The sequence below is a fragment of the Cervus elaphus genome, chromosome 20 (genome assembly GCF_910594005.1).
Source record: "Cervus elaphus chromosome 20, mCerEla1.1, whole genome shotgun sequence".
Lineage (NCBI taxonomy): Eukaryota > Metazoa > Chordata > Mammalia > Artiodactyla > Cervidae > Cervus > Cervus elaphus.
In genome coordinates this window covers 26,807,989-26,942,068 of record NC_057834.1, presented here as the reverse complement: position 1 = coordinate 26,942,068, position 134,080 = coordinate 26,807,989, and the positions used below count along the sequence as shown (strand labels likewise).

At 42.0% G+C, this 134,080-nt stretch overlaps 1 protein-coding gene and 1 long non-coding RNA gene across 2 annotated transcripts; one reads left to right on the top strand and one right to left on the bottom strand.

Moving 5' to 3' along the window:
• Positions 1 to 24,003: 24,003 nt before the first annotated feature.
• LRRC52 (leucine rich repeat containing 52) lies at positions 24,004 to 44,892 on the top strand. Its single transcript, XM_043878648.1, has 2 exons — positions 24,004 to 24,935; positions 44,498 to 44,892. The coding sequence occupies exons 1-2, from the start codon at positions 24,314 to 24,316 to the stop codon at positions 44,836 to 44,838; spliced, it is 963 nt and encodes a 320-aa protein (XP_043734583.1). The 5' UTR covers positions 24,004 to 24,313; the 3' UTR covers positions 44,839 to 44,892.
• LOC122678124 lies at positions 26,592 to 86,853 on the bottom strand. Its single transcript, XR_006336001.1, has 3 exons — positions 86,692 to 86,853; positions 51,132 to 51,192; positions 26,592 to 26,662 (listed from the first exon to the last, which is right to left on the bottom strand). It is a non-coding gene; the product is annotated as an uncharacterized LOC122678124 (long non-coding RNA).
• Between the last annotated feature and the right edge of the window lie 47,227 nt (positions 86,854 to 134,080).

Here is a 134,080-nt window from a genome sequence, read left to right as displayed (position 1 = left end):
AGATCATCTGGAGAAGGAAATAGCAACCCACTCCAGTTTTCTTGCTGAGGAAATCCCATGGACAAAGGAGCCTGGCAGGCTACAGCCCATGGGGTCACAAGAGTCAGGTACAACTTGGCAACTAAACAACAACAACAACTAGAAAGGGAGGAAAGTTGGAAATGTTCTCAACTCAGCTTTACAAAAGAAGCGAGAATTGGGTCTTAAAGGAACAGCGCAAATGCAGGCACAGAGGTGGAATCTGCACTATTTAGATTTAGACAGTAATAGACTTTTTTTGGCTAGGATAAAGGACTTGTGATGAGGAACAATGAGAAATTAGCTTCCAAAGCCAGACCATATTATCTTCATCTTTTCCCCACTAAAAGAACTGTCCAAGTCACCTACTTCTAAGAGGCCCCATCAAATCCATGTCCTGAGCAGGAAATGTGTACTTAGCAGGGTGCACATTATCACATAACTCAACCACCACCAATGACTCTTCAAGAGCACCATGTTAACTCTTGGTTAACCAAAAGCTATTTCTCTAGTCTGTGCTCTACCTAATTCAACCAACCAGTAGAGATTGTACACCCACTAAGTTCTACTCTCTGAACTGAACTCCCTACACCACTAAAAAATGAAGGAGATAGAATTTCTAATTTCAAAGAACATATTTTTGTCTTATTTTTCTTTTTCCATACTTCTCTATCTTCCACCATTTCTTACGGGTAGTATTCTTTTAGGCATTTCGTCAAATTTCAGAACTTCTGTAGCCCTTCCCTGTTAAACACATTGTAATTACACTGGTAGATTTTAAAAGAGAGGAAAGAAGAAGACAAGAAATGATTTGGCTTTGGAAATGAAATGGTTACATTTCGAGCCTTCTTATAATACTAGATCTATAGCTGTTCTCTCCTCAGTGGTTAAGAATTGGTTCTATCTGCCAGAAAACTTTTTTGCATCTCTCTCTGATGAGCTATAAGACATCTCTCTTCTTGTCTAAATGAGGAATTGAAATTGTGGCCAGGCCAAGATAACAGTGTCCAGCTCATCCTTCTGAGCTTAACTTCTACCAGCCCCGAGCCAGCTCCAAGGCAGCATAGTATGCCTGGAAAACCCTCCTTTTCACCTCGCCAAGCCACGTGTCTCTTATCATTTAAGGAATTCCTGAAATCCCACCCTCTCTGTGGTCCTTAAGACTTCAAGAATAACCAAGTGCTTCCCCTCATCAGTAAATGCCTATTCATACAAGTCATTGGCCACTTTTCCTGATTGATTGCCACTCCAATCCCAGCCCTTCCCACCTCATCCCTAAACATATGTGCCCTTGACCTGGCCTTACTAGAGACAGCCTACATTTGAACTCATCTGTGGCATCATGAAACCTTTCTGTGGGTCTAAGTAGTCCTGGGTTTGTTGGGATATACGGAGCTAGCCCTGTGGGGGTTGTTTTCAAAGGGCATTGGGAGAAGACTACACCAACAAGCAAGCACCCATTCACACATTATTTTCTTGTAACAACTAGAAAAAATAGCATTTCTATAGTATTTATAAAATGCTTTCATATCCATGACCTTAGTTTTTTCTTCAACCTAACCCTTCAAGTCAGGGTGTATCTTATACTGTCTTAATAAGGAAATGGAAGTTATAAGAGGTTAAGAAGAAAAAAGAGGTTCAAAAAAAAAAAAGAAGAAAAAAGAGGTTAAGTTATTTGCCTTTGATCAAGTAGTAAATGGTTGTAGGAAAACTATTTGGGAATAACATCATCTGGACCCTTCACCTGACACCATAAAGCAAATAAATCTCAGATGGATTAAAGAATTAAACATAAAAAAGTAAAACTATTAACAAAAAGAGAAAATGTAGTTGAAGATTTGCCTAATCTCTGGATGAAGAAAGATTTTTCAGGCATAAAAATATTGGAAGAGATGGCAAAAAGAAAAAATTTAGTAGATCAGTCTACATAAAAATGTAAAACTTTTACTTGTCAAAAAATCAAATAAAAAACAAACAACAATCTGAGGGGAAATGGTCAGGCTATTGTGGCACACCCTTGCTCAGTCTCAGCTGGAGCCGCCTCAAAGTCCAGGAGGGACTTCCTGGTGGTCCAGTGCTTAAGCATCTGCCTGCCAATGAAGGGGACATGAGTTCGATCCCTGATCCAGGAAGAGCCCAAGCTAAGCCCCAAACCACAACTAGTGAGCCCACGTGCTGCAACTACTGAAATCCATGTACCCTAGAGCCTGTGCTCCACAAAAAATAAGGCACCACAACGAGAAGCCTGCACACAACAGCCAGAGGGCAGCCCCAGCTCTCCACAGCTAGAGAATCCAGCACAGTACAAAATTTAATTTTTTTACAGATGGCTAACAAACACATGAAAAGATGCTCAACATCACTCATTATCAGAGAAACGCAAATCAAAACCACAATGAGGTACCATTACACGCCAGTCAGGATGGCTGCTATCCAAAAGTCTACAATAAATGCTGGAGAGGGTGTGGAGAAAAGGGAACCCTCTTACACTGTTGGTGGGAATGCAAACTAGTACAGCCACTATGGAGAACAGTGTGGAGATTCCTTAAAAAACTGGAAATAGAACTGCCATATGACCCAGCAATCCCACTTCTGGGCATACACACTGAGGAAACCAGATCTGAAAGAGACACGTGCACCCCAATGTTCATCGCAGCACTATTTATAATTGCCAGGACATGGAAGCAACCTAGATGCCCATCAGCAGATGAATGGGTAAGGAAGCTATGGTACACATACACAATAGAATAAACTCAGCCATTAAAAAGAATTCATTTGAATCAGTTCTAATGAGGTGGATGAAACTGGAGCCCATTTTACACAGTGAAGTAAGCCAAAAAGAAAAACACCAATACAGTATACTAACGCATATATATGGAATTTAGAAAGATGGTAACGATAACCCTGTATGCGAGACAGCAAGAGAGACACAGACGTATTGAACAGTCTTTTGGACTCTGTGGGAGAGGGCAAGGGTGGGATGATATGGGAGAATGGCATTGAAACATGTAATTATCATATGTGAAACAAATCGCCAGTCCAGGTTTGATGCATGATACAGGGTGCTCGGGGCTGGCGCACTGGGATGACCCAGAGGGATGGGATGGGGAGGGAGTTGGGAGAGGGGTTCAGGATGGGGAACACATGTACACCCGTGGCAGATTCAAGTCAATGTATGGCAAAACCAGTACAATGTTGTAAAGTAAAATAAATTAATAATTTTTTTAAAGTAAATAAAAATAAAATATACTGACATCTTAAAAAAATAAATAAAAAAAAGAACACAGGAATGTTGACACAAATGCTGAGGCCAGTTCCAAAGGAGGTAATAGCTGGACGCCAGGTCTCTCGTGAAGGGAGATGTGAATAGCACATCTACACAGAAGAAAGACTGGAAATGCACTAAAATGTTGACAGTGGTTATGGAATTGTACATTATTTTTGTTTTCTTCTTTATCCTTTCCATATTTTCCATAATTTGGCAAAAAAAAAAAAAAACAATAATCAGGAGGAAGAAAAGGTGTTATATTCAAGAAAATAGGACTTTTTGTTTTTAAATAAGGATTATCAAGGGATTTCTGTTTTCTTTAATCTCTTGTTCTTATCTCCACACATCTTTTGAAGGTGATAGTCTAATATATTCGTAGTGCCTGGAGACATTTGTGTCAGGACAAGACCAAGCTTTAAATTACACGCATTTACACACAGCACTGTCTTTGGTTCACTGTCTGAGGTCTTTGTTTCCTTCAAGGTTTATATGAAGTTCTAATTTCTCTCTTGAAACAACTGCATGGGAAGAAGACAAAGAACTTGGGGTTGAGAGGCAAAGGAGTTCACAATTACAGTCTGCTGTATGCAAGGCTGGGGCAGGGCTTTCCGGCATGAGCACCGTGTATCTGGGGTAAGTTATATCACCACTCTACAGAAAACAAGGTTTAGAGTCAAGTCTATTGCCACACATCCAGCAAGAGCTGAAGATGGGATTCACTCCAGGTCTGGCCCCAAATCTTTGCTCATTCATCTACACCTCACTCCCTTCAATCAAGGTACATCTATATCCTACAGCTCAGCAAGTCTGGGGGAGCTGAGCACTGGAAATGCCTTGGCAGGCAATTTGGAATTCTGTCGAGAGCGGGCTGAGAGTCAAGGGATTGTCTTCTAAGAATGACCATGACCAAGGTGCCAGATGACTTTGGACAAATTTATCTTCTTGCCCATAGAAGGAGTAGTTGGGAATAGCTGTTTCAAGAGGGCTTTCCAGTTCTTAACCTCTGGCTCCCTCAACATTCATTTATATATATGTGAGTGGTGCTGTCGGCAAGCCAAGGCTACTCATTGTGCTGCAGGGGAAAGCAGAGGGCTTGAAACAGTTCCCTGTGAGTGCCTCACCAAAAACTGCTGATAAAGTCAACCACACACCAGCAAAAGAATAATAACCATCCAGACACCAATGGACAGAGGACTAGTTAAATAAGTGATGTTATAGCCATACAATAGAATGCAATGCAAATATGAAAAGGAATTGGGGGAGTTATCTAGCACTTTCTATGCTGGGCTTTCAGAATGCCACACTCATATTTTTCTTCTTCCTCCCTGGTTATCCCATTTCAGTCTCTGTAGCTGGCCTCCCCTCTTCCCAACCTCTGAATATTAGAGCAAGCCAAGAATCAGTTTCAGCTTTCTCTTTACATTCTCTGAATTCAATCCCTGATGGCTATCTGGGCCCAAAGTTTAAAATATCTAATGACGCCCAAATTTCTATCTCCAGCCCTAACATAAGCTGCACCCCCCAGACTCATACATCCTACTGGGACAGGAAACAGCCACCCTGAGTATAGCTCCCCTAAGCCAGAAAATGGCAGTCCCCACCTTACTGGCCCCTTCACCCCCATGTCCCCCATTTCAGTAAATGGAGAACATTCACCCAGTCGCTCAGGTCACTTTGATTGCTCTCTCTCACACCCGACATTCTTCAGGCTCTACTCTCAGAATATAAATCTCCTGATACCCGCCTAGCCCAAGCTGCTGTCACCTGCTTCCTGATTGTAGGGACAGCCAGCTGGTCTCCATCAAGTCCACTCCTGCCCCTTGACAGTCTGTTCACCACCCAGCAGGCAGAGGGTCTCCCCCGCCCAAACCACCTGATGGATTTATATATCCCTTAGGACCTCGTGGGCTGCATCCCCTGACTGCCTCTGTGACCTCTTTGGCCATCACACCCCCATCTCATTCTGTCCCAGCCGCAGCAGCCTCCTCCTGTCCCTCTAACACGCCAGACACACGTTCATCCTCATCCTTTGTATATTTCTGCCCACCTGGCAAACTCGGCATGGTTATGCCTCTCTTTTATGTCATCTCCCCAGACTGGCCTTCTTATCTAAAAGAGACCCTAGCACTTCGATCCTTATACTGTTTTCCTCTTCCTTCACAGCACTTCTCCCTACCTGACCTCATATCACATAATTACTTGTGCATCTCCTGGTATTGTCAATAGAATGTCAAGGAGGGTGGAGGTCTTGTTGTTGTTATGCCCAATGTCCGAATCCCCGAGCGGGAAGAGAGAAGCCTTCCAAGACAATGCAATTCGCAAAAAGGGAAGTTTATTACTGACTCGAGCCAGGGCTCCTGCCGCAACCAACGCAGTGGTGCGGGTCAGAGAGCCCCGAGCCCAAGCTGTTACCCAAATTTATAGGGTATGCATAAGCGGTTAGTAGCTGGCTTAAGCGGACTGGTTATATGTTTGCAAAGCAATTTTATTGATACAAACTTTCGCGGGCTTTTTTCAAACTTGAGTGTTCGCGGGCTTTTCAGCTTTCCCTTTGTTTCTTACTGGGCGCATATTGATTGGCTGGCTCCAGGTTGCCTGATGGGGGTAGGGAATCTTACCATTTCGGGGGAAGCTGAAACTTAGGTCCAGGCCGCCTGTCATGGTGTTAGCCCTGGCAGCCTCACAGTTGTGCTTTTCCACTGCTATATATTCAGGGCCTAGAACAGTCTGCACCTCAGAAGACACTCAAAGTTATGTCTAAATAATTAATAAATGTATGTGTGCCAAGCTACAGTCCAAAGGGGTGCAAGAGGCAGACAAGACTGAGCGACTAAGCACACACATGCTGTGACAGGACAATCTCTAACATGCATGTTACATAAAGCCAAGTGAAGGTGACACCCAGAGTACTTCTAGAGGACACACAAATGGTAAAAGATGGTTGTCTCTGTGAGTGAAGACCGAAGGTTGAGAGTAGAAAGGAAATGGGTTTTTCAGGGATAATTATTGAACTGTCTGAATTATTTCCCATGCACATGAACTACCTTCTCAATGGAAAAAAGGAAAATCCCCTTGTGTCTGGCCACTTATTGCTCTAATTGGACACATTTTTTGATAGGACACCGCAGCCTCCCTTGTTGTCCTACCAGGGTCCTCAAACACCTCCAGTGTCTCCATGAGGTGTCTCCAAATGGGCCACCACATACTCCAAGTTTTGTTTTAGTTTAGTTTTGTTTTGCAGGGGGAGGTTCCCTACCACAAGACCAGAGACCAGAATTTGATTTCACATACATACACTATTCTGAAAGTTTCCACTCTCCTCCCAGGGAATCTCAGAGCTTTGCTGTGTCCAAGTTACATCTCCCCTGCTCTTCCAGTGACTCCTGGCTGATCCACACCTCCAGACTGCCAATTCTAGATTGCACAAATCTCAGAATCACATGTTGTCAGCTTGGACACTACTTGTAAAGGACAGCTGGGATGTGTCTTTCAGTAGGAAGGGAAGGGGCTGTTTCCTGCCCTGATGCTTGTCCCCAGCCTAGGTCCACAGAACCTGAGACCCAAGGCCATAGCTCCTGTATTTCTCAGATGATCAAACCAAAACCTAGAGTGTGGCACTTGCCCAAGATTGCATGTACCAAGACTAAATTCAGGCCCCAAATTCCCAGTTCTATGCTCTTTCCAGCCAGATTGCCATCAGGGTGGATCCCAATTAGACTGCCCCTCAGCTCCACTCTTGGTTTTTAGGGGAATTGAAAGATGGGGAGGGAGATGATCACAGTCTCAGCCAGAGCAGCTTCAGGAGGCTCTGAAGGAGCACTGGCCTCTCATGGATTTTACCAGGGCTGGGGGCCAGCTCCTGAACACACTTAGGACTTATAGGGACATGTTAGTAATTTCCTCTGACCTTAGCCTCCTTCACAGACCACAATACACAAGTAATTTCCCTTTCAGTCTCCAAAATCAGGTATACTTTAAGGTGACTGTAGAAACCTCTTACCTCTAAAGAGAGAAAGAAAATAAAGTATTGAAAAAGCAGAGGGTGTTAAACAAAACTACTCTTTCTCCTTGGTAATGCCTAATCAAAGTAGAATGTTTAAGAAAACACCAGAGGCATGGGATTCCATTTGTAATGGATTTATCCATCAGAGATTACACACTCACACATGTTCTCATGGTCAAAATGAGCGATAAGCTTTGGGGGTTGCAGGTCTGCTAGGGAAAGAGTCAAGAAGCAGCTTCAGGTGTAGGCTGCATACAATGCTCCCAAGAAAGTTAATTGTCAGGAGTTTCCCATCCAGTGTGGGGGTGGTGATCTCAGACAATCCAGGGTCGTGTGCAAAGAGATGACCTGCGTTTTGTGTGCTCTGTGAGGCTGTGCCAAAAGTCTGTAGCCACCCAGCCTCCTAACACACACTTGGCCTGCTTATTTGGTCCCCTAGCCTTGTCTGCTAATCTTGCTGTGCTCAGAACCACAGATTATCTGAGCATCTTCTCTCTGTGGGATGGCCTTAGCTGAGCAGTTCTTTTGGAATTCTTTTGAGATTGGCTCTAACCTTAATGTGTTAAACAGCTACTAATAACAAACTAAATTCTAATGTACTAACAAACTAGTAATTATTACTGCAATTGCTATTTCTTTGGGGGAAATTACATTATTGTATTATTCTGCATTGCTATAGCACATTTTATCTTATCAATAACTAATAATTGTTCTAAAGTCAAACAAAAATAATAGCTACTACCTTTTCTGAACACTGTCCTACATCTCAGGTGCCCTATTGATTACATGGCTGACTAGCTCGACACGGCTGTAGGAATGGATAAATTATGATCATGCCCATTGTACAGGCAACAAAACCGGCAAGCAGTTCAGTGAGCTGCCAGTCACACAGCCAAGTTGTATCTGCTTGACTCCAAATTTCATGTTTTAACCCCACGTTATATGACTTCCCATTACTAAGCATTTATAAGACACTATTAGCATCATAGAGCAAGTGATTCTTTGGTGACCTCTAAGTTTGACCTTTCTACCCATTAACCAAAGGAGTATCAGTGAACTGTAGTTTTAGCTTCATGCTACTGCTGCCAGTATGAAAAGATGATTTCCTTCCACAGGACATCGTGGAACTATCATATGCAGCACTGCAGAAAAGACAAGGGTCACAGTCACTTCAAAGATCTCTATGACATCATAATACTATTAACTGGCAGTGCATTGTCATGAACTTAGGTTCCTTCAACAAGGGTTGGGCATTACACGAATATACAAGTATTTACGTAAGGAATAGTTCCCTGGGTCCCAAGGAACTCACAATCTAGCGGGGAAATGCATAATTATGGTGCATTATGATGAGAATTGTCATAAAGTGCAAAATTCAAGAAAGTCTAGGATAATTCAATTCCATCTGGAGGAATCCAAAGAGGTCTAGCATGTAAGTTGGAAGGAGGAAATTTGAACTGGGTTTTGAAGAGTGAACAGGAACTTGCAAAGCCAAGAGCATACAAGAAAAAGAATCCAAAGAAAAAAAAGAATCCAAAGAGTTAATAATGTAAAGAGAGCAGGGAACGCTGTGTCAGCAGTTGCCAGCAAGCACCTAAGGGTCTAGTGGTAACAAACGAGTTTGGGAAGGAGGTTGGCTCGGATCCTAAAAGGTCTGGTCTCACATGTGTTAGGAAGATTGACCATCATCTGTCCAAAGAACAATGGTGAGCTGTTAAAAGTTTCTGAGCAGAGGAGCAGAGCAATTAGAACAGTGTCCTGACAGACAAAGACCACTCTGGAGGCTGTGTGGCCAACAGATTAATAGGTATCTGGGTCTGAGTAGATTTGATGGTCCTGAATATTTAATTAAATGAATTTCCTAAACACGAAAAGTATGATACATTTTAATGTGTTTCTGTCTCTCTCTCTCTATGGCAACTAATCTTAATTATCTCAGAACTCCTAGGTCAGGAAGATATCTCACCTGTTTATCTTCAGAGGGAACAAACCAAGGGTTTACTCTGAGTATTAAATGTCCATTTTTATAGGTTTAGGATTTAATTAAATAGCATTGAAATTCATATGCAGGTTATTGAAAGTGAAAGTACCTGGAAATGATAGAGGGGAAAATATTTAAAAGTTGCCACATTGAAGCATTATTATTAAAAGAACAGAAAACTCTCGTTAAAAACCAATTCATTTTACCCTGGTGTCTTAATCTGTTCAGGTTGCTATAAAAAAATTGCTACAGACTGAGTGTCTTACAATAGGGATTTGTTGCTCACAATTCTGAAGGCTGGAAGTCCAAGATCAAGATGCTAGAATATTTGAACAAGGGCCCTCTTCCAGGCTTCAAACTTCTTACATCCGCACATGGTGGAAGGGGCCTCTTTTATAAGATGTTAATTCCATTCATGAGGGCTCCACCCACATTACATAATCACCTTCCAAAGACCCTACCTCCTATTATCATCACATTGGCCTTTAGGCTTTAACCATAGCACCTGGATTGCATTTGCTACAGGTAAATTCATGTCCTTTGGGATCTTAGAGCATCTTTCCCCATTAGAAAGAAAGTCTGTGAAGGAAATATGATCCAACCTCTACCTGCCAGTCCTTCCACACCTGCTCCCACTCACCCCTTCTCCCCCACCACATACAGGGGCATACACCGAACACGTGTTGTAATCCCAACCACCACTGTGATTTAGCTGAATCCAAAAGTTTAAAGAAGTCATCCCAAGGCAAAATAAACTGTGGTAATCATACAGGACAGCAGACAGGTGGAAGAGGGAGAAATCTCAGTAGAGTCTAGCAAAAGGAGTGGGCCCTGCATCCCAGTGGCTCTGTGGTGAAGAACCTGCCTGCCAACGCAGGAGACACAGGAGACAGGGGCGAGAGCCCCTGGAGGAGGAAATGGCAACCCATTCCAGTATTCTGGCCTGGAAAGGTCCATGGACAGAGAAACCTGGCGGGCTGTAGTCCATGGGATCGCAAAAAGTAGGACACGACTGAGCACTGCATCATGTATAGACAGATATGCAATCAGGGTGTCATCAATTCATTCAGGGATCAGAGAGCTCCTGGTACCCGCCCAGCTCTGGCGCAGGCACTGGGAATGCTAAGAGGAACATCTGTCTATCTCTTCTGATGCATACTGCAATTCCGCAATGGCTTAAGCGTTCAGAGGAGGGAAGCTGAGGCTCAGAGATGCCAACTCACCTCAAGACCAAGGATCCCAGCTTGGGAGTGGAAGACAGCGGTGGTGGAAACAAGACAAAATACCAACATGAAAGCTGCTCACTGAGCCACTAAGTCTGAGCACAATGTCAGGAGAACACTTGTCACAAAAGAAGCTCCCAAGCTAGGGGCCAAATTTACACACAGGGACCCCAGATGAGGGGGAGGAGCACTGTCTAAGCGAGAAGCCACACAAACCATTATCTTCCCCAAAGACCGACTTCACACTAAAAGCACGTGTAGATGAGATAGGTGATAGATAGGTAGGTAAGTAGGCAGATAGACAGATAGATAGATAGGAAGATAAATTGAGAAGGACTGACTTCTTAGCTGCAGTAAAGATGTTTAGGAGTCAGTGGGTATAGTGGTAAACCGTGTAGCCTCTGGAAACACAATGACCTAGGTTCAAATCCCACCTCTACTACCTAATAACTGCAAGCAGGTTACTTAATCCTGCCTGCAAGGAGGTTACTTAATCTTGCCATGTGTTAACAATATTTATCTCAAGGACTTGTGAGAATTACATGAAATAACACATTTACTGTGCTTCATATAGTTCCTGGCACTCAGTGAGAATCAGTAAAAGTGAGTTAGGCCACTTCAACAAACTCAAAAATGAAATCATTGCTTGTTTTCACAAACTGGTTCCTTCTTCACCTGGATTCACCAAAATCAGGAGCCATTCTCAATTCCATTTCTCATAACTTCCCCCCTTCTCCACCATCTTCATCAACACAGCTAACATGTTCAATGAATTTCTATGTTCACTGAATATGTTCATATTTCTGTGACGCTAAGTGCTATAGAAAATCTTTAACTGAGCAGAGAATCCCTTATGAGGAAGGTACTGTCATTATGTCCATTTTGCATTTGGGGAAACTGAGACTTAGGTTAAGAAACTTGTCCGTGGTCATTCAGCTAGGTCCATTAGACTAATTTCAAAACCCGTATGCTTAAACATTGCACTGTATTGCTGGAACCAGATACAGCAGATTCCAGGTTCTGGGAAAAACATCTCAGGCAAACATCTTACTGTTCAGGCCATGGGCTCCTCCGGACATGTGTAAGCCTTAAAATGACCTTGCTTAGTAAAGATTCACCCAACTTCTCCGAGGCAGCTCAAGGACCTGAATCTGTCTGCTTTGTACTGGTTGTGGGCATTTCATTTCTTCTGCTGTATGAAAAAATAATGTCCACAACTATCTGAAAAGGCTACTAAAATTCCCCTCCCTTAATCTCTGGGGCAACGAGCAGTGGCTATGTGGTGCTGGAGCCACGAGCGGCTGAGAGGAGATACCCCATGTCCAAGGTAAGGAGCACTGGCAGCACTTTGCTGGAACAGCCATGAAGAGACACCCCACATCCAAGGTAAGAGAAACCCCAGCAAGACAGTAGGAACTGAGAGAGGGCATCAGAGGGCAGACAGACTGAAACCACAATCACAGAAAACTAACCAATCTAATCACATGGACCACAGTCTTGTCTAACTCAGTGAAACTAAGCCACGCCGTGTGGGGCCACCCAAGATGGATGGGTCATGGTGGAGAGGTCTGACAGAATGTGGTCCACTGGAGAAGGGAGTGGCAAACCACTTTAGTATTCTTGCCTTGAGAACCCCATGAACAGTATGAAAAGGCAAAAATATAGGACACTGAAAGATGAACTCCATAAGTTGGTAGGTGCCCAATATGCCACTGGAGATCAGTGGAGAAATAACTCGAGAAAGAATGAAGAGATGGAGCCAAAGCAAAAACACCACCCAGCTGTGGATGGGACTGGTGATAGAAGCAAGGTCCAATGCTGTAAAGAGCAATATTGCATAGGAACCTGGAATGTCAGGTCCATGAATCAAGGCAAATTGGAAGTGGTCAAACAAAACATGGCAAGAGCAAACGTCAACATTTTAGGAATCAGCGAACTAAAATGGACTGGAATGGGTGAATTTAACTCAGATGACCATTATATCTACTACTGCGGGCAGGAATCCCTTAGAAGAAATGGAATAGCCATCACAGTCAACAAAAGAGTCTGAAATGCAGTACTTGGATGCAATCTCAAAAATGACACAATGATCTCTGTTCATTTCCAAGGCAAACCATTCAATATCAGAGTAACCCAAGTCTATGCCCCAACCAGTAACGCTGAAGAAACTAAAGTTGAACAGTTCTATGAAGACCTACAAGACCTTTTAGAACTAACACCCAAAAAAGATGTCCTTTTCATTATAGGGGACTGGAATGCAAAAGTAGGAAGTCAAGAAACACCCAGAGTAACAGCAAATTTGGCCTTGGAGTACAGAATGAAGCAGGGCAAAGGCTAATAGAGTTTTCCCAAGGGAACACACTGGTCATAGCAAACACCCTCTTCCAGCAATACAAGAGAAGACTCTACACATGGACATCACCAGATGGTCAACACCGAAATCAGACTGATTATATTCTTTGCAGTCGAAGTTGGAGAAGCTCTATACAGTCAGCAAAAACAAGACCAGGACCCGACTGTGGCTCAGATCACAAACTCCTTATTGCCAAATTCAGACTTAAATTGAAGAAAGTAGGGAAAACCACTGGACCATTCAGGTATGACCTAAACCAAATCCCTTACAGTGGAAGTGAAAAATAGATTTAAGGGACTAGATCTGATAGAGTGCATGATGAACTATGGATGGAGGTTCATGACATTGCACAGGAGACAGGAATCAAGACCATCCCCAAGAAAAAGGAATGCAAAAAAGCAAAATGGTTGTCTGAGGAGGCCTTACAAATAGCTGTGAAAAGAAGAGAAGCAAAAAGAAAGGAGAAAAGGAAAGATATTCCCATCTGAATGCAGAGTTCCAAAGAATAGCCAGGAGAGATAAGAAAGACTTCCTCAGCAATCAATGCAAAGAAATAGAGGAAAACAACAGAATGGGAAAGACTAGAGATCTCTTCAAGAAAATTAGAGATACCAAGGGAACATTTCATGCAAAGATGGGCTCAATAAAGGACAGAAATGGTATGGACCTAACAGAAGCAGAAGATATTAAGAAGATGTGGCAAAAATACACAGAAGAACTGTACAAGAAAGATCTTCATGACCCAGATAATCACAACAGTCTGATCACTCACCTAGAGCCAGACATCCTGGAATGCAAAGTCACGTGGGCCTTAGGAAGCATCACTATGAACAAAGCTATTGGAGGTGATAGAATTCCAATTGAGCTATTTCAAATCCTGAAAGATGATGCTGTGAAAGTGCTGCACTCAATATGCCAGCAAATTAGGAAAATTCAGCAGTGGCCACAGGACTGGAAAAGGGCAGATTTCATTCCAGTCCCAAAGAAAGGCAATCCTAAAGAATGCTCAAAGTACCACACAATTGCACTCATCTCACACACTAGTAAAGTAATGCTCAAAATTCTCCAAGCCAGGCTTCAGCAATATGTGAACTGTGAACTTCCAGATGTTCAATCTGGATTTAGAAAAGGCAGAGGAACTAGATTGCCAACATATGCTGGATCATCGAAAAGCAAGAGAGTTCCAGAAAAATATCTATTTCTGCTTTATTGACTATGCCAAAGCCTTTGACTGTGTGGATCACAATAAACTGTGGAAAATTCTGAAGGAGATGGGAATACCAGACCACCTGACCCACCTCTTGAGAAACCTATATGCAGGTCAGGAAGCAACAGTTAGAACTGGACATGGAACAACAGACTGGTTCCAAATAGGAAAAGGAGTACATCAAAGCAGTATACTGTCACCCTACTTATTTAACTTATATGCAGAATACATCATGAGAAACACTGGGCTGGAAGAAGCACAAGCTGGAATCAAGATTGCTGGGAGAAATGTCAATAACCTCAGATATGCAGATGACACCACCCTTGTGGCAGAAAGTGAAGAGGAACTAAAAAGCCTCTTGATGAAAGTGAAAGAGGAGAGTGAAAAAGTTGGCTTAAAGCTTAACATTCAGAAAACTGAGATCATGGCATCTGGTCCCATCACTTCACGGGAAATAGATGGAGAGACAGTGGAAGAAGTGTCAGACTTTTTTGGGGGCTCCAAAATCACTGCAGATGGTGACTGCAGCCATGAAATTAAAAGACACTTACTCCTTGGAAGGAAAGTTATGACCAATCTAGATAGCATATTAAAAAGCAGAGACATTACTTTGCCAACAAAGGTCCATCTAGTCAAGGCTATGGTTTTTCCAGTGGTCATGTATGGATGTGAGAATTGGACTATAAAGAAAGCTGAGTGCCAAAGAATTGATGCTTTTGAACTGTGGTGTTGGAGAAGACTCTTGAGAGTCCCTTGGACTGCAAGGAGATCCAACCAGTCCATCCTAAAGGAGATCAGTCCTGAGTGTTCATTGGAAGGACTGATGCTGAAGCTGAAACTCCAATACTTTGGCCACCTGATGCAAAGAGCTGATTCATTTGAAAATATCCTGATGCTGGGAGGGATTGAAGGCAGGAGGAGAAGGGGACAACAGAGGATGCGATAGTTGGGTGGCATCACCAACTCAATGGAATGGGTTTGGGTAAACTCCGGGAGTTGGTGATGGACAGGGAGGCCTGGCGTGCTGTGTCCATGGGTCACAAAGAGTCAGACACGACTGAGTGACTGAACTGAACTGAACTGTTTTGCCTCCCAACCAGCCAGTCCCTAGATAAGCCCCATGGATTCTCCTTGTTTAGTTCCTCTTGGATCTATTTCTTGACACTGCCCTACAGCCGCAGTGTACTCTGCTTAGCCCAGATAGTGCTGTGGGTTTTAGGAATGGAGGTATGGGAATCTTTAAATGCCAGCTGATGGAGACATTGGCCAGTGCTGAGTCTCTGAGCTTGAGAAAGGGTGTTGCTGAGCCAGAAGCAGCCCCAGTGGAAAGGGTGGGCAGTGCACTGAGGCCAGGGAGGAGATGAGTACATTATGTGTGAGATACACGGGGCCTAAAGAGAGGGGGCGGCAGTGGAAATGAAAAGAAAGCCTGGATGCGACAGACATTACCTCACCAGCATAAATACTCCCGAGGCTAGAACATGGTTTAATAATTCTGTTACTAGGGCAACAGCAAAAGAATCTATCTCAGAAGGAACCCAACGTGGACTGTTTCTGCACAGGAGTGAGGCAGCTATAAGCTGGGAAACAGAGGTGAAGGCTAGTGGCCTGATGACACAGCAGGATATATGGACTAAGATTTTCTCACAGGCATTTTTCTGACCTTTCATCCTCTACAGTTGGGAAGAAACATGTGAAGCAAGCTCTCCAGGAAGGAGGATAGCAAGGTCATGAAGCAGAGGCTATTTAAGCCCCATGACAGACTAGAGACACTGCTCCTGAAACTTAGATTAATCCCCACCACAGAAGGGAGGGCGATGCCTTGCCTGCATCTGCTCTCATGGTGAAACTCAGCAGGACCCTTGGGGCGCCTGCTCATAGAAGCCTTTCTGTGTCCCCCATTCCTTGTTTGTAGGGAACAAACTTCAGGCTCCATGACCTTCCCTGAATCCAAAGGGCAGATTCAACAGTTGCCAATAAGGAAAGGGAGGGGCTGCAGAGACAAGAGAGAAGTAGCCAAGAAATAATAGTGCAGCCTTGGGGCAGGGTCCTCATTCCACCTCAAGGGACACACAGAACAGTATCTTTGGAGCCCTTTGTAGAACTAAAACCCCCCAGTAAACGAAAGATGTCAGCATTCTTCTTGCCAGAGACCACCTGAGGCCAGATTAACAGGAGTACAGGCCCTGCACGCATCCTAATCTTATCAGAAAACCTGCCCCTGACCTGTTACTATAAAACTCCTCACCAAAGCCTCCCGGCTTGGGACACACAGCGTTCAGGGTAGGAGCCTGCTGTGTCCCCCTTTGACTGGCAAAGCAATAAAGCTTGTCTTTGCTACTTCACCCAAAACTCTGTCTCTGAGGTTCAATTTGGCACCAGTGCACAGAGGCCAAGCTTTTGGCATCAATAAAAGCTCTCACGGAAAAGAGCTCAGGCCTGGCAATGGAGGCAAAAGCATTTATCACAAAGTTAACCTGCTACTCAGCTATTTACTTCCTATGAATTGGTATCACTGGGACTATGGCCAGGCTTTAAAGGTCATCTTTTTCAGTCTGTTCAGGAAGTGAAATGCTAGGAGGACCCTGCCCATAGGAGTGGGTCTGTGAGCTCCAAAAGGAAGTACTAATGCTCCCTGCAAGACTCACAGTACAGTGGGCTTTCTTCCTATGAGCTCCCTGCTTCTCCCCCTCCCCTTTATCATCTGTCCTTGCAGAAACAGCATGATGAGATACTCACGACATTCCACTTAGCTCTAACAAGAACTTGCAGCCTTTGAAAAACACTAGGAAAGCTTTGAGACTTAGAGACATTCTCACCAGCCTCACTCAGGTTGAGTGCCATCCTTTTCAATTTCCAAGTCAAATGCCAAGTTGATCACTCTACACAACATCAAGTAGAAAAGTCAGTAGCACTTGTGCTCAAAGTTTTTACCTCCCATATTACATATTTTCTTGAAAATCTGTCCACAAGGAATGCTGAAAAAGATATAGGACTCCACTTCCTTCAGTCCTCCTCCTGACTTTCCCATGAACCTATGGGAAGTGTAGATGAAGAAGCCACCAAAGGCTTTCACCGTGTTAGAATTTCAGTGTTGTTTTTGTTGAGTCACTAAGCTGTGTCTGACTCTTCTGCAACCCCATGGAATGTAGCCTGCCAGATTCTGTCCATGAGATTTCCCAGGCAAGAATATTGAAGTGAGTTGCTATTTCCTTCTCCACGGGATCTTCCCAACCCAGGGATCAAACCCAAGTCTCCTTCATTAGCAGATGGATTTTTTACTTCTGAGCCACCAGGGAAGCCCATTAGAATTTCAGTATAAAACAGGAAAAGAGCAGGCAAGGAGGTAGGGTAGCCCCACTTGATTATGAAGAGATAGATTTCAACCAGAGTTGTTTTGTACTGTCAGGGGCTTCAGTAAGTGTTCATTGCCCAGTGGCTTGTACCAGGTTCCACATTATATTCAAAGGAATTCCTTCTTATGGGAATAGCTGTACAGGGAATTCGATTCACCTCAGAATTTAATGAGTCAGCTGCTGCAGGTTTTGTCACTCATTTTTTTGAGTAAGCCTCGGCAAGTGTTTTTTTCCCCCTTTTAGCTTATTTGCCTGAGAAAAAAATGTATACGAAACAATCTCAATCTTTTGTATAAGAGTTGAAAGTGAAAAGTCATAGCCTTCTAAAAGACAAGAAACCCCAAAGCATATATAAATCCTATGGCAATAGTGGTTTTGATATTGTCTGAAGTCGAGGTACCATTTGGTGCTAGGAGGTGACAATTTACTCCATGGAGTCAGTAAAAACAATCATGAATATTTTGAGGCATTTGTTCATGATGTAAGTTTAGTAATTAAGGGCTTGCACTCAGAAGTAAAACTTTCTGAAACAAATTCCGCCTCCATCACGCACCACCTCTGTGACCTTAGATACGTGGCATCTCCTAGAGCTTCTTTGTCTTCATCTATAAGACGCAGGTCATGCTATGTCACTCACTGGGTTGCTGGGAGGATCACATGCTTGACACAAGGGGATAGTGAATGGTAGATACTGTGTTACATTAAGTCACATGCAACCTTTCTAAGAACACTGGAAAAGCAATATTTATCATCCCTATTTTATCAAAAAGGAAACTAATACCCCTAGAAACTAAGGTATTTGCAGAAAGTCATTCAGTGAAGAGTCTTCTCATCTCAGAGCTCACACTGTATTACATACAGTTGTCTCTCCCATGCTGAAATCTACAAAAAGATCCCATATTTTCCTCCCATATCAATGGGCTCAGGCAAATCACAATGTGAGTTTCAGGCATAATGACTATCACATAAGACTAGCCTTGGCCACCTCCCAGAATATTGGAAATAAAAGCAAAAATAAACAAATGGGACCTAATGAAACTTCAAAGCTTTTGCACAACAAAGGAAACTATAAGCAAGGTGAAAAGACAGCCTTCAGAATGGGATAAAATAATAGCAAATGAAGAAACAGACAAAGGATTAATCTCAAAAATATACAAGCAACTCCTGAAGCTCAATTCCAGAAAAATAAATGACCCAATCAAAAAAATGGGCCAAAGATCTAAACAGACATTTCTCCAAAGAAGACATACAGATGGCTAACAAACACATGAAAAGATGCTCAACATCACTCATTATCAGAGAAACGCAAATCAAAACCACAATGAGGTACCATTACATGCCAGTCAGAATGGCTGCTATCCAAAAGTCTACAGGCAATAAATGCTGGAGAGGGTGTGGAGAAAAGGGAACCCTCTTACACTGTTGGTGGGAATGCAAACTAGTACAGCCACTATGGAAAACAGTGTGGAGATTTCTTAAAAAACTGGAAATAGAACTGCCATATGACCCAGCAATCCCACTTCTGGGCATACACACTGAGGAAACCAGATCTGAAAGAGACACGTGCACCCCAATGTTCATCGCAGCACTGTTTATAATAGCCAGGACATGGAAGCAACCTAGATGCCCATGAGCAGATGAATGGATAAGGAAGCTGTGGTACATATACACCATGGAATATTACTCAGCTGTTAAAAAGAATTCATTTGAATCAGTTCTAATGAGATGGATGAAACTGGAGCCCATTATACAGAGTGAAGTAAGCCAGAAAGAAAAACACCAATACAGTATACTAATGCATATATATGGAATTTAAAAAGATGGTAACAATAACCCCATATGCAAAACAGAAAAAGAGACACAGATGCACAGAACAGACTTTTAGACTCTGTGGGAGAAGGCGAGGGTGGGATGTTTCGAGAGAACAGCATTGAAACAAGTATACTATCAAGGGTGAAACAGATCATCAGCCCAGGTTGGATGCATGAGATGGGTGCTCAGGGTTGGTGCACTGGGAAGACCCAGAGGAATGGGATGGAGAGGGAGGTGGGAGGGGGGATCGGGATGGGGAACACATGTAAATCCATGGCTGATTCATATCAATGTATGGCAAAAACCACTACAATATTGTAAAGTAATTAGCCTCCAACAAATAAAAATAAATGGAAAAAAAAAAAAAGACTAGCCTTGGGCAACAGTGTATAGATTTGTTATAAGCTGAAAATGTGATCCTAGCCCTCCAAAACAGTATGCAATTCTGAGGCTTCCCCTTGGATTCCTCTAGATAATAAATGCTGCAGAAGCATGTAACGTGGAGAAAGCCTAAAAACAAAGGCATCCCTGGGGAACACAGCAATTGGAGTGATTTTCTCTGGCCTGGACTCTGTAAGGATCCAATCTCCTGAGTGGAAACTCAGGCAGCCTGAAGGGAAAAGACAAAAGTAGTTCATACCAGCTGATACTAAAAACAGACCCAAGGCTCATTATAGATAGGTAGGTAGGTAAGTAGATAGACAGATAAATGTACATATTTGACCCTTAGGCCCCAGCCTTCCCAGCTTTCTTGGGAGTTTTGTTTTTTTTTTTTTCTTCCAGTCTGACTCATTAATTTTTGTCTGCTTTCCATAGGACTTGCCCCAAGCCTCCTTACCCACTGAGATGACCTTGCTGAAAAGGGCTCAGATGATGTCCTAAGTCTGGAGTGAACTGAATACCGTCAGCAGCTCCTACAGGAATGTCCTTGAAAATTTGACATTCTTTAGACCTCAGCTCACTAAATTTCCTACCCAGAAAGCAGGGCAAAATACTAACTTGTGTGCCCCTAGATCATAACCCCATGCAAGTACAAAATTGAACACATGAGCAGTTTTAACTTAATGACATATGTACTATTTTCTGCTATTTTTCTCCTGAGCAAATAAATGTATGTCAAAGTTTCAATTCCCTTAGCATATCTACCCATGCCTCCAGGTGGAATATTTACTGGCTAACATACAGAGACTTTCTTACACTGTGGCAAGCACTGGGTGGTTGCTTGAATCTCTGTCCCTAGTGCTTGGGTCTTAAAACTCTTAAGCATCTGTCTTCTCCCTGCACAGACTCGGTCTTTATAGAATTTCAAATTTGGAAGGGCTCTTAAGAAATCATCCTGTCTTATTCACAGAAAGGAGACCAAGGTCCTGGGAGTCACAAAGTCATACTGCTTCACAGAGAAATCCAGGCCCCTCGGCTGAGTCCACCTTTCTCTCCGTCACCCTGTTCATTCCTTTTGTAGTTCCAGGGGCGTTTTGGATCACGAGAGAGCTATTTGGCGGTGTGTGGGTACCTGAACACAATTGTTACGCTGGGAAGTCAGTGTCTGTAACAGATACAGCTAAAAATAGGAGCCTGACCAAGACCAGTCAGTCGCAGTGAGGGACACTGTACTGATACCTGATATTCCACCTGTGCTACCAGAAGGATGGCCACGCCGGTCACCTAGCGGGCAGAGGAGGGCTCAAAAAACAGCTGTTCATACAAACGACAACTCAGCTGCAGCTGAAGCTGCTCGTAGCTCACTGGGAAGAGCAAATTCTGTCTTTGCAGCCTCCTGACAGGTCGGGCTACATGGTGTGATTAGAAGGACTAGGAAGTCTTTTATCTTAGCCCCGAAATTCTTCCTTACTAGTTCACTGGGTGGTGCCTGAAACCTTTCCATTACGAAGGAGTTTGGAAGTCCTAAGGGAATATGGAAATTACCTTGTCCCCCTTTCTGAATATATAGATGAGAAAAATAAAGCCTCAGAGACTTTAAACAGTTCTACCCAGGGCAAACAGCCTCCTCCAGAATCTCTCGAAGCAGGATCCCTGAAAAAGTAGTTTGACAAAATGTTCCTTGAAAAAAGCATCTTTAAGTTTCTGAGATCAGGTAGTCTTAGAAAGACTACATTCTCTACTCTCCTTTGTCTCATTCAGGCATCCTCTGTTTAACACTTGTTTACTCAGTCTTAAAACAAAGAAAACATTTTAGGGATCTTGTCTAACCTGGCAATGCTGAAACTAGCCTGTGGATATTTAGACTTCAGGACCAAAAAATACACAACTAGTTCAAGCCAAAAGACTATTCCTTGAGGTTAACCATTCATAAAACTTTGTTAAAATGGCAATATTCCAAAGAGAGACACAGCTGCTGTGTGTTGGTCAATAAACTGTTTTGTTCATCTAAGGCTTTTCTAAGAGACAGCACTTGAATCATATGGCCAAACAGGTAAGCCTGAGCCAGAGGCTACTGTCTTGCGAAAGTTAATCTACATGAGGGGGCTGAAATTCAATAGGGCAACCTGGAGACACTGGTTGAAAAGAGACCTGAGGAAAAGGAGTCTTAGAAAGAGAAAGTCACTGAAGAAGAGGTGGACTTCCCTCAGAATGTCAATCTTTGGACCCACTCATGTTGCTGCAAATGGCATTATTTCATTCTTTTTTATGACTGAGTAATATTCTGCTGTATATATGTACCACTTCTTCTTTATCCATTCCCTTGTCGATGGACGTTCAAGTTGCTTCCATGAACTGGCTATGATAAACAGTGCTGCAGTGAACATTGGGCTGCATGTTTTTCGAATTATGGTTGTCTCTGGATATATATGGAGAAGGAAATGGCAACCCACTCCAGTATTCTTGCCTGGAGAATCCCAAGGACGGGGGAGCCTGGTGGGCTGCCGTCTATGGGGTCGCACAGAGTCGGACACGACTGAAGTGACTTAGCAGCAGCAGCAGCTGGGTATATACCCAGGAGTGGGATTGCTGGATCTTATGGTAGCTTGGGAAACTGAGATGGACATATACACACTACTATATGTAAAACAGATAACTAATAAGGACCTACTATATGGCACAGGGAGCTCTGCTCAGTACACTGTAATCACACATAGGGGAAAAGAATCTAAAAATGGTGGATATATGTATAACTAATTCACTTTGCAGCACAGCAGAAACTAACACAAAATTGTAAATCAACTTTACTCCAATAAAAAGTTTTAAAATAAAAAAAATAAAAGCATTGAGAAGATTTTTTTTAAAAAGAAATAAAGAATAGGTGGAACATCAATAAAAACACTCCACTCAATGAGCCTTGGTAGGCCACTCAGCGAGCATCTCCCATTAAAAGGAAACACAACACATACAGCCCCAGCTGAAGAAATCATCCGCACCACACTCCACCATCAAGCTACACCTCTGCCCCAGCCCCCAAAAGAAACAATCACTTTGGAAATTAATTCTTCTCCATAGATTTCATGTACCAAATTCCCCTCCTGGGCAATCATGTAAAATCTAGCCAGGAATTAATTTTTTTAATTATAAGGAGAGGGTGATGCTTCTATCAATAAACTCCTGCTTCAATTAGTACAATTATCATCTGGGTCATTATTTTAAGTGTTTGAAATTTCTGCTTAAATAAGGTCACTTTCAATTCAGTAAACACACCAAAGTCATCATCTTAATTCACGGCCAGTCACCCCGGAAATGCTGAGTAAGTAAACACAATCAAGCATTAGCTAACCAGCCACAGATCCACTTGAGTTTATTAATTTTTCTCTTGGCAGAGAAACAAGGAAAGGAAGCAGACCATCAGAGACATTCACGCATCATTCATTCAATAAATATTTATTATATACCAGGTGCCAGGCACTGTTCTAAGCTAAATATAGATTTCATTGCTTTATTAATATTCAAGCTATGGTATATATGAATGTTTTAAAGAATGAGATTCCTTCTTCTCCAAAATAAAAATTTTAATTCCTGAGATGCTTTGTTTCTGCCCAATGTGCCTTCTTCTAGAGACTGGATGATACATCCTAACTCTTAAGCTTCAGACTCTCCATCCCTCCCTTTTAAAGAGCCCCTCCCATCACCCCTCAAGAAGCTAATGAATATAAACTCATATTAGAGCATTAGTGACACGCTATTTTAGAATATAAATATTCTAGAAAAAAATGGTAAGAAAAGTTCATATCATCGCATTCAGATTTTTTTTTTATACATTTGGGTTTTGTTTTAGGGGGATTATTTATACTTGCTCAAAAGGCTTTTAATACTAGTACACATATATATTCCAAATGCAGACAGAGTTTTATGCAAACTGGGAATACAGCCATAAGAGTACCACCTTATCAGGGAACTTCCCTTGCCTCATTTCAAAGGAGCCCCCCTGTTTCCTGCCCCTTTCCCATTTTCTGACAACACCCCCAAAAACGGCACCTATCCAAACTCGATACCCAGGGAAGAGACCCATGGTGAGAACTGACCTCAAACAGGTCACTTTTCACATCAGTAAAAAAAAGGGAGTTGCATTGGAGATTTCTGTGATTCCTCTATGGCCTGCGGATTAGGGGGTCCAATTTAGTCTAACCCACAGCACCTCCTTAGGGAGCTGATACACACACACAGTGAACCCACGGAGTTCCCACCTTACTCCCATGCTTCAGGCCCCCACTCCCCCAAGGACAACCAGCTTACAAAACACCCACACACAACCCAGAAGTCAGGACTCTGCCCCCCCCCCCCCCCCCCGCAGGGCAGTCGCCGGAAGCTGCTGACGTCACAAAGGTGTCCACTGGCAGCCTCGCTGTCACGTGACTCTCCCCTGGCTCCCCTTCACTTGCAAACGCAGGCAAGCAGGCAGGCTCCCAGCAGCAGTCTGGGCGTGAGCAACCAGCAGGGCCACCAAGCCGGGTGGTGGGGCACCGGGCCTGGCGTTTCAGCTTCTGTTCAGTTCTCCTGTAATGGAAAATTGCTTTGCACAAAGCTAGAGTGTTACAGTTCTTTCCAGCGCCCTTCCCCCGCCCCACCCCGCCCCTCGCAGCCTTCTGATCAGAGGGATAGCGCCCGCTGGAAAGTGGAAGGAGGGTAGTCGCCGCGGCTTACTATGTCCCTTGCTTCAGGCCCTGGGCCGGGGTGGTTACTCTTTTCCTTCGGAATGATACTGGTATCGGGGTCAAAGTGTCCAAATAATTGTCAATGTCAAGACCAAGAAGTGATCTGCACAGGGATCCAGTTAACCGAATACCCCTCTGACATACCCCTGAACACCCGGAGGCTGTACTTGAGTGATAACAAGATCCGTTTCTTGCCAGCGATGAATCTAGGACTCCTCAGTGACCTTGTTTACTTGGACTGCCAGAAGAACAGGATTCAGGAGGTGATGGATTATACCTTTGTCGGGGTCTTCAGACTCATCTACCTTGACCTCAGCTTCAACAATCTAACCTTCATCTCCCCATACAGTTTCTCCATGCTCAGCAATCTGCTGCAGCTGAATATCTCCAACAACCCTCATCTGTTATCACTTAACAAGTACACCTTTGCCAACACCAGCTCGTTGAGATACCTGGACCTCAGAAACACCGGCTTGCAGACCTTGGACGAAGCTGCCTTCCAGAACCTCATAACACTCCAGACCCTGTATCTGAGTGGAAACCCCTGGAAATGCAACTGCTTTTTCCTGAACTTCACCATCTACTTAATAGTGTCCCATCTGAACTACCCAGGTGAGGGCTTGATTGCGTGTGGGGATGAGGATGTGATGGCATAGGAGGAACTGGTTCCAGAAAAGGTGAAGTCAGAAGGGGGTTAGTGTGGGAGAGAAAGCTGGATAAAGCTGATAGAAAGCATTCTTATTGCTCTGCAGGATCTATCCTTGGGTTGACTGCAGAGGCGATAAGGATCAATAGAAAATGTTCTAGAATAGTTATCCAAAGGGCTGAGTTCTGCTCCCACACTCAGCCCTTACTACTCAGCTGCCCTTGGGGAAGTCTTGATTTCTCTGAGCCTCAGTTTCTTGATCCATAAAGTGGGGACAATAATATTACCAAACGTACAGAGTTGTCCTTTCAATATGAAATGAGTGGAAATGATAATGTACTATAACTGCAAAGTGACAAAGTAATACAAGGGCACTGAATTCCACTGGTAAATTATTTTAATCTGTTTAATTCAGTGACTGACTTTTTCCAGGATCTAAAAGTAAATTCAGTCATTCCTAACCAGGAGAAAATCCAGTGGTATGATACATAGAGAGGAAAGTTCAATAGAGATGGAGGAGGGACAGTTGAGCCACCTAGACATGAATGAGAGGAGGAGGAGAAGGATTTGCTTCCTCCTTTGTCTTCAGATGCTAACATGTAAGGAAGGAGAGAACAGCATGACTGAGTGGAGAATGGGCCACCAATCCCACTGTGTCAAGCAGAGAGATTCCGAACTCACAGGCAGACTCTCAAGTCTTACCTGGTAGAGTTACAAGCCAGTTGCTGCCACTCTGTCCTCTGTCCCCACTGCTCTGCCATGGTCCCTGGGGCACTCTGGTGCCTCATCCCTTCTTCTTTTCAGTGACTTTACTGTCCCATTCTCATCCTTCAATTCCCCCACACCACCAATATCACTTTCACCCAGGGAAGCCAGAGCTTTGGATAAATGTGAAATAATGAGCCCCTCACAGAAAGCTTGGAGCCACTGATGTAATTAAACTGTCAGGACCATGTCTTCTCTGCCTTCCCTGGGTGTGTGTTTTTGAAAATAATTTCATACACCAGCTTCACAAATGTCCTGCTGAAGTTTCCACTCTTAAGTCCAAGCGGCAATATTCTAGAAAGATTCCTGACCAAAATGCCAGGCTTTAAGGGGCACTGGGGGAGAAGGAATTGGGTGATGACAGCAAGTAAAAATGTGTCCTCCTGGCTTTCTAAGTGGGTATGTCTTTAAATGTCTTCCAGGCAGGGGCTGTACTATGATGGGGCAAGTGATGCAAAATTGGGGCTCCCAGGACGCAAAATTGACGGTGGCACCAACAGAAAGTATCTCCTTAAATTTTGTGCCTGAGGCACCTGGCCCTGCTGCTAGGTGCTTCAACTTGAGTCGTGTGTGTCGCTCAGTCTTGTCCAACTCTGCAACCCCACGGGGTGTGGCCCCCCAGGGTCCTCCGTCCATGGGATTCTCCAGGCAAGAATGCTGGAGTGGGTTCCATCTCCTTCACCAGGGGATCCTCCTGACCCCAGGGATCAAACCCAGGTTTCCTGCATTGCAGGCAGACTCTTTACCATCTAAGCCAACTCAAGTTAGAATAAATCAAAAGGAACAAGCTTTGTCAGACCATTTTCTTAACAGTACTAATCATAAAAGAATACTGGAGCAGTTTCTTGGGTCACTTGCCTTGCCTCTCCAGGGATGATGTCTTCTGCTTTTCTCAAGACTGGTGCTGTGGTGGTTTCTAGAAAGCTCTCTAAAAGAAGGTTGATATTAATCATGCTCAGACATTAAATATGGTTCCCAGATGGGGTTCTCCCTGTCAGTGTTCATGTACCTAGCCTGTGGACCAGCAGCAGCATCTCTTGCTCCCTCCCCACCATTCATACACATTATTCTTGAGCAGAAATTGCCAGTTTGCCAGGAGGACCCCCTGCTGAAAAGTGTGAAGGAGCTTGGCTTCTTCCCCAGTCCCTAAGCCTTTAACTTCACCTTCCAGGTAATCTCCCTTAATCAGAATTTTAGCTTTTAAAGTATCTTCTCAGAATTTTCAGACTAACTACTTTGGACTCTGACTCAATTCAATCCAGGATTGAACAGGATTATAAACTGAATCTGTTTCACTACATGTTTTCAAAAACATGAGAAGCTGGTATCTCTCTTGTCAAGATCATAAGCTTCTCCTGAATGGAGAGTCTGTCTTTTGATGTAGACAACTCTTTCATCCAGTGTCCAGTAGAAGTCCCCAACTCAACACACACACACACACACACACACACACACACACGTGCGCGCAAACTGCAAATCTGCTCATCTCCCTCTGCTGTTTGGTTAGATCACTTCATGCAGAAGTATAGTCCCACTGCCCCAATTCACTATTATTATCTCTTAAAGGTATCAGTGAGCCTTGGGCCAGGCATAGAACAATTTAGCTTTGTATTGGGTTTTGCAGCTACTGAAGTTTTTCACATATGCAGTTTCATTTTCTTTACTTTGAGTTTCACACCAGCTCTTAAATTTTGTGCCCTAAGACTGTGGAAGAGGCTAGAATAGGTATTTTGGACCCTATCCTATGGTTGAGAAGATGGATTGGTTCACCCAAAGTCACACAACTACTAAAGGTCAGGTAGGTGGTTTGAACTTCCTGATTTCAAATTCAGGTCTTTTTCTATATGACTGCTCTCTCTTAAGTCCTCAAATTGTATAACTATGATCCAATAAGTCACTTTAGTTGTAGATATAAGTCATGTCATAAGCATAGGGCCACAGCACCTAAATGTCACCTTTATGTCTTGTCTACATTTGGAACTCACACAAGATCACTTTCATTGGATAATAAACCCGAGCCATCATAGATTCATTATAATATGCCTGCACTTCCCTTCCAAGCTGAGGTTTCACCCCCATCTACCCAAACTCTCAAAGAATAAACCTAACTTCTGTGTTTGCTCTCCTTTGCACCTTATTCAGTCTGGTTCTTCTTTCCCATGCATACACATGCACACACAAATACACACAAACACCATGCAAGCACATACATACATGCACATATAAAAACACAAAACTATATCTACACAAACATACATACATGTATATATACATACTCACATTCTCAACCACATATTACATATGCATGACACACACACACATATAAAAATGCACAGATACACACCAACACATGAACAAATACACACACATAAAGCTGAAAACACACACAGCGGAATTCACTGAACGTTCCACGTGTCCTCCAGCCAGACCTCAGCATAATGGAAGACATTTATTCTATGTGACTCTTGTATGATGATTCATGTCTCTGTTAGGTGAAAGTATCTTTGCTATTTACAAACACTCTAGTTGAACTCTCAACCTTTAGCCCACCTATTACACCACATTTTCTATCAAAATGGTAATCTTTGAATGGTATCACATCTCTTCCCCATGTGCCCAAATTTCAGGATATGGGAAAAATTTCTATGAAATAAGCTGAATAACCTGGTTGTTTATAAAGGACAATCCAACTTAAAGATGGGTTTCATTTTCGACTCAGGGAGAATACCAAACCTTGCTATTGGAGATCTTGCCTTCAGTGCAGTATTGAGGTCAGTATGACAGCAAAATTATAGTATGTAGACCGTTTGAAGAGCATGGCAGTGAAGCAAGGAGCTTCCGTGCTACCACTCAGCTCATCCTTTCATTCATTTAAATATTTATTATGTCCCAAACAAGTGCTCGTGGAGATAACTGGCCAAGAAGCCTGGGACTATGTACAGAGACTCATCTGACTATGAGTCACCTGCACATACACGTCCCATGGTCCAGTGGGACACCAGAACTAAACTCACTGGACAGAGCAGGACAAAGAAGGCAAGCATGTGTCTTGTGGGGTAGAACAAGCACTTGGGAAAGTCTCAGCTGCAGGTGGTGAAGGACGGCCACCATGCAGGCAGGAAAGCCCAGTGTTGAGAGCTCAGGTTCTGGAGCGAAATAGACCTGGATCATAATCCTAGCCCTGCCACTTAGGAGATCAGATAATTCACTTAACCTCCCTGCACTTCAATTTCCTCATCTTTCAGATGGGTCTAATAATAGACCCCACTGTCCAGGGATGGTATAAGGATGAAATGAGAACATTTATGAACTTCCATTAGCGTTAAGACTGGCACGCCATAAACATTGAATAAATGAATGGTAGGCAGATGCAGGAAAGGCAGAGGGTACAGAGAGAGTACCAGATTGTCAGTCGGGCGGTCAATGGGCCAAGCAGGGGACTTCAGGAAGGCTCAGTGGTGTTGGAGGACAGGTGCCTTGTCCAGGAGACATGCCTGTACAGATGCATGTGGGGGTATAAATAGGCTATGAGAAGGTGGGCAGCAGGTCTCAGGACACCCATCCCTGAGAAAATGGGATGGAGGGAATCCTGGAGGGAGTTGGATACTGGATGAATTATGAACACAGGAATTCAGACCCTGGGGGAAAAAAACCAGAATCTCAAATAAAGGCATGGCCTCAACTGGACCATGAGACTTAGGGCTGGACCAGCATCAGTAAGGGGATTCTTCCTGAGGCACCTGAGTCTAGAACTGAAGCTCTACCTTAACGACAAGCCCACTTCCAGGCACAGGTATGGACATGCAGGCATCTTTCAAGGGACGACATCAAGGAGGTCAGTTCCAACCTCCAAGGGGTGGACATGGCCTTGGGAGAAAGAAGTCACCTTCATGGTGTAATTTTGTCATCTGAAGAGTACTGAATAGAACTTTGGTCCCAGGCTCTCCCCATCTACTGCCTACCATCAGGCTACCATTAACCATTAGAGATGTATCCTTCTGGATCCCCCAAAGTGCCCCCAGTCTTGAAGAGGATTGTGAAAGATACATAAATTCCTGGGAAGAATAATACAAGTGCCCCTTGATGCCTTCGAATTGTGGTTCTAGAGAAGACTCCTGAAAGTCCCTTGGACAGCAAGGAGGTCAAACCAGTCAATCTTAAGGGAGATCAACCCCGAACATTTCACTGGAAGGACTAATGCTGAAGATGAAGCTCCAGTATTTTGGTCATCTGATGTGAATAGACAACTCATTGGAAAAGTCCTTGATGCCAGGAAAGATCAAGGGCAGGAGAAAAAGAGGGCGTCAGAGGATGACATGGCTGGACAGCGTCGCAGATGCAATGAACATGAACTTAGGCAAACTCCAGGAGATGGGGAACAACAGGGAGGCCTGGTGTGCTGCAGTTCATGCGGTCGCAAAGAGTCGGACACAACTAGGTGACTGAACACCAACAAGCTTTTATCAACTTTCATATCAGAGGAAAGAGTGGTTTCTTAGGAAATACAAATAACTAACTCTGAAACAGTGGGGAACCATGAAGGAAGCCAAGATCCAGGCAAGACATGGAGTGGTCTTAAAACAAAAGACATAAGGGTAATAATGTGTTCTTCCCCTATGTCATCCTGTAGCTTTCCCCCCTCAGAGGAACTATAGAGGAGGCTGAATGTTTTATTCACCTAACTTCATTTCAAGGCTACAGCTAATAGGAACATCGAAACTTTCCCTTACTGACCAGAGATTTGGTGCTGTTATCAAACATCTTCATCAAAGGAAACCCTCAGTGATAGACTCACCAGATGCACTGGAAACTGTCCAGTTCTCAAAGAGTTCATGTATTCACTTTCCAAAGACAAAAGTCATAGCAGAAACAGAAGTGAGTTGAAGTGAGCTTGTTCCCCGGATGCTCTGATCAATACAGAGTTAAAACAGATTCACAGATTCCATTTTCTTTTTGGCTCAAGTCAGCAAATAGGAAGTCTAATTCCTGGCCAGAACTGTAATTTTCCAGTCATTAATGCTGTTTCAAGGTGAGCATGGAAATTGAGCTCTTCCCAGGATAGAGCTCCCCAGCAGGACAGAGCTGAATGCCTCTGAAGATGCTCTGAAAAACTCATGCAGCTCTAAGATCCTGGACAGAATAAATCTGGCTTCCTACATCCCCCCACCCTGCCTCTACACCCTCAAAGTACAGCCTAGCGCTGTCCAACAAAAGCTTCTGCAGCAGTAGAAATGGTCTAAATCTGTGCTGTCCAACACAGTACCCACTAGCCACATGTGGTGATTAAACTCTTGAAATAAGGTTAGTGGAACTGAGGACCAAATTTTTGATTTTATGTCATTTCAATTCATTTAAATAGCCATATTTATGACTGGTCAGGGAAGCCTTTAATATAAGATGCTTAAGCTGGAACTTTAGAATTTAGCCTCGTCTCAGGTAAGTGGCTCTAAAGCCCAGTCCAGGATGGAGATCTTCTAACATCCAAGTTAAGTGCTTCCCCCTTGCCATGGTATTTCCGTACTATCAGGCACATCACAGTCCATTCAACTCTGAAACATTTATTGTATGTTTATTATATGCTTAACATTGTATTTTGATGTTGGGGTGCTTTATCACAGGGAAAGAAGTCATAAATCCTGTCTTTCATAAGACAAATTTAGGGATACAAGAGAGGGAAAATGCAGTTGAAAGCTAGGAATTCTGATCTCAATCATGTCAATGTATGATTTGGGTGGCAAGTCATTTTCTCTGAGTCTCACTTGCTCTGAAATAAAGAAACAGGAGTAGACACACTATAAGACTCCTTCTAGTTAGACCTAAATAGAAAGATAAGATGCACTTAGATGTAGGAAGAGGAGATCAGTGGTCAGCAAACAGGGTCCCAAACGGGCAAGTACACAATGGGTTAGTGTTGAGGTGCAGGCGTTCCTAGAGATGAGTACTGTGGTCACACAATTAGGAAATGCAGCCTGTAACTTCTGCATTCTCCCACCTCCTGTCTTAAACACCCTCTACTGGCCTAGAATGATGCCTCCACCCTCCAGGGACTAGGTGCCTTGAATTTTCCTCCCATGCCTGGCCTGCTCAACCAGCAGTTCTCAAACTCCAATGAGCACAAGAAGCCCAGGCTCCATGTCCAGAGATCATGGCCCAGTGAGCTGTAGGGCAGGGTCTATGAGATGCCTGAGGACAATGACCTGGCTTCTAGCTCTACAGTGGCTGCTTCAACTAGTGAATAAATTGATTTGCACTGAGACGTTGGGGGCTTCCCTGGTGGCTCAGATGGTAAAGAGTCTACCTGCAATGCAGAAGACCCAGGTTTGATCCCTGGGTTGGGAAGATCCCCTGGAGAAGGAAATGGCAACCCACCCCAGTATTCTTGCCTGGAAAATCCCATGGACAGAGGAGCCTAGGGGGCTCCAGTCCATGGGGTCATAAAGAGTCAGACATGACTGGGCGACTAACACCCTGGATGAGATGTTGGTGGCTAATAATGTTTTGATTTGTCTCCCTCTAGGGGCATTTGCAATGTGACAGGGAACAAACGGAACCAGTGAGAATACAGAAAGGGACAGGCTACTAGCATAGACATGGGGGTAGTTTCAGAACAGATGGTCTGTCTGCGTCAGCCCTTAAATTATAGTCCTTAGACAGTCCTGCTTAGTCCAATGTGGGGTCCACAAGTCAAAAAGAGGAGTCTAGGCAGGAGTGCCACCAAGGCAGGGGGATAAAGTCACTTGGGGACATCTGCAGGAAGCAGATGGGCTGGGCCATGCTCGGCTTCAGGTCTAAGTCATTTAGAGAGCATTTTGAACAGAGAACATCTTAGTTTCATTCTGAGGCTATTTCATCCCGTATTCCAGCCTGCTGTGATAGGATAATGGCCCCATTTCAACCCGCCAAGTACAAAGTCATCCACAACTGTGCCAAAGCTTAGATTTCCAGAATGAATTCAGGTCTTCACACCCTTCCACTATTAATGCTAACCCATCTCCTCCATCAGAGAGAGTGCAATAAAGACCAGAAGCCAAAAACAGGAACAGCTGGGCCGCAGACATTGCCAAGGCCGTCAACTGCTCTGCCAGCATGTCTCTCCCACCTTACCCCGGCCTTGTGGCTCCCTTCTGCTGAGAGTCAGAGAAGCAGCCTCCCGAGGGCAATGAAGCAGCTGAGAGGGCTGCAAATGGGTCAGTGACCCCTAAACGATCCAGAAAATTTGAGAAGGGATGGAGGTGGCAAGCTTGTTCAGTTTGGGAAGGACCTTGTGTGATTCTCATACACTCTCTAACTCAGCCCAGTTGGAATCACTGAGAGTGGGTGATCTAAAGCCCCCTCAAACTCAGAAATGCCAGACCTCTCTGCATGGCCCCTCTGGTCACCCAACACTGTTCAGGCCCCTGGAAGGAGGCAGCGCAAGGCCCCCAAAGCAGCTAACCTCAGTTGCTTCATCTCTAGAGATGAAGAATTCCCCAACCTGAAAGAAATCCAACAAAGTGTGGATGCGGCTAGAAAAGAGAAACGGGGGTTGGCCATCTAGGGCCTTTGAATGATTTTCTAGGGAACATGCAATGTATCCTGAGAAGTTTTGGAAGGCAGGCAAGATGGATGCAGAGCTAGGAGGCTCCTGTGGGCATTCAGACAGAGGATGGCAGTCTACAGCAGAGGCATGAATGAAGAGGTACAGATAGGTCAGAAGAAAGTGTCCAGAAGGCAGACACAGCAGGACCTGGGACTGAACTAGACCTTCTCAGAATCCCCTGCACTTTCCCTTTGTGACTCTGGGCACAAATCTAAGTAATTAACAGGTTTGTGTTCTTTAACAATTTGTGTTCCCTGATAGGAAGGTCTACAAGATCAAAGAGCAGGTCTGAATCTTCAGGCACAGAGAAAGTTCTCAAAAAATATTTGAGTGAATAAAAGAAGTCAATGAGATGTGGAAAATAAAGGAAAGGAAAAATCAAGTGTAATTCCCAAGGCTTTGGCTTGGACAACTGTGGGGACTCCACTGAGAGAAGAAAGTAGTAATGGGGCTCGGGGAGAGGTCAAGTCCCATCTTGAATGTGTTGAGTGGGAGCTCTTTGTGAGACAGGAGGCTTTTGGATGTTTTGACCTGAAATTCAGAGTAGAGAATAAAATATATGGTTGGAAGTCATCAGCTCACTGGTGATCATGAAAACCATACAAAGGATGTTTAGAATGAGAGGATCACAGGGTAAGAACAGAAGCTTTGGGGAATGCCAACATATCAAAGGATAAGTGCAGAAAACTGAATAAAGTGAGGGGATCAGCAAAGGAACTATGACACAGAGTGGTGTGGGCTTTCTAAACAAAGGGAAGAGCAAGTGCAAAGACCTTAGGGTGGAATAACTTCAATGTAGTAGAAGGTGAATATGGCTGAAGAAGAGTGAGTGAAGTAAGAGATGAGGTTAAAAATCAAAGGCCAGATCATATAGGACCTGGAGGTCATGGAGGTCATGGAGAGGCTTTTGATTTTATTCCAAATGTGACATTTGGAAAATGGAAATTATGAAAGGGTTTTAAGTGAAGAAGTGACACGATCTATGATTTAGAGCTGCTTCCCACTGCTAGATGGAGAGATGAGAAAGCGGGGACCTGAGTTAAGAGGCTGTCTCAGTTTTCAGGCAAGGAAGGAGAGTGGCTTGGCTCCAGGCAATGGTCCAGAGAAGGTAAGAATTAGGGTATATTGGGAAGGTAGGACTAACAGGACTGGCTCATGGCTTGAATTATGGGATGTGAGAGAGGCAGCAAGAAGGACTCCCAAGTCTCTGCCTGGGTGAATGGTGAAGAGTGTTGCCCTTCTACCACTGAGCTTTTCTAAATTGCCTCTTATCCATGAGGATAATAACTGTCCACTACTGGAATTTTTCCAAGAAGATGGGTAGTTATTCACAAGGTCCAGCTCTAGGCCAAACTGAGAGCAAACTAGGGTTTACAAATTAGCTTTTCAGAACTGCCTGGCACCATCCCCCAGGTCTGACATGCAGTTGGCTCCTCTCCCCACATCAAAACCTGCTACGGAAGTCAGTAGCAGGGGTTCCCCAGGGGAGGGCCTAAGTCTTTGGCCTCTTTTCCAGAGGACTTTACACTTCAAGCCTTGTTTTATCAGTGAAGTGAAGCTCTGCTGACAGAATTCTGGGCACTGAGAAGCATATTAGAAGTGTTATGAAGAAAAGGGGTCTTTCTACCTGTAAACTTTGCTCATCTACAACCACTTATACAAAAGACCAGTCCTGTAGTCTAAGCAACTTTAAAGCACAGGAATAATCAGGTTGAACTTGCTAGACTTCAGGGTTTGTTCCTGTAATGTTCCAATGGTCTATGAATCAGGATTAAGCTTTACCAAAATATGAACTCTTCATACAAGGGAAAAAATTGTTATAAGAACTGTACTGCCCAAGCCCAAATCATCCAAAGCCAAGGACGCTTTAGACCAGGAGTCAGCACACACTTTCTACCTACGGCTGACTCTTGTTGATGTTTGACAGAAAAGAACAAAATTCTGTAAAGCAATTATGCTTCAATTAAAAAGTCAAAAAAAAGACAAATATTTTAAGCTTTGTGGGTCTTTGTTGTGACAACTCACTCTGTCTCTGTAGCATGAAAGCAGCCATAGAAAATACATGAATGAGAGGTCAAGGCTGTGTTCCAATAAAACTTTATTTATCAATACAAAAACATGCCACGGGATGGATTTGGCCCACAGATTGTAGTTTGCTGAACCTGGCTCATGCCATCAAGGGAAGACATCTGGGTGATGAGAGAAAGGAGCTCTAGGGAAGCAAAAGTAGAAGCCAAGGTCAGGACTAGAAACACTCAGAGGACCATGCGTGAGGCTCTAAGAAGGGCCTTGCTGGCCAGTTGGCTTTGGTTGTGCTGGGCTGCCATATGGTGCAGTCCAGGTCCCCTCTAGGGAGACTTCTCTGAGCCATTCATTGGGTGCTGCTGCGGCAGCTGCTTAGTCACTCAGTCACGTCCAGCTCTGCGCAGCCCTGTGGGCTGCCCCCTGCCAGGCTCCTCGGTCCATGGACTCTCCAGGCCAGAGGACTAGAATGGGTTGCCATGCCCTCTTCCTGGGGATCTTCCAGACTCAGGGATCAAACCCAGGTCTCCTGCATTGCAGGCAGATTCTTTACTGCCGGCTGAACCACCAGGGAAACCCCACTCAGAGTATAGCAGAATATAATAGTGTTCGCTTCAAATTCCATCAGAAACAAGTCTTGCACAGCAAAGCCAAAAACATGAGTTTTAAAGAAATGCTGTATGAGAATCCAGCTGAGCTATTTCAAATCCTTAAAGATGATGCTGTGAAAGTGCTGCACTCAATATGCCAGCAAATTGGGAAAACTCAGCAGTGGCCACAGGACTAGAAAAGGTCAGTTTTTATTCCAATCCCAAAGAAAGGCAATGCCAAAGAATGCTCAAACTACCGCACAATTGCACTCATCTCACACGCTAGCAAAGTAATGCTCAAAATTCTCCAAGCTAGGCTTCAATAGTATGTGAAATGAGAACTTGCAGATGTTCAAGCTGGATTTAGAAAAGGCAGAGGAACCAGAGATCAAATTGCCAACATCTGTTGAATCATAGAAAAAGCAAGAGAATTACAGAAAAACATCTACTTCTGCTTCATTGACTATGCTAAATCCTTTGACTGTGTGGATCACAACAAACTGTGGAAAATTCTTCAAGAGATGGGACTACCAGACCCATCTTACCTGCCTTACCTGCCTACCTGTCTTACCTGCCTCCTGAGAAATTGGTAAGCAGGTCAAGAAGCAACAGATAGAACTGGACATGGAACAATGGACTGGTTCCAAATTGGGAGAGGAGTACGTCAAGGCTGTATATTGTCACCTTGCTTATTTAACTTACATGCAGAGTACATCATGCAAAATGCTGGGCTGGATGAAGTGCAAGCTGAAATCAAGATTGCAGGGAGAAATATCAATAACCTCAGATATGTAGATGACACCACCCTTATGGCAGAAATCAAAGAACTAGAGAGCCCCCTGATGAAAGTGAAAGAGGAGAGTGAAAAAAACAGCTTAAAACTCAACTTTTAAAAAATGAAGATCACAGCATCCGGTCCCATCACTTCATGGCATATAAATGGGTAAACAATGGAAACAGTGACAGACTTTATTTTGGGGGCTCCAAAATCACTGGGATGGTGATTGCAGCCATGAAATTAAAAGACGCTTGCTCCTTGGAAGAAAAGTTATGACAAACCTAGACAGCATATTAAAAAGCAGAGGCATTACTTTACAGGCAAAGGTCTGTATAGTCAAAGTGATGGTTTTTCCAGTATGGATGGATGTATGGATGTGAGAGTAAGACCATAAGGAAAGCTGAGTGCTGAAGAATTGATGCTTTTGAACTGTGATGTTGAATAAGACTCTTGAGAGTCCCTTGGACTGCAAGGAGATCAAACCCGTCAATCCTAAGGGAAATCAGTCCTGAATATTCACTGGAAGGACTGATGCTAAAGCTGAAGCTCCAGTACTTTGGCTGCCTGATATGAAGAACTGATTCATTGGAAAAGACCCTGATATTGGGAAAAATTGAAGGCAGGAAAAGAAGGGTACAACAGAGGATGAGATGGTTGGATGGCATCTTGAGTTGATGGACATGAGTTTGAGTAGGCTCCAGGAGCTGGTGACGGACAGGGCAGCATGGAATGCTACAGTCCATGGGGTCGCAAAGAGCCGGACATGACTGAGCACCTGAACTGTATGAAATTAGGCCAATAATCCACACATTTCCCCCTGTATGCATTCAACAGATATTTATCAAGGCTGTATTGTGTGCTGGCACTAGGGATATACAGGTGAATAAATAGGGTCTCTGCTCTCAAACAATTCTCAAGCAATGATTGGAACAATAATTACCTTTTGATATGCCTGCAGCCCTTGTATCCTCACCCCCATCTCCATCTGCACTTAGCCTCATTTCCTTCTCCACTCTCAGAAGACAGTTCAAGGCTTACCCTTCATTTTGTCCTGGAGACCATCTGTTCCTGCCTCCTCCAAGACTTCACATCCCTTAGCTCACTGAATTCTCCCTAAACTCTCACACGGTAAGCAGGGATTGGTATTAGCCTAGTGTAGAGTAGTCCAAAATGGTAAGAGGTTAGCTGGCCCATCTATGGCCTTCTATCACCCCAAGTTCTCTTGCCTCCCACTAAGCCTTATGTCAATAATTGCCCCCGAGGGACATTAATAACAAAAAATATTTAACCCACTCAACAAACATACTTTGAGCTCTGGTGTGTGTTAAGCAGTACTCTAGATATTGGAGACACAATAGTGAAACACAAATCCATGTCTTCATGGAGTTCATAATCTAGCAGACAGAAGCAGACAAGTGTATACATAGTAAATCCACTTCCTCGTTAAATACATAAGTTAGCTGGGAAAAAAAAAAAAAACAAGAGAATGACAAAGTACTGAACATCTAATGATATTCAGGCAAGCTAGGGCCTAATAAGGAAAAATGGGGGAACTGGGCCTTTCTCTAGGTTCCAGGTGGAAATTTTACCACAAAGTGCTTAGGCTGATAGACACTGACATTTGTTCTCCAAGGGGCAGTTGCAGTGTAACTGAAGTCTGCAAGTTGCATCCTCTCCCATTACATGACCATCATTTGGAGGCTGGCCTCCTCCACTTAGCCCACGCAGTTCCTGAGCAAGACTGTCCAGGGAACTCAAAGCAGCCTGCTCATCTGGAGAGCCAAGCAGACTGCAGAACTGTGGTCACTTTTGTGGACTAAGAAAAAGAGCAGTTCCTCATAAAACCACCAGGTTCAAGCTGGTTTTCTGAAGGAAGGCTTCCTCAGTTCCTATGCTACCAGACATGGTTCTGGGTCCCTGAAACTTTTCCCTTCATGCATTGATGTTGGCAGATAGGTTTTCCACTTATGAGCAATGTGCCACATGAGGAACTAAATAAGTATGTGGTTTATGTTTCCTTAGGAACTATTTGCAGGGGGAATTTAAACATTAATGATACCTGTAATTGTACCTAGGCACTTTAACTGGGGCAAATGCCCTGCACCTATGAAGTGGAGCTGAGGAAGGGATAATATGGGGCTGAGTCGCCTGTTTGTAACGTGAATGAAAGCCCATACCCAACAGTGCCTGGTCGCCTTTTCTCAGAGGCAAGGAGACCAAGAAAGCCAGAGAAGGAGTAATTGATGAACAATGTATTCATTCTGTAGCCTGGGAATAATTAAAACTACTTAGTGGGGTGCTTCCCTGGTGTCTCAAAAAGTGAAGAATCTGCCTGCAATGTGGGAGACCCAAGCTTGATCCCTGGATTGGGAAGATCCCCTGGAGAAGGGAATGGCAACCCATTCCAGTATTGTTGCCTGGAGAATTTCATAGACAGAGGAGCCTGGGAGGGTACAATGCATAAAGTCGCAAAAAGTCACACAACTGAGCGACTACCACACACACCCAGTGGGGTGCTCAGGAGTAGAGTTTAATTTATATGACACCTAGAACATATAAGACCCTCCAAGATGAGCAGATAGGTCCAAAACTCCAGTCATCATACTAGACTAGGAGAAGAATGCATGATGAACAAACTAAAGACGAGATGAACCAGCAAGGACCTATTGTATAGCATGTGGAACTCACCCCAATGTTACCTAAGAGCCTCAGTCGGAGGGGAGTTGGAGGGAGAGTGGATACATGCGTGTGTGGCTAAATCCCTTGGCTGCTCACCTGAAACTATCACAGTGTTGCCAATCGGCCGTACCCCGATACAAAATAAAAAATGTTTAAAAAGAGAGAGAGGTGAAATAATAGAGGGCTAGGATCATTTAAAAAGTGGGAGAAATGGAAAACAAGTAGTTAATCCAAATATATCAGTCTAACATTAAATGTTAATGGGCTGATTAAAATACAGTTTCCTGGATTGAATGAAGAACAAGTCCAGCTGCATCCTGCTTACTAAATGTACCTTAAATATAGGAACATAGAAAGATTAAAAGGCTGGGGAAAGATATGCAATACAAACACTAACCAAAAGAAAAGGGTAAGTCTACCAGAAAGAGGTAACAGTTACATATGTATTTAAGAACAGTGCTTCAAAATATGTAAGCAAAACTGGACAGAACTATTTGAAGAAGTAGACAAGTACACAACCATAACTGGTGATTTTAACATACTTCCCAGTAACTAGCAGACAACAAATAGGCTAATAGTAACCAAGACAATATATAAAGTTAATAAAAAGTCAATAAAGACATAGACAATCTGTATAAAAGCACCCTAGTTGGCATACATAGAACAACATATTCAACAAAGACAATACATTTTTTCAGTGCACATGCAAAAATTACTAAAACTGACTCTATTATAAAGAAAATTCTTAATAGACCTCAAAGGACTGAAATCAGAAGGAATATGCCTCTGACTACAGTAGAATTAAACTAGAACTGAATAATGAAAGCAGTGCTAGAAAATCCCCAAATATTAAAAATCAAGTAATTCAAGGAATATTAGCTCTTATTAACAAGAATGATAATGATCAAACATGGATTATGTCTTCAAGAGTTAAAAGTCTGTCTTGTAGGAGAGAAAATATGCTTTTTGCAGGACTTTCCTAGTGGTCCAGTGGTTAAGACTTCACTTGCAGGGGTTGTAGTTTTGGTCCCTTGTCAGGGAGCTAAGATCCCATGTCCCTATAGCCAAAAATCCAAAGCATGAAGCAGAAGCAATACTGTGACAAATTCAATAAAGACTTTAAAAATGGTCACATCAAAAAAGTCTTTTAAAAAAAATACACTTTTTCAAATTTTTTTTTTTTTTATGCTTTGCTTTTCTAGCAAATAACCACCAAGTAAGATAGAACGTGATAGGTGCAGTAATAATGACACTAGGAAATGCAATAGATGAGTTCAGAACAGGAACAATCACAAAATATCCTCTGAACTACGAGGATGAAGTGGCTGGGAAAGGGTTCCTGGGAGTAGATGCATTTACATTAGACCTCGAAGGACAGGAAGGACTTGATGATGCAAAAATTGGAGGAAGAGATATTTGATGCAAAAAGAGCAGTGTAACAAAGCTAGCTGTAGGTAAAGGGAGATGTAATCAAGGAGCAAAGGGTGAGTTACTGGGAGAACTGAGAAGTAAGGTGGGAATGGTAGAACAGAGCAATGCTGAGGGTTCTGAACACCAGGTGGTCTGGACGTTGTTACCCTGAGCCCACGGGGGAGTGAGACAGGGGTTTTGAACCGGACTGTGACTGGCAAGAGCCAAGCTTGCAGAAGTGTGTGCAGTGGTCAGAGCTGGGGAACTGGCAATGGTGGAGGCAGACCTGCTGGGAGGTGAGGAGCGCTCACACCTTGGCGGGGACAGGCAATGAAGAGGGGAGAGAGAATGCAGCGGCAGAAAAACCCTCCCCACAGAACCACCCACATCCCTCACTTAAAAGCAGCCTAACAATGCATTAAAATCACTGCCTAATTGCTCCTTTCAAGGTAATGCTCCAAAATGGGGAAATAACGCATTTAATGTTTAGTCTCATATCTGCCGCTCAAGCCCTGATTTGAAAGCCTAATATTTTTAAAAATAGAATGAGATAAACCCCTCTGCCCCCACCACTGGGTACACTCCAGACCCTCAGAGTCCCATGTTCTCCTTTCTCATATACATCTTTCTTTGTATATTCCCACGTGGTATCTCTGGCAGCTTGGGCAGGTGCTTGCTAGGATTCCTGAAGATTGCAGGAGTCTTCCCTCACCTCACCAGCCTCTGCTTGGGCCTCCTGGAAAAGCCCCCGAGGTCCTTGAACCAGGCTGACTAGAGAGAGGTCTTGAGACCTAACTGCGTCCCTGACCCTTTACAGCACCCTGAGATGGAGACCCAAGGCCCCTTTTCCCTCCAGCTGGCCTGGGTCACCCACAGGGCCTCCGTCTCACACTCGTTCTAGAGAGGGGCTTCTTCCTCTCCTTTCCTCTGTAATCTTTGCAGCCCCATGCTGGCTTCCTCCTCCTGTGACTAAAACCTCTACCAAGAGCGAGTCCTCAGTAGCATTACAAACATCAGGCCAGCTTCCTGACAGTAACCAACAAGTTCACTGCAGGTGCGCTGACCAGGAGCCAGGGTGCGGGCAACAGTGTCCGGTCTGGAGAGGACTCAATGGTCATGGACAGCTCATTCCAGTCAGCCAGGGCCAGCCTCTGCCCAGTAAGCTCACCTCTGTATTCTTTTCCCTATTTCTCCTGCTTCTAGCTCCAGTCCAAACTGATTTCCTTCACTTCCTTGGTCACCAAGGAAATCAGTGCCTTTACATAGCCTGGGCTTCCCTTGCGGCTCAGCTGGTAAAGAATCTACCTGCAATGAGGGAGACCTGGGTTTCATCCCTGGGTTGGGAAGATCCCCTGGAGAAGAGAAAGGCTACCCACTCCAGTATTCTGGCCTGGAGAATTCCATGGACTGTATAGTTCATGGGGTCCTAAAGAGTCAGACACAACTGAGCGACTTTCACTACTACCACTACATAGCCTGGAGTTCCTACCCTGCTGTAGGGGAAGCTTCTCCCCAGATTAGTCTCTCTCTGTGACTCCCACTTCTGCAAAACAAGCTCAGATGGCTCAGTCCAGGTTTTCTGTCTCCTATCCCCTGCTGAGATCCTGCAGTTTATCCAGAACCTTCAGGTTAGGAAACCTTTCTGAGTCTCAGTTTCCTGATGTGAAAAACAAGGATGAAAATGTGTGGGGAAAAAAAAAAAAAGAAAACGTGTGTCAACATTCTTGTAAGAATTAAATGAGATAGCATTTGCATATCACTTAGCATGTAGACAGAACTTGGTAAATATCAGCTGCTACTATGATTCTGATCATAATTGTCTTAAGCCCTAATCTCAACCCTGAACGGAAACTCCTTTATCTAATGCTTGCTGGATATTTTCACCAGGACACTGCACACAGGCAGCTCAGCATCAGCATGGCAGAGTATATGGAGCTAGAAAAATGTAGGGCTGATGACAGAGCTCTGAGCAGTCTATGCAACTCTCGTGTACAAGGTACTGTGTACACTGTTGTGTACAATAGCTTACCTGCTCACCTGTGCCAATTAAATCCTCTTTATTACCCCCAAGAATAGATGTTATTCTTTATCAGTTCAGTTCAGTTGCTCAGTCCGACTCTTTGTGACCCCACAGACTACAGCACACCAGGCTTCCCTGTCCATCACCATCTCCCGGAGCTTACTCAAACTCATGTCCATCGAGTCGGTGATGCCATCCAGCCATCTCATCCTCTGTTGTCCCCTTCTCCTCCTGCCCTCAATCCCTCCCAGCATCAGGGTCTTTTCCAATGAGTCAGTTCTTCGCATCAGGTGCCCAGAGTATTGGAGTTTCAGCTTCAACATCAGTCCTTCCAATGAATATTCAGGACTGATTTCCTTTAGGATTGACTGGTTGGATCTCCTTGCAGTCCAAGGGAATCTTCAAGAGTCTTCTCCAATACCATAGTTTAAATCTTTTGAACTAAATCATAGCATTAATTCTTCAGTGCTCAGCTTTCTTTATAGTCCAACTCTCATATCCATACATGACTATTGGAAAAACCATAGCTTTGATTAGATGGACCTTTGTAGGCAAAGTAATGTTTCTGCTTTTCAATGTGCTGTCTAGGTTGGTCATAAATTTTCTTCCAAGGAGCAAGCGTCTTTTAATTTCATGGATACAGTTATTCTTTATAGGATGAGGCAATGGGATTCAAAGACAGAATCAGACATCCTGCTGAAGTTTCCAAAATTAGTAAGTGACAGTGGGTTTGAATTCTAGTCTGTCTGGCTCCATGACCCACTTTGTCTTCTATTGTATACTGAAGTCCACAATGCTTGGTGTGGGGAGGTGCTCAGAGAAGGAGCCAGGCAGCTGAGTCAGCCACTAGAAAGGACTGAGACTCATGTAGATCATGAGTGATGCCAACAGCATCACAGAAGCAGAACCGCTTCCCATATTGGCGGTCTCTTTCCCCTGAGCTCCTCCCTGATTTCTCCAGGTTGAGGGTGTAGAGAACACACAGTAGGCATTTCCAGGGAATCCTGTCCCTCCTAAGTGGGGTGTGATGACCTTGGGTGGCCTCAGTGATCCCTGGCTGGGCTCAGGCACAGGAGAAGGGAAAGGGACAAGGTGGGGGGGAAGGTGGGGGTGAGGCGAGGAAGGGGAGCAAGCGATGCCAAGCACTGATGGAGCTCTGTGAAGTGTCAACACTCCATGACCATCTTGCTTAAGGTTCCAAACTCCCAGCTCCTGCTGTGGTCTCTCATTCCTTGAAGAGCCTTAAAAGGCAAAGGTCATTTTCAGGAGGTGATGTGAATGCAGCTAGAAGTGAACTTGCTCAGTCATGTTCGACCCTTTGCGATCCCATGGACTGTGGCCTACCAGGCTCCTCCGTCCATGGAATTTTCCAGGCAAGAGTACTGGAGTGGGTGTGTGAATGCAGCTAAGCCTGGGGCAAAAAGCAATCCAGGTGCAGTCTCAAACCTTACTATGCCCAGGGATCACCTGGAGATCTTGTTAAGATGCAGATTCTGATTCAAGGAGGCCTGGGCATGCTCCCTGAGATTCCACATTTCTCCCGGGGTCCCGGTGATGCCGGTACGGCTGGCCCCCAGACCACGCTTTGAGTAGCCGGCGTCCAGGCCATCACGCCAGGTCCCCGTTGGCCTCACAAGCCTAGGAGATCTGTTTCAGCACTCTGCCTGCTGTGTGTTTCCTCTTAGATGAACAAAATGCCACCTGCGTGGAGCCCACAGAGCTGGCAGGATGGCCCATCACGAAGGTGGGGAACCCGCTCCGGTATATGTGCATCACGAACCTAGATCTCCAGGACTACATCTTCCTGCTGCTCATCAGCTTCTGCATCTTCTCCGCGGGCACCGTGGCCGCCTGGCTGACCGGCGTGTGTGCGGTGCTCTACCAGAATGCCTGCCGCAAGTCGAGCGAGGACGACGTGGAGGACGAGGAGGCGGAGAACGAGGTGGAGCAGAGGGTGGAAGTCGGCAGGCGGATTTTTCATAGCAGAGTGGACTCGGGCCATTATGGGTTCCCTCAGCTGATTTAGTTGCAGAGGCTGATGCTGCTATCTGATGCAACTTTCCCAGGCTCCTGCCTTCTGTCTTGCCCTCCGCTTCCCACTCCTCAGAGCTGTCTTAGAGATGGAAGCCTAATATTATGGTAAAATACTATTCCAGTAAAATAAATAAAATGTTTGGCGGTCATTTCACAGGTTGGTCTTCTTCTGCTCAACCAACCCAAGCACGATTTCTCAAGCTCAGAAGGATGGGGTAGAACAAAGTCTACTGAAGCTGTTGTAGGCATCTAAATGTTGAGGAAGCCCACTCTGAAAATGGGCCATATTGTGTTTGATGAGCACCTACTCTGCCCCTAAATTAAGTGCTGGGGGGAGGGATCTGAGAAATATAAGACTTAAAAGATTTGTCCTGGAAAAGCAATAAGTTGGTTCAGGGGAGTAGTCAACATTAATGTGAATCAAATGGAGAAAAACACAGGACAAAATGACAAGAACTAACAGGAATGGACTATGTCTATGGGCTGTGTTCACACTTCCCCTTGTAATATCACAACAGTCCTAATTTACAGTGACACTAGTTTACCCAAATGGTCAGTAGCACAGCCTCCCAAAGCCCACATTTTTTCCTTTAAGAGAAGCTGCCTTTCCACGAAATGTTTAGCAGCATTACCAAAGGTTCATTGTGTCAGCCTTGTCACAATGAAGGAGAGAGGCACAGAGGCAGCCATCACTTCTGAGGCCTTACCATGAGCCTAGCATCATGACACATCTAATGGGATTAATCCTCATAACAACTCAGTCAGTTGGGCATTGTTACCTCATTTTCGTGATGCTCAGAGAGGCTAAGTAACCAGCTCAAGATCACTAGATGAGAAGAAATAGAACAATTGCTGAACCCCAGGCTGCCTGACCCAAAGCCCACGCTCTGTGCACTGTGACCTCCCGTCCCCGATGAAGCGACAAGACAGCCAAGTGTGCACCCACCTGGTCCTGGTCTAGGGGCTGCTTAGAAGGAGGGAAGAAGCAGAAGTCAGGGTTGGCTCAACCCAAAGACTCATGCTTTCCCTTTCTCCCTTCCCAGATCGAATTAAGACTCAGATCGAAGCCCCACCCATGGAGCTACCTGTCCCTAAGCCCCCAGCAAGACTTGCCTTTACCTCTACACTTATTCTGCAAATTCATGTGATTCCCTTGAATTTGCTTGGTGCCATGCCCTCCAAATTGTTGTTGTTGTCGTTGTTGAGTTTCTAAGTTGTGTCCGACTCTTTGCGACCCCATGAACTGAAGCATGCAATCTCTCCCTGAGTTTGCTCAAACTCATGTCCATTGCATCAGTGATGCCTTCCAACCATCTCATCCTCTGTCACTTCCTTCTCCTCCTGCCCTCAATCTTTCCCAGGATCAGGGTCTTTTCCGATGAGTTGTCTCTTTACATCAGGTGGCCAAAGTATTGGAGCTTCAGCATCCATTCTTCCAATGAACATTCAAACAGGATTCCTAGTTTATGTCCTCCCCTCTGTGTGAACTTGAGCTTCCTACTTGTTCTGACCTCGAGAACAGAGGCTGCCTGTTATTCCCCATGGAGACAGCACATAGGGTGGTGCCTTTTACACAAAGTAGGGGCTCATTAAATGCTCATTTTTGCATTCCGTTTAAATCCCAGCCCACCAATCATTCCTACTCTATTATCCTGATTGTGAGGGGTGGCCGTGGGCAACTTGTTCAACTTCTCTAACCCTCAGTTTCTTCATCTGTAAATGGCATTCATTATACTGCTTACATCATAGAGGGATGTGGCGAGAATAAAGTGAATACCAACCATAATAATACATTCTAGAATAATTTTACACTTACAGAGAAGTTACAAAAATAGTACAGAGAGTTACCATAAACCCCTCACCCAGTTTCTCCTAAAGTTATCTCACATTACAGTTGTCTCACAGTATATTCATCAGAACTAAGAAACCAACATTAGTTAGGTTAGTTCAGTTGCTCACTTGTGTCCGACTCTTTGCAGCCCCATGGACTGCAGCACGCCAGGCTTCCCTGTCCATCACCAACTCCCGGAGTTTGCTCAAACTCATGTCCATCGAGTCAGTGATGCCATCCAATTATCTCATCATCTGTCGTTCCCATCTCCTCCTGCCTTCAATCTTTCCCAGTATCAGGGTCTTTTCCAGTGAGTCAGTTCTTCACATCAAGTGGCCAATGTATTAGAGCTTCAGCTTCAGCATCAGTCCTTCCAATGAATATTCAGGACCGATTTCCTAAAGGACGGACTGGTTGGATCTCCCTGCAGTCCAAGGGACTCTCAAGAGTCTTCTCCAATGCAAAAGCATCAATTCTTTGGCATTCAGCTTTCTTTATAATCCAACTCTCACATCCATACATGACTACTGGAAAAACCATAGCTTTGACTAGATGGACCTTTGTTGGCAAAGTAGTGTCTCTGCTTTTTAATATGCTGTCTAGATTGGTCATAGCTTTTCTTCCAAGGAGCAAGTGTCTTTTAATTTCATGGCTGCAGTCACCATCTGCAGTGATTTTGGAGCCCAGGAAAATAAAGTCTCTTGCTGTTTCCATTGTTTTTCCACCTATTTGCCATGAAGTGATGGGACCAGATGCCACGATCTTAGTTTTCTGAATGTTGAGTTTTAAGCCAACTTTTTCATTCTCCTCTTCCAAGAAACCAACATTGGAATACTGCTATTAACTAAACTTCAGACCTTATTTGGATTCCCCAGAGTCCTTTTTCTGTTCCAGAATCCAATGAAGGACACCACATTTACATTTAGGATATTCTTTAAAACAACAATGTATCTAACATTTATTGGGCATTTCTATATGTCATGAATTGCTCTGCATGTTTCTAATTAAACACTAGATGTATCAACTCATTTAATTGTCAACATAACCATTGTGATGTGGATATTATTATTATTTATATCCTCATTAGATAGGGAAGTTGGGGCTTAACTAGCTCAAAATTATGAAGTAAGACCAGAAGTCAAACCAGCTCTGTGTGACTATAGATTGTTTTCCCCAAACCCCTGATCAATACTAGCTCTCAAGAATTTAAACTACCAGGAAAGCCTTGGCAAAAGAAATATGAATTGCAGATTTGCACAGTAGTTCTTCCCCTAAGAGACCCTGGATCTTTATACAGACACATACACATACACACAAATGGGCCCAGCATCTACTCTGACTGGCCCTGAGGATTCCACAGGGAACAGACAGAATCAAGACTCTCAGGGAGCTTATAGTCTAGTTTGGCAGAAACACAGGTAAGCAAGTGATTTCTAGCCAGAGTGGTAAGTGAAGTAAGCACGGGGTTCCAAGGGACCCAGGGGAAGGGCACCTCTCACAGTAAGTAGCAGGGAGTCTTGAAAGTCTTCCCCTAAGGACAAGACATCTAAGCTGAGACTTGGCTGAGTGCAAACTGGCAAAGAATATATGTGTGGGCAAGGGGGACATTCTAAGTAATAAGAACTGTGTGTGCAAACACCCAGAAGTGGGAAATGACCTGGCACGTCATTGTAGCTAGAATATAGAGTAGAAGAGGGGAGGAAGACAGGAGAGATCACATGAGAGGGAGATGCAAGGCCAGGCTCCAAAGTCTTTATGCCACCATTTGTTACCCAGGGTTATGGTAGGTTCTGCTGCGGTAGCAGATAAAACCCAGAGTTTGCTTAGCTTAGCACAACAAAGACCCTTCTCCTGTAAAGTCTGATAAGGGAAGGGCAGCCCTCCTCTACCCTTCAGCTCCAGCATCTAGAACACAGGCCTGGAGTCCACAGCACAGCATCTCTTCAGAGAAGAGATGTAACAGGCACGTAGCTCTTAACTGCCCAAGCCTGGAATGACTGATAATTTTCAACTCACATTTCTCATGGCCCAAACCTCATGACAAGCAAATACAGTCTGTGTGCCAGGAACACAAAATCCAGTGGTAGACAAAGTTTTGTGTCTAGCTCACCACAATAAGGAATTTGAATTGTCCCCTGGAGACCACTCAAGAGTTTTGTCCACTCAAGAGTTTTTAGCGTGAGACTCACATAGTCTAATTTGTGTTTTAGAAAGCTCACTCTGGCTATAAGGTGAAAGAGCCCAGAGGGACATATAAGAACACACAGTCTAGCATACTGCAGAACTCCAGGTGAGACCCAAGGGTGATGAAGCAAGGGCTGTGACACTAGAAACAGAGAGAAGTAGATGAATCCCAGTTACATCAGAGACGGAGTTGACAGAGTTCTGTGAATGACAGGACAGGGAAGATAGGGAAAGAATGGATAGGCAGAGGATTCCAAGAGGGTGGGAGGAGTTAAGGAGGGTGCCCAAACTTCTGATCTAGACAGCCCGGGGGCTGGTAGCACAAGTCAGTGAGACAGAAAGAACCATGGTGGTGAGCTGGATGTAAAAACTGGCCAAGCAATAAGATATGGGGGTGGGACAGGGCACGTGTGAAGGCATGGTCGGGTGGAGGGAGGGAGATCAAAGGTGAAGTCCTTATGCTCTTCAGTGGAAAGTCAATAGTGCTTAAAACTGGAAAACAAAATAGAAGCCATCTAAGTGTAATCTTTAGAGATATCAAAAAAATCAGTCAAAAGAATTACAAGTGTCTGGGGAGGGGAGAGTATGGGAGAAAGCATGGAAGATGGCTGTTTTTCATAAATTTTGTAGAACTACAACTGTAAATAAACTATGTGCCTCTATATTTGATTAAAATGGTTGATTTTTTTTTTTACTACTAGCTCATCTAGAGTGTTGCTATCTCAAGAGGCTCTTTAGCCCCCTTTTCTGTCCACGTGGGTATCCATGTGATTTAAAAGGGCAACGTGCCTGCAAAGGGGATGTCCCTACTCCATGCCAGATTTCTCCATTCACAATGTGCTCCTGAGACTGAGTCCCAGAAAAATCAGAGAGGGCTTTCTACAGGAGGCCATGGTTAGCCTAGATTCTTAAAAGTCATAGAATTTCATGGAGGAAGGGGCATTTCAGATGAATGGTAAGGGTGAAAGCATGGAGGTCTGACAAAGAGAGATGTGTTCAGGGAATGATTTTAGTTCTTTTTGGCAGGCTGGACGACACTGAAGTAACTCCAGGATGGGCTTCCCTGCTGGCTTAGATGGTAAAGAATCTGCCTGCAATGCAGGAGACCTGGGTTCAATCCCGGTTGGGAAGATCCCCTGGAGAAGGGAATGGCAACCCACTTCAGTATCCCTGCGTGGGAAATCCCATGGACAAAGGAGCCTGGCGGACTACAGTCCATGGGGTCACAAAGAGTTGGACGCGACTGAGTAACTAAGCATGCTAGTATGGAAACAGAAGATCAGGTAGCTAATGAAATTTGTGCACTGTTTCGCAAAATCAGGCCCACAGACCACCTGTAACAGGGACCTAAGGATCCTTCGGTGCTTCTAAACCCTCAGGAGGGGTGAGGCAGTAATCTATATTTTATAATTTTATATATATATATAATTTTATAATCTACACTATAATATGTTCTCTCGGTAAATCCTATGCATCCTAAAATTTGAGAAACATCTGTCAAGCACAAGGAAATAAAGTCCCGAACGGGAAGGAGAAAATGGTCACTAAACCCAGAACCTCATAGACTGCAAGGGCCTCTTGGATCTCAAACGGGTCTCAGTCATCATGTCAGGGTTAGTGGCACTATGGGCTACAAAGAAATGCAGATGCTGGGGGGGTGGGGTGGGGCAACACTCCACAGCTCCTGCCCACCACCTACTGCCATTCCTGCTTCACTAAAAGGGGTCCTTGTAGTGACACGTTGGGAGAAGTACTAACCCAGTCTCAGCTTTTCCGTTGCGTGTGTGATCTTAAGAAGTTACTTACCAAAAAAAAAAAGCTGCTTCTTTGCTTGGGTCTCAGTTCCCCCAAATGTAAAATGAGGTGATTAGACTAGATTACCTCAAAGACCATCTCAAATATAAATGTGAAAAAACTATAGGTAATATCCAGAATATTCAAGGATCTCCTGCAAATCAAAAAGAAAAATAGCAAGAACCCCAATAAAAATACTGGCTGAGAATATGAATGGGCAACTTATAAAGGGAGGGAAAGAAAGCTAACTAGCATACAAAGAAGTGCTCACATTCATTAGTAATCAAAGAAATGCAAAGTAAAACAATAGATGTTACTTTACACTTGTTAGATTGGTAAAAAAAAAAAAAAAAAATTGAAAGCTGGATCTTGTCACATGTTGGCACGGATGTGTACTGCTGAAGGAAGTAGAGATGGGTAGAGTCAGCCAGGAGTGCAATCCGGCACCACTTAAGTCAAATTGAGTGTGTGCTTACCCTACCACCCAACAGGTCCACTCAGTCCTGGGTAGATCTCCCGCAGAAATGATTATGCAGCCTATAATAGAACACACATGAAGACATCTGTTGCAGTGTTATGTGTAGCAGCACAGAGTTGGAAGAGTGACTGGGTAAAATGTATAGAGTGCTATAGAATGGTTATAGGCAACTAACTAGACGTACATATAGCAACATGAGTGGATCTCAAAAACACAATGCTGAGTGAACAAAGGGGGAAAGATAATGAGTATTTTTTATGATTCTCAAAAATCCTGAAATCCTCTAGTAAAATCTAAAGTCCTTACACCGTCCTACAAAGCCCCACATGATCTGCCACCCTGCCTCCATCTCTCTGTTTTTCTCACTGACATCATCTTCTACCACCGTCCCACTACTCACTCTGCCCCAGCCTCACTGGCTGCCTGCTATAAATATATGCCAGGCACTGAGGCTGCAACAGAGCATTTGCACTGGCTGTTCTTCTGCCTGGAATTACAAGCCTTCAGAATCCCCCATAGACACACACACACACACGCACACACACACAGACATGGTCCCCCATGCCCAACCCTATTTTTACCTTAGATAATAATGAAATGTAATGATAACTAAATTTTATAGTCATCTTAAAGGTAGTAAATACTGTCACCCCACCCCTATATTTACCACTAGAACGTGAGTTCTGTGAAGGCAGGATTGAGTTCTGTGAAGGCAGGAATTCTTGCCTGTGTTTTTTTTTCCCCTGGTGTTTCTTAAGACCTAGAACAAAGCCTATCATAAAAGAGGCACTTCTAAACTTTTCTTGAATAAGAAAATGAAAGGTGAGTGGGAATGAGGGTGTGTGCATGCTAAGTAACTTCATTCACGTCCAACTCTGCAACTGTAGCCTGTCAGGCTCCTCTGTCCATGGGATTTTCAGGTAAGAATACTGGAGTGGGTTGCCATGCTATCCTCCAAGGAATCTTCCCAACCCAGGGATTGAACCTGAGTCTCTTATGTCTTCTGCATTGGCAGGAAGGTTCTTTACCACTAGCACCACTGGGAAGCCTGAGACTGAGGGTAAAAAGTATATTTAATTTAAAAAAACAAAAAGGAGAAGGGCCGAGAACAGGAAAATGATGACGAGGTTCAATTTATTGACAGATGTAATTTAACCTGTGTGCCTGAGATTTACAAAGGGGGATAACTGTGGATCAGTGTCTCATCACCCTCCCAGCGCCCACCCACTCCAACCCAGACCATCTGTTGGAGTTCCTCTTCCTGCCAGGTCTTTGCAGAATGAACAGACCAAAGCCAGGCTGTGGGAAGAACCCTCGGCTTCATCTACAAGAGCTGCTGTCTCTGAGATTTCAAGACCACAACCGGGCTGAGGGCATGTTCTGGCAACAGTGTTCATGACTCCACCCAGCACCTTACACTTCCTCAAACTCAGACTCCACCTGAGCAGGGGAGGTCTGGACACAGAGCAGCATCTAATAACCAACTCACAAAGCCTTTCCACAACCTTGAAAGAAATTACTGTCCCATTGGATGAATAAGAAAACTAACATTGAAAAAGGTTAGCACTTGGTCCAAAAGGCCAACAAAAAGTCTACAAATAATAAATGCTGAAGAGGGTGTGGAGAAAAAGGAACCCTCTTACACTGTTGGTGGGAATGTCAATTGGTGCAGCCACTGTGGAGAACAGTGTGGAGGCTCCTTAAAAATTAAAAATAGAGCTGCTGTGTGATCCAGCAATGCCACTCCTGGGCATGTTCCCAGAGGAAACTATAATTCGAAAAGATGCACGCACCACGGTGTTCACAGCCATGTTTTACAACAGCCAAAACATGGAAGCAACCCAAATGTCCATTGAAAGAAATGGATAAAGAAGATGTAGTACATATAGACAATGGAATGCTTGATATTGTTGTTCAGTCACTCAGTTGTCTCCAGCTGTTTGCAACCCATGGACGGTAGGTAATCAGGACCCAGCTCTCTCCTCTGACCTCCACTGCCGCCCGGAGTTTGCTCAGACTCATGTCCATTGAGTCGGTGATGCTATCTAACCTCCTTATCATCTGTCGCCCCCTTGTCCTTCTGCCTCAGTCTTTCCCAGCATCAGTGTCTTTTCCAGTGAGTCAGCTCTTCGCCGCAGGTGGCCAAAGTATTGGAGCTTCAGTTTCAGCATCAGTCCTTCCAATGAATATTCAGGGTTGATTTCCTTAAGATTGACTGGTTTGATCTCCTTGCAGTCCAAGGGACTCTCAAGAGTCTTCTCCCAGGACCACAATTTGAAAACATCAATTCTTTGGTGCTCAGCCTTCTTTATGGTCCGACTCTCACATCCCTGCATGACTGCTGGAAAAAACTCTCACATCCATGCATGACTATTGTATAGCTTTGACTATACAGATCTTTGTCAGCAAAGTGATGTCTTTGCTTTTTAATATGCTGTCTCAGTAAAAAAAAAAAGAATGAAATAATGCCATTTGTATCAACATGGATATACCTAGAGGTTATCATACTAAGTGAAGTAAGCCAGATAAAGACATATGATGTGATATCACTTATATGAAGAATCTGAAAAAAAAAAAGATACAAATGAACTTTTATACAAAATAGAAATATGCTCACAGACTTAGAAAATAAACTGGTGGTTACCAAAGGGGAAAGGTGAGGGGGCCAGGGATAAATTAGGAGTCTGGGATTAACACATATCTACCACTCTATATGGGGCTTCCCCGGTGGCTCAGTGGTAAAGAATTTCCCTGTAGTGCAGGAGACACAGGTTTGATCCCTGAGTTGAGAAGATCCCCTGGAGGAGGGCACAGCAATTCTCTCCTGCATATTTGCCTGGAGAACCCCATGGACAGAGGAGCCCGGTGGGTACAGTCCATAAGGGTGCAAAGAGTTGGACATGACCAAAGCGACTGAGCATGCATGCATATAAAACAGATATCCAACAAAGACCTACTGTATAGCACAAGGAACTATACTCAGTATTTTGTAATAACCTATAAGGGAAAAGAATCTGAAAAAGCATACATATACATATACATGTTATATATACATACACACATAACTAAATCACTGTGCTATATACCTGAAACTACACGACACTGTAAATCAACTATACTGCAATTTAAAAAAAAAGAGTTAATGGCAAAAATTTAATTAATTAAACCAAATTTAAAATGCTAGCATGGTCCTGTGGTCCTATTTCACTGGCTAACCCTGACAGCACTGGCGTCTCAGCTGGCCTGTCTTCCTGATGCCAAGCTTTGTGTTCTGTCTACCAACTTAGTGTCCTCCTCTGTGCAAAGAAGACTCCTATGTTAGGGAAATTAACAAAATTCATTTTTCCAGTTTGATTTTTCATGATTTTACTGTCAACTCCTCCCTGTTGCTAACCACTCTTCATCTCTAGGATTCAAATTCAAAACCTGTGGATTGGATACAGGCCCAAAGCTAATGTTAGAAAATAGGGCCAAATGGATCATCTATTACTACTAAGACTTTAAAAGGATTATCCATTCCTTGCAAGCAGCCAGATGGTAGATATGGTATACAGGCCATCAGCTCTAGCAATAATAGTTCTGATACTTCTGAGGGGTAAGGAAGGAACCACCGAGAATATGGGACAATCTGAAAACAATGCTAAGTGCAGTTAGATTAAGAAAGGGTGCAGGCTGATTGGTTTCTTAACCAGGCCAATTATTCAGGACAAGAGATCAATGTCTAAGAACAATACAGTCTGATACATGACTTGGGGTCTTTTTGGCCTCCATGGACTCATTTAAGTGACACTGAGCTCATTCCCAAAGAGAAGAGTGGATAAAAACGGGTTTAATCCTTTGATCTGGTCTCCCTCAGAAGTCGTCCATGGCTTACAGTTCTTTATCTCCAGTGAACTTAGCACCATACAATGCACACGGCATGCCTGTGTGCATCCTCAGTCCCTTCCGTCGTGTCTGACTCTGCAACCCTAAGGACTGTAGCCCACCAGGCTCCTCCGTCCCGGGGTTCCCCAGGCGAGAACACTGGAGTGGGTTGCCGTCTCCTCCTCCAGGGGATCTCCCTGACCAGGGCCCAGGCACACGGCAGGAGCTCCATAAAGCCCTGAGAAGTGGGCTCACTGAAGCTCACACTGCAGCGACTTTACACTGAAGCACTGAAACGCTGCAAGTCTCCCACCAAGAAGCCCCTTGGGATTACCAGTTTCCAGGAAAAATCTATGTAGGCAGATCTTGCCAGTCCCTCAACCTCACCCAGCAAACAAGTAAAAAGAAATTCACCATAATGATCCCTACATAGAGGGATATTTCTTCATGAGCTACATGAACCTTGAACCCATTATAATCCCTGTCACTCTCATTTTCCCTCAAGTTAAAATGGGCATAAAGTTCCATTTGTGGCTCTAAAACTTAGAGATTGATTACATAAAGGACCTAAAATCCCAAATCACAAACACAGAAACAGCAGTAGAAGAGATATCAGAGCTCTTGTCCACATCCTTTATTTTTATTAATGAAGAAATTGAAGCCTAAAGAGATGAAAGGACTAATTTAAGGTCATATTCCTGGTGGTTCCTCCCTTACCTTTCAGAAGTACTATTGGCATCAAGTAACATTAGTCCCATTTGATGGTGTCAAGTCCCATCTGAAAGTTCCCATACATGGGTGCTAAGGTGGTTCATTCTGTCCCTGACATTCCCATTTTTCTAAGGCCTCCACTGTGCCAGGGAAAAAAATGAATGGGTTGTCCAAAAGAATTCCAGAAGCAGAGAATTTTGGTTTCTCTTTGGAACAGTTTTATTTAAGCTCAGAAGAACTTTTTAAACCATTGTTTGGAGAATAAAATAAAACTATGCCTCAGACCTTGAATCCCAGACAGAGAGTCACATTAGCAAACAATAACATAAGATGCCTCCTACACGCATTAAAATATGAGTAAATGTTTTTATATCATAAAAGAGAAAACAACTCTCAGCCTGGAGAGGCTGGGGAGTGCTTCAGCAATGACAGGCCATCTCAGCTGGGATTTCAAGGACAGGGGTCAGGGCCAGAACATTGCATACAGAGAGAAGCATGTACAAAGTCCTCAAGGAAGGTGACGGCATGACACGTTCAAGGTTGTGGAAGTGGAGAGCGCTGTAGTGTTCAGTACAGACAGAGGAGAGTGATGCTGAATGAAACGGGAGAGACAGGAAAAGCCAGATCACACAGGCCCCCGAGGGCCATGGACGGGACTGGGGGCTTTATCCTTAAAGACATAGCAAGTCCTTTAAGAGTTTTAAGTGAAAGAGAGAAACGGTCAAGTTCAAGTTTTTTTAAATGACTCTGGCTGTAGTTGTAGTGCTAAAAACAAATTACTAATAGAAGGGGAAGGAAACAATACAGGAAGACAGTTGGGTCTATTGCCAGAGTCCAGGTGACAGAAGATCGTGGTTTGGTGGGGACAGGGATGGGGTAAGGGGGAGATGTGGGGTAAGGGAGGAAAGTGGCTAATCAGAGAGGCCCTTAAGAGGTGAAGGCTAGGGAACTTGCAAATGGATTGGATAAGCAAGGGAGGGAAAAGACAGTAGCAAGGACGCATTCTAGGGTTCCATGTATACACATGGCTAGATGGTCTGCTCCTAGAGGGTAAGATAGACTCACAAGGGTTGGGCTCTGTTACATTGAGATTTATATGTCATTATAATAGGGATGTCATGTGGGCAGCAGGCGATATGGGTCTGAGGCCCCAAGGCATCTGAGCTGGAAATGTTGAAAAAAGATTACTCAGAGAATAATCAACTAAAGCCTTGGTTCTGTATAAGATCACCCAGAGAAAAGAGCATAGAAGGAGAAGAGAATGGAGTCTAAGAAAGGCAACATTTGAACAAGTAAAGAAGGGTGGATCTGCAAGTGGCTGAAAAGAATGAGGTAAGAAGAAAATTTGGAAAATATTTTCTGACAAATTATCTTTTATCAGCTCTGCTCTTAAAAAGAAAAACTGTAAAAGCAGGCAAACTGCCACAGCCAAAAGGAAAGATAAAAACAAAGAAGCTCCAAGATTCCATTTATATAGTTATTATTCCTTGGATTACCAAGAATTGCTTCCATCAAAATTCTTACTTGCTAAGGTAGCTTTTTATTCTTTTACAAAGCCCATACCATGCTTCCTTTTAGGTAAAGTATACTTCCTCATCAGTTGATTTGGGGTTTGGCCATATGACAATGGATGTGAGCAGATGTGATATAAATGTCTAAGCAGAAACCTTAAATACACTTGTATCACTTGGCTCCAGCTTTTTAAAATTCCTTCCCCCTGCCATGAGAAGAGCATGCTTCCTCAACAGGATCCTGAAATGAAAAGATACAATGAGCAGAACCTCCAATGTAAACCAGTGCAGCCCAGCAAAGCAACAGTTAATTCAGCCCTCAGGGGACATGAGCAAGAAATAATGTGTGTGATTTTTAACCACAGAGATTTGCATGCTATTTGTTACTGCAGCAAAATCTGACTAATATACTTGCTCACAGTGAGATTTCTTCAAAACTAAATCTGGTTATTTCCTACCATAGAAGGAAGCAAACGTACTCTGTCTAAAACATACACCTGGCACTAATAAGCTATTTAGAGACATTCTCTCATTTTACTCCTTGAGACGATTATTTGCATCATTTTCTACGAACAAACCGAGACTCAGATAAGTCGATTACATTTCTCAGGACCACAAAACCAGCAGATAGTATAAACGCAACAAAATTCATTTAACTGATTCCAAAACCTATGCACTTTCCTATTAAAGGCTTTGCTAGAAATCAAATGTAGATCTCCTACTTGGGAAACAAGAAAAAAACTGGTGAACCATCAGCTCAGAGTCAACTTTAGACTGCATTCATATACACGGGTAGTTGTGGTGCTGTTGAATGAGTCCAGAGTAAGCATCAGGGGGACATTTGCCACTCTGGATCTGAAATAAAACATTGCCACTGCCTCCACCTTTCTCTCACCAGATCTGAGATATCACTTGGCCACAGCCCCCACCTTTCTCTCACCAGATCTGAAATAAAACATTGCCACAGCGTCCACCTTTCTCTCACCAGATCTGAAATAAAACATTGCCACTGCCTCCACCTTTCTCTCACCAGATCTGAGATATCACTTGGCCACAGCCTCCACCTTTCTCTCACCAGATCTGAAATAAAATATTGCCACAGCCTCCACCTTTCTTTCACCAGCTCTCATCTTTCTCAATCACAGTTGAGAAAATCAAAGCTGTAAGGTGGAATTTAGCACTCATCAGGTTGCACTGAAAATTGGAAATAAAAGTTGCCTTTTATCTCCATCTCTACAGCCATGTAAAACAGGTGACTTTTGTAATATCTCCCTGTCATCAACCCTTATGAATTCATCTTGGTTTTCTCATCTAATCCTTGCTGAATCTCAAGGCAGAATTAAATCTTTAACATGTTAAGTAAGATAAGCAAGATATAGTAATCACTTATCAGTATCCATTTTTCCATTGAAGAGTTACGTGCCTCACCCAGGATTCATCGTTGCCTTGTAGATCCCCTGATGAGACTTGGTGGGGGCAGACGGGGTGGTACATGTAGAGGGAAGGCAGAGGGTTTGAAGTCAGGCAAGCCTGGGTTTAAGTTTCAGGGTTTACATCCTGCTCTACCTCTTCCTAACTTGTAACCTTGGGAACTTGACTTTATGGCCCTGAACATCAGTCTCCTAGGTGCAAGGTGTGGATGAAAATACTAATTCAGTAAGTTGTCTGAACAGAGAAAGACAAATGCCAATTGATATCACTTAAATGTGGAATCTAAAAAAGAATACCCGAAACTAGTGAGTACAACAAAGAAGCAGCAGACTCACAGACACAGAGGACAGAGCCGTGCTTAGCAGTGGGGGGGCCAGGATAGGGACGGGAGGATGCGAGGCACAGGCTACTGGGTGTCAGGCAGGCTCGAGGATCTGTTGTGCAAAATGGGGGAAACAGCCAGTTTTTAAAAAAAAAAAAAAAACTTTAAATGGAAAATAACCTTTTAAATTGTATAAAAACTTGTAGTTTTTTAAATAAAGTTTTTAAGTTGTTTGAGGGTCAAATGAGGTGGAATGTTCCCTTCTTCCCTGTGGTTCGCTGGTCTCTGCCTTGAACTGCAAACAGACTCAGTGGCCGGGATGGGAACCCTTTAAAAGCACACACACAGGGCTGAATAACCATCATCATCATCACAGGCACCAACGAGGTCAAGCACCAAATAGTGAACACCCACTAACTCCAACATCTTTCCAAGTCCTTTCCACACATTGTCTCTAATCCTCACAACCTTGAAGCAAAATAAATTATATTATACTCATTTTAGAGAGCAATAAACCAAGAGGTTAAAATTAGGGTTGGTCCTCCTGATCTCCAGGCTGGTTTCTTTCCCACTTATCACCCTCCTGCTCTTGGCTGCTAAGCTATGCATCTCTCTCCACTGTTTTCCATGAGACCTTTGGGGAGAAAAAAATACGAACAAATTTCCCTAGCAGGAACGCTGTCAAAAAGTATTGATTGTAAGACTTGCACACTAAAAGCTGTAAATTATTACTGAGAGAAATTAAAGATCTAAATAAGTGAGACATTCTGTATTCATGGATTAGAAAACTTAATATTGTTCAATTGGCAGTTGTCTTCCAAATTGATCAATAAGTTCCACAACACACACACACACAGAAATCCCAACAGGCTTTTTGCAGAAATTGACCAGCTAATATTTACACAGAAATACAAAGAGCCCAGCATAGCCAAAACAACTTGGAAAAAAGAAGAACACAGTTGGAAGGCTTACACTTTCTAATCGCAAATTTTATCATTAAGCTACTATAATCAAGGCAGTGTGGTACTGACCATAAAGATAAACATAAACAGATGGAATGAAACTGAAACTCCAGAAATAACCCCTTATATTTATGGTCAATTGATTTTCAACAGACGCACCAAGGCAATTCAAAGGGGAAAAAGTAACTTCTTTAAAATGGTAATGGAATAATTGGACACTTTCATACTAAAAGATTAGCTTAGAATCCTACTCACACCATACCTAAAAATTAACTCAAAATTAATCAAATGACAAATGATTTAACTCAAATCAAAATTAATCAAACAAGAGCTAAAACTATAAAAGTTTTAGAAGAAAATCTAAAATCTCCTAAAATCTAGGAGAAACACTTCATGATTTTGAGTATGCAAAAATTTCTTAGATAAGACACCAAAAGCACAATACAAAAAAAATGATAAAGTGAATTTTAGCAAAATTAAACACCTTTGAGCTTCACACCATCAAGAAAGTAAGAAGACAAGCTACAGAATCAGAGAAAATGTTTATAAATCATATTTCCAATCAGGAACTTATATCTAGAATATATAAAGAACTCTTACAACTAAATAATAAGTGAAATAAACCAACTTAAAAATGGGCAAAATATTTGAAGAGACATGTAGCCAAAGAAGATATATGAATGACAAATAAGTACTTGAAAAGATGCTCAACGTCTTTAATCATTCAGTTCAATTCAGTGGCTCAGTCATGTCCCGACTCTTTGCGACCCCATGAATTGCAGCATGCCAGGCCTCCCTATCCATCACAAACTCCCGGAGTTTACTCAAACTCATGTCCATCGAGTCGGTGATGCCATCCAGCCGTCTCATCCTCTGTCGTCCCCTTCTCCTCCTGCCCCCAATCCCTCCCAGCATCAGGGTCTTTTCCAATGAGTCAGCTCTTCTCATCAGGTGGCCAAAGTATTGGAGTTTCAGCTTCAGCATCAGTCCTTCCAATGAACACCAAACCGATCTCCTTTAGGATGGACTGATTGGATCTCCTTGCAGTCCAAGGGACTCTCAAGAGTCTTCTCCAACACCACAGTTCAAAAGCATCAATTTTTCGGCACTCAGCTTTCCTCACAGTCCAACTCTCACATCCATACATGACCACTGGAAAAACCATAGCCTTGACTAGATGGACCTTTGTTGGCAAAGTAATGTCTCTGCTTTTTAATATGTTGTCTAGGTTGGTCATAACTTTCCTTCTGAGGAGTAAGTGTCTTTTAATTTCATGGCTGAAATCACCATCTGCAGTGATTTTGGAGCCCCCAAAAATAAAGTCTGACACTGTTTCCACTGTTTCCCCATCTATTTCCCATGAAGTGATGGGACCAGATGCCATGATCTTAGTTTTGTGAATGTTGAGCTTTAAGCCAACTTTTTTGCTCTCCTCTTTCACTTTCATCAAGAGGCTTTTTTAGCTCCTCTTCACTTTCTGCCATAAGGGTGGTGTCATCTGCATATCTGAGGTTATTGATATTTCTCCCAGCAATCTCAATTCCAACTTGTGCTTCTTCCAGCCCAGTGTTTCTCATGATGTACTCTGCATATAAGTTAAATAAGCAGGGTGACAATATACAGCCTTGACGTACTCTTTTTCCTATTTGGAACCAGTCTGTTGTTTCATGTCCAGTTCTAACTGTAGCTTCCTGACCTGCATACATGTTTCTCAAGAGGCAGGTCAAGTGGTCTGGTATTCCCATCTCTTTCAGAATTTTCCACATTAGGTAAATGCAAACTAAACCATAACGAGATACCACAGCACACTAAAATCAAAAACACTGATAACAACAAGCAGTAGTAAAGATGAGGAGAAACTGTAACCTTCATGAATTTTGGGTGGAAATAGAAAATGGTACAGCCACTTTGGAACACAGTTTGCAGTTTCTTAAAGAGCTAAATGTAAATTTGCCATGTAATCTCTGAAGTCCACTCCAAGCTGTTTACCCAAGAGCAATGACAACATGTCCACACAAAATGGACTAATGATCATAGTAGCATTAGTTATAATAGAAAGCGGAAACAATCCAAATGGCCATCAGTAGATGAATGGATAAATAAAATGTGGCACATCCATACAATGTAATACTATTTAGCAATAAAAAAGGAACAAATGATACATGCTACAACATGGATGAAGCTCAGAAATATTTGCTAAGTGAAAAAAGAAAGACACAAAAGAACTACACATTGGAGACTCCGTTTACATGAAATGTCCAGAAAAGGCAAAACTACAGAGATGGATGCAGATTTGTGGTTCCCTGCTTCTGAAATAGGTGTAGAAGCTGACTGTAAACAGGCACAAAAGATCTTTTAGGGGTAATAAAAATACTCTAAAGCTGAATTGTGGGAATGTTGCATAGCCCTGTAAATTTACTAAAACTCATTGAACAGATGAACTTTATGTTATGTAAATTATACTTCAAGAAATCTGGGGTTTTTTAAGTCTTAATTGCTTCCTCTGCAAAATACCTCAGACAAGATGAAGGAGGAAGCCTGGGGGAGTCTGCTCCCTGGCCTTGCTCCTTTCTGTTCTCTGGGAAAGACACCTGAGCCCCTCTGCCTCAGGGCTAAGAATTGCTTCCCCAGAAGCTCAGAGCAGCTGTGCCCAGCTCCTCTACCTCAGTAACTGCCCCAATTCAGGCCTCTGGCAGCAAAGCTCACCTTGCAGCAATACTGTAAGAGTTATAAATACTTTAGGTCCTCAGGGAGCCCTGTCAGTTCTCTACTATGGCATCAGTGACCTAGGGCAAGGAAAATTCTATTTCTAGGCATACTGTCTGGGAGCAGCCTCAAGATAATAAACTGTCTCTTTCAGGGCCTGGTTTGGACCCTTAAGACACGTGTTCTCTTAAAAGCTAATTCCTACAAGCCAATTGCAGCCCACTCCAGAAAAACAGGATGAATGCATGAAATTTAAATTAATGCCCATTTACCAAATGAGGGGCTGTGGAGGGCTCCCAGGCGGGGCTAGTGGTAAAATATCTGCCTGCCAGTGCAGGAGACTTCAGAGAGCTGGGTTCGATCCCTGGATCCAGAAGATCCCTGGAGGACAGCATGGCAACCCAAGCCAGAATTCCTGCCTGGAGAATCCCGTGGACAGAGGAGTTTGGCAGGCTCCGGTCCATAGGGTTGCAGAGTCGAACACGACTAAAGCAAGTTAGCACACACACACGGGGTTGTGGCCCTGGTTTTAGAGCCATGTAACCTTCTCAACCTGGGCTGCATAATAAAACCATAAAGCACCTGGTAAGCTTTTCAAATGTATTAGTGGAGAAGAAAGTTCTTAAATGTATTATAACTTCCAATTAAAATGTATTTTGTTTTATCAAAGTAATATGAATTGGTAACAGAATAAACTCATAAAATCTCAAAAGAAAGAACCCCACCTGGTAAGCTTTTTAAAAATACTATACCTAAAAAAAAAAAAATACTATACCTGTGTGCCCCTCAAAGAGATTTGTACTTAACTGGCCAAGAATATGACCTGAACATCAGTATTTTTAAAGCTCTCCACTGATTCTGCTGTGCATCCAGGGCTGAGAGTCACCAGCTTCAGAAGGAGATGGGCGGCAAAACAAGGTCTTCCAGTGGTTACTCATTCAAACCTTAAAATGCATTTCTCTCTGAATAAGCACCTCTTCACATGTACTAAGAGCAGCAACTGGACGGAGCCAGCTGAGTAATGGACCCCAGGATGCTGTCACTTGGGGTATAGATGCTGCCACTTCATCTCTGTTTATCCCAAATGAGTTCATGTTGAGTGTATTGATCTATACATCCTTAACCATGACACTTGAAAAAAGGGTAATGCTACTAATGTAACTGGTGGAGAGAGGCTAAAAGAAAAAGACAGTCTTTATTATCAGTATTCAAGGACTTTTCTTGACACCAGGGACCAAGAATAAAGCCAATTAGGACCTAGTGCAATACTAACAGAACATTAAATATTAAAGGCAATCAAGCATTCACCTCAGACATGAGTGATCATGAGAATTTAGGACAGAGTTCCCTGCTGGTTTGAGTAGACGAAAAAAAAAAGCTTTGTGGATGAAGAAGAGCTCCAGCTGGTCTTGGGAGATGGACAGAATTTGAATTGGGGAAGTGAAAAAAAAGTAAAAATAATTACCAATAACAATAATTGCAACAGCATTTATCATAAATCAGTACTCTCATTCATGCGTCATTTTATATAAACCTCACAACTACCTAATGGTTCTCATTTTACAGGTGAGGAAATGGGGGATTAGAGGTTAAAACATTTTCCCAAGCTCAGTCAGCAAGCAGGATTTGAACCCATGCAACTTAACTTCAGAATCCAGGTGCCTGGGCCAAGGCAAGGAGACAGAAAGAAACCCCACCTTATGTGATATTATGCAAGGAATCCACTAAGCTGAGAAGAGAAAACAACTTAACCACAATGAGTCCAGGTCACCCACACAGCCCTCGCATCCAATGAACAAAAAGAGGGAAACCCAGATACTAAGCCAGCCACAATGAGGAGAATTGAACGAAAAGCAAACAAAAGCAGGAGGTTCAAGAGGGAGGGGACATATGTATACCTATGGCTGATTCATGTTTGACAGAAAACAACAAAATTCTGTAAAGCAATTATCCTTCAATTAAAAAATATATTTTTTAAAATGGGATTTCCTTTCTTTAGGAGCCCAAGATGAGAAAAGCATCTGAATAGGTGAGCATGACTGGGGAAGCACAGGTCTGGAGATTTCTAAGGGGTGATGTTTCACCAGAGGCTGGAAGAAATGCTGAGAACTGAAATTGGAAAGGAATCGCTAAGCATTAGTCTACGTTCTACCCATCTAGGACCCTGCAGGATCATGTGAAAGGCAGAAGAGTAGAGAGGCATAGACTAGGAGGAAAAAGAACACATAGACAACATGAAAAGTTTAAGCAAATGGCTGAGCATGCCTACCTGGACTGAATTAAAGTTTTCAAAATGCCTAATTGTAATCAGAAGGTAATAGGTACCCAGTATGTTTTAATTAGGGGAAGATACTCATGTAAGCCTCAGTGAAAGGGACACAAAGTACCCAATCCCTGCCTGCAAGGAATGCATAATCTTGTTGGAGAGTCGAGGAATAGTACTTATGTATAATCTCGTCAAATCATCTGAACCCAGTCAACAGAAACCTCAAAAGAAAGAAAAGAAAAAACAAGGAAAGAGAAGGAAGAAAAGAAAGAAGGGGGAAGGAAGAAGAACAGAGGTGTTCACATAGGAAATTCACTTAGGGTGATGGTCATCAAAGTGTGAATTGCATCCCATCTGTGTCAGAATCACCCAAGGTGCTTCACAAGGAGACAGACCCTCACAAGTGGGATCTGAGAATCAGAAACATCACAGGTCTCCCAGAGGAACCTTCATTTCAGTTCAGTTCAGTCGCTCAGTCGTGTCTGACTCTTTGCAACCCTGTGAATTGCAGCACACCAGGCCTCCCTGTCCATCACCAACTCCCAGAGTTTGCTCAAACTCATGCCCATCGAGTCAGTGATGCCATCCAGCCATCTCATCCTCTCTCGTCCCCTTCTCCTCCTGCCCCCAATCCCTCCCAGCATCAGGGTCTTTTCCAACGAGTCAACTCTTCGCATGAGGTGGCCAAAGTACTGGAGTTTCAGCTTCAGCATCAGTCCTTCCAATGAACACCCAGGACCGATCTCCTTTAGGATGGACTGGTTGGATCTCTTTGCAGTCCAAGGGACTCTCAAGAGTCTTCTCCAACACCACAGTTCAAAAGCATCAATTTTTCGGCACTCAGCTTTCTTCACAGTCCAACTCTCACATCCAAACATGACCACTGGAAAAACCATAGCCTTGACCAGACAGACCTTTGTTGGCAAAGTAATGTCTCTGCTTTTTAATATGCTATCTAGGTTGGTCATAACTTTCCTTCCAAGGAGTAAGGAACCTTACATACTCTGAAATCTGAGAGCCACTGGTCTGGGCTTCGCCTCTGATAGGTCCACACACTCAGCCCCCTGCACCCGCGGCTCCATCTCCAGCTACCAAAGCACACAGAACAATCTCTTGTTCAGAATGGTGGTCCTGAGATGAGATGAAGTCCTGAGTCATCAGATAGAGATGAAAGTATATTCAGAGTAGAGTATGGACTTTGGAGGCATATTCCATTTCAAATCCCAGTTCACTTCTTCCTAGCCTTCCAGATTTTAGGCAAATTACTTAAACCCACTGACCTTCAGGTTCCTCATCTGTAAAATCCTCACAAGATTGTTGGGAGGGATAATTGCAGAACTCACATATTTCTCTTGGCTGCCTTTTACCTGCTGACTTTTAAGATAGGACATCCTAGAAGGATTCTTCAAACGCTAACCTTAGTTAGATATCAAAAATTGAATGCCTGTCCTGGCCAAAACTAAGTTGGGGGGGTGGTGGGTGGGGAGACATTACTCTTAAGTGTTTCATCTGTTTCAGGTTACTCATTCCTCAGGACATTCTCCTGACATTCATGGTCACCAAAACCTTCACATATAAAACTTCTCTCTGAGATACACACACACACCCATACCCACCTATACTCTATTCTTGCATATTCATACTTTTCCTTCAACATCCTTCTGAAACATCACCTCTACATTAAAACCTCCCAAAATCCCCCACCCCTGCCCTAGGCCTGCTCACAGAATCCAAACTCTACAAGTATGATCTCATCCCATTATGATGACTAATCTTCTGTTCTCTTTCTTTTTTAGGTTCTCAAAGAAGAAATACTATCAATCTTTAAAACTCTTAACACTTAATATCAGGCTTACGTGCATGCTCACTCACTTCAGTCGGGTCCAACTCCTTGCAACCCTATGGACTGTAGCCCACCAGGCTCCTCTGTCCATGGGGGATTCTCCAGGCAAGAATACTGGAGTGGGTTGCCATGCCCTCCTCCAGGGGATCTTCCCGACCCAGGGATTGAACCTGAGTCTCCTGCATTTCAGGTGGATTTTTACCCATCGATCTACCAGGGAAGCCCCAATATCATGCCTAGTATGTGGCAAGTACTCTGTAATTTGAGTTATTATATTCTATATGTAAAATATGAAATTATAAAATTGATTTTTTAGAGTGCTACAACTTACTCATCCTGTTGTTTTTAAAAACCAGGGATTAGCAGGAGGAATCACACTAGTTTAACTCGATATTTTTTAATCTGAATCAGAATTACTCAGCTTGATCCTTAACCCTGTTCATTAGATTTGGTTCTAAATTTAAAATCTACTCTCCTATAAGGAAGATTTGCCACCACTGAGGGTTTAAGGAAACCGTCTCTGACACTGAAGGCAATTCAAGTCAGTGACGCAAACACTGGCACTAAGCCAGGCAGTGGTAACTGGACAAAAGGACACCCTAGCACCACAGCACCCCTGATGGGAGTGGCCAAGGTGCTGCCCTCCTGGCTGACTGACAGGCTCTTCTCCAGACCATCCCTTGCATGCTGCATGCTGCGTCACTTAGTCATATCCGACTCTGTGTGACCCCAGGGACTGTAGCCCACCAGGCTCCTCTGTCCGAGGGGATTCTCCAGGCAAAGATACTGGAGTGGGTTGCCATGCCCTCCTCCAAGGATCGAAACTGCGTCTCTTATGTCTCCTGCATTGGCAGGCAGACTCTTTACCACTAGTGCCACCTGGGAAGCCAAGACCATCCCTTAGTGTCTGTCCTTCTATCATGGTTCTAATACAAAGTGCAAGAGCCACATTGTATACAGGGACACTATCCAACCTTACCCTCACCCAAAATGCCTCCTTTATGAATCACTCTCCATGCCCTTTCCCTGCCATTTCCCATGCCTGAGTTGGTTTTTTTCATTTCAAGCCACTGGTGGTCACTTCAAAATGCTACTCAAATAATAGCTACCATGTATCGAGTGGCTCCATGTGCCAGGCACCCTCTTAGAGATTTTATATACCATCTATCATTTTAAATTTTAACAACCCTATAATGCAGGTACTATAAGTCTTCTCATTGTACCCAAGTATTAATAACTTAATAAGTGAAGAGGCCAGATGTGACTCTAAAGTCCATGTTCTTAGACATAGAGGCACACACCTTCATAAGCTCATTTCCTTAATTCTCTGTAGATGAAGTATTATTGTTCCCATTTTACAGATGAAGAAACCAAGGCTCAGATACAAGACTTCTCAGACAGATTCCAAATTACCTAAGCCACTCCAGTCACTAGTGTCTCTTTAGGTCTATACTGGCAGCTGTCTTAACAGCATGGACAAAATTACAGCCAACCAGGAGGAGGATAGACCTGAGAGATGGAAATAGATGGGCCTGGGAGGCACAACCAAGCCTTGCTAACAAACCTATGGTCTTTCTTGTCACATAAGGCGTTAAATTCCAACTTGAATTAGATTGACTTGGCTTTTTAACTGTTGTTTGCAACCCAAAGAGTCTTATCTGATACAAAAATGAACCCCACAAGGTAAGACCGTGAAGTATGGTGGGTAATTTTTATAAACTTACAGGTAAAATTGATTCATTAAATGAGGGCAGTTACTTTTAAAGTAGTCATCTTAAATGAAATATAGTTGCAACCAAAGGGTGGGGGTAGGGGGCTATTAAACAATATCTCCTAAATTATGGTATTAATCAGGAGCTAATATTTTGGAATGAAGAATGCACATCATTTTGCAAGCATAGTGGTTTCACGTTGTAGAAGGAAGTACCCCAAGGGACAGGAAAGAAAAGTATTTGCTTCTACTCCTCGTCAAACTATCAAACACACTGCTGTATTGACACTTAGCCCTAGGGAAGCACATTGTCACTAGGGGGTAATCAACCTCCCACCCTGAACAGCCTTGAAACCAGCAGATCGAATACCGATTCTCAGCAAAATCCGACCTGACATAGCCGGACAATGCCAGGTATGCCAGAGTCTATCTTTGGCCTCAGATTCTCCTATTCCCAGCCCTGACTGGGCTGAGGCTCACTGGATTCTCTCCTGGGACAAGGTCGGTCCTTCAGCTAAGGCAGCATGTCTCCTTGGTGCCTGGTTCATGACCCATGATTGACATGGTTGCCCACACGATTACACCAGGGGAACCGAGTCATAAGACCATGCTCACCACAAGCTATGAAATGAGGGGAAATTGCCAAGAAGTCTCCCTTTAGAGCTGTGCTATTTTTCTTCCTGTAAATAAAAGGATATCCATGGTCCTTGTGCAACTGTAGATGGATCAGATTAACACCAAGAAAAATTTCCTGGCCTTAAAGAGAAATGAGAGACTTCAGAAGCACAGATACTCAGAATTCTAATCTGAGACTCTTTGGCTCAGGTCTAACTGTGACCTCTACCAACAAAGCTGAGGGACAAACCTTTCCTTTGCTGCTTTCTCTTCGGCATCATTGAGTTCCTTTTGGCACCATTGAGCTTGGACATAGCACGCTGATGATCTCTCTTTCCTCACCTAACTGAACCTGAGAGTGAAAACCTAGACTACCATCTTGACTTTCGAGCTCACCTAACACCCATAATGCTAGGCCATCTGTAGTGAGACACTAAATCCAAAAGAACCAGCCACCCTCCAGGGAAATCTGAAAAGCAATTGCCATCTATGCTGAAATGTCTTTTAAAGGCACCAAGGAAGCAGTCTGTTCATAATGATAATAGAACTCCTCAAGACTTTCCTCATCCTCTTTCCTCATTGCTCTACCAAGTTCATGGCCCATACTCCCCAAATGCCCAAAAACTACCTCTCAAATTTCAGCCTGCATTTGCTCTCATCCCCCTTGATACCTCTTTCCCTCCAGCACTTCCCTGCCCTTACCAATTCTGTTCCCTTATGTGATTCCGCAGAACAAAAGTAGCTGCCTCCCTGAGATGTCTTCCTTTCAGAAGGCAGGGGAAAGGAAAGGTTCTAAATGTGATATGTTTATTTTTTTGGTCCCTATCCCATTTGCCAAAATGTAGTCTTAAATAAATGTACAGAAGGAAACTGATATCCAAAACCAGATAACATGGATAGTCTCAATCACTGTGTGTGACTTTGGAGCAATTAACCTAACTTTCTGACCTCCATCACTACATCTATAAAGTAAGGTAATGGTGATGGCTTCTTCACAAGGATGTGGTGATGACTCAGTGAGAAAACATATTTTACCATAAGGAATAACAAGTAAACCAGAAAGTGCTCTATGAACATGACTCCCAATCTTACTGGCTTTACTATTTCTTACATGGGTTTGGATATTATATATGTATCCTTATAGAAGGTTTAATTACATACTTAAGAGATATAAAGTGGTCTGTTTCCCAAGTTGGTCACTCTTCACAATCTCAGCTAGAATCTTAAATTTTTAGTTATCTTTGCCTGTGTTGTGAGTCACGTGATTCTTCCATCCTGCTCTGATGTACTCCATAAAATGGAATCCAGAATCTTTAGACTATCACTTTGAAATCTGAATTCTTAATTCTCAGCCCCAGACTCCACATGAAATTTCTGAACCTCAGCAAGCCATGGCACAAAAGATTTGATCTGATCCTCTTTTTGAAAGAGATTCCCATAATTTTTAGTTAATTGCAGAAGTCAAAAATCCCCCCACTCCAAGTTTTTAATGAACAGCAGACAAAGACATCAAATACAGGCTGTAAAAGCGCTAAATTAGACCTGAACATGGGGGTGTAAACTGGGTGACTGGGACTGATATATACACACTACTAAATAGAAAATTAATTAGAACCCACTGTATAGCACAGAGAACTCTAGTCAATACTCTGTGCTGGTCTATATAGGAATAGAATCTAAAAAAGAGTGGATATATGTCTGTGTATAACTGATTCACTTTGCCATACAGCAGAAACTAACACAACATTTAAATCAACTATATTCCAATAAAAAATTAATTAAAAAAAGTTTTTAATAAAGGAAAAGAGAATAGAAACCCAAGACCAAAGAAATAAAGAATTAAGTAAAAGTCATCAGAGTACTTACATAAAAATAACAAATCTATTCCCTCTGAAATAGGAAATGAAAAAGTTATGAGCACATGTGGATCCACTAATTTCCAGTGAAAATGATGCCAAAGTAATTCCTTTAGGTTCCATGTGAGAAGGTGTCAGTTTGAATAAGCCAGATTGAGTGAAAGGGGACATGAAAAGGGGGAGGATAAAAACACAAAGTGATGTGCAAGCTAACAGAGCCAGCACCCAGGATCTTCTTTATCTTTGAGCTTCACATCTGGGATGTGGGTACCTATGAACCAGGCAGGTGGAGGAAGAACCAGACAGCTCCTGTACCAATTGTTCAAGAAGACAAGTAGGTGTTGGATGTCTTCCCACCCTGACCTCCCCCACGTTAGAGAAGCCTCACCTTTTAATGAAGATGTGACATTTACCTTGCTTTACTGCCCATCACTGGATAAAGGGAGTAACATGGATAAGAAAGGACAGGGAGAAACAGCTGGAAAGAGATTTTTTTAAGACTATTAATTTGCTCTCTTTGCCAGATTCCATGCCAAGCAGATATTGATCAACAAAGTTAATTTCTCTTGATCTTCTCTAATGAAGATATGCTGTCCTCTGTAGGATACACAGGTGGATTGTCAAGGAGAGTTCACAAATCCTGGATAACCCTTTATGTGAGAGCTTTCCCTTAGATTATCCTTACTGCCATCAACAACAGCAGTTAAAGATAAGGTAACAAAACCTGGATTCCATTTTCAAGGAGAAATTTAGCTCTGCCCAAGCTGGTAAGAAACTACGAGTTCCAACTGATTGTATGCTCAAATTATAGGCTTAAAACATGACATTGAAACCCAAATAAACATAACACCAGAAGACATTTTCCATTGATTCTTTCTTTGAGTTCCACTGCATTTAGCTTAACAAGCAGCTCATCCACATGTGGCAAAAGAGGAAAATACCCTCAAAAGCCAGAGGAAGCTGAAGAGACCCAAGCAGGATGCAAGGCTCAGCCATGGAAACTCCATACTCCAGATTTAATTTCACAAGCAGGACAGACAGGCACCACCAAACCTGGTCCAACATCCTGGCCATGGCTCCTAATTCTCTAATCTGTTTCTATCTGTGAGTCAAGGGATAACCCAGAAATATTATGTGGTCACCAAACATGAAGATATTTCCAAGGGATACAGGATACCATCCTCAAGATAAGCATCTTTTCATTTTCTCTTAATATCTACCCATCTTCAAAGGCATGCTCTAAACATGACTGCTGAGGAAAACCACAAGAAATACCTTAGGATAATCACACTGGATTTTGATATGCCCTAGAGAACTGGAGACTTTTTCCCCAAATAGGAAATTTTAGTTCTTTAGAGTATATCTCAAAAATCAAATAGTTACCTAAGTTTTCTACTGCATTCATTGACATACTCAAAATTAACTCTACTCAAACCTAAGCTAGAGTCTACACCATACAACTGAGAGGGCAGGGCACTAAGGAGGCTCGGTCTAAAGAGATGATTAAGAAGGGAATATCCAGAGATTGCACAGAACCTGACAGCAATGTCTGCTCTCCATCCATTCACCCAATAAATAAATATTCAACAAAACAAAACACCTACATGTAAAATGCCCATGTGATTAGCAAAATGAAGAATAGAAAAATAGTCAAGAAGTAGACTTTGCCTTCGAAAACTATTTAAACACTTATATACTTCTAAAACCTAAGGTAGAGTCTTCCCAGGTGGGACTAGTGGTAAAGACCTTGCCTGGTAACGCAGGAGACACAGGTTTGATCCCTGGGTCAGGAAGATCCCCTGGAGTAGGAAATGGCTACCCACTCTAGCAGTCTTACCTGGAGAATTCCATGGACAGAGGAGCCTGGCAGGCTACAGTCCATGGGGTCGCAAAAAGTTGAACACAACTGAGCGAGCATGTGCACACGCGCGCACACACACACACACACACACACACACACAACATTAATTACCCTAAGAAATGTACAGATAAAGTGTCATATTCATGTGAGTTCAGAGAAGGCTGAAATTATTTCCAGTAGAAAGGGTCAGGAAAAGCTTCACTGTAATATTTCAGATGACCTTTGAAGGATGTGTATGATTTGGAACTGAAAGATGAAAGGAAAATGCATCCAGGTGGAAGGATTGGTCTCAACAATGGATCTAAGGAAGGAAAACACTGGAATCAAGACATTTTTCAATCTGGCTGGAAGAGAGGCCGCAAGGCACTTAATGCAGGGGGAAAATATTAGAAGAAAGAAGCCAGAGCTAGTTCATAGATGGTCTTCAATAACAATTTGGAATTTATTATATATTGTAAATATTAAAGGGTCTCTGAAGTTTCCTGAGCTGGGGAGTGGCATGGTGAAACTTCAGAAGGATTCATGGTCAAGGCTGATAGAATGCAACCAGTGGCAAGAAGACAAAGCAGGAGAGAAATAAAATGATGGAGGTAAGAAGCAAAGAACTGGGTTATCAATGAAGGCATGAAGAGGAAGGAGTAGACAAGAGAAATGTTAAGTCCAACAGGATGTGGTCATTGGTGGTCACGTAAAAAAGGGACATTAAAGATTATACTGAAGCATGTGTTCTGGATGTCTGAGAAGACAGTCATATTATCAACAGAAACAGAATTTAGAAGGTGACAAAGCCTGTGGAACACCCAAGTGGTTATATTTAATCATCAGCTGGAAGTGTGGGGCTGGGGCCAGGAAGACATAGTCCATGCCTTATTTTTGTCACTGTTGATCCCTCACTCCTCAAAATTCTCCTGTTGGGTTTCTGGATAACATTTTTTGCTGTTTCCTCCTTCCTGGGGCAACTCTGTCCTAGGCCCCACCAGCTCCTCTGCTACTACTTGTCCCATATGGCTATGCTCCTCGGTCCTTTCCTCTTTCTACATCCTATCCCTGAATGTTTCCTCTTTGCCCATTACTTAACCACAGCTCCATGTAAATGGCTCTGTAGAAGGCAGTGGTTGAGAACACAGGCTCTGGAATCGGCCTGGGCTCAAATTCCAGCTCCACCATATTCATATCACCTAAAATGTGGTTTCTCGCCTGTAAAATGTAGCTACAGAGTTGTGCTTTCACAGGATTTATCTGAGGATTAATACAAAATGTGGCACATTAAAAAGATGGCTTAAAACTCAATATTTAAAAAACTAGGATCATGGCATCCAATTCCATCATCCATGACTTCATGGCAAATAGACTGGAAAAAAGTAGAAACAGTGGCAAATTTTATTTTCTTGGGCTCCAAAATCACCTCAGATGGTGACTGCAGCCATGAAATAAAAAGATGCTTGCTACTTGGAACAAAAGCTATAACAAATCTAGACAGTGTATTAAAAACATATGTCTGATTCATGCTGAGGTTTGACAGAAAACAACAAAATTTTGTAAAGCAATCACCCTTCAATTAAAAACTAAGTTAATAAAAAAAGAAAAAAAAAAAAAAACAGAGACATCACTTTGCCAGCAAAGGTCCATATAGTCAAGCTATGGTTTTGAAAAATGGCAAAATGGTTGTCTGAGGAGGCTCAGAAAAGAAGAGAAGTGCAAGGCAAAGATGAAAAGAAAAGATATACCCATCTGAATGCAGAGTTTCAAGGAACAGCAAGGAGATATAAGAAAGTCTTCCAAAGTGAACAATGCAAAGAAATAAAGGAAAACAATGGAATGGGAAAGACTCTCAAAGATCTCTTCAAGAAAATTGGAGCACTGGGAAGACTCAGAGGGATTGGGTAGAGAGGGAGGTGGGAGGGGGGATCGGGATGGGGAATACATGTAAATCCATGGCTGATTCATGTCAATGTATGACAAAACCCACTACAATATTGTAAAGTAATTAGCCTCCAACTAATAAAAATAAATGAAAAAAAAAAAAAAGAAAATTGGAGATACCAAGGGAACATGCACAGATGGGCACAATAAAGGACAGAAACAGTAAGGACCTAACAGAAGCAGAAGATATTAAGAAGAGGTGGCAAGAATACACAGAAGAACTACACAAAAAACAATGTTAATGACCCAGATAACCACGATGGTATAGAGCCAGACATCCCAGAGTGAGAAGTCAACTGGGCCTTAGGAAGCATCACTACGAACAAAGCTAGTGGAGGTGATGGAACTCCGGCTGAGCTATTTCAGATCCACAAAAATAATGCTGTTAAAGTGCTGCACTCAATATGCCAGTAAATTTGGAAAACTCAGCAGTGGCCACAGGACTGGAAAAGGTCAGTTTTCATTCCAATCCCAAAGAAAGGAAATGCCAAAGAACATTCAAAATACTGAATAATTGCATTCATTTCACATGCTAGTAAAGTAATGCTAAAAATCCTCCAAGCCAGACTTCAACAGTACCTGAACCAAGAATTTCCAGACGTTCAAGCTGGATTTAGAAAAGGCAGAGGAACCAGAGATCAAATCGCCAACATCCGCTGGTTCATAGAAAAAAAACAAGAGAATTCCAGAAAAACATCTACTTCTGCGTCATTGGCTACATTAAAGCCTTTGACTGTGTGGATCACAACAAACTGAAAAATTCTTAGAGAAATAGGAATACTATCTGACTGGCTTCCTGAGAAATCTGTATGCAGGTCAAGAAGCAACAGTTAGAACCTGACATGCAACAACAGACTGGTTCAAAATTGGAAAAGGAGTACATCAAGGCTGTATACTGTTACCATGTTTATTTAACTTCTATGCAGAGTACCTCATGCTAAATGCTGGGCTGAATAAAGCACAAGCTGGAATCAAGATTGCCAGGAGAAATATCAGTAACCTTAGATAGGCAGATAACATCACTGTTATGGCAGAAAGCAAAGAGGAACTAAAGAGAGAGGCTCTTGAAGAAGGTGAAAGAGGAGTGTGAAAAAGTTGGCTTAAAACTCAACATTCAAAACACTAAGATCATGGCATCCGGTCCCATCACTTCATGGCAAATAGATGGGGAAACAATGAAAACAGTGCCAGAGACTTTATTTTCTTAGACTCCATAACCACTGGGATGGTGACTGCAGCCATGAAATTAAAGACGCTTGTCCCTTGGAAGAAAAACTATGACAAACCTAGACAGCATATTAGAAAGCAGAGACATTACTTTGCCAACAAAGGCCCGTATAGTCAAAGCTATGGTTTCCCCAGTAGTCATATATAGATATGAGAGTTGGACCATAAAGAAGGTTGAGCACTGAAGAATTGATGCTTTTGAACTGTGATGTTGGAGAAGACTCTTGGGAGTCCCTTGGACTGCAAGGAGATCAAATCAGTCAATCCTGAAGGAAATCAGTCCTAAATATTCATTGGAAGGACTGATACTGAAGCTGAAGTTCCAATACTTTGGCCACCTGACATGAAGAGCCTACTCGTTGGAAAAGACCTTGATGGTAGGAAAGAATGAAGACAAAAGGAGAAGCAGGTGGCCAAGGATGAGATGGTTGGATGGCATTACCAACTCAATGGACATGAGTTTGAGCAAACTCCGGGCGATGGTGAAGGACAGGGAAGCCTGGTGTGCTGCAGTCCATTGGGTCAGAAAGAGTCAGACATGATTGAGCAACTGGACAACAACAACAGTGGTTTTTCCAGTAGTCATGTACGGATGTGAGAGTTGAACCATAAAGAAGACTGAGCGCTTGAAGGATTGATGCTTTTGAACTGTGGTGCTGGAGAAGACTCTTGAACGTCCCTTGGATAACAAGGAGATCAAACCAGTCAATCCTAAAGGAAATCTACTCTGAATATTCATTGGAAGGACTGATGCTAAAACTGAAGCTCCAATACTTGGACCACCTGAGAAGAGCCAACTCATTGGAAAAGACCTTGATGGTGGGAAAGATTGAAGACAAAAGGAGAAGCAGGTGGTCAAGGCTGACACGGTTGGACCGCACCACTGGCTCAATGGACATGAGTTTGAGCAAACTCCAGGAGATGGTGAAGGACAGGGAAGCCCAGCATGCTGCAGTCCATGGGGTCGCAAAGAGTAGGACACGATTTAGTGACTGAACAACAACAATAAATCTTCAGTAAATGGTTATTATTAGTAACCACAGTTTGTACCTAGAACTTGAGATCTCTCTCCTGATGGCCAAAGAGCTGTCACCTGGGCAGGATCCCCTGAAGTCTGAAAGTAAGCTGGTCATCTTTGTCAGCTCCTTCAACCCTGCTCCTCCTCTGTGTTACAAACAGTCATCCAATCATCCAAAGTAGAATCAAGGGACGCACTGTATAATTCTCTCACTATCCTACTCCCCACATCCATCTGCCATCAGATGGATCAGATCCTATAAGATAGATCCCATCAGATCCTATCAGATCCTATAAGATAAAATTCCCAACAACTCAACTGGTATAAAAAGCCCATTATTATCTTGCTCAGCTTCCCTGCCCAATTCCCACTAGCTCTTCTATTCCTCCATATACTCACATAGGCCACTCCAGCCTCATATCAGGTGCCTACCATTCCTCACAAACAGCAAGCAACTGAATGTAAGTACTTTGTATAGTTCATTCCTTTTCCTGGAATGCCCATCTTCTTACGCACAATATGGATAATTCTTGCTTGACTTTAATGACTCAGCTTGTGTCACCTCCCCGTGAAGCCTTTCCTGGCTGCCAGTGGGCAGTCAAATGCCTCTCCTTCTGCTTCTATAAAAAGGTGTATTCCCCTACTGTGACAGTTACCACACTGGAATTATTTGCTTGTCTCTTTTCTCTAGTAAATTGTAAGGCACTCACAAGCAAGGACAATGTCTTATGGCCCAACTCTCTCCCTCAACCCCCAATCTAGCACAATATATAGTTCATAGCAGGTTTTCCAATGTTTTCACATATAAATGAATAGCTGAATGGTCAAACAAAATAAAATAATCCTAGAAGTTTCATGCCCTGTTTTGTCAGCATGATTAATCATAAAATTCATAATAAAACAATTCAAAAAGTTTTCTGATTTAGTCCATACCTCTTGAACAATAAACAATAGCTTTTCTATCTTACTTTTCAAGATATATATCTTTTCAAGCTAATGGATGGTTTTTATTTTCTCCTTCATGCTTTCCTAAATGTTCTCTGGTAAACCTCTTGATTCATACCAAATCAGTCACCTGATAAAAATAAGAAAATTTAAAGGAAAGCCTGAAAAAAATTTGTCTTCAAATATGAGGACTTAATCCAAATGGTTGGGTAATGTGATGTCTAAAGATCATAATTCAAATTGCCAAGTTGTCATTGTACTGGGTGTTGAGGACCAGGGTGGAGGATAAATTCCAGGTAACAACATTTTTTTTAAACGAATAATTTTTTGAACTTTTTATTTTGAATTGTGCTTCCCTGATAGTTCACTTTGTAGAGAAGCTGCCTGCAATTCAGGAGACCCTGGTTCAATTCCTGCGTCGGGAAGATCCACTAGAGAAAGGATAGGCTACCCACTCCAGTATTCATGGGTATGGCTACCCACTCCAGTATTCCTGGGCTTCTCTTGTGGCTCATCTGGTAAAGAATTCGCTTGCAATGCAGGAGACCTGGGTTCAGTTTCTGAGTTGGGATGATCCCCTGAAGGAGGGAACGGCTACCCACTCCAGTATTCTGGCCTGCAGAACTCTGACCTGGGGTCGCAAAAAGTCAGACATGACTGAGCGGCTTTCACTATTTTGTATTGGGGTATAGCTGATTAACAATGTTTTGATAGTTTCAGGTGAAAAGTGAAGGGACTCAGCCATAGAAATATATGTATCCATTCTCCCTCAAGCTCCCCTCCCATACAGACTACCACATAACAAGAAAAAGATAATAATAATTTTTAAGCACATCCCTCTAATTCAAAGACAATAGGTCCTACTAATCAGGGATGAAGGTAAGAAAATTAATTCCCAGTGAGCTTATAAGATCAGTGCTTGATACCTATCAAACATCTCTTTTCATGGAGGCTTGGTCTATTTTCATGCAATTTCTTGGGGTCAGCCTCACTACCCCTTCTTCCCCATACCTAGATCCTTGGTGATCACCTGCTGGAAAGCATCTTATCCTGCCGTTAATCTAACAGGCCCCTGCCCAAACCCACCTACTGGGAAGCTTGACTCCAAGCCTGAGCTGTCTCCCCAAGTGTCTGATGGACAGCAGCTCTGGGTTCTGGGCTGCCTTTAGCACTTTGGGGGCTGATACTGTCCTCCAGTCCTGACCTTTTCAATGAAAAGCTCTTCTAGGTTGAGGGAATGAACCTCAGATAATGAAAGGCACAAAGAAAGGAAACTCTGAAGGACCAGCGTGCCCAGAGATCAGTGACTTAGACAATGCTGCCACCCGTCGGCCAAAAATAAAAATATATCTGGTCTTTTCACCAAATTTGGAGTGATCTAATGAAAGATTTCGGCTTCCCTGGTGGCTCAGATGGTAAAGAATCCACCTGCCAATGCCGGAGACCTGGGTTCAATCCCTGGGTCAGGAAGATCCCCTGGAGAAGGAAATGGCAACCCACTCCAGTATTCTTGCCTGGAGAATCCCCATGGGCAGAGGAGCCTGGTGGGCTACAGTCCATGGGGTAGCAAAGAGTCGGACATGACCGAAGCAGCTTAGCACATAGACTTAGCACAATGGAACACTTCACATAGATTTGGAATGGGCAATAGCTGAATTTATATTACCATTATTACTGGTGCTTTGACAATAAGCCGTTTATATTTATAACATAATCACAATTGCAGCAGGCCTATGAGCAGGGGCTGCAGCAGAAATTGAGGTTCTGGGAATAGTTCGGAACCTAAAAGAGAGTAAAGGGCAAGAAAGGTTGGGCAAAGTGCCCTGATGATGAAAAACAGATGGAAAAACCAGAATATAACAGTCTTGGTAGACTGAGTGCCTCTCATACACCACAAACCAACTGGCCTAGGTAACTTCACATGAGGAATGTCATTTAACCCCCACTAAAACCCCACCAGCCTGGATAGTTCCATGCCCTTGACTAGAGTGGAAGGAGTCAAAGAGGTGACAGATTTGCATAAGCTCAATCAGTCATTCAGTTCAGCCACGCAGTTGCGTCCGACTCTGCGACCCCAAGGACTGCAGCACGCCAGACTTCCCTGTCCATCACCAGCTCCCGGAGTTTGCTCAAACTCATGTCCATTGAGTCGGTGATGCCATCCAACCACCTCATCCTCTGTCATCGCCTTCTCCTCCTGTCTTCAATCTTTCCCAGCATCAGGGTTTCTTTCAATGAGTCAGTTCTTCACAACAGGGGGCCAAAGTATTGGAGCTTCACCTTCAGGATCAGTCCTTCCAGTGAATATTCAGGACTGATTTCCTTTAGGATTGACTGATTTGATCTCCTTGCAGTCCAACAGACTCCCAAGAGTCTTCTCCAACACCTCAATTCAAAAGCATCAGTTCTTCGGCACTCAGCTCTCTTTATGGTCCAACTCTCACATCCATATATGACTACTGGAAAAACCATAGCTTTGACTAGATGGACTTTTTTCATCAAAGTAATGTCTTTGCTTTTTAATATGCTGGTTAGGTTTGTCATAGCTTCTCTTCCAAAGAGCAAGCATCTTTTAATTTCATGGCTGCAGTCACCATCCCAGTGATTATGGAGCCCAAGAAAATAAAGTCTGTCACTGTTTCCATTGTTTCCCCATCTATTTGCCATGAGGCGATGGGTTCCCAATGCCATGATCTTCATTTTTTGAATGTTGAGTTTTAAGCCAGCTTTTTCAATCTTTTTTTTTTTTTCGCTTTCTTTAAGAGGCTCCTCAGTTCCTCTTAACTTTCTTCTATAAGGGTGGTGTCATTGCATAAGCTCACAGCTCAGCAACAACAGGGCTGGTTTGAACTCAAGTCTATCTGTGCTTTTCCCAAAGTCCATTGTCATGCTACTGTCCAAAGCACCTGTTGTCACTTCTCAAATTTGTGTGCATGCATTGTAAGTCGCCTCAGTCATGTCTGACTCTGTGACCCTATGGACTGTAGCCTACCAGGCTTCTCTGTCCATGGGATTCTCTAGGCAATAAAGCCAGAGTGGGCTGCCATGTCCTCCTCCAGAGAATTTCCTGGCCCAGGGATTGAACACAGGTCTTTAACCTCTCCTGCATTTGCAGGCAGGTTCTTTACCACTAGCTCCACCTGGGAAGCCCCAAATTTGTAGGGCAAACATTGAGTCTATAAGACAATTTTCTTGTTTTGATCACAATGTCCTACTGGGGTGTCAGATAAATGAAGTTGTTGCTTTTGGTTTAAAGTTGAAATGTTGAACAGAAGAAAGGAAATCTGGTTCCAGTGATGCTCCATATCCAGCAAGGGCTTTTTTCTCCTCTTACCTGCCCCATTTCTCTCTCCCCTCTGAAATCCTCTGCTTAATTACAGATACAGTAACAGTTGAAAATCATGCTTCCAGTTCCACAGCCACTAACTACAAGTGGGTGCTGAGCACTTGGAATGAGGCTTGTCCAAGCTGACATACACTGTTATGTGTAAAATACCAGATTTCTAAGACATCATACATCAATTAAAACATAACATATTTCACTCATGATTTTATATTGATTACATAGTGACATGATACTATTTTGAATATATTAGATTAAATAGAGTTTGTTAAAATTAATTTCACCCATTTCTTTTTACTTTTTAATGGAACTACTGCTGCTGCTGCTAAGTCACCTCAGTCGTGTCTGACTCTGTGGGACCCCATAGATGGCAGCCCACCAGGCTCCCCCTTCCCTGGGATTCTCCAGGCAAGAACACTGGAGTGGGTAGCCATTTCCTTCTGCAATGCATGAAAGTGAAAAGTTAAAGTGAAACCGCTCAGTCGTGTCTGACTCTTCGCGACCCTATGGACTGCATGCAGCCCACCAGGCTCCTCCATCCATGGGATTTTCCAGGCAAGAGTACTGGAGTGGGCTGCCACTGCCTTCTCCAAATGGAACTACTACAAAAAATTAATTACGTATGAGGATAGCACTATATTTCCTTTGGAGAGCACTGTGGTAAAGTCATGCAAACATGCTTTCATAAAGGCAGTTCCTAAATTAATTAGTACATGATCATGTGAAATGAAATCTATTTCTTCCTTAATTGATAGACAGAAAACTGTCACCTGAGGTTCAGTTAAGACAGTTGAAATTATAAGGCAGGAGTTTCACATTGTGAGGAAACTAATGAAGTCTGATTTTCTCAGATTGCATCTTACAAGTGACTGAGGAGTTCACTAATCATCCCAAAGTTTCTATCCTACAGATCACATTAATAATAGTGTAATTTATATACTAGAAGTATGTAGCCTATGAGACTTTAGCAAAGAACTTCACATTCTTACGTTAAAGAATGTTTGCTGTTCTACTCAGAGGTGTGTTCCTAATGCTCTATAGTCTTCTCATCCCTAATTAGTTCAGTGCCTTTAAACTGGTGGAGAGATCATTGTGGCATGATGTCATACCCTAAGGTTAAAGTAATTCAAGCTCCAAAGCTCAATTTCAGGCTAACCAGCTTTCTTAACAGGTTTTTCTTATCTCATTTAAAAAAAAAAAAAAAAACCTGGAAAAACGCCCTTAAAGAAATATACAAGCCCATGGACTCCTAAAGATAGCATATATTCGAAATTCCTAACCAGAGACCTAAAGAACAAGCTTAGTCAATGGCTCCCCAGGGTGACAAACCATTAGTCCAAACTACACGGAGTTACCCGCTCTGCAGGACCCTCAGGACAGCAGTGACCTGAGACTAGAACAGGTCAGCAAGGATGAGAGCCAACAGAAATGCTTCCTGCCTGCCCAGGAATGTTAAAGAGCCTCTGCCTCCCTTTGCCTTGGAGACAGGCTCTCTGTCCATAATGATGCTGAGTTTCCAGTCAGGAGGAGGATGCACTGATTGATTTCTCAAGTTCACCTTCAAAACCAGACTCTGATCTTCAGCTCTCTGCAGAAAGGAACACACCCAAAAAGTTAAACTGAAGTAAAAAACAATCTTGATCTGAGGTCTCCTAGGAACCCACTGCAGGATGCAAACACAACAGCTATCTTCTGCCAGCTCTTCTCAATTTTCTCTGCTATGTGTGATATTTTCCATGGATGAGACCAGAGATGTTGGTTGTAAATGATAGACAGATGTTTAAACAATTTTGTTGCTGAAACATGATAATTTCCAGAAGCCCCTTTTCTGTACACAGTGTCTTTCGGTAAGACCCACCACAAAGAAAATGAATTGTACAAGAAGAATGGCAGAAGATCTGGAAATTAACCAGGAAACTGGAACATAACATGCCTCAAAAAAAAACAAAAAACCATTAATTGGAAACAGGCCAGTTTTTAGGGGTCAAGAAAAGAATACACCCTGAGTTCTCAGCAACTGGCTACATTTCACAGTCAGTAACCTCCAACTTGTCAGGGAGGATTGTAGTTAATGCTGTGAAAGACATGTGCTGAAAGGTTTCTAGTTGCCCTTAAATTCCTGAATTTCTAGTCAGGATATCATACCACACATGTGCAAAGGAGAAAAGTCTGGTTTAAATGGGACCTGCTGTAAGTAAACCCAATATATAAAATCTTGTAAAAATCAATACATTAAAAAGTGGTCATTTATATCAAAACAGCATAACTTAAAAATATTTTAAGTGAAATTTTTCTTATTGAGATATTAGGTTGAATCACATTAAATTATCAACACTTGACTATTTTGACCAAATAGAAAACAAAATCCTGGTGACCCCATATGGTTCAATATATACATTTCATTAACAACAAAGAGGCTACAAAATTTTAAAGACAGAATTAGGAATGCCTACTAACTCCAAAGTGGTAGTAACAAAAATTCTTTTAAAGCTTCTCAAATAATAACTCAAAATCAACAGAAAAATATGTTGTTTAACATTTTCAATTTTGATCTACAAAATCTTTCATTAGCACAATATAGCCTGTTTAATTTGAGTACCACTGGATATAATCATCGATGACTAAGAATTTTAGTAATAATTTGGTAATGTCTAAAATAACAGTAATAAACTTCATATTTATATTTCTCACATTTCAAAGTAGCTTTAATTGAAATAAATCAATTAAGTCATGCCCCCAAATCCTTTGTGAAAATGAGACAAAGATGGAAGAGAGGGAGAAAGAAAGGGAAAGATAAAGTAATTTTGATTATTAGAATTTATACATCTAAACAAAGGTTGCCTTTCAAAGGAGTCCCTATTGGAAGCTATATGTCTACAGGTGATATGACCACATAGCTCAAAATGTCTATGGAATTCCTCTTGGAACTGCATTCAAAGCTATATAAGAAAAATAGTACAATACTTAATAGTCATATTTCTTCTACCCTTCTTCTTGCTTTTAAAATTCAAACTAGGATCAGCTGGATACTAACCTGCTATTTCACAAACTTAGATCCAAATGCTTTGGGGTCATAATATTTGCTAAAATACATACACAATTTGTCCAAACTCATAGAATGGACAACACAAAGAGTGAACCCTAAGGTAAACTGTGGACTTAGGGTGATGATGATGTGTCTGTTCAGGTTCATCAATGTAGATAATAAGAGTAATAAAGATGTTGGTAATGGAGGAAGCTATGCATGTGAGGGGTAAGGAGGTATATGGGAAATCTCTGCTCCTCCATTTTGCTGTGAACCAGAAACTGCTCATTAAAAATAAATTCTTAGTTTAAAAAAAAGGAAAAGACTTTCCTGGTGGCACAGTGGATAAGAATCCGCCTGCCAATGCAGGGGTCATGGGTGCAATCCCTGGTCAGGGAGGACTCCACATGTATCAGAGCAACTGAGCCCATGTGCCACACGTACTGAGCCTGCATGACTTGAGCCGCGCTCCACAACAGCAGAAGCATGGCGATGAGTTCCAGCCCAGCAAAGCAGAGTGGTGCCTGCTCACCCACTCAAAGCAAGAAAGACCCAGGAAAACAAAAATAAATAAGTAAAAATTCAAAAAAAAATTTTAATAAAATTTTAAGGAAAAAATAAAATATATATATAATTAAAACTATTTGGGAGAGGGAAATTTGTCTACACTGAGGTTATCCAAGAATGATCCCATTTTCCATTTTTGTCTGCTTATCCCTCCTCATTTCCATCAGTTCCCTCCACCTCTGAGAAGAAAAAGCAGTCTGCTATCTTTGCTGCTGTTTAGCCGCTAGGTCGTGTCTGACTCTTTGTGACCCCATGGACTGTAGCCTGCCAGGCTCCTCTGTCCACGGATTTCCCAGGCAAGAATACTGGAGTGATTTGCCATTTCCTTCTGCACTGTTATTTCTAAACCAAGGTAATCAGGAATGAGAGGGTGGGAAAATGTCCCGAACAGTGGCCAACTCCTTTACCACTCAGAAGGACTTCAGAATGTTCCTTTAGTCTTTCTTGTACCTGCTAATGTGTATGAATGTGGTAGAGATTTCAGAATGTGGCAGGGATTTGTCATGTAATCTCTTTCTACATAAGAAGAAATACAAATGTCGAGCAAGCATATAAATAACAAGCAGGGAAGTGTTTTTCTCATAGAAAATGTAGGGAAATGAGAGCTGACTGCCAAAGTTTTCACAGTTTACTTATTTTTAAAATTACACTGACCGATAAAAGTATTTCTTATGCCCATGTGAAAGTAAGTGGGTTTTTACTCTGAGGTTGACAAATAAAAATGCTTTGGAAACAAAGAATGAAAAAACTGGACATGGTACAACAGATGGGTTCCAAATTGGGAAAGGAGTACATCAAGGCTGTATATTGTCACCTTGCTTATTTAACTTATATGCGGAGTACATGATGTGAAATGCTAGGCTGGATGAAGCACAAGCTAGAATCAAGATTGCCAGGAGAAATATCAGTAACCTCAGATATGCAGATGAGACCACCCTTATGGCAGAAAGTGGAGAGGAATTAAAGAGCCTTTTGATGACAGTGAAAGGGGAGAGTGAAAAAGCTGGCTTAAACTCAACATTCAAAAAACTAAGATCATAGCATCCGGTCCCATCACTTCATGCCAAATGGATGGGGAAACAATGGAAACAGTGAAAGACTTTATTTTCTTGGGCTCCAAAATCACTGTGGACAGTGACTGCAGCCATGAAATTAAAAGATGCTTGCTCCTTGGAAGAAAAACTATGACAAACCTAGACAGTATATTAAAAAGCAGAGAGATATTACTTTACCGACAAAGGTCTGTAGAGTCAAAGCTATGTTTTTTCCCAATAGTCAGGTATTGATGTGAGAGCTATACCATAAAGAAGGCTGAGGACTGAAGAACTGATGCTTTTGAACTCTGGTGTTGGAGAAGATACTTCAGAGTCCCTTGGGCTGCAAGAAGATCAAACCAGTCAATCCTAAAGGAAATCAGTCCTGAATATTCATTGGAAGGACTGATGCCGAAGCTGAAACTCCAATACTTTGGCCAGCTGATGCGAAGAACTGACTCACCGGAAAAGACCCTGATGCTGGGAAAGATTGAAGGCAGGAGGAGAAGGGGACGACAGAGGATGAGATGGTTGGATGGTATCACTAACTGGATGGACAGGAATTTGACCAAGCTCCAGGAGTTGGTGATGGACAGGGAAGCCTGGCGTGCTGCAGTCTTCGAGGTCGCAAAGAGTCAGACACAACTGAGCGACTAAACTGAAAGAATAAAAATGACGGAAATGGAGCGATGGAGGCTATTCCATCTCTCCTGTCAATCTGGAAAGGCTTGCTGAAGAAACTAGGGTTAGTGTCCCCTTGGCATGACCGGGTTCCACCGGGCTCCACACTCGTCCAAGCTGCAGCCCCGGGCCTCACCTTCCACGGTTGCTAAGGCAACAGGCCGCCTCTGAGGTGCTGCCTCTGAGCCACCGGTTCTGGCCTGGCGCTTTCATTTCCACCCAGTTTCCAGCGACTACAACGCAGCCGAGAGACTGCCCAATGGGATCAGCCCTCTCTAACCCGCCCTCTGTGATCCACGAATGCAGCGCTGCCGATAAAGCCCGAAGCTGAATGGTCAGTTCCTAGGGAGGGCGGGGTTGGGAAACAGTAGCTGGACGGAAATAGGGGCTGCTTTTCGGTGGCTTTGTGAGATGTTTGTTAGTAATCCCCAGTGTTCCATTTAGGGAAGAGGAGGGATCCTCCGTAGGGGTTTCTGTGGCGCTGGGAAAGCAGGGTCGGCGGAGCCCCAGGGAGCAAGAGTCCCCTGGACTCCTACTGGGATGTGGGAGAGACCGCCTTGGAGCCCACTCCTGGCTGAGGTCCTGTTAGGTCCTGGCAGTTCCCTCTGCCTGCATCTCATTAACCCCGGGGGAAGTGACCGTATCACCAACCTCAGGGTTTGCTCCCTGATATAGAAAAAACTGTTATTATTACTGCTTTTGGGAGGGAACAGTAAGCAGCAGTTCTTATGAAAGTTTGTAACGAAAAGTCTGTAATGAAATGAAAATATCCCCCTCCATATTAATAAAGAAGAAATGTCACAGCCATCAGTGATTTCTGCCCTCCAGATGTGAATGAGAGCTCCCAAAACTGTGATCCAGCAGATGCTGCCACTCCACCACTGGGGTTGCTTGAGGAGCTGGGGGAATGCAAGAAGCTGGGAGAACAGCTTTGGCCTCAGACAGCTGAGGTGCAAAAGAAAGGAGTGAATTCAGTGAGCCGAGAGGCTTGCATGTTCCCATACAAAGAATGCTAAATTCCTTAACTTGAAGCCTAATCTTTGAAGTTCGGACTGCCTGTTCCCTTTGTTGCAAACTTGTAAATAGCCTGACTGCTGCCTCCTTGGAGCAATTTTCTCTGAGCTACTGAAGTGCTGTTTCCCTGGCTCAGAGTCCTAGACATTCCCACCAAATCTCTACTTTCAGTTTGTGACTGTATTTTTTAGTTGACATCTGTAATTGAAAGTTCATGGAAGATCTGAACATGTAAGGGAAGTATTAGTAAGATTCTAAGTTGAAGAAGAGAATGTTTTGATTTGTTTTTCAAACAAAGAGAATACTGTCAGGAAGAAAGTGAATGCAATGAGGTGACTGGTATTCTGCCAGCCACATTCTACAGACCAGTGAGGCCTCCTAGCAGGGACCAGGGTTTTGGGGAGAAAAGAAAGACAAATTTGATGGAAGATAACAAGGAAAAAAGAAGAGGGAAATATTTGAAAAGTCTGGAAGAAGAAAGGAAACAGCTGAGCCAATGGAAAACAATCGAAGAAAAAGAAAAGTTTCTGCTCTGCAGTAGAATGACTGTATTTTCCAACCCAACTTCAGGATATATGAACAAAAGCCACTGTACTTGTGGAGGAAATTAAGGCTGATTTAAATTCGTCCTGCCTCTGAAAATCCAGGATGTATGTTTGTCCACCCTGGGTTGATTAAAGACATAGACCCATAAGCCTGCCCCAGTGGAGTAAGGATACTGAAAGTCTGAATGTCTGGAGAATTTTCATATATTAGCACTCAGAGTGGGTAGGGTGTAGTCCTCAGGAAATCTCAAAATAAGGTCAGTCCTTTATCAGAATTATTTTAGATTCACTTTTATTTTTTCATCAAATGCACATAAAACATGGACTTGTGCTTCTCTTGAAACTGTGCTGACCTTATCCTTTTTCTGAAAGTGTACCTGCTCCAAGAGGAATAATAATAATGATTTTTTAAAGCCCTATATGCATGACCTCTTTGTACTTCTCAAATCATTGTCTTATGCCCTGCCCTCCCCTTCCTACAATGTGCCTGATGCAGTCAGTCACCCTTGTTCTCACGGTGACTCACAGTAGTGACTTCCTGCAGCTCTTATCATTACACTATTTTTTATTTCTTTTTCAAACTTGTTTCTGGTTTCCAGAGAGGATGTTGTTAATTCTTAACTTACTACATAAAGAGTTCCTTTCCCAGGAAAATTATTAATGCAAGGAACGGTCTCTCTTTTCCATCATGGATTTATATCAGTGCTGCTTACCTGGTGTGTTGACATTCTTTTCGCTCTGTATTATGAAACTAGCTTCACTGTAATGTCTTTTCACTCCCTTGAGAAGCTCGGCTAGTCAATTCTCCATTTGCCCCTCAAGAGCTTCTCCTGTTTCACCTTTGTGTTGTAAGAGCTGGGATCTGTGCTTATTTGGAGTCTAACGCCTTGTTCCTCACAGAGCTCTGAAATTCTATAGCAGAGTGAAGGGTGTAATTTTCCAACAACTTCACTGGCAGTTGTTTACCTTCTACTGTTTCCTGACTCTTTCCTTTTTCCCTTTCCATACAGCTGATCCAGCTTAATGATGTTTTAAGCCATTCTTTCCACTAGTATTTAGAAAAATTGTATTATAGCCTTTCAAGTCATCTGAGCGTACAAGCAAGACTGTTAACATCTATATCTTAGATCTGTTGGCCTGAAGTTCTCAGTATCACTCCCCCACCCCCGTATGGGCAGATGGTGTGTCTTGTTCTTTGATTTCACTTTGCATCCACCTAACTGGCCTTCTGCATGCTAAGCCATAGGGAGGAAAGAATTGAGAAGGAATCACCTCCCCCAGCTGCTGTTGTTCCGTTGTTTTTTAAATGTCAAATATTTGAGACATACCCATTTATTCCTGAATCAGCATAATCTGAGTGTTAGGAGGAGAACGAAAAGATGAGTGCAAAAAGCTGAAGTGAAAGACTTCTCTCAAGAGCTCAGGAGAAATAGCTCTGGAGGACGGACCCTTCTGTAAGTAGTAGGGCCCACAGAGGAAGAACCAGAGTCACACGCAGATCTGAACGCAGCATGCTAAGGGGAATGTAGGTATGAGGGAGGTGGTGCAAGCTGGGGGTCGTGAGCACAAGCATCTGGGTTCACATCCTAGCTCTGGCACCTACTATCTAGGTGACCCTAGACAAGTCGCTCAGCCTCAGTCTCCTTATCTATAAAAGGGAGGTAGAATGGTTCCAGCCTCATAGGGTTGTTGTGAAGATTAGTGGATTAATTATATAAATTGTTTGGAATAGGACCTGGTCTTTGGAAGTGCTAAGTAGGTATTAACTATTGTTACTATAAAGCCATAATCTCCAACCCGCAGCAGTTTGCCACCATGTGTCTCTAACAGAGGTCATACATGGTGTCTCAGATACTAATTAACCAAACACGTTTTTGCTTAAAATTTAGTAAAAGCATCAGAATCTATTTTCATTTCTCCTGCAGTTCGAGGGTGAGTATGAATGCTCATGCATTGAGGATAGAATTTCCCAACAATAGCTTCACTGTGACTGTGTTAGTAACAGCAGCAGCAGAGAGGGAAACACGAGAGCCTTCTCTGTTCCCTCTCCCTTCCCCCCACACCTCTCAGAATTCCACACTTAGATCCTGCATTGCTGCCAAAAAGAGGCCAAAGAAATCAGTGCCCTGAGATTCATCACGGCAATGAAACATTGCCGTGAACGTGAGTCAAGGGATTTTGACCTTCAAACATAGGTAGAGATAACAGGAAATGGAAAGGGTGCAAGGGGAGGTGGAGCACCTGATGGAAACTGATAAGGTGGTCACAAGTGGCACGGGGTGACAGCAGAGTGCTCCCTTTCTCCCGAGGGACTGCATTTTCACTGAGGGCTCTGCTTCTGCTGCCCTGACTCTCGTAACATCTTAATGTCTGCAAGGCTCTCTGCATCATCATTCTCTCCCATTTTCCACAGTCTGTGGTCCCTTCTCTTTCCCTAGTCCCTCTTTTTTTGAAAAGCTCTCCTCCGTTTTCACTGTTACACTGGACATGCGTTCCTTTCTCTCTCAGTCGACTCTGATGGCAGGTCCTGTACTAGGCAACTCTCCACTTCTGGAAGCTGGGCTCCTCCAGCATATCTCTCAGTCATATTTTCATTTTTTTCTAATTGAAATTGATTTACAATGTTATGTTAGTTTCAGGTTAGTTAGCACAGTGACCCCCATATATTCTTTTCCAGATTATTTTCCATTATAGGTTATTACAAAATATTGAATTTAGTTACCTGTGCTATACAATAGGTCCTTGTTGATTATTTTATATATAATAGTGTGTATATATTAATACCAACTTCCTAATTTATCCCTCCCTTTTCCTTTCCCCTTTGGTAACCATAAGCTTGTTTTCTATGCCTGTGAATCTCTTTCTGTTTTATAAATAAATTCATTTGTATCTTTTTTCTTGGATTTCACATATAAGTGATACTTCCTGTAGCTATGTCCATTTATGTTGCTGCAAATGGCATTATTTCATTCTCTATGGCTGAGTAATATTCCACTGTATATACACAGATAGATGGATCATATCATCTTTGTCCACTCATCTGTAAATGGACATTTAGATTGCTTCTATGGCTTGACTATTATAAATAGTGCTTTTATGAACATTAGGATTCATGCATTTTTTGAAATAGATTTTTCTTTGGATATATGCCCAGGAGTGGCATTGCTAGATCATATGGCAACTCTATGTTCAGTTTTTTAAGGAACCCCCATACAATTCTCCATAATGGCTGCACAAATTTTCATTTCCACCAACAGTGTAGGAATGTTTCTTTTTCTCCACACTCCAGCATTTCTTATTTGTAGACTTTTTGATGATGGCCAGTCTGACTAGAATGAGGTGATACCTCTTTGTAGTTTTGATTTGCCTTTCTTTAATAATTAGCAATGCTGAGCATCTTTTCACGTGCCTGTTGGTCATCTGTAAGTCTTCTTTGGAGAAATGTCTATTGAGATCTTCCTATTTTTTGATTGGGTTATTGGGTTTTTTGATACGGAGTTGTAGAGCTGTTTGTATATTTTAGAAATTAATCCCTTGTTGGTTGCATTTTTTGCAAATATTTTCTCCCATTCTGTGGGTTGTGTTTTATTTTGTTTATGATTTCCTTTGATGTGCAAGAGCTTTTAAGTTTAATTAGTTCCCAGTTGACTTTTTTGTTTGTTTTAATTTCCATCACTGTAGGAGACAAATACAAAAAGATATTGCTGTGATTTATGTCAAAGAGTGTTCTGCCTATGTTTTCCTCAAGAAGTTTTAGGATATCTGGTCTTACATTGCAGTTTTTAATCCACTTGAGTTCATTTTTATATATGGTGTTAGAAAGTGTTCTAATTGCATTTTTGTAGCTGTCCAGTTTTCCTAGCACCACTTATTGAAGAGACTATCTTCTCTCCACTGTATGTTCTTGCCTCCTTTGTCATAGATTAATTTGCCATAAATGGGTGGTTTTTTCCCTGGGCTTTCTATCTCGTTCCATTGATCTATATTTCTGTTTTTGTGTCAGTACCATACTGTTTTGATGACTGTAGTTTTGTAGTATAGTCTGAAGTCAGGAAGCCTGATTCTTGCAGCTCCATTCTTTTTTCTCAAGATTATTTTGGCTATTTGGGGTCTTTTGTGTTTTCATAAAAATTTTTAAATATTCTTTTCTAGTTCTGAGAAAAATACCATTGTCATTTTGTAGGGATTGCATTTGCCTTGAGTAGTTCAGTGATTTTAACATTGATTCTCCAATGCAAGAACATGATATATCTTTCCATCTGCTTGTGTGAGTTTCAATTTCTTATATCAGTGATTATAAGTAGTTTTCAAAATATAGTTCTTTTGCTTCATTAGGTAGGCTTATTCCCAATTATTTTATTCTTTCTGATGCGATGGTAAATGGATTGTTCTCTTAATTTCTCTTTCTGAACTTTTGTTGTTAGTGCATAGAAGTACAACAGATTTCTGTGTATTAAATTTGTATCCTGAAACTTTACTAAATTCATTGATGAGCTCTAGTAGTTTTCAGGTAGCATGTTTAGGATTTTCTTTTTTTTTTTTTTATTTATTTATTTTTTTTATTTATTTATTTTTTTTTTTTAGGATTTTCTATGTATAGTTTCATCTAAGTTATGTTTTCAATGCAATTTAAGCAAGATACACACCAGGGTTCCAATGGATTTAACATCCCACCAGCCAAATTGGGAGCCAACAGGACTGAGTAATGAAAAGCTATTGACTGACCATATATTACCTTCAATTTTTCCTAAGCAGTGTCTGTTTGAGTTCTTTAGATAATCTGATTTACCAGGAAAATAGATTGGGGCATTAAAATTAGGAGACCACTGCCTCACTAGATTTGGGCTAAAGTAATTATCCAAAGGTAAGTGGCCTAGGAATCAGGAAACGTGGTTCTATTCCCAATCCTGGCACTTACCTTGTGTTATTAGGCCAGTTACTTCATTTTTCTGAGTGTATCTCATTATCTATAAAATGGGGATAATAATTACCTTGTAAGATTTGTAACATATTTAAAACATTTAATAACTGTTAGTTCTCCCTTTTCTCCTTATGAGCAAAATGAAGACCGAACTCGGTCTTTGAACCCCTTGTAATGTAAATATTCTGCATCTACGTCTAATCATTATGATGACTGGTAAATTAATGGAAGACTAGCTCCTTGGAAGGAAAGTTATCACCAACCTAGACAACATATTAAAAAGCAGAGACATTACTTTGTCAACAAAGGTCTGTCTAGTCAAGGCTATGGTTTTTCCAGTGGTCATGTATGGATGTGATAATTGGGCTGTGAAGAAAGCTGAGTGCCAAAAAATTGATGCTTTTGAACTCTGGTGTTGGAGAAGACTCTTGAGAGTCCCTTGGACAGCAAGGAGATCCAACCAGTCCATCCTGAAGGAGATAAGTCCTGGGTGTTCATTGGAAGGACTGATCCTGAAGCTGAAACTCCAATACTTTGACCACCTCATGTGAAGAGTTGACTCATTGGAAAAGACCCTGATGCTGGGAGGGATTGAGGGCAGGAGGAGAAGGGGATGACAGAGGATGAGATGGCTGGGTGGCATCACTGACTCAATGGACATGAGTTTGAGTAATCTCTGGGAGTTGGTGATGGACAGGCAGGCCTGGCGTGCTGCGATTCATGGGGTCGCAAAGAGTCAGACACGACTGAGCGACTGAACTGAACTGAACTGAACTGAGCAGCAGTTGAATAAGAAAGTATTAATGTCTCCCAATTTGAGGGAAATAGGAGCCATTAAAAACTAAAATAGGATTGTTTCAGGCTTCTCTGAGCACTTTTCAATCTCCTTCATCTCCAAACCTTCACACCTTTGACAAGGCAGAGCTACTTGTGAACAGGGGGCAGCCCCAGCCTCTAACACGTTCACTCTAGAGCTGGAAGGCTCAGAGACCTCCCAAAGCAGTGAGTCCCAGCTGGGAGTTCTCATACTGTGATCCTTCCCTCAGGAGGGGCTTCCTTTCTCTGCTCTTCTTATACCCTGTCAGGCCCAGAGATACTGCAAGTGACAGCATCAAGGATGTTCTAGGTAGAAGCTAATAATTACAAAAGTATCAGCTCTTCTACAAAATCTTATGCCCAAGCCCAATGCACCTAACCTGGAAGACATGCTGCACAGTATTTCTGGAAGCTGATTGTAGTCATTCCCCTTCATTCTCCCAATAATCAGCCTCCACACATCCCTGGATTCTGGAGACCTCTTGGTTGGATTTTGGTCTCTAGAGCAGCTGCAGAAAGATCATACAACAGCTATGAAGAAACAGAATTGTTTTCTGACTTGAACTTATTATCCCTCTAGTATTGGTCTTAAACAGACAGCCAGGTTAAGAAAACAAAGCCCATGACTCAAGTTAATGTCCCCAGGGCTGAGAAGCTCTTTCCCTCAGGGTTGATATCTGATCTGGTGTTTAAAGAATTTAACATTAAGAAGCATGGATTCTCTATATTGGGGGAGTGTTATGGGCTGAACTGTGCCCTCTGAAAATTCACATGTTAAAGTCCTAAACCAGGCTTCCTTGGTGCTCAGTGATAAAGAATCTGCCTGCAGTGCAGGAGACCTGGCTTGTGCTGTGCAACAAGAAGCCACTGCGATGAGAAGCCATAGGAGCCACATGCACCCTGCTTGCTGCAACTAGAGAAAAAGCCTGAGTGGCAACAAAGACCCAGCCCAGCAAAAAGAAAAAAATCCTAAACCTCAATACCTTAGAATGTGACTGTATTTGGAGATAGGACCTTTAAAAAGGTAGCTAAAGTAAAAAGAAGTCATATGTGTGGACTCCAACGCAATGTCACCAGTGTCTTTATATGGGGTTTCCCTAGTGGCTCAGATGGTAAAGAATCTGCCAGCAATGCAGGAGACCTGGCTTTGATCCCTGGGTCAGGAAGATTCCCTGAAGAAGGGAATGGCTACCCACTCCAGTATTCTTGCCTGGAGAATTCCATGGACAGAGGAGGCTGGCAGGCTAGAGTCCATGGGGTTACAAAGAATCAGACATTACTGAGTAACTCACATTTTCACTTTTTCAATGTCTTTAAAAGAAGCAGAGATTAGGACACAAATACACACAGAAGCAAGTCACATGAAGACACTGAAAGAGGATGGCTGTCTACAAACCAAAGGAGAGCTCTTAGAAGAAACCAGCCCTGTTGGTATCTTGATCTGGGACTTCTAGTCTGCAGAACTGTGAGAAAATAAATTTACATTTAGTCACCCAGCCCGTGTGCTTTGGCATGGGTCCTCGCAAACTAACATCAGGAGTGTTGTCAAGACATATCCCTTATTTCTGCCCTTTCCTGACGCCTCCTGCCAGATGCTTACCTTCATCTACTTGGCAGCCTGGAATGGCCAGTTATTAAGACTGGATCTTTTCCTGCTTTGCTTATGGGGTCAGGACACTCTAAACTATATGAGTGTCGGTACTTAAGACCCTACTACTGCTGCCTAATACTTAATTCAGATACTTATGAACGTTTATCATGTCCTAGGGCCATGGGAACATAGAGAAAAGTCATCTAAGGCTAGAGAAGAAATCTTTCCTGAAAAGATGGTAATTCAGACAACTTGAAAGACTCAGTAGCAGTTGTCAGAATGGGAATTGTTAGAGAAAGTTGGGTGGGGATAAGAGAATTCAAGCAGAGAAAACAGCTTGTACAAATATACAAAGATGTGGAAGAGTAACATGTTGAAGGAATGTAAGTAATCCTCAGTGACAGAAGTGAAGAGTCCATGTGACCTGTGGCATAGGGACAGGCAGGAAGTCAAGCACCAGGTTCTGTTCTTTTGGCTGTTCTGGGTCTGTTGCTGCCAGCAGGCTTTCTCCAGTTGTAGCAAGTAGGGGCTACTCTCTAGCTGCGGTGCACAGGCTTCTCATTGCGACAGCTTCTCTTGTTGTAAAGCCTGGGCTCTGGGTCCACAGGCTCAGTAGTTGTGACCTGTGAGCTCAGCTGTCCTGTGGCACACACAGTCTTCCTGGACCAGAAATCAACCTGGTGTCCCCTGCATCGGCAGGCAGATGCTTTCCCACTGGACCACCAGGGAAGTCCCCAAACACCAAGGTTTTGTGCACTAAGCTGAGGGGTCTGAACAGAGTAGCTTTGGTAGGACTTGAATACTGTCTCTGGAACATTCACCTTCAGGAAAGCATAGGGTGAATTAGAGAGGAGGAAGTAGAGACTCAACGAACTTGGATACCATTTTTTTTTTTTTAGAAACTATACTGAGAAAAGAAGGAGAGGGCAGTAGCTAGAGGAAAGGGAAGGTCGCAGTGAAGGAGAGCTGTGGAACATGGGCCAGGACAGAAGGGAAGGTTCGGGAGCGTGTGCAGTTATGGTCAGGGGCTTATGTCTCTGAGGAGACGAGAGAGGAGGGAACCCACAGTGCACACGGGGCAGTCAGACCTAGACAGGCAGAGGGGTATCCCTTCTACCTCAACAGGGGGAGAGAACCTAGTGTTGGGATGCTCAAAGGAGAAATAAAATTGGCCGAGCCCTGCAGCATATGGGATCTTAGTTCCCAGACCAGGGATTGCTCCCATGCCCCCTATATTGGGAGGGCAGTCTTAACCACTGGACCACCAGGGGAGTCCCTTTTTTTCCCTATTTTTTCTGCTCAAGGAGAAAAATTGAGCAGAAGAAAAAGAGGATAAAAGTTGGAGGAACTCTTTGCAGGCAGTTTTCATTTTCTCAGGGAAGTAATGGGACGGTCTTCCAGATGGTGTGAGAGGAGAGCTGGGGAGAAAGGGCCTGAATAATGGTATATATTTTAAACACATTTCAGGGGACGGGTGAAGAAGTCACTAAGTACTCAGAATCAAATGAGAAATGCTTAACATAGAAAATTATCGTACTTTGTGTTCCCTTAAAACCAGACCCTGACTAGGGATTTAATACAAATAGTTTCTGGGGAAGGAAATGGCAACACACTCCAGTATTCTTGCCTGGAAAATCCCATGGATGGAGGAACCTGACAGGCTACATTCCATCAGGTCACAAAGAGTCGGACACAACTGTGAGACTTCACTAGTTTCTGGGGTTGGGGAGAAGGGGCTTTCCTCGTGGCTTGGATGGTAAAGAATCCACCTGCAATGCAGGAGACCTGGGTTAGATCCCTGGGTTGGGAAGATGCCCTGGAGGAGGGCATGGCAACCCACTGCAGTATTCTTGCCTGGAGAATCCCATGGACAGAGGAGCCTGGCGGGCTCCAGTCCATGGGGTCACAGAGAGTCGGACACGACTGAGAGAATAAGCACAGTGCAGCACAGCTTCTTGGGGAGGCAATTCTGGGAAACACCAGAAGAGAAGGGGAAAATGAAGCAGAAAAGAGACAGCAACTAAAAGGTTATCACTGTGGTGACTACAAAGAAAAACACATTCTTCAATGTTACCCCACTCAGTGGGGAAGGGAATGGAAAATTCAAATACCAAGTCCTGATGGCCATTGGTTAAAGGGATGGGAATGTTCTGGTTATCTGTTAGAATGTGAAAATGTTAGTATCTCTGTCGTGTCCAACTCTTTGCAACCCCATGGACTGTAGCCTTCCAGGCTTCTCTTCTCCATGGAATTCTCCATGGAATTCTCCGGGCAAGAATACTGGAGTGGGTAGCCATTCCCTTATCCAGGGGATCTTCCTGACCCAGGAATCAAACCTAGGTCTCCTGCATTGCAGGCAAATTCTGTGCCACCTGAGCCACCAGGGAAGCCCCTGGTTATCTGTTGCTATAGAACAAATCACCCCGGACTTAGGGGCTCTGAACAGCAATAATCATCTCTCACAGTTTCCATTGGTTAGGAACTTAAGAAAGACATGGTTGGGCTATTCTAGCTCAGGATCTCTCCTGTAGTTATTGTCAAATGGTGGCTAGAGATGGAACAGCAAGGGGAACCAAGTCAGCTAGGGGGTGGGCCAGCATCTCTGTCTCTCTATAGTCTCATGGCTCTCCACTGATCATTTGCCATGGTCTTGTTTGGGCTTCTTCACAACATGGTGCCCTTGAAGCAGTCAGACTGCTTACTTGGTAGCCGGAAGAGGGCAAAGGACAGTAGTCCAGTAAGCAAGGTATAAACTTCTCTGCCTTTTATGACCTAGCCTCAGATGTTATACAGCATCATTTCCACCATGCCCTATTGGTTGAAATAATCCCAAAAGCCTGCCCAATTTCAAGGGAAGAGGACTTAGACTTCACTCCTCAATGGGAGGAATGTCAAATTCACACTGTAAGAAGAACATGTTGGGTAGGAAATATAGTTACCTATCCACTGGAAAATACAAGGCTGGGAGGGGAGTTGGTGGCAGGAGGAAACTCAGGTAATTCTACAGTATCTGAAGCATACTCACTGCTTCTCCACCTTGTGGCTAAGATCAAGTGTACATCATGCCCATGGAGACTAGGCTTCACCAACCAGGGACTGCACTCAGGCAGAGAGTAATGGCTGCTGGCAATTGCAAATCCTAGTTCATGAAAATAAATGCTGAGGAGACATGAGTGGGCACCTACAGCATCTGCTATATTGACCACACATTTGTTGCAAGAAGTGGGTATGGTTTTCTCCCCCCACACTACTACAGATTTGTTTTGACTGATTAGCATGACTCCTAACTCCCCCCTACCTTTCCTGTTAAGGTGACTTGATTAAAAACTACTGTGCCCACGTTCCATTGGCATCTTCCATGTTCCATTGGCTTCCATGTTCCTGTCCAGCCTTTACCAGCCACTCTCTTAAATACTCTGGCAGTCTGTACCTTCCCAGTTCTTCTTGCATGATTGTTTGCTCATTGCAGCTCTAGACCCTTTCTTGAACTCCAACTGTTGACCCTGACCTAGATTTGGTTCATTAACATGGTGTAAGTTCCAACACAGTCTTAAAGAAGAACTTAAGTCTTAAAGAAGAATTTAAAGAAGCTCAGGCCAAAGGCCCACTGGGGCCTCAGCAGGATTCAGAATTTCTAGTCAAATTTCTAACACTAATCCTTTACCTATTCCAAACTAGGCTTTCCCAAAGGAGTACCTCCAAAATATCTATCCACTCCATCAGGGTCAGTCCTCCTGCTGCTGCTGCTAAGTCACTTCAGTCATGTCCGACTCTGTGAAACCCCACAGATGGCAGCCCACCAGGCGCCCCCATCCCTGGGATTCTCCAGGCAAGAATACTGGAGTGGGTTGCCATTTCCTTTTCCAGTCAGTCCTCCTACCTTCACCGAAATGTCCATAACCTGAAAAGACCAAAGATTTCAGCAATTTGAGACAGTGCTCCAAAGCTTCCAAAGGAAGGCATGTCTCCACCTAGGAAGGCCCAGCTAGACGCATCCACTCCAACCCCTCAGGATTCACTGTTCCTGGTCATCTCTCCCAAATCAGTACTGCCACCCACAACCAGCCGCATCAGCACGCAGCCCTGCTTTTCCATCCTGCCCCAACTGTTCTCTTGATTTGTTGGGGATTAATTCTCACATTTCACAGAGATAACAAAAGGAAAGCAAAAGCAGATAGATCACTAGTTGCCCAGGGCCAGCAGGTGGGGGGGGTGGGGGGGTGGACCCATCTCTGCAAAGGAGGACAAGAAAACTTTTTGAATGATAGAAAATTCTATACCATCACTGGGTGATGGTTACACAAGAGTATGAATTTGTCAAAACTCATGGAGATGCATGCTTTGAGTGGGGGCATTTTAATGTATGTAAGTCATATATCAGTAAAGTTGATTATTTTAGAAGAGGGGTAGTAATCAGTCAACCATGGGGAGTGCATGCTATTAATCTGACCTACTGGGTATGGCCTTGTCACCAAGGCCTTCAGTATCAATGCCCTCTGAGAGGAGGAACCTGGACAGTCTTCCCTTTGTCCCAACACTGCATCCCACAGGATCTACCTTGGCGGCCTTCCCCACATCTGTGTGGATGGGGACAGACCACAAAGACATATAAACACACTCCACTCCACACTCCTAAATTTGTATGACAAAATATATGCTAGAGCATAGGCATTCAGTTATATGTTGGATGAAAGAATCACTGTACTAAGAGTAGATGTATGAAAGACACCCAAATAAATACATGAGATGGATTATTGATTGTTTGATTGACTAATCTATTATTTATTTATTTTTACTGTATCTGTTTAAATGACTTCATCCATAATTGCTCATTTCCTTTCAGTTATTTCAACTAAAAGTAGCACCTATCCTACAAAATTATAGGATTAAGAAGTATTATAATAGATACTGGGTACCAAATTTTTAAGTACTAACTTAGAGGGACATAAGGGTTGAACTAATCCTAAAATCAAAATGTTGGGAAAAGAAAAAGGAATTGAATGGTTTAAAGCTAAATCTTAGAAAATATTTTGAATATCTGAGACACTTCACCTTGATATAATGGATATTAATTTATTGCTTTTTTTTTAGCAATCAAGGTGCACTCCAAGGTGAGGATGCAAAGATAAATAGACATGGTTTGGATCATAAAGGTGTATACCAGAAAAAAAAATGTAATCAACTAAAGATTAAATCATTTTCCATTTCCAAAATAATAGCTGAAGTGTATCCTGCAATATTTGTGCTATTTCATTTTTATAAAGTGAACCAATGACTTATTTTTATCACAATCCTCTTTTCATCATTATCTGGTAATGGGTGCTACAAAAATTCTTATTAGTTGTTAACATTTATTTTGTGAAGTTACTTTATGTATTTCTAAAGCATATTTATTTTCACACCACTCATTGTTTCCACTACTAGTTTAAAAATGTAGTTTATAATATAAAAAAAAGTACTATCATATTTCCATGGCCAAATCCCCAAATCAGTCCACTTATTAGTACTTTGTAATTTCCAAAGGGATGCACTTTTATCTGACTTTTTTTTTATCTGACTTTTTAAGGACTGATTTCACTGGATGACATACTCTGAAGAAATTGCATGTAGTTAAAATACAGTTGTAATAATATTCACCATGGAGGGTATTCACAAAATCATTGAAACTCAGGAGTTTTTCATGCTTTGAGTGGTATGTCCCCATGTGCTAGTTTCACCTGAAACAACTGAATTCACTAATTTGTATCTAAAAGTAAAACTGGGTGATTTATTACTGCTTAATTAAAAAAAAAAAAGAAAAAACCAAACAGGAAAGAATAAAATAGAAAATTGAATCCATCCTATGTAATTGAAGTATTTTTTTACAAAGATTTGTTTCATATGTGTGTGTGTGTGTGTGTGTGTGTGTGAATTTGCATGAACACTGTGCTAGGCTGCAATGTAAAAATCTGTTTCCTATTGGGAAAAAGTGGTCAAAAAAGACTGGAAAAGACAGCCCCTGTTGTTTTCAATGGTTTGGCCTTTAGTAGTCTTGATTACTCATGTGATTCCTAAATTGAGATCAGGACCAGAAGAGCAGAGCAGAGAGCCTGAGTTGTTGCCTATATTTTCTAAGATACACTTATTTGTTAATTTATTTTAGACGGTGCTGGGTCTTCGCTGCTCCACACAAGATTTCCTCCAGTTGCAGGGAGCAGGGCTGCTCTTTACTGTGGTGTGAGGGCTCCTCCTTGCAGCGGCTTCTCTTGCGGGCATGGCTCTAGGGCCAATGGGCCTCGGTAGCTGCGGCGCGTAGGCTCAGCAGTGGTGTGGCAGGGACTCGGTTACCACATGGCACGCGAAACCGTCCCCGACCGGGGATCAAGCCCATGTCCCCTGCATTGGCAGGCAGATTGTTAACCACTGGACCATCAGGGAAGCCCCCAGATTGCCTTTAGAGCACTGTGGACCTGCATGGCTGCAGACTATTTACCTTAAAAAATAGCCAATAATCATCTACACTGGTGTGAAAGTTTTCAGTGATGAAGCCTCCTATAGGAGCTGCCACTGGGTGACAAGGGTTTCCAGTCTGAAAGTCTGCTCAGAGGAGTCCCGTGGACCCGCAGCTTCCATGTGAAAATCGCCTGAGTTTCCTCCTCATCAGGTCGGTTTTCACCCCAGGACACGTGTGTGCCTGCAGAAACTGGTTTCTCCTGATATTCGTGCAGAATACCCAACTCTGACTCCGTGTCTTTCATTTTCTCTCTTCCCTTATGCAATACCACCTCTCCTTTTGAGGTCATCCAACTGACATTTTCAAAAATGCTTTTGGTAATTCGTTGCTATATTTTAAAGTAAATTTCTGTTTATGGATAAGTAATAGAAGTGTAGAACTCAAGTTCACAAGTGTAAAGCCTCTCCTTTTCCTGTCCTCCAGCCAACCATTTTCCTCCCCAGAAAATGTTCTTTTTTTATTTTTATTTTTTTTTTTTTTTTAATGGGTGGAAAATTGGTTTACAATGTTGTGTTGGTTTCTGCCACAAAACGACATGAATCAGTTATAATTATCTATATGTCCCCTCCCTCTTGAACCTCCCCCATCCTGCACCTCTAGATCATCACAAAGCACGATGCTGGGCTCCCTGTGTTGTTCAGCAACTTCCCACTAACTTTTTTTACACATGAAGTGTTTATATGTCAATGCTACTGACTCAGTTTGCCCCACCCTCACCTTCCCCTGCTGTGTCCACAAGTCCATTCTCTACTAGGTTCATCAATAACATTTTTCTAGATTCCATATATATTCATTAACATGTGATATTTGTTTTTCTCTTTCTGATTTACTTCACTCTGTATAAGAGTCTCTATATTCATCCACCTCACTACAACTGACCAAATTCATTCCTTTTTATGACTGAGCAATATTCCATTGTATAAATGTACCACAAATTCCTTATCCATTCATCTGTTGACGGACATCTAAGTTGCCTCCATGTCCTGGCTATTGTAAATAGTGAATGTATTGTAAATAGTGTAATATATTATAAATAGTGTAAATAGTAAATTATTGTAAATAGTAAATACCCCATTGCAATGAACAGTCAGGTACACGTGTCTTTTAGAATTGTGATTTTATCAGGGTGTATGCTCAGTAGTGGGATTGCTGGGTCATATGGTAAATTTATTCCCAATTTTTAAGGAATCTCCATACCATTGTCCATAGGCTATATCAGTTTGCATTCCCACCAACAGTGCAGGAGTGTTCCCTTTTCTCCATGTCCTGCACTTATAGGCATCTTATCTTTGACAAAGGAGGCAAGAATATACAATGGAAAAAAGACAGCCTCTTCAATAAATGGTGCTAGGCCCCAATGTTCATCGCAGCACTGTTTATAATAGCCAGGACATGGAAGCAACCTAGATGCCCATCAGCAGATGAATGGATAAGGAAGCTGTGGTACATATACACCATGGAATATTACTCAGCCATTAAAAAGAATTCATTTGAATCAGTCCTAATGAGATGGATGAAACTGGAGCCCCTTATACAGAGTGAAGTAAGCCAGAAAGATAAAGAACATTACAGCATACTAACACATATATATGGAATTTAGAAAGATGGTAACGATAACCCTATATGCAAAACAGAAAAAGAGACACAGAAATACAGAACAGACTTTTGAACTCTGTGGGAGAATGTGAGGGTGGGATATTTCAAAAGAACAGCATGTATACTATTTATGGTGAAACAGATCACCAGCCCAGGTGGGATGCATGAGACAAGTGCTCGGGCCTGGTGCACTGGGAAGACCCAGAGGAATCGTGTGGAGAGGGAGGTGGGAGGGGGATCGGGATGGGGAATACGTGTAAATCTATGGCTGATTCATATCAATGTATGACAAAAAATAAAAAATTTTAAAAAATTTAAAAAAAAAAAGTAATAAATGGTGCTAGGAAAACTGAACAGCTACATGTAAAAGAATGAAATTAGAACACTTCCTAACACCATACACAAAAATAAACTCAAAATGGATTAAAGACTTAAATGTGAGGCCAGAAACTATACAACTCTTAGAGGAAAACATAGGCAATAAAAGTCTTTGATATAAATCACAGCAAGATCCTCTTTGACCTATCTCCTAGATTAATGGAAATAAAAAATAAATTAAAAGGGGACCTAATAAAACTTAAAAGCTTTTGCACAGCAAAGGAAACTATAAACAAGATGAAAAGACAACTCTCAGAATGGGAGAAAATAATTGCAAATGAAGCAACTGACAAAGGGTTAATCACCAAAATATACAAGCAGTTCATACAGCTCAATATCTGAAAAATAAACAACCTATTCCAAAAATGGGCAGAAGATCTAAACAGACATTTCTCCAAAGAAATGAATACATGAAATAAATACCTGAAAAGATGCTCAACATCACTCGTTAGAGAAATGAGGTATCACCTCACAGCAGTTAGAATGGCCAGCGTCAAAAAATCTGTTAACAATAAATGAGGCAGTAAATGTTACTAGGTTCCCCCCTCTCCCCACCCCGCTGAGTAGCAACCACTCCCACATTTTGAAGCTGGGCTGGGAAGGAGGTTCCTGGAAACCAGTTTTGCAACCCTGGGCTCCCACCACCTGAGGCATGAAAGAGTTTGGAGAGAGAGTTGGAGAGTCACAGATTAGGAAAGAGCTGCTAGTGTCTCGCACCTGCAAGCCCCTTGGAGGTGATGTTGGCCCACCTCTGGCCCTATGACAGCACCACCTTCTTCTGATCCTTCTGTGCCCCTGGGAATGAATCACCATGCCTTATCATGGGCCAGCTGGCCCCTAGAAAGGAGGTGTGCCCTGGGAGCTCCCCTGTGCCCGCCTTTTTCTTTCAACTTAGTGTCTCACGCCACATTCACTCCTCTGAGGAGCAGCAACTTCATAGGTTCAATCAGTTATCTGCCCATTAGGCTGTTTTCTCACAATCCACCTCCCTCCTTTCCACAGGTGTTTCCTCGAGACTGATGGCCAGTGCAGTATCACCAGGATCACCTTGGGTTCTGCTCCCTGCCACACCTGACACTCACGGGCATGATGTGATCACTAGCCAGGCTCTGAGCACCACCGGGAACTGCACATGTCCAAAATGGATCTTCAGGCCGAGTGCAGAGCCTTGGGGACAGAGGTTAGCAGAATAGCTCTGGTCCAAAGCCTGAGCAAGTGGCTGCTGTGGAAGGAGGCTCACTGATGAAGCAAGGGCAGAAGAGAGAAGCAGGGGCCAGAGGAGGCCCCAGAGCTGCGGAGCGCCCAACAGAGCATCCAGGAGGAGCACTGCAGGAGGGCCTGCAAGCTGACCATAGCTGAATTTCCAGGAATGCTCTCGGACCAGCACTGCTCAGCCCTGGGAGGAATGTCGTGGAAAGCTAGGATTCGTGAAATGGCATGACAGCAAAGGGTCCAAGAAGTCCCTTGGCTGGGACTCTGGGAGGCAGACCCAGAGCTACTTGCTGAGAACTGCATGTTCAGTGTGGGGCTGGGGGTGGGGGGACTTCCTGCAACTGGGGGAGAATTATTACCTGGTATATCCTGAAGCTTCAGTGTTGGTGCCCATGGTGCTCAGGCTGGCAGAAGGCTTGTCAAGCATCCATAACATCCTAGAATTCCCACGTGTGATCCCGGTAGATTTGGAGTATGTGACAATGGAGTATCTGGGTAAGTGTCTTCAGTCCTAATATCATCCTAACACATGGGAGTGGGTGGAAGAGTTCTCGGAGCCTGCGTGAGGGATCATCACAGTAATGGGGATGAAAAGAGCTGGTCACCTTGACCTACAATATGGACCAGTCCAGCACACTCACCAAAGACATGCAGGGAAGCTGGCATGGACTCTTTCAGGAAAGATTAACCAAGTCACAAAGACACACCACCTACGAGGAAAGATGGGAGATGTAGGCTAATGGAGAGTTACAGACTGAATGTTTGTGTACCCCCAATGCAACTGGATTTAGAAGAAGAGCTATTGGAATTAGGTGTAGTTCAGGTCATAAGGAGAGAGCACCCATGATGGGGATTAGGATCTGTAGGGACTTTAAAGGTTTTTATATGAAGAGAAAGAGACCAGAGTGTGTGCTCTCTCTTCCCTCCCTCTCCCTCCCAACTCCCCCCATCCCTCTGCCTTGAGAAGACAATGAGAAGACAGCCAAGAAAAGAACCCTCACCAAAAACTACATCTGCTGACACCTTGACCTCTGACTTCCAGCCTCCAGAACTGTGAGAAATAAATGTCTGTTGTTTACTCCAGCCAATCTATGCTATTTTGCTTTAGCAGCCTGAACTAAGACGTGGGGTAACAAAAGAAGTAAAGAATGAGTTTGGGTATATAGTTATATAGAGCTTACAGTCTCTTTCACACTAAGGAAAGTTATATCATGTTCATTATGCTGTGTTTAAGTAAGGGTCAATTCCATTGTACTTGACCATCAGCAGTGTTCGCCATTTAGTGACATGGAGGTCATACCATTAGACACAAAATAAAGGAAAGGAGAAACAACATGAATACTTCGTCATGTGATGAGCAACATCTACAGAGCCATCCAAATGTTAACACTGATTATTTGGTTTTCAACCTTTCAGTTCAGTTCAGTTCAGTCACTCAGTCATATCCGACTCTTTGCGACCCCATGAATCGCAGCACTCCAGCCCTCCCTGTCCATCATAAACACCCAGAGTTTACTCAAACTCGTGCCCATCGAGTCGGTGATGCCATCCAGCCATCTCATCCTCTGTTGTCCCCTTCTCCTCCTGACCCCAATCCCTCCCAGCATCAGGGTCTTTTCCAATGAGTCAACTCTTCACATGAGGTGGCCGAAGTATTGGAGTTTCAGCTTCAGCATCAGTCCTTCCAATGAACACCCAGGACTGATCTCCTTCAGGATGGACTGGTTGGATCTCCTTGCAGCCCAAGGGACTCTCAAGAGTCTCCTCCAACACCACAGTTCAAAAGCATCAATTTTTCGACGCTCAGCTTTCTTCACAGTCCAATTCTCCCATCCATACATGACCACTGGGAAAACCATAGCCTTGACCAGATGGACCTTTGTTGGCAAAGTAATGTCTCTGCTTTTTAATGTGCTATCTAGGTTGGTCATAACTTTCCTTCCAAGGAGTAAGCATCTTTTAATTTCATGGCTGCAGTCACCATTTGCAGTGATTTTGGAGCCCCCCAAAATAAAGTCTGGCTATTATAAACAGTGCTGCGATGAACATTGGGGTACACGTGTCTCTTTCAGATCTGGTTTCCTCGGTGTGTATGCCCAGGAGTGGGATTGCTGGGTCACATGGCAGTTCTATTTCCAGTTTTCTAAGAAATCTCCACACTGTTCTCCATAGTGGCTGTACTATAATAGCCAGGACAGGACATGGAACCACCTAGATGCCCATCTGCAGACAAATGGATAAAGAAGCTGTGGTACATATACACCATGGAATATTACTCAGCCATTAAAAAGAATTCATTTGAATCAGTTCTAATGAGATGGATGAAACTGGAGCCCATTTTACAGAGTGAAGTAAGCCAGAAAGATAAAGACAAATACAGCATACTAACACATATATATGGAATTTAGAAAGATGGTAACGATAACCCTATATGCAAAACAGAAAAAGAGACACAGATGTACAGAACAGACTTTTGGACTCTGTGGGAGAAGGTGAGGGTGGGATGTTTTGAGAGAACAGCATCGAAACATGTATATTATCTAGGGTGAAACAGATCACCAGCCCAGGTGGGATGCATGAGACAAGTGCTCGGGCCTAATGCATTGGGAAGACCCAGAGGGATCGGGTGGAGAGGGAGGTGGGAGGGGGGATTGGGAAGGGGAATACATGTAAATCCATGGCTGATTCATGTCAATGTATGACAAAAACCACTACAATATTGTAAAGTAATTAGCCTCCAACTAATAAAAATAAATGGAAAAAAAAATAAATAAATAAAGTCTGACACTGTTTCCGCTGTCTCCCCATCTATTTCCCATGAGGTGATGGGACCAGATGCCATGATCTTAGTTTTCTGAATGTTAAACTTTAAGCCAACTTTTTCACTCTCCTCTTTCACTTTCATCAAGAGGCTTTTTAGTTCCTCTTCACTTTCTGCCATGAGGGTGATGTCATCTGCATATCTGAAGTTATTGATATTTCTCTCGGCAATCTTGATTCCAGCTTGGCTTCCTCCAGCCCAGCGTTTCTCATGATGTATTCTGCATATAAGTTAAATAAGCAGGGTGACAATATACAGCCTTGATGTACTCCTTTTCCTATTTGGAACCAGTCTGTTGTTCCATGTCCAGTTCTAACTGTTGCTTCCTGACCTGCATACAGGTTTCTCAAGAGGCAGGTCTGGGGGTTGGTATTCCCATCTCCTTTAGAATTTTCCACAGTTTATTGTGATCCACACAGCCAAAGGCTTTGGCATAGTCAATAATGCAGAAATAGATGTTTTTCTGGAACTCTCTTGCTTTTTCAGTGGTCCAGCAGATGTTGGCAATTTGATCTCTGGTTCCTCTGCCTTTTCTAAAACCAGCTTGAACACCTGGAAGTTCTCGGTTCATGTATTGCTGTCTGAAACAATTAACAAGTGATTGGAGAGTTAACCATAGAACAGTAGGTGAATGTCATCCATCTTGATTGCGTGCATGCTAAGTCGCTCAGTCGTGTCCAACTCTTTGCCACCCTATGGACTGTAGCCTGCCAGGCTCCTCTGTCCATGGGATTCTCCAGGAAAGAATACTGGAGTGGGTTGCCATGCCCTCTTCCAGGGGATCTTCCTGACCTAGGAATCGAACCTGCATCTCTTATGCCTCCTGCATTAGCAGATGGGTTCTTTACCACTAGCACCACCTGGGAAGCCCTATCCATCTTGATTAGGTAAAAGTAAAAGCATAGCTGAAAGATGTAGAGAAGTAGAAGATGGAAGCAGTGGGGAAGGCAAAGTGAAAATACACAGGTCAGAGGTGGGAGAGGTCACAAGATACTACATCTAGAAATAGACCTGAGTAGGTCATTTGACCGTATGCAGGTGACTGTGGAAGCAGAGAGGAAGGTTATACAACTGTGCAGAGTGAGGACAGGCGATGAAAGTCAATCTAACAGCATACAGTCAAGAAGCAATGTTTACAATGGATATATTAACATATATATATTACCTCTATATAGCATATAAGGAGGCAACTCCCAGAAAAAATTCAAATGTAAAAAGAGTTCAAAAGTAGTTGTTCCAGGATAGCAAGTTTGGGTGGGCCAGAAAATGTTACTTTTTTGTGACACCTGATTTATTTAGCAACTGTGCATAATCTGTATTAATGAAATTTTTAAAAATAAGAGAGGCAAGCTGTTATGCATTTGAGAGAGTTATCCATTCAAAATAGTAAAAATGAAATATATTGTGTTATTTAGGGGCCCTTGTATTTCCAGAAAACTGAGCCATTTCTTGAGGGTGTAGGATAGCCAGTTTTACTACACCAGTCCCAATTTCTATCTGAAGGAGGCCATGTCCACCTCCTCCCTACAACCACTGCAAACTAGATGCCTGCAACCTGGTTGCACTGTACTTAAATAAAGGATAGCTAGATATCATTTATATGTGGGATCAAAAAAATAACAAAATTCGGTGCACATACAAAACAGAAACAGACCCCACCGATACAGAAAAAAACCCTGTGGTCAGCAAAGTGGGGGCAGGGATTAGGGGCTTGGTTAACAGTACAAACTGCTATATGTGAAAACAGATGAGCAACAAAGACACCCTATGTAGCGCAGGAAATTATATGCCTTATCTTTTACTAACCTATAATATAATGAGTAAAGGTACCAAATCACTATGCTATGTACCTGAAATTAACACAATGTTGTAAATCAACTATACTTCAATTAAAAGAAAAAGAATAACCACTCAACAAGTCCCTAGGTACCTTATGATTTGGTATGAATTCAGACTTTGCCCCAAGATATTGGCTCTAATATCTATTGTTTGCCTAGCTTGCAATTTTATGTGTGTACAGAGCATTTCTCCCCAATCAAAAATCCACACAAGCATTAAACCTTTGTACCCTTGTCACCTAAGCCCATTAACCTCTGTGCGAGATAGCCGCATATTAATCCGTCTTCCTTCACCCACAGAACCCTGCTCAGGTGTGCTTGAAGTGTTCATATTCTTTGTGCTTGTGTATCTATGTATGGCTTTGATTTTTTGGTTAAGGAAAAAAATGTTTTGCTTTCTAAAAATTTTATGCTTACTGAAACCTAGGCTTGGATCAAAATTTTAAAATGTTTTTTATACTGGAGAAAAAACTGGTATCAGTGAAACAAAATGGAGAATTCAAAGACAGACACAAATACATATGGCACTTTATTTTTTGGTAACACTGGCATTTCAAACAAGTCACAAAATCATAGACCCACAAAAAAATCATTAGCAGGGGGAAGCCACATCCTTATATTTTGGTGCCTCAAAGGTTTCAAACTAAATTATCAATTTAGTATGCATCAGGAGTTGAACATAAAGTAAGCAATAAAATTTCAAAGAGAAAGCATGAGTGACCATGGGAAAGGCCTTTCTGAAAAGGAATTAAAACCTAGAGTTCATAAAATTTTATAATTGGTATATTTCAATGCCAATAAATTTTTCTGTGTGGAATTAAACTAGTGTAAACAAAGTCCAAAGATCAGTGTCAAATTAAAATAATATATTTTATTTCAATATAAAATAATATATTTACAACATGCATACATGCTAAGTTGCTTCAGTCATGTCCAACTCTTTGCCCCCCAGGGGAACTGTGCCACTCAAGCTCCTCTGTCCTTCGGATTCTCCAGGAAAGAATACTGGAGTGGGTTGCCATGCCCTCCTCCAGGGGATCTTCCCAACCCAGGCATCAAACCCGCATCTATTAATTCTCTTGCATTGGAAGGTGGGTTCTTTACCATAAGCGCCACCTGGGAAGCCCAATTACAGCAACATATATGGTAACAAAAGGTCTAATTCCCCTAATTTATAAAAATCATGTAACAGTTAATAAGAAAAAATTGATAAATTTAATATGACAATAGGCAAAAGATGAGAACTGGCAATTTTCAAATAAAACAGCTTCATCCATTAAATACAAATGAATAAATAATAAAACTTACTAATTATTAAATAAATACAAGTAAAAATGAAAAACCTATGGGGTTGACAAACATTTAAAGTTCAATGATAGCCACTGTTGTTGAAATGTAGATATATAGGCTCAGATTACTGCAGTGGGACTATAAACTGATGGACTCAGGGAGGAAAATTTGGCTGTAACAATCGGTATTCACAGTACTTTGACTTAGCATTTCCACTAATGAGGAAATATACTACAGATATAGTTACAACATCTTATGAAGATAGTCTATGAGATTAGATTCCTTAGAATATTTGTAATAGCAAAAAAAAAAAAATTTAAAGAAGGGAGAGAAAGAGAAAGAGCTACAAATAAATTATCAGCAGGAAATTCGTAAAAAAAAATTATAATTTAATAGTCTGGCAGCACCATGTGTTAGCAAGTTTTCTGAGAAATGGTTTTTTCTCTTCAGGGATGTGGGGAGGGATGGGTGCTACATAAAGACAGTTTGGCATTTCCTGGTGAAATTGAGATACTGTGACCTAGAAATTCCAGTCCTAGAAATATAATCTTTAAAAATTGATGCATATGAGAATCAAAATACATGTTCATAAAAACATTTTCTACAGTAAGCACAAACTGGAAACAATCCTTATGTCCATAAATGTTAGAATTGATTTTTTTAGTGAGATTTAGTTATACAATGGAATAACTCAACATTCAAAAAAGGAAGATCATGGAATCTGACCTTATCACATCATGGCAAATAGATGGGGAAAAAGTGGAAACAGGGACAGATTTTATTTTCTTGGACTCCAAGATAACTGCAGACAGTGACTGCAGCCATGAAATTAAAAGATGCTTGCTCCTTGGAAGAAAAACTATGACAGACCTAGACAGAGTATTGAAAAGCAGAGACATCACTTTGCCAACGAAGGTCCATATAGTCGAATCTATGGTTTTTCTAATAGTCATGTGAGAGTCGAAACATAAGGAAGGCTGAGTGTTGAAGAATTGATGTGTCCAAACTGTGGTGCTGAGGAAGACTCTTGAGAGTCCCTTGGATAGCACGGATCAAACCAGTCAATCCTAAAGGAAATCAACCCTGAATATTCATTGGAAGGACTAATGCTGAAGCTCCAATAATTTGGCCCCCTGATACAAAAAAACAACTCTGGAAAAGACCCTGATACTAGGAAAGATTGAGGGCAAGAGGAGAAGAGGACGACAAAGGTTGAGATGGTTGGATGGCATCATTGACTCAATGGACATGAGTTTGAGCAAACTCAGGGAGACAGTGAAGGCCAGGGAAGCCTGGCATACTGCAGTTCATGGAGTCGCAAAGGGCCAGACATGACTTAGCAACTGAACAACAACAACTATCATACAGTAATAAAATAAATCAACTCAACTATAGGCCACCAGGGCTTCCTAAGTGGCGCTAGTGGTAAACAACCTGCCTGCCAGTGCAGGAGATATGGGTTCATCCCTGGGTTAGGAAGATCACCTGGAGGAGATCATGGCAACCCACTCCAGTATTCTTTCCTGGAGAATTCATGGACAGAGGAGCCTGGCAGGCCACAGTCCATGGAGTTGCAAAGAGTTGAACACAATTGAATGACTTACAACACATGCATGCACATGCCACGACAAGGACGACTCTCATAAATATAATGCAGAAGAAAAGAAGAAGCAAAATTCATAAAATGTGGTTCCATCTAAATACAGTTTCTAAACAGAAAAATAAACTGTACTATTAAGAAATGCATCCCTGAAGGTAAAAATTTTTTAAATGCAAACAAATTATCACAAAAGTCAAGATAGTTTGAGTTCTAGTTCTAGTAGATAGAAATGATGCTGTAATTGAGTAGGAGTCCACTGGGGATCTTTAGGTGGTAGCAGTGCTCTTTTCTTGACCTGAGTCATATCTAAATAGTGTGTGTGTGTTTGTGTATGAGTGTTTGTGTGTACGTGCATGTGTACACATTATATATTTTATATGCAACAGTAAAATAAGAGCAAAGGAAATTCTAAATCTACTATTGGGATATGCTTAGATGATTACAATATGCTCATCAAAGAAAAGAATGAGATAACTCTAGCTTCCTTTAGATCTTTTTGAAGTATAATTGATTTAAAATACAATATTGGGTTTTCTGGTGGTTCAGTGAAAAGAATCTGCCTGCCAATGCAGGAGACACAGGTTTGATCCCTGATCCAGGAGGACCCCACATGCCACGGAGTAATGGGGCCCATGAGCCACAGCTATTGAGCCTGCACTCTGGAGCCCAAGAGCTGCAGCTTCCAAAGCCGGGGTGCCCTAGAGCCCGTGCTCTGAGACAAGAGAAACCACCACAGTGAGAAGCCCACACACTGCAACTGGAGAGGGGACCCTGCTCACCACCGCTAGAGAAAAGCCCGTGCAGCAAGAGACCCAGCGCAGCCATAAATACATAAAATTCTTCTAAATTCTTTTAAAAATGTGTTTTAAGTATACTGAAAAGTGATTCAGATATATGTATTTCAGATATACACACACACACACATATACATACACACTTTCTTTTCCATGATGGTTTTGTGTAAGGTGTTGAGTATAGTTCCTTGTATTATAGAGTAGAATCTTGTTTGTCTATAGAACTTTGTATCTGCTAATCACAAACTCCCTCTTTATCCTTCCTCAACCCCTTTCCCCCCGTGGTAACCATAAGTCTGTTTCCTATGTCTGTGAGTCTATTTCTATTTTTCATATAACTTGTTTGTAACATATTTTAGATTTCACATATAAGTAATATCATATGGTATTTGTCTTTCTACTTGAGTTACTTCACTTAGAATAATAATCTCTAGGTCCATCCATGTTGCTGTAAATGACATTATTCCATTCTTTTTTTTATGACTGAGTAGTATTTCATTATATATATATATGTATATATGCATATATGTCACATCTATACATATATATGCCACATCTATATATAGTCATCAGTTCAGTTCAGTTCAGTCACTCAGTCGTGTCCGACTCTTTGGGACCCTATGGAATGCAGCACACCAGGCTTCCCTGTCCATCACCAACTCCTGGAGTTTATTCAAACTCATGCCCATTGAATCGGTGATGACATCCAACCATCTCATCCCCTGTTGTCCTCTTCTCCACCTGCTTTCAATCTTTCCCAGCATATAGTTACTATATATATGTACATATATATATACATATATATGTATATGGTCACATCTTCATTATCCATCTCTCAATGTACATTTAGGTTACTTCCATGTCTTGTCTATTGTAAATAGTGCTGCAATGAACATTGAGGTGCATGTATCTCTTTGAATTATACTTGTCTCCAGATATATGCCTAAGAGTGGGATTGCTGGATCATATGGTAACTCTTTTTTCAGTTTGTGAAGGAACCTCCATACTGTTCTCCATAGTGGTTGCACAAATTTACATTCCCACCAACAGTATAGGAGGGTTCCCATTTCTCCATACCCTCTCCAGCATTTATGATTTGTAAGCTTCTTGATAATGGCTATTCTAACCAGTGTGAAGTAATACCTCATTGTAGTTTTGATTTGAATTTTTCTAATCATTAGCAATGTTGAGCATCTTTTCATGTTACTGTTGGCAAAACAGACATCTTCTTTAGGTAAATGCCTATTTAAATCTTCTGCCTATTTTTTGGTTGGGTTTTTTTTTTTTTTTTTATGTGGAGCTGTTTATATATTTTGAAAATTAATCCCTTTTTGGTCATATCTTCTGCAAATATTTTCTCCCATTATGCAGGTTGTCTTTTCATTTTGCTTGTGGTTTCCTTTGCTATGCAATGGCTTTTAAGCTTAATTAGATGCCATTTGTTTATTTTTGCTTTTATTCATATTACTCTAGGAAATGGTTCCAAAAAATATTGCAATGATTTATGTCAAAAGGTATTCTGGCTATGATTTTCTCTAGGAGTTGAAGAGTCTTACATTTTGATCTGTAATTCATTTGGAGTTTTTTGTATACGGTGTTATAGAATGTTCTAATTTTATTCTTTTCTATGTAATTGTCTAACTTTCCCGGCACCACCTATTGAAGAGACTCTTTTCTCCACTCTATAGTCTTGCTTCCCTTGTTATAGATTAATTACCCATAAGTACATGGGTTTATTTCTTGGCTTTCTATCCAGTTCCATTGATCTATGTCTTCGTTTTTGTTCAAGTACCATGCAGTTTTGATGACTGTAGATTTATAGTATAGTCTGAAGTCAGGGAACCTGATTCCTTTGGCTCTGTTCCTCTTTATCAAGATCAGTTTGGCTACTTAGGGTCATCACATCACATTGTGTTTTCATACAGGTTTTTTAATTATTTGTTCCAGTTCTGCCAAAAATGCCATTGATACTTTGATAGAGATTGCATTGAATCTGTAGATTGCTTTGGGTAGTATGGTCATTTTCACAATATTGATTCTTCCAATCCAAGAACATGGTGTATCTTTCCATCTGTGTGAGCTTCGACTTCATTCATCAGCACCTTGTAGCTTTTGCATTATGTTTTTTGTCTCATTAGGGTGGTTTATTCTTAGGTGTTTTGATAATAAAGGGAATTGTTTCTTTAATTTCTCTCTCTGATCTTTCATTGTTAGTGTATATAAATGCAGCATATTTCTGTTATTAATTTTGTGTTCTGCAACTTTACTGAATTCATCAGTAAGGTCTAGTAGTTTTCTGGTAGCATCTTTTAAGATGTTTTATGTATAGCATCATGTCATCTGCAAATAGAGTTTTACTGTCACTTTCCAATTTGGATCCCTTTTATTTTTCCTTTTTCTCTAATTTCTATAGCTAGGACTTCTAAAACTGTTGCAGAAAAGTGGTGAGAATGGGCATCCTTGTCTTGTTGCTAATCTTAGAGGAAATGCTTTCAGCTTTTCACCATTGAGTATGATGTTAGTTGTGGGTTTGTCATATATGGCCTTTATTATGTTGAGGTGTTTCCTCTATGCCCACTTTCTGGAGAATTTTTATCATAAATGGATATTGGATTTTATCAAAAGCTTTTTCTGCATTCTTTTATTCTTCAGATGGTTAATGTGGTGTATCACATGGATCGGTTTGCATATACTGAAAAATCCTTGGATCTGTGGGATTAAGTCCCACTTGATCACAATGTATAATCTTTTTAATGTATTGTTGGATTTGGTTCACTAGTATTACATTTAGGATCTTTACATCTATTTTTTGGAATAGTTTCAGAAGAAGAGGTATTAACTCTTCTTTAAATGTTTGGTGGAATTTGCCTGTGAAGTCATCTGGTCCTGGACTCTCGTCTGTTGGGGGTTTTCAAATTATGGATTCAATTTAAGTACTTATGATCAGTCTCTTTATGCTTTCTTTGTATTCCTAGTTGTCTCAGGAGATTTTACCTTTCTGGGAATTGGTCCATTTCTTCTAGATTATTCATTTTACAACCATATATTTACTCTTTGATTTCTTCAGTGATCTATTGGTTGTTTAATAGCATATTGTCCAGGCTCCACATGTTTGTGTTTTTTGCAGCTTTTTACTATAGTTTATTTCCAATCTCATGGCATTGTGATCACAAAAGATGTTTGCTATGATTTTAATTTTCTTAAACTTACCAAAGCTTGATTTGTGGCCTAGCATGTGATCTATCCTACAAAATGTTTTATGTGCACTTGAAAAGAATGTGTATTCTGCTACTTTCAGCTAGAATGCTCTATAAATATCAATTAAGTCTATCTGGTCTGATGTATCATTTAAGGTCTGTGTTTATTGATTTTCTGTCTGAATGATCTATCCATTGGTCTAAGTGGGGTCTTAAAGTCCCCCACTATTATTGTGCTACTGTCAATTTCTCCTTTTATGTCTATTAATATTTGCCTTATATATTCAGCTGCTCTTATGTTAGGTGCATTTATATGTACAATTGTTATATCATCTTGGATTGATCCCTTGATCAAAAAGGTAGTACCTTTTTTGTCTCTTGTAACAGTCTTTATTTTAACATGCTATTGAGCAGTGGATTTTTGCAGAAACTAATGCCTGTGGCCAGTGATTTGTTATGTAAGCAAATATTTAAACGTCTCCAGTTGATAGCATTTGGGTAACAAAAGACGTATTAACACATCTCTAGTCAGTAAGTTGTTAAAGCACATTTTGTCTGATAGAAGCATCGCTACTTCAGCTTTTTTCCCCCATGTGCATGAAATAGCTTTTTCTGTCCTCTCACTTTCAGTCTGTGTGTGTCTATAGATCTGAAATCAGTCTCTTATAGGCAGCAAATATATAGGTCTCTTTTTTTAATCCATTCAGTTAGTCTGTCTTTTGGTTGGAGTATTTGTTTGTTTACATGTAAGGTAACTATCAACTTCGATGTTCTTATTGCCATTTTAATTATTTTTGGATTTGTTTTTGTAGACCTTTCCCCCCCTTCTTTTGTTCTCCTCTGATGTGATGATGATCTTTAGCGTTATGTTTGGATTCCTTTCTTTCTTTTTGTGGGAATATCTATTGTAGATTTTTGTTTTACAGTTACTTTGAAGTTTTAGTATAGCAGTCAATATACTGGGTTAGCCAAAAAGTTCATTTGGGTTTTTCCTTAACAGTTTATGCAAAACCTGAATGAAATTTATGGCCAACCCCGTATATACAAGATTATTTTAAATTGCTGGTCTCTGAATTTCAAATGCATTTTAAATACCCTGCATTTGTACTTTCCTATCCTCATAGTTACTGGCTTTGCTATATTTCACATATAACTGTTTTTGTATCCCTTAACTGCTTATTTTGTATACAGATAATTTTGCTACTTTTTTATTTGAACCTCCTTGCTGGTTTGTGTTTATCTTTACTGGTGAGCTTTTCCATTTCTTATTTTTTTTTTAGTAGTGGCCTTTTATTTTCAGCCTAAAGAAGTTCCTTTTAGTATTTCTTGTAAAGCTGGTTTGGTAGTGCTGAATTCTTTTAGATTTTGCTTGTCCATAAAGCTTTTAATTTTTTCATCAAAACTGTATAAGAGTCTTACTATGGAGGGAGGAGCCAAGATGGCGGAGGAGTAGGACAGGGAGACCACTTTCTCCCCTACAAATTCATCAAAAGAACAATTGAACGCAGAGCAAACTTCACAAAACAACTTCTGATCACTAGCTGAGGTCATCAGGCACCCAGAAAAGCAGTCCATTGTCTTCGAAAGGAGGTAGGACAAAATATAAACGATAAAAAGAGAGACAAAAGAGCTAAGGACAGAGATCCGTCCCGGGAAGGGAGTATTAATAGATGAAGTTTCCAAATACCAGGAAACCCTCGCACTGGTGGGTCTGGGGGAAGTTTTTGAATCTCGAAGGGCAACCTGACTGGGAGGGGAACAATAAATAAAACCCCCAGATTACATGCCTAAAAGCAACTCCCAGCAGAAAAGTATCCCAGATGCCCGCATCTGCCACCAGCAAGTGGGGGCGGAACGGAGAGGAGCGGGCAGCATTGCTTAGGGTAAGGACCGGGCCTGAGTGCCCTGAGGACAATCGGAGGGAGCTTTTGTGAGTTACCAACTTAAACTGTGGGATAGCAAAAGAGAGGAAGAAAAGTAACTGGCCCTAACACACTGCTGGCCGTTCGCAGAACAAAGGGACGGAGCAAGTCCAGAGAAGAGCTCGCAGGCTGCGGACCGGCCCAGCCACGCCAGAGGCAGGAGGCAGGGGGGAGGGGAAAGGGGCAGGCTCGGCCCCAAGGACGGCATCCCCTACTGCACTGCAAACAGTCCTCCAGTTTCTAATCAAAGACCTCCTAAGATTCTGGATGGTCGACATCCGCCAGGAGGGTCGCAGCGAGACACAGGGCGCAGGCACCGGACGGCGCGGGTGGGGACTGGGGCTGGGGATGTGGAGGGCAGAAGGCGCACGCACCCGACTGGCACAGACGGAAACTGAGACTGGGAGCGCGGAGGGGAGAAGTCGCGCTGCACCCAGGGAGAGTGAGCCTGTCAAGCTCCTGGCTGCCTGAGCCTCTTGGACGGGGAAGGCACAAAAAGCAGGCGCCGCTTTGTGTTCCGCGCTTTTATTGGGAACACCCGAGGGCTGGAACCGCGCGCAGCGCAGGGCACACTCCATATAGAGCAGCCGGGAGCCTGAGCAGCGTAGAGGGGAAAGCAGCACCAGCCCCTCCTCGCAGCGCGACGGAAATAGCAGCCTGAATAAGAGTCCACCTCCGCCCGCCTGTGCCAGGGCTGAAATAGAGCACTGAAGAGACCGGCAGACAGAAGCCAAATAAACAAAGGGAACCGCTTCAGAAGGGACTGGAGCAACAGATTAAAATCCCTGTAGATGGGCCTGTAGATATCGAGAAGTGTAAGCTGGAACGAGGAGCTATCTGAAACTGAACCGAACCCACACTGACCGCAACAGCTCCAGAAAAATTCCTAGATACATTTTTACTTTTTTTTTTAATTTAAAAAAAAAATTTTTTTTTCTTTTTTATTTTTTCTCTTTTATTTTCCTTTAAAATTCCCTATTACTCCCCCATTACTCCTTAACTTTCATTTTCATAGATTTTTATGATTTTTTTAATTAGGAAAAAAAATTTTTTTCTTTTTTTTTTCTTTTCTTTTTCTCTTCTTTTTTCTATTTTTCTTTTTTCTTTTATTTCCTTTTAAAGTCCTCTATTACTCCTCTACTACTCCTTAATTTTCATTTTCATTACACTATAACCTTGCAAAAAAAAAAATGAGAGAGAAGGCCTATTTTTAAACTGAACTTCATATATATTTCTAAAATTTTTTTGTGTTTTGGTTTCTGTTTTTAGTATTGTATTTTTAAGAGTCTAACCTCTACTCTAGATTTTTAATCTTTGTTTTTCAGTATGTGATATAAATTGTGGACATTTAAGAATCCAATATTCAGTTCCCATTTTTATTCAGGAGTGTGTTGATTACTCTCTCCCAATCTTGACTCTCCGTTTTCTACCTAAGAACACCTCTGTTTCCTCCTTTCCCCTTCTCTTCCCAATCTAATTCTGTGAATCGTTGTGGGTGTCTGGGCTATGGAGAACACTCTGGGAACAGACAAATGTGTAGATCTGTCTCTACCCTCTTGAGTCCCTCTTTTTCTCCTCCTGCTCATCTCTATCTCCCTCCTCCCTCTCCTCTTCTTCATGTAACTCTGTGAACCTCTCTGGGTGTCCCTCTTGGGGGAGAATCTTTTCACCATTAACCCAGAAGTTTTATTATCAGTGCTGTATAGTTGGAGAAGTCTTGAGACTACTGGAAGAATAAAACTGAAATCCAGAGGCAGGAGACTTAAGCCCAAAACCTGAGAATACCAGAAAATTCCTGACTACATGGAACTTTAAGTAATAAGAGACCATCCAAAAGCCTCCATACCTACACTGAAACCAACCACCACCCAAGAGCCAATAAGTTTTAGAGCAAGACATATTACGCAAATTCTCCAGCAACGCAGGAACATAGCCCTGAACGTAAACATACAGGCTGCCCAAGGTAACACCTAACACATAGACCCATCTCAAAACTCATTACTGGGCACTCTATTGCACTCCAGAGAGAAGAAATCTAGTTCCATGCACCAGAACACTGACGCAAGTTTCCCTAACCAGGAAACCTTGACAAGCCAATCGTCCAACCCCACCCACTGGGTAAAACCTCCACAATAAAAAGGAACCACAGACCTCCAGAATACAGAAAGCCCACTCCAGACACAGCAATCTAAACAAGATGAAAAGGCAGAGAAATACCCAACAGGTAAAAGAACATGGAAAATGCCCACCAAGTCAAACAAAACAGGAGGAGATAGGGAATCTACCTGAAAAAGAATTTAGAATAAAGATAATAAAAATGATCCAAAATCTTGAAAACAAAATGGAGTTACAGATAAATAGCCTGGAGACAAAGATTGAGAAGATGCAAGAAATGTTTAATAAAGACCTAGAAGAAATAAAAAAGAGTCAATTAAAAATGAATAATGCAATAAATGAGATCAAAAACACTCTGGAGGGAACCAAGAGTAGAATAATGGAGACAGAAGATAGGATAAGTGAGGTAGAAGATAAAATGGTGGAAATAAATGAAGCAGAGAGGAAAAAAAGAAAAAAGAATCAAAAGAAATGAGGACAACTTCAGGGACGTCTGAGACAATGTGAAACGCCCCAACATTCGAATCATAGGAGTCCCAGAAGAAGAAGACAAAAAGAAAGGCCATGAGAAAATACTCGAGGAGATAATAGCTGAAAACTTCCCTAAAATGGGGAAGGAAATAGCCACCCAAGTCCAAGAAACCCAGAGAGTCCCAAACAGGATGAACCCAAGGCGAAACACCCCAAGACACATATTAATCAAATTAACAAAGATCAAACACAAAGAACAAATATTAAAAGCAGCAAGGGAGAAACAACAAATAACAAACAAAGGGATTCCCATAAAGATAACAGCTGATCTATCAATAGAAAGCCTCCAGGCCAGAAGGGAGTGGCAGGACATACTTAAAGTAATGAAAGAGAATAACCTACAACCTAGATTACTGTACCCAGCAAGGACCTCATTCAAATATGAAGGAGAATTCAAAAGCTTTACAGACAAGCAAAAGCTGAGAGAATTCAGCACCACCAAACCAGCTCTTCAACAAATGCTAAAGGATCTAGACAGGAAATGCAGAAAGGTTGTATAAATGTGAACCCAAAACAACAAAGTAAATGGCAATGGGACCACACCTATCAATAATTACCTTAAATGTAAATGGGTTGAATGCCCCAACCAAAAGACAAAGACTGGCTGAATGGATACAAAAACAAGACCCCTATTTATGCTGTCTACAAGAGACCCACCTCAAAACAAGAGACACATACAGACTAAAAGTGAAGGGCTGGAAAAAAATATTTCATGCAAACGGAGACCAAAAGAAAGCAGGAGTCGCAATACTCATATCAGATAAAATAGACTTTCAAATAAAGGATGTGAAAAGAGACAAAGAAGGACACTACATAATGATCAAAGGGTCAATCCAAGAAGAAGATATAACAAGTATAAATATATATGCACCCAACATAGGAGCACCGCAATATGTACGGCAAATGCTAATGAGTATGAAAGAGGAAATTAATAGTAACACAATAATAGTGGGAGACTTTAATACCCCACTCACAACTATGGATAGGTCAACTAAACAGAAAATTAACAAGGAAACACAAACCTTAAATGACACAAAGGACCAGCTAGACCTAATTGATATCTATAGGACATTTCACCCCAAAACAATCAACTTCACCTTTTTCTCAAGTGCACACGGAACCTTCTCCAGAATAGATCACATCCTGGGCCATAAATCTGGTCTTGGAAAATTCAAAAAAAATTGAAATCATTCCAGTCATCTTTTCTGACCACAGTGCAGTAAGACTAGATGTCAATTACAGGAAAAAAATTGTTAAAAATTCAAACATATGGAGGCTAAATAACATGCTTCTGAATAACCAACAAATCATAGAAGAAATCAAAAAAGAAATCATAATATGCATAGAAATGAATGAAAATGACAACACAACAACCCAAAACCTATGGGACACTGTAAAAGCAGTGCTAAGGGGAAGGTTCATAGCACTACATGCTTACCTTAAGAAACAAGAAAAAAGTCAAACAAATAACCTAACTCTACACCTAAAGCAATTAGAGAAGGAGGAAATGAAGAAGGAAAGAAATCTTAAAAATTAGGGCAGGAATAAATGCAAAAGAAACTAAAGAGACCATAGCAAAAATCAACAAAGCTAAAAGCTGGTTTTTTGAAAAAATAAACAAAACTGACAAACCATTAGCAAGACTCACTAAGAAACAAAGAGAGAAGAACCAAATTAACAAAATTAGAAATGAAAATGGAGAGATCACAACAGACAACACTGAAATACAAAGGATCATAAGAGACTACTATCAGCAGCTCTATGCCAATAAAATGGACAACTTGGATGAAATGGACAAATTCTTAGAAAAGTATAACTTTCCAAAACTGAACCAGGAAGAAATAGAAGATCTTAACAGAGCCATCACAAGCAAGGATATCGAAACTGTAATCAGAAATCTTCCAGCAAACAAAAGCCCAGGACCTGATGGCTTCACAGCTGAATTCTACCAAAAATTTAGAGAAGAGCTAACACATATCTTACTCAAACTCTTCCAGAAAATTGCAGAAGAAGGTAAACTTCCAAACTCATTCTATGAAGCCACCATCACCCTAATTCCAAAACCAGACAAAGATTCCACAAAAAAGGAAAACTACAGGCCAATATCACTGATGAACATGGATGCAAAAATCCTTAACAAAATTCTAGCAAACAGAATCCAACAGCATATTAAAAAAATCATACACCATGACCAAGTGGGCTTTAACCCAGGAATGCAAGGATTCTTTAATATCTGCAAATCAATCAATGTAATACACCACATTAACAAATTGAAAGATAAAAACCATATGATTATCTCAATAGATGCAGAGAAAGCCTTTGACAAAATTCAACACTCATTTATCATTAAAACTCTCCAGAAAGCAGGAATAGAAGGAACATACCTCAACATAATAATAGCTATATATGACAAACCCACAGCAAGCATCACCCTCAATGGTGAAAAATTGAAAGCATTTCCCCTGAAATCAGGAACAAGACAAGGGTGCCCACTCTCACCACTACTATTCGACATAGTGTTGGAAGTTTTGGCCACAGCAATCAGAGCAGAAAAAGAAGTAAAAGGAATCCAGACAGGAAAAGAAGAAGTGAAACTCTCGCTGTTTGCAGATGACATGATCCTCTACATAGAAAACCCTAAAGACTCTACCAGAAAATACTAGAGCTAATCAACGAATATAGTAAAGTTGCAGGATATAAAATTAACACACAGAAATCCCTTGCATTCCTATACACTAACAATGAGAAAACAGAAAGAGAAATTAAGGAAACAATACCATTCACCATTGCAACAAAAAGAATAAAATACTTAGGAGTATATCTATCTAAAGAAACAAAAGACCTATACATCGAAAACTATAAAACACTGATGAAAGAAATCAAAGAGGACACAAACAGATGGAGAAACATACCGTGTTCATGGATTGGAAGAATCAATATTGTCAAAATGGCTATTCTACCCAAAGCAATCTATAGATTCAATGCAATCCCTGTCAAGCTACCAACGGTATTTTTCACAGACCTAGAACAAATAATTTCACAATTTGTATGGAAATACAAAAAACCTTGAATAGCCAAAGTAATCTTGAGAAAAAAGAATGGAACTGGAGGAATCAATCTGTCTGACTTCAGACTCTACTACAAAGCCATAGTCATCAAGACAGTATGGTACTGGCACAAAGACAGAAATATAGATCAATGGAACAGAATAGAAAGCCCAGAGATAAATCCACGAACCTATGGACACTTATCTTTGACAAAGGAGGCAAGGATATACAATGGAAAAAAGACAACCTCTTCAACAAGTGGTGCTGGGAAAACTGGTCAACCACTTGTAAAAGAATGAAACTAGAACACTGTCTAACATCATACACAAAAGTAAACTCAAAATGGATTAAAGATCTAAATGTAAGTCCAGAAACTATAAAAATCCTAGAGGAGAACATAGGCAAAACACTCTCCGACATGAATCACAGCAGGATCCTCTATGACCCACCTCCCAGAATATTGGAAATAAAAGCAAAAATAAACAAATGGGACCTAATGAAACTTAAAAGCTTTTGCACAACAAAGGAAACTATAAGCAAGGTGAAAAGACAGCCCTCAGATTGGGAGAAAATAATAGCAAATGAAGCAACAGACAAAGGATTAATCTCAAAAATATACGAGCAACTCCTGCAGCTCAATTCCAGAAAAATAAATGACTCAATCAAAAAATGGGCCAAAGAACTAAACAGACATTTCTACAAAGAAGACATACAGATGGCTAACAAACACATGAAAAGATGCTCAACATCACTCATTATCAGAGAAATGCAAATCAAAACCACAATGAGAAAAACAAAACAAAACAAAACAAACAAACAAAAAAAAAAAACCACAATGAGGTGCCATTACATGCCAGTCAGGATGGCTGCTATCCAAAAGTCTCCAAGCAATAAATGCTGGAGAGGGTGTGGAGAAAAGGGAACCCTCTTACACTGCTGGTGGGAATGCAAACTAGTACAGCCACTATGGAGAACAGTGTGGAGATTTCTTAAAAAACTGGAAATAGAACGGCCATATGACCCAGCAATCCCACTTCTGGGCATACACACTGAGGAAACCAGATCTGAAAGAGACACGTGTACCCCAATGTTCATCGCAGCACTGTTTATAATAGCCAGGACATGGAAGCAACCTAGATGCCCATCAGCAGACGAATGGATAAGGAAGCTGTGGTACATATACACCATGGAATATTACTCAGCCGTTAAAAAGAATTCATTTGAATCAGTTCTAATGAGATGGATGAAACTGGAGCCCATTATACAGAGTGAAGTAAGCCAGAAAGATAAAGAACATTACAGCATACTAACACATATATATGGAATTTAGAAAGATGGTAACCATAACCCTATATGCAAAACGGAAAAAGAGACACAGAAATACAGAACAGACTTTTGAACTCTGTGGGAGATGGCCAGGGTGGGATGTTTTGAGAGAACAGCATCGAAACATGTATATTATCTATGGTGAAACAGATCACCAGCCCAGGTGGGATGCATTAGACAAGTGCTTGGGCCTGGTGCACTGGGAAGACCCAGAGGAATCGGGTGGAGAGGGAGGTGGGAGGGGGGATCAGAATGGGGAATACATGTAACTCCATGGCTGACTCATGTCAATGTATGACAAAACCCACTGCAATGTTGTGAAATAATTAGCCTCCAACTAATAAAAACAAATGGAAAAAAAAAAGAGTCTTACTAGGTAAAATATTCTTGGTTGTAACTTTTTCCTTTTTCATCATTTTATACATACCATGCTACTCCCTATGGCTTGCAGAGTTTCTGCTGAAAAATCAGCTGATAGCCTTATGGGAATTCCATTGTATGTTATTTGTTGCTTTTCCCTTGCTGATTTTACTATTCTCTCTTTATCTTTAATTTTTGTCATATTGATTACAATTATTTTGGTGTATTTCTCTTTGGGTTAATCCTGTATGGAACTCTGAACTACCTGGCTTGTGTTACTATTTAATTTACCAAGTTAGGGAGGTTTTCAGTTATTTTTCTCTTAAATTATTTTCTCAGGTCTTTATCTCTCTTCTCCTTCTGGGACCCCTGTAATGTGAATATTGGTGTGCTTGTTGTTGTCCCAGAAGTCTATTAAACTATCCTCCTTTCTTTTTGTTTTTGAGGGGTTTTTTTGTTTGTTTGTTTGTTTGTTTTCTGTTTAGCAGCATGAGATAGCTCTTGAAATATTCCTGTATGAACAGCTGAACATATTCCAGCTCTATGTTCTCATTGCCATTTTGTTAATGCTATTCAGAAGGAGAAGATATTAAGAAGAGGTGGCAAGAATATACAGAAGAACTGTACAAAAAAGATCTTCAGGACCCAGATAATCACGATGGTGTGATCATTCACCTAGAGCCAGACATCCTGGAATGTGAAGTCAAGTGGGCCTTAGGGAGCATAACTACAAACAAAGCTAGTGGAAGTGATGGAATTACAGTTGAGCTATTCCAAACCCTAAAAGATGATGCTGTGAAAGTGCTGCACTCAATATGCCAGCAAATTTGGAAAACTCAACAGTGGCCACAGGACTGGAAAAGGCCAGTTTTCATTCCAATCCCAAAAAAAGGCAATGCCAAAGAATGCTCAAACTACCACACAATTGCACTCATCTCACACACTATTAAAGTAATGCTCAAAATTCTCCAAGCCAGGCTTCAGCAATACATGAACCGTGAACTTCCAGATGTTCAAGCTGGATTTAGAAAAGGCAAAGGAACAAGAGATCAAATTGTCAACATCTGTTGGATCATTAAAAAAGCAAGAGAGTTCCAGAAAAACATCTACTTCTGCTTTATTGACTATGCCAAAGCCTTTGACTGTATGGATCACAACAAACTATGGAAAATTATGAAGGAGATGGGAATACCAGACCACCTGCCCTGCCTCTTGAGAAATCTGTATGCAGGTCAAGAAGCAACAGTTAGAACTGGACATGGAACAACAGACTGGTTCCAAACAGGAAAGGAGTACATCAAGGCTATATATTGTCACCCTGCTTATTTAACTTATATGCAGAATACATCATGAGAAATGCCAGGCTGGATCAAGCACATGCTGGAATCAAGGTTGCTGGGAGAAATATCAAAAACCTCAGATACACAGATGACACCACCCTTATGGCAGAAAGCAAAGAAGAACTAAAGAGCCTCTTGATGAAAGCGAAAGAGGAGAGTGAAAAAGTTGACTTAAAACTCAACATTCAGAAAACTAAGATCATGGCATCTGGTCCCATCACTTCATGGCAAATAGATGGGGAAACAATGGAAACAGTGAGACTTTGTTTGGGGGGGCTCCAAAATCACTGCAGATGGTGACAGTACCCATGAAATTAAAAGATGCTTCCTTCTTGGAAGAAAAGTTATGACCAACCTAGAGAGCATGTTAAAAAGCATAGACATCTTTACCAACAAAGGTCCATCTAGTCAAAGCTATGGTTTTTCCAGTAGTCATGTATGGATGTGAGAGTTGAACTATAAAGAAAGCTGAGCACCAAAGAATTGATGCTTTTGAACTGTGGTCTTGGAGAAGACTCTTGAGAGTCCCTTGGACAGCAAGGAGATCCACCCAGTCCATCCTAAAGGAAATCAGTCCTGAATATTCATTGGAAGGCCTGATGCTAAAGCTGACACTCCAATACTTTGGCCACCTGATGCGAAGAACTGACTCATTTGAAAAGACCCTGAGGCTGGGAAAGATTGAGGGCAGGAGGAGAAGGGGACGACAGAGGATGAGATGGTTGGATGGCATCACCAACTCAATGGACATGAGTTTGAGTAAACTCCAGGAGTTGGTGATGGACAGGGAGGCCTGGCATGCTGCAGTCCATAGGGTCGCAAAGAGTCAGACAGGACTGGGCGACTGAACTGAACTAAACTGAGTTGAAGGTCTCTAAGATATTATGTGAAAGAAACAAAGTGTCAAATTTTTCAAAGCGGGAAGTATTTTGTGTAAATTAAAATTAAAGATACATAAATGATAGATACATGCATACATGCATGCATAGTGTATACACTCACATATAAATAGTTGAATAGACATGTAGGTAGATATACAGATTAAAACAAAGATGGTAGATTGAGAAATAAATAGATAATTGGTAGATAAATACAACATAGACAATGATAGATACATAAATAAGAAGAAAGATAGATACATTGATTCCAAGATACCTAAATAGATGCCTAGATAGATGATTGCACAGGGAGAGAGAGAGCTGTACTTAGACAGATCATAGACAATAGATTGCTAGGTGAATGGATACATAGATACCTAGATTACATACAGGAATTACATATAGACAGGAAGAGAGGCACACAGAAATATGATATAGAGATATATACTAATAGATAAACTAACTCATAGTTACATAGATGCAGAAATAGATGATTGGATAGATATATAAATGATAAATAAAATGTGTGTATATAGATTTGGGGGATTTGGGAGGGAATTATAAGAAACTCTATACGGAAATAGCCATAAAATATGTAGAATTATTTTTTAGTATATGACATTTTGATTTATTGTTTAATATGAAGTCATACTGAAATGGGACATTTTGATTTATTGTTTAATATGAAGCCATATTGAAATGGGCTTCCCAAGTGGCTCATGGGAAAGAATCCACCTGCCAATAAGGAGATGCAGGAGATGCGGGTTCGACCCTGGACCTGGAGTAGGAAATGGCAACCCACTCCTGTATTCTTGCTTGGAAAATCCCACGGACAGTGGAAACTGGTGGGCTACAGTCTATGGTGTCACAAAGAGTCAGACACAACTCAGCAGGAAAAGGCACACATATTAAAGTATTTTATATATGTAGGCAAAAGATGGTAAGAATGCACACAAAATGTTACAGTTAATAATGCCTAGTAATAGAATTAAGGATGATCTTATTCCATTTTGCCACTTGTTTCAATTTCTCAACACTTCAACCATAAATTCCTATTTTTAATTTCTATATATGTATATATCTCCTTCTTAAATGACAATATAAATAAGCACAGACATACTTGACTTTAAAAATTAAAGCACACTGGAGTCATTACTCACTTCATTTATGGAGAGAGGTGACTTCAGCAGACGTTCTAGTGAGCTTTTTATCTGAAAGGCTGTGTGAGGGGGGTCAACCGGTCCTACTGCCATCTGCATGGGTGTCTTTTGCTTCGGGGTCCGTTTGATAGGTGAGACTGTGTCAGAGAATATGGCAGGCTCAGAGTTAGGGAAGGCACTCTGCTTTCAGGCAGAGCTAAGACTTCACTCACTCACAAACCTGAAGCCAAATCTAACAGCCTAGCAAATCACAACCACGTTGCTCATTCATTCATTCACTTACTTACAAACATTTATTCACTTACACAAACGTTTATTGGACATCTACCAAATGCTGAAATGACCCCAGAGCCTGGGAACATAAATATGAAGTGTTTCCCTGCAAGAATATTGTATTATAATGGAGGAGAGAAACAATCAATAGTGATTACTAATAAAAAATTATAGGTATTAAGTTCACTGAAGAGAAACATAACAAGTTATAATAAAAAGTTATAGGTATTAAGTTCACTGAAAAGACATATAGCAAGCAACTTGCCTATTTTAGATGGGTTGGTCAGGAAAGACCTTTCTGAGATAGTAAAATCTGGGCAGAGACTCAAATGAAGAAAGAAAACAGTGAGGCAAGGATATTGGGAAAGTGCATGCCACGTGGTGAGGAAAGCAAAGGCCCTGAGATCAGAGCAATATTGTGTGTTTGAGAAATGGTCTGATGTCCACTGTGGCTTGAGCAAAACAAGAAAAGATGAAGTTAGAGAGGTCAGAAGAGGCCAAATCAAGCAGGATCTTGTGAGCTCTGGATATTATTTTCTGTGCCATTGGAGTGTCAGCCAAGATCTTAACTAATACTGTTGCCGCTGTCGTAAGCTCGCTGGGTTTTCCAGTTGTCTGATACAAATGCATTCTCTCCTGAAGCATTCTGGGGAGTTTTTCAGAGATAACTCACTCACCATACCTTCCGCTGACTGGAGATGTCTACCCTGCAGCTCCCTGGCAGAGGTTATTGTTTATGAGTGCTTCTTCACTCCAGAGCTCTGGCAGTATCCCTCCAGCTTCCTTCTGTGAGCTCACCTCTTCTCTCCTTGGAGTGCTCCCTGCTCTCACTCTCATAGTTATGATTCTGGTTTACAGGAATCACTCAAGTGTCCTCTTATCAAATCCTCTGGGAGTGCAGGTTGCCCCCCATTCAGCAAGCTCACCTCTCCACCATTAATATAGCCAGCCAGTCTTAGCCTCTTAACGTGGGCCAGATATCAGTTCCCTGTGTCCATAATTGTAAGAGACATTTAACTAGTTCTTGAGTGGTCCTGAAGAAGACCCTATCCTTAGGCTGGTGTTCCTCAACCTCGACACTACTGACATTTGAGGCTACATATTTTTTGCATGTCGTGGGGGACTATCCTCTGCATTGCAGCATGTTCAACAGAATTTCTGGCCTCCAAATACCAGTAGCATCCCTCCTGTCATGACCATCCAAAATGTCTCCAGACATTGCCGATATTCCCTGTGGAGAAAAATCCCCCCAGCTGAGAACCAATTTTAGTCCTAGGCTGCAGGTGAGGGGGAAGCATGCTTTCCTCTGGGAGTAGAGTGTGGCTCTTGCAAAACTTGAGGCAACAGCTCTCTGAATCAACTTCAGACTCCACCTCGGCCTTTGATAGGAAAGAGTCACACCCTAAGTGGTGAAGGTTCAGGGCTTGCAACACCAGTTTTCAGTACTTCTCCAAGTACTACAAAGGTCCCCGGGCCTCTCCTTGAGAAACATGGGAGTGTTTGAAACCCAGAGTCCTAGAACCTCAGTCAAAACTGAGATAGCATAGCCCCATTCTCATAAGCTATTATCAAGTTATTTTTGGAGGGGAAAAAAGGAGCTTTTGTGTACATCACACTCATTTACTGTTAATAGTACATTCTCTGCATAGAATATCTCTGGGAAAGTTCACAAAGAATTGAAAGATAGTGTCTGCTTTTTCTGAGGAAAGGAACTAGGTGATGGGCCAAGAAAAGACAAAACTCTTCATTTTTCTGTGTCTTGAGTTCTAAACCATATTATTATCTATAAAGTTTCTTTTAAAAAGGAAAAGAGCAAAGAATTTTTTTTTTTAATTTTAGAACCTTTTAAGGGGAGGCAGGATTGCATGAGGAAAAGCACATGTGGAGAGGCTAAATTCTAGGAATGCAAGATGGCCAAATTGTTCTGTGGGTTCTGTTTTAAGCCCAAGCATGCTCTGGGGTTAAAATGAAGTCAATGAAAGCAACCTGTGTAATTTTTCTACAAATATTGCAAGTTCACAGAATTTTCCCTCTAAAGGATGGATTTAAAAGCTTAACTATTTCCACCATGAGGCTACAAAATCAATGTCTTTATTCATCCTTTCTTTCAACAAATATTTGAGTTCCTGTTATGTGCCAGGCACTGTTCTAAGTGCTAAGTATACAGGACTGACCAAAACAAAACCCCCACTCTCATATATTCTAATGCAAGGAGACGTCAGAAAATGCAAAATAAAAGTAAGTAAATTATACAGTATCAAAGAGTGAGAAGTGCTGAAGAGAAAAAGAAAATTGTAGAGGACAAATAAGGAGTTCAGGTGGGGGTCATGTGCTGGAGTTTTAAATACGGTGGTCAGGGAAGAAGAATTCAATGAGATGACTGTGGGATTAGGCAGATTTTCAGACTTTCACACAGAGCCACATGCTCAGAAGGGCCCATACTTGTTTTGACACACTATCTCACCTATTAAGGGTTTTGAAACCCTTAATAAAAAAGAAAGTGAAAGCGCTGCTTAAAACTCAACATTCAAAACACTAAGATCATGGCATCCGGTCCCATCACTTCGTGGCAAATAGATGGGGAAACAATGGAAACAGAGACAGACTTAATTTTCTTGGGCTCCAAAATCATTGCAGGTGGTGACTGCAGCCATGAAATTAAAAGCGCTTACTCCTTGGAAGAAAAGTTATGATAAACTGAGACAGCATATTAAAAAGCAGAGATGTGACTTTGCCAACAAAGGTCCATCTAGTCAAACATGTATTGTAAAAGAATAGCTCTGGATTGCCATTGAGCATAGATTATAGATGGACAAGAACAGAACTGAGGATACCATTAAGAGGCTGCAGCAATAATCCAACTAAGACGTGGCTTGGACATGTTAGAGTGAAGGTACTGAGAGGTGGTTTGATTCTGGATGTGTTTGGGAGGATTCGCCTGATTTCATATAGTGTCAGAGATAGAAATAAGAGTCAAGGGTGGCTCTAAAGTTGGCCTGAGCAACTAGAAGGATGGAGTTGTCATTTTGGGAATAAATATAGAAGGTTGTGGGAGAAGTAAGTTTTCCAGGAAACTGGAGGAATTCACTTTAGACATTTTAAATTTGAGCTATTTCACCTCTAAAAGGAGATATCCAATAGGTAATTGAGTATCTGCATTGAGAGTTCCAGGGAAAATCTGCATTGATAACATGTATTTAGGAATAATGAGCTCAAATGAATAACATTTAATGTCATGGGAGTAAATGAATCACCAGGCAAGTGTACACAGAAAAGAGGTTCAAGGTCTGAGTTCTGAAGGTGCTCTATGGTAGAGGTAGAACATGAGGGGGAAGCAGCAAAGGAAGGCTCCTAATGTATGTCAATACAGAAATATTACCATCCAATAAAAACCAACTGAGAAAAATATCCCTTAATATATTGAAGTATAAGCGGGATTCAGCACTGCAGATGTACACAGTTTTCACATCAGTCCAGGCTTTGATAAGAGCTCCCAATTTAGATGACATACTAGCAAGTGAAATAACTGGCTAGCAGAACAGCAATGAATTCCAAGCCATGGAAATGATAATTATTCTTATTGTGTTGTTTTTAATAATTTTTTAAATTTCTAGGAAACAGTCTAGACTTATAGGGTGACCAACAACCCCAGTTTCCCTGAAATGGAGGCAAATCCCAAGATGCAGAATTCATGCTCAATGTGGGAAATTAACCCAATGTGGTATCAGTCTTTTATTCAAATCCAGTCTTTCCAGATAATATCTTGTTCTTTCTCATCTGCAAAAATATGAGTAATACAGGGTTGTTATAAGATAAAACAAAAATATTGTACATCAGAATGCATGACATTTAGCAATTATTCAATAAATGATAATTAATATTAGGAGAAAACCATCTTGTATACCTCAGTAAACCCTAAGGATACCATTAGTGTATGGCAAGCAAATTTTTTGAAGTTCACAATTATGATCCAGAGTTACAAAGGAACATTAACTTATATTTATCATATTTCTGTTTAGCATCATTATCCTTTGAGAGGTACAGGGAACATGACATGAAATAAAGAGAGAAGCCCAACACAATATTTGACTCTATCATAAATATATCATTCCATTATTCTATGATGATATTCATACTATCATAATAACATTAACACTGGCTATTGGCTTTCAAATTATAGAATAGACAAATTATGGGGAAATTAACCATAGTTTCAGAACAAAATATAAATGCTATTAATCTGAATATTGTCAAAGTAGATCTATAGCTATCAAAAGAAAGGGAGTGAAAATGAGGTAAAGAGAGGCAAAAGGTAGTGGAATTATCAAGATCCAAAATGTGAAATTAAATACTATCTCTTGTTTATGGAAAATGAAGCGGAGGTTTAAATATATGGATTGAGCAACTGAGACTAGTGGTAGGACCCTTTCAAAGGATGGAGAAATTGTAATTAATGGAGGTGAAATA

Bases quoted from the DNA above. Each gene is read 5' to 3' on its own strand.
- LRRC52 (XM_043878648.1), top strand. From the start codon at position 24,314: ATGTCCCTTGCTTCAGGCCCTGGGCCGGGGTGGTTACTCTTTTCCTTC. The intron at 24,936-44,497 runs GTGAGGGCTTGA...GTTTCCTCTTAG, and splicing joins GTCCCATCTGAACTACCCAG to ATGAACAAAATGCCACCTGC.